The following is a 144,179-nucleotide window of genomic DNA, read 5'->3' as shown; positions in this document are numbered from 1 at the left end:
ACGAGCTTGATCGGCCAACATGATGCCCACAGGGTGTGTGTCTAATAAACCTCTCCCTGAAAAAGAGATCTGTTGCGTGGCGGTACAGGTGTCCGAAGAAGGTGTCAGAAAGTGCACAGACACAGAGGCGTCTCTGTGGGCTGAGTGAACTGGGGCAGTAACAAACCCATTACGAAAGGTATGGTTTGGCAGACGGCCGGAAAATGTTGCGCCGGTGTGGAGCGGGACGTTAAAAGTCTCCCCTGCCCATGGAAAATGCATGGACACAGAGGCGTCTCTGTGGGCTGGGAGAATTGGGGCAATAACTAACCCATTATGAATGGGATGGGATGGCAGAAGGCCGGAAAATGTTGCAAAAGATGGTGAACTATGCCCGAGCAGAGCGAACCCAGAGGAAACTCTGGTGGAGGCCCGCAGCGGTCCTGTCGATGTACTGCTGGTAACAAGCTTGACCGGCCAACGTGATGCCCATAGGGTGTTTGACTAATAAACCTCTCCCTGAAAAAGAGATCTGTTGCGTGGCGGTACAGGTGTCCGAAAAAGGTGTCAGAAAGTGCACGGACACAGAGGCGTCTCTTTGGGCTGGGAGATTTGGGGCAATAACTAACCCATTATGAATGGGAAGGGATGGCAGAAGACTGGAAAATGTTGCAAAAGATGGTGAACTATCCCCGAGCAGGGCGAACCCAGAGGAAACTCTGGTGGAGGCCCGCAGCGGTCCTGTCGATGTACCGCTAGTAACAAGCTTGACCGGCCAACGTGATGCCCATAGGGTGTTTGTCTAATTAACCTCTCCCTGAAAAAGAGATCTGTTAAGTGGCGGTACATGTGTCCGAAAAAGGTGTCAGAAAGTGCACGGACACAGAGGCGTCTCTGTGGGCTGGGAGATTTGGGGCAATAACTAACCCATTATGAATGGGATGGGTTGGCAGAAGGCCGGAAAATGTTATAAAAGATGGTGAACTATGCCCGAGCAGGGCGAACCCAGAGAGGAAACTCTGGTGGAGGCCCGCAGCGGTCCTGTCGTTGTACCGCTGGTAACGAGCTTGACCGGCCAACGTGATGCCCACAGGATGTGTGTCTAATAAACCTCTCCCTGAAAAAGAGATCTGTTGCGTGGCGGTACAGGTGTCCGATGAAGGTGTCAGAAAGTGCACTGACACAGAGGCGTCTCTGTGGGCTGAGTGAACTGGGGCAGTAACAAACCCATTACGAATGGGATGGTTTGGCAGAGGGCCGGAAAATGTTGCGCCGGCCTGGAGCGGGACGTTAAAAGTCTCCCCTGCCCATGGAAAATGCATGGACACAGAGGCGTCTCTGTGGGCTGGGAGATTTGGGGCAATAACTAACCCATTATGAATGGGATGGGATGGCAGAAGGCCGGAAAATGTTGCAAAAGATGGTGAACTATGCCCGAGCAGGGCGAACCCAGAGGAAACTCTGGTGGAGGCCCGCAGCGGTCCTGTCGATGTACCGCTGGTAACGAGCTTGATCGGCCAACATGATGCCCACAGGGTGTGTGTCTAATAAACCTCTCCCTGAAAAAGAGATCTGTTGCGTGTCGGTACAGGTGTCCGATGAAGGTGTCAGAAAGTGCACGGAAACAGAGGCGTCTCTGTGGGCTGAGTGAACTGGGGCAGTAACAAACCCATTACGAAAGGGATGGTTTGGCAGACGGCCGGAAAATGTTGCGCCGGCGTGGAGCGGGACGTTAAAAGTCTCCCCTGCCCATGGAAAATGCATGGACACAGAGGCGTCTCTGTGGGCTGGGAGATTTTGGGCAATAACTAACCCATTATGAATGGGATGGGATGGCAGAAGGCCGGAAAATGTTGCAAAAGATGGTGAACTATGCCTGAGCAGGGCGAACCCAGAGGAAAATCTGGTGGAGGCCCGCAGCGGTCCTGTCGATGTACCGCTGGTAACAAGCTTGACCGGCCAACGTGATGCCCATAGGGTGTTTGTCTAATTAACCTCTCCCTGAAAAAGAGATCTGTTAAGTGGCGGTACAGGTGTCCGAAGAAGGTGTCAGAAAGTGCACGGACACAGAGGCGTCTCTGTGGGCTGGGAGATTTGGGGCAATAACTAACCCATTATGAATGGGAAGGGATGGCAGAAGGCCGGAAAATGTTGCAAAAGATGGTGAACTATCCCCGAGCAGGGCGAACCCAGAGGAAACTCTGGTGGAGGCCCGCAGCGGTCCTGTCCTTGTACCGCTGGTAACGAGCTTGATCGGCCAACATGATGCCCACAGGGTGTGTGTCTAATAAACCTCTCCCTCAAAAAGAGATCTGTTGCGTGGCGGTACAGGTGTCCGAAGAAGGTGTCAGAAAGTGCACAGACACAGAGGCGTCTCTGTGGGCTGAGTGAACTGGGGCAGTAACAAACCCATTACTAAAGGGATGGTTTGGCAGACGGCCGGAAAATGTTGCGCCGGCGTGGAGCGGGACGTTAAAAGTCTCCCCTGCCCATGGAAAATGCATGGACACAGAGGCATCTCTGTGGGCTGGGAGAATTGGGGCAATAACTAACCCATTATGAATGGGATGGGATGGCAGAAGGCCGGAAAATGTTGCAAAAGATGGTGAACTATACCCGAGCAGGGCGAACCCAGAGGAAACTCTGGTGGAGGCCCGCAGCGGTCCTGTCCTTGTACCGCTGGTAACGAGCTTGATCGGCCAACATGATGCCCACAGGGTGTGTGTCTAATAAACCTCTCCCTGAAAAAAAGATCTGTTGCGTGGCGGTACAGGTGTCCGAAGAAGGTGTCAGAAAGTGCACAGACACAGAGGCGTCTCTGTGGGCTGATTGAACTGGGGCAGTAACAAACCCATTACGAAAGGTATGGTTTGGCAGACGGCCGGAAAATGTTGCGCCGGCGTGGAGCGGGACGTTAAAAGTCTCCCCTGCCCATGGAAAATGCATGGACACAGAGGCGTCTCTGTGGGCTGGGAGAATTGGGGCAATAACTAACCCATTATGAATGGGATGGGATGGCAGAAGGCCGGAAAATGTTGCAAAAGATGGTGAACTATGCCCGAGCAGGGCGAACCCAGTTGAAACTCTGGTGGAGGCCCGCAGCGGTCCTGTCAATGTACCGCTGGTAACAAGCTTGACCGGCCAACGTAATGCCCATAGGGTGTTTGACTAATAAACCTCTCCCTGAAAAAGAGATCTGTTGCGTGGCGGTACAGGTGTCCGAAAAAGGTGTCAGAAAGTGCACGGACACAGAGGCGTCTCTGTGGGCTGAGTGAACTGGGGCAGTAACAAACCCATTACGAATGGGATGGTTTGGCAGAGGGCCGGAAAATGTTGCGCCGGCCTGGAGCGGGACGTTAAAAGTCTCCCCTGCCCATGGAAAATGCATGGACACAGAGGCGTCTCTGTGGGCTGGGAGATTTGGGGCAATAACTAACCCATTATGAATGGGAAGGGATGGCAGAAGGCCGGAAAATGTTGCAAAAGATGGTGAACTATCCCCGAGCAGGGCGAACCCAGAGGAAACTCTGGTGGAGGCCCGCAGCGGTCCTGTCGATGTACCGCTGGTAACAAGCTTGACCGGCCAACGTGATGCCCATAGGGTGTTTGACTAATAAACCTCTCCCTGAAAAAAGAGATCTGTTGCGTGGCGGTACAGGTGTCCGAAAAAGGTGTCAGAAAGTGCACGGACACAGAGGCGTCTCTTTGGGCTGGGAGATTTGGGGCAATAACTAACCCATTATGAATGGGAAGGGATGGCAGAAGGCCGGAAAATGTTGCAAAAGATGGTGAACTATCGCTTACCGCTGGTAACGAGCTTGATCGGCCAACATGATGCCCACAGGGTGTGTGTCTAATAAACCTCTCCCTGAAAAAGAGATCTGTTGCGTGGCGGTACAGGTGTCCGATGAAGGTGTCAGAAAGTGCACGGAAACAGAGGCGTCTCTGTGGGCTGAGTGAACTGGGGCAGTAACAAACCCATTACGAAAGGGATGGTTTGGCAGTCGGCCGGAAAATGTTGCGCCGGCGTGGAGCGGGACGTTAAAAGTCTCCCCTGCCCATGGAAAATGCATGGACACAAAGGCGTCTCTGTGGGCTGGGAGAATTGGGGCAATAACTAACCCATTATGAATGGGATGGGATGGCAGAAGGCCGGAAAATGTTGCAAAAGATGGTGAACTATGCCCGAGCAGGGCGAACCCAGATGAAACTCTGGTGGAGGCCCGCAGCGGTCCTGTCGATGTACCGCTGGTAACAAGCGTGACCGGCCAACGTGATGCCCATAGGGTGTTTGTCTAATAAACCTCTCCCTGAAAAAGAGATCTGTTGCGTGGCGGTACAGGTGTCCGATGAAGGAGTCAGAAAGTGCACGGACACAGAGGCTTCTCTGTGGGCTGGGAGATTTGGGGCAATAACTAACCCATTATGAGTGGGATGGGATGGCAGTAGGCCGGAAAATGTTGCAAAAGATGGTGAACTATGCCCGAGCAGGGCGAACCCAGAGAGGAAACTCTGGTGGAGGCCCGCAACGGTCCTGTCGTTGTACCGCTGGTAACGAGCTTGACCGGCCAACGTGATACCCACAGGATGTGTGTCTAATAAACCTCTCCCTGAAAAAGAGATCTGTTGCGTGGCGGTACAGGTGTCCGGTGAAGGTGTCAGAAAGTGCACGGACACAGAGGCGTCTCTGTGGGCTGAGTGAACTGGGGCAGTAACAAACCCATTACGAATGGGATGGTTTGGCAGAGGGCCGGAAAATGTTGCGCCGGCCTGGAGCGGGACGTTAAAAGTCTCCCCTGCCCATGGAAAATGCATGGACACAGAGGCGTCTCTGTGGGCTGGGAGATTTGGGGCAATAACTAACCCATTATGAATGGGATGGGATGGCAGAAGGCCGGAAAATGTTGCAAAAGATGGTGAACTATGCCCGAGCAGGGCGAACCCAGAGGAAACTCTGGTGGAGGCCCGCAGCGGTCCTGTCGATGTACCGCTGGTAACAAGCGTGACCGGCCAACGTGATGCCCATAGGGTGTTTGTCTAATAAACCTCTCCCTGAAAAAGAGATCTGTTGCGTGGCGGTACAGGTGTCCGATGAAGGAGTCAGAAAGTGCACGGACACACAGGCTTCTCTGTGGGCTGGGAGATTTGGGGCAATAACTAACCCATTATGAGTGGGATGGGATGGCAGTAGGCCGGAAAATGTTGCAAAAGATGGTGAACTATGCCCGAGCAGGGCGAACCCAGAGGAAACTCTGGTGGAGGCCCGCAGCGGTCCTGTCGTTGTACCGCTGGTAACGAGCTTTATCTGCCAACGTGATGCCCACAGGGTGTGTGTCTAATAAACCTCTCCCTGAAAAAGAGATCTGTTAAGTGGCGGTACAGGTGTCCGAAGAAGGTGTCAGAAAGTGCACAGACACAGAGGCGTCTCTGTGGGCTGAGTGAACTGGGGCAGTAACAAACCCATTACGAAAGGTATGGTTTGGCAGACGGCCGGAAAATGTTGCGCCGGCGTGGAGCGGGACGTTAAAAGTCTCCCCTGCCCATGGAAAATGCATGGACACAGAGGCGTCTCTGTGGGCTGGGAGAATTGGGGCAATAACTAACCCATTATGAATGGGATGGGATGGCAGAAGGCCGGAAAATGTTGCAAAAGATGGTGAACTATGCCCGAGCAGGGCGAACCCAGAGGAAACTCTGGTGGAGGCCCGCAGCGGTCCTGTCGATGTACCGCTGGTAACAAGCTTGACCGGCCAACGTGATGCCCATAGGGTGTTTGACTAATAAACCTCTCCCTGAAAAAGAGATCTGTTGCGTGGCGGTACAGGTGTCCGAAAAAGGTGTCAGAAAGTGCACGGACACAGAGGCGTCTCTTTGGGCTGGGAGATTTGGGGCAATAACTAACCCATTATGAATGGGATGGGTTGGCAGAAGGCCGGAAAATGTTATAAAAGATGGTGAACTATGCCCGAGCAGGGCGAACCCAGAGAGGAAACTCTGGTGGAGGCCCGCAGCGGTCCTGTCGTTGTACCGCTGGTAACGAGCTTGACCGGCCAACGTGATGCCCACAGGATGTATGTCTAATAAACCTCTCCCTGAAAAAGAGATCTGTTGCGTGGCGGTACAGGTGTCCGATGAAGGTGTCAGAAAGTGCACGGACACAGAGGCGTCTCTGTGGGCTGAGTGAACTGGGGCAGTAACAAACCCATTACGAAAGGGATGGTTTGGCAGACGGCCGGAAAATGTTGCGCCGGCGTGGAGCGGGACGTTAAAAGTCTCCCCTGCCCATGGAAAATGCATGGACACAGAGGCGTCTCTGTGGGCTGGGAGATTTGGGGCAATAACTAACCCATTATGAATGGGATGGGAAGGCAGAAGGCCGGAAAATGTTGCAAAAGATGGTGAACTATACCCGAGCAGGGCGAACCCAGAGGAAACTCTGGTGGAGGCCCGCAGCGGTCCTGTCGATGTACCGCTGGTAACGAGCTTGATCGGCCAACATGATGCCCAAAGGGTGTGTGTCTAATAAACCTCTCCCTGAAAAAGAGATCTGTTGCGTGGCGGTACAGGTGTCCGATGAAGGTGTCAGAAAGTGCACGGAAACAGAGGCGTCTCTGTGGGCTGAGTGAACTGGGGCAGTAACAAACCCATTACGAAAGGGATGGTTTGGCAGACGGCCGGAAAATGTTGCGCCGGCGTGGAGCGGGACGTTAAAAGTCTCCCCTGCCCATGGAAAATGCATGGACACAAAGGCGTCTCTGTGGGCTGGGAGAATTGGGGCAATAACTAACCCATTATGAATGGGATGGGATGGCAGAAGGCCGGAAAATGTTGCAAAAGATGGTGAACTATGCCCGAGCAGGGCGAACCCAGAGGAAACTCTGGTGGAGGCCCGCAGCGGTCCTGTCGATGTACCGCTGGTAACAAGCGTGACCGGCCAACGTGATGCCCACAGGGTGTTTGTCTAATAAACCTCTCCCTGAAAAAGAGATCTGTTGCGTGGCGGTACAGGTGTCCGATGAAGGAGTCAGAAAGTGCACGGACACAGAGGCTTCTCTGTGGGCTGGGAGATTTGGGGCAATAACTAACCCATTATGAGTGGGATGGGATGGCAGTAGGCCGGAAAATGTTGCAAAAGATGGTGAACTATGCCCGAGCAGGGCGAACCCAGAGGAAACTCTGGTGGAGGCCCGCAGCGGTCCTGTCGTTGTACCGCTGGTAACGAGCTTTATCTGCCAACGTGATGCCCACAGGGTGTGTGTCTAATAAACCTCTCCCTGAAAAAGAGATCTGTTGCGTGGCGGTACAGGTGTCCGATGAAGGAGTCAGAAAGTGCACGGACACAGAGGCGTCTCTGTGGGCCGAGTGAACTGGGGCAATAACAAACCCATTACAAATGGGATGGTTTGGCAGACGGCCGGAAAATGTTGCGCCGGCGTGGAGCGGGACGTTAAAAGTCTCCCCTGCCCATGGAAAATGCATGGACACAGAGGCGTCTCTGTGGGCTGGGAGATTTTGGGCAATAACTAACCCATTATGAATGGGATGGGATGGCAGAAGGCCGGAAAATGTTGCAAAAGATGGTGAACTATGCCTGAGCAGGGCGAACCCAGAGGAAAATCTGGTGGAGGCCCGCAGCGGTCCTGTCGATGTACCGCTGGTAACAAGCTTGACCGGCCAACGTGATGCCCATAGGGTGTTTGTCTAATTAACCTCTCCCTGAAAAAGAGATCTGTTAAGTGGCGGTACAGGTGTCCGAAGAAGGTGTCAGAAAGTGCACGGACACAGAGGCGTCTCTGTGGGCTGGGAGATTTGGGGCAATAACTAACCCATTATGAATGGGATGGGTTGGCAGAAGGCCGGAAAATGTTATAAAAGATGGTGAACTATGCCCGAGAAGGGCGAACCCAGAGAGGAAACTCTGGTGGAGGCCCGCAGCGGTCCTGTCGTTGTACCGCTGGTAACGAGCTTGACCGGCCAACGTGATGCCCACAGGATGTGTGTCTAATAAACCTCTCCCTGAAAAAGAGATCTGTTGCGTGGCGGTACAGGTGTCCGATGAAGGTGTCAGAAAGTGCACGGACACAGAGGCGTCTCTGTGGGCTGAGTGAACTGGGGCAGTAACAAACCCATTACAAATTGGATGGTTTGGCAGAGGGCCGAAAAATGTTGCGCCGGCCTGGAGCGGGACGTTAAAAGTCTCCCCTGCCCATGGAAAATGCATGGACACAGAGGCGTTTCTGTGGGCTGGGAGATTTGGGTCAATAACTAACCCATTATGAATGGGAAGGGATGGCAGAAGGCCGGAAAATGTTGCAAAAGATGGTGAACTATCCCCGAGCAGGGCGAACCCAGAGGAAACTCTTGTGGAGGCCCGCAGCGGTCCTGTCAATGTACCGCTGGTAATGAGCTTGATCGGCCAACATGATGCCCACAGGGTGTGTGTCTAATAAACCTCTCCCTGAAAAAGAGATCTGTTGCGTGGCGGTACAGGTGTCCGAAGAAGGTGTCAGAAAGTGCACAGACACAGAGGCGTCTCTGTGGGCTGAGTGAACTGGGGCAGTAACAAACCCATTACGAAAGGTATGGTTTGGCAGACGGCCGGAAAATGTTGCGCCGGCGTGGAGCGGGACGTTAAAAGTCTCCCCTGCCCATGGAAAATGCATGGACACAGAGGCGTCTCTGTGGGCTGGGAGTATTGGGGAAATAACTAACCCATTATGAATGGGATGGGATGGCAGAAGGCCGGAAAATGTTGCAAAAGATGGTGAACTATGCCCGAGCAGGGCGAACCCAGAGGAAACTCTGGTGGAGGCCCGCAGCGGTCCTGTCGATGTACCGCTGGTAACAAGCTTGACCGGCCAACGTGATGCCCATAGGGTGTTTGACTAATAAACCTCTCCCTGAAAAAGAGATCTGTTGCGTGGCGGTACAGGTGTCCGAAAAAGGTGTCAGAAAGTGCACGGACACAGAGGCGTCTCTTTGGGCTGGGAGATTTGGGGCAATAACTAACCCATTATGAATGGGAAGGGATGGCAGAAGGCTGGAAAATGTTGCAAAAGATGGTGAACTATCCCCGAGCAGGGCGAACCCAGAGGAAACTCTGGTGGAGGCCCGCAGCGGTCCTGTCGTTGTACCGCTGGTAACAAGCTTGATCGGCCAACGTGATGCCCACAGGGTGTGTGTCTAATAAACCTCTCCCTGGAAAAGAGATCTGTTGCGTGGCGGTACAGGTTTCCGAAGGTGTCAGAAAGTGCACAGACACAGAGAGGCGTCTCTGTGGGCTGAGTGAACTGGGGCAGTAACAAACCCATTACGAAAGGGATGGTTTGGCAGACGGCCGGAAAATGTTGCGCCGGCGTGGAGCGGGACGTTAAAAGTCTCCCCTGCCCATGGAAAATGCATGGACACAGAGGCGTCTATGTGGGCTGGGAGATTTGGGGCAATAACTAACCCATTATGAATGGGAAGGGATGGCAGAAGGCCGGAAAATGTTGCAAAAGATGGTGAACTATCCCCGAGCAGGGCGAACCCAGAGGAAACTCTGGTGGAGGCCCGCAGCGGTCCTGTCGATGTACCGCTGGTAACAAGCTTAACCGGCCAACGTGATGCCCATAGGGTGTTTGTCTAATAAACCTCTCCCTGAAAAAGAGATCTGTTAAGTGGCGGTACAGGTGTCCGAAGAAGGTGTCAGAAAGTGCATGGACACAGAGGCGTCTCTGTGGGCTGGGAGATTTGGGGCAATAACTAACCCATCATGAATGGGATGGGATGGCAGAAGGCCGGAAAATGTTGCAAAAGATGGTGAACTATGCCCGAGCAGGGCGAACCCAGAGAGGAAACTCTGGTGGAGGCCCGCAGCGGTCCTGTCGTTGTACCGCTGGTAACGAGCTTGATCGGCCAACGTGATGCCCACAGGGTGTGTGTCTAATAAACCTCTCCCTGAAAAAGAGATCTGTTGCGTGGCGGTACAGGTGTCTGAAGAAGGTGTCAGAAAGTGCACAGACACAGAGAGGCGTCTCTGTGGGCTGAGTGAACTGGGGCAGTAACAAACCCATTACGAAAGGGATGGTTTGGCAGACGGCCGGAAAATGTTGCGCCGGCGTGGAGCGGGACGTTAAAAGTCTCCCCTGCCCATGGAAAATGCATGGATACAGAGGCGTCTCTGTGGGCTGGGAGATTTGGGGCAATAACTAACCCATTATGAATGGGATGGGAAGTAAGAAGGCCGGAAAATGTTGCAAAAGATGGGTGATCTATGCCCGAGCAGGGCGAACCCAGAGGAAACTCTGGTGGGGGCCCGCAGCGGTCCTGTCGTTGTACCGCTGGTAACGAGCTTGAACGGCCAACGTGATGCCCACAGGGTGTGTGTCTAATAAACCTCTCCCTGAAAAAGAGATCTGTTGCGTGGCGGTACAGGTGTCCGATGAAGGGGTCAGAAAGTGCACGGACACAGAGGCGTCTCTGTGGAATGAGAGTACTGGGGCAGTAACAAACCCATTACCAATGGGATGGTTTGGCAGACGGCCGGAAAATGATGCGCCGGCCTGGAGTGGGACAATAAAAGTCTCCCCTGCCCATGGAAAATTAATGGACAAGGAGGCGTCTCTGTGGGCTGGGAGATTTGGGGCGATAGCTAACCCATTATGAATGGTTTGGGATGGCAGAAGGCCGGAAAATGTTGCAAAAGATGGTGAACTATGCCCGAGCAGGGCGAACCCAGAGGAAACTCTGGTGGAGGCCCGCAGCGGTCCTGTCGTTGTACCGCTGGTAACGAGCTTTATCTGCCAACGTGATGCCCACAGGGTGTGTCTAATAAACCTCTCCCTGAAAAAGCGATCTGTTGCGTGGCGGTACAGGTGTCCGATAAGGATGTCAGAAAGTTGCCGGACACAGAGGCGTCTCTGTGGGCCGAGTGAACTGGGGCAATAACAAACCCATTACAAATGGGATGGTTTGGCAGACGGCCGGAAAATGTTGCGCCGGCGTGGAGCGGGACGTTAAAAGTCTCCCCTGCCCATGGAAAATGCATGGACACAGAGGCGTCTCTGTGGGCTGGGAGATTTGGGGCAATAACTAAACCATTATGAATGGGATGGGAAGGCAGAAGGCCGGAAAATGTTGCAAAAGATGGTGAAATATACCCGAGCAGGGCGAACCCAGAGGAAACTCTGGTGGAGGCCCGCAGCGGTCCTGTCGATGTACCGTTGGTAACGAGCTTGATCGGCCAACATGATGCCCACAGGGTGTGTGTCTAATAAACCTCTCCCTGAAAAAGAGATCTGTTGCGTGGCGGTACAGGTGTCCGATGAAGGTGTCAGAAAGTGCACGGAAACAGAGGCGTCTCTGTGGGCTGAGTGAACTGGGGCAGTAACAAACCCATTACGAAAGGGATGGTTTGGCAGACGGCCGGAAAATGTTGCGCCGGCGTGGAGCGGGACGTTAAAAGTCTCCCCTGCCCATGGAAAATGCATGGACACAAAGGCGTCTCTGTGGGCTGGGAGAATTGGGGCAATAACTAACCCATTATGAATGGGATGGGATGGCAGAAGGCCGGAAAATGTTGCAAAAGATGGTGAACTATGCCCGAGCAGGGAGAACCCAGAGGAAACTCTGGTGGAGGCCCGCAGCGGTCCTGTCGATGTACCGCTGGTAACAAGCGTGACCGGCCAACGTGATGCCCATAGGGTGTTTGTCTAATAAACCTCTCCCTGAAAAAGAGATCTGTTGCGTGGCGGTACAGGTGTCCGATGAAGGAGTCAGAAAGTGCACGGACACAGAGGCTTCTCTGTGGGCTGGGAGATTTGGGGCAATAACTAACCCATTATGAGTGGGATGGGATGGCAGTAGGCCGGAAAATGTTGCAAAAGATGGTGAACTATGCCCGAGCAGGGCGAACCCAGAGGAAACTCTGGTGGAGGCCCGCAGCGGTCCTGTCGTTGTACCGCTGGTAACGAGCTTTATCTGCCAACGTGATGCCCACAGGGTGTGTGTCTAATAAACCTCTCCCTGAAAAAGAGATCTGTTGCGTGGCGGTACAGGTGTCCGATGAAGGAGTCAGAAAGTGCACAGACACAGAGAGGCGTCTCTGTGGGCCGAGTGAACTGGGGCAATAACAAACCCATTACAAATGGGATGGTTTGGCAGACGGCCGGAAAATGTTGCGCCGGCGTGGAGCGGGACGTTAAAAGTCTCCCCTGCCCATGGAAAATGCATGGACACAGAGGCGTCTCTGTGGGCTGGGAGATTTTGGGCAATAACTAACCCATTATGAATGGGATGGGATGGCAGAAGGCCGGAAAATGTTGCAAAAGATGGTGAACTATGCCTGAGCAGGGCGAACCCAGAGGAAAATCTGGTGGAGGCCCGCAGCGGTCCTGTCGATGTACCGCTGGTAACAAGCTTGACCGGCCAACGTGATGCCCATAGGGTGTTTGTCTAATTAACCTCTCCCTGAAAAAGAGATCTGTTAAGTGGCGGTACAGGTGTCCGAAGAAGGTGTCAGAAAGTGCACGGACACAGAGGCGTCTCTGTGGGCTGGGAGATTTGGGGCAATAACTAACCCATTATGAATGGGATGGGTTGGCAGAAGGCCGGAAAATGTTATAAAAGATGGTGAACTATGCCCGAGCAGGGCGAACCCAGAGAGGAAACTCTGGTGGAGGCCCGCAGCGGTCCTGTCGTTGTACCGCTGGTAACGAGCTTGATCGGCCAACGTGATGCCCACAGGGTGTGTGTCTAATAAACCTCTCCCTGAAAAAGAGATCTGTTGCGTGGCGGTACAGGTGTCCGAAGAAGGTGTCAGAAAGTGCACAGACACAGAGAGGCGTCTCTGTGGGCTGAGTGAACTGGGGCAGTAACAAACCCATTACGAAAGGGATGGTTTGGCAGACGGCCGGAAAATGTTGCGCCGGCGTGGAGCGGGACGTTAAAAGTCTCCCCTGCCCATGGAAAATGCATGGATACAGAGGCGTCTCTGTGGGCTGGGAGATTTGGGGCAATAACTAACCCATTATGAATGGGATGGGAAGTAAGAAGGCCGGAAAATGTTGCAAAAGATGGGTGATCTATGCCCGAGCAGGGCGAACCCAGAGGAAACTCTGGTGGGGGCCCGCAGCGGTCCTGTCGTTGTACCGCTGGTAACGAGCTTGAACGGCCAACGTGATGCCCACAGGGTGTGTGTCTAATAAACCTCTCCCTGAAAAAGAGATCTGTTGCGTGGCGGTACAGGTGTCCGATGAAGGGGTCAGAAAGTGCACGGACACAGAGGCGTCTCTGTGGAATGAGAGTACTGGGGCAGTAACAAACCCATTACCAATGGGATGGTTTGGCAGACGGCCGGAAAATGATGCGCCGGCCTGGAGTGGGACAATAAAAGTCTCCCCTGCCCATGGAAAATTAATGGACAAGGAGGCGTCTCTGTGGGCTGGGAGATTTGGGGCGATAGCTAACCCATTATGAATGGTTTGGGATGGCAGAAGGCCGGAAAATGTTGCAAAAGATGGTGAACTATGCCCGAGCAGGGCGAACCCAGAGGAAACTCTGGTGGAGGCCCGCAGCGGTCCTGTCGTTGTACCGCTGGTAACGAGCTTTATCTGCCAACGTGATGCCCACAGGGTGTGTCTAATAAACCTCTCCCTGAAAAAGCGATCTGTTGCGTGGCGGTACAGGTGTCCGATGAAGATGTCAGAAAGTTGCCGGACACAGAGGCGTCTCTGTGGGCCGAGTGAACTGGGGCAATAACAAACCCATTACAAATGGGATGGTTTGGCAGACGGCCGGAAAATGTTGCGCCGGCGTGGAGCGGGACGTTAAAAGTCTCCCCTGCCCATGGAAAATGCATGGACACAGAGGCGTCTCTGTGGGCTGGGAGATTTGGGGCAATAACTAACCCATTATGAATGGGAAGGGATGGCAGAAGGCCGGAAAATGTTGCCAAAAGATGGTGAAATATGCCCGAGCAGGGCGAACCCAGAGGAAACTCTGGTGGAGGCCCGCAGCGGTCCTGTCGTTGTACCGCTGGTAACGAGCTTGACCGGCCAACGTGATGCCCATAGGGTGTTTGTCTAATAAACCTCTCCCTGAAAAAGAGATCTGTTGCGTGGCGGTACAGGTGTCCGATGAAGGTATCAGAAAGTGCACGGACACAGAGGCGTCTCTGTGGGCTGAGTGAACTGGGGCAGTTACAAACCCATTACGAATGGGTTGGTTTGACAGATGGCCGGAAAATGTTGCGCCGGCGTGGAGCGGGATGTTAAAAGTGTCCCCTGCCCATGCAAAATGCATGGACACAGAGGCGTCTCTGTGGGCTGGGAGATTTGGGGCAATAACTAACCCATTATGAATGGGATGGGAAGGCAGAAGGCCGGAAAATGTTGCAAAAGATGGGTGAACTATGCCCGAGCAGGGCGAACCCAGAGGAAACTCTGGTGGAGGCCCGCAGCGGTCCTGTCGTTGTACCGCTGGTAACGAGCTTGAACGGCCAACGTGATGCCCACAGGGTGTGTCTAATAAACCTCTCCCTGAAAAAGAGATCTGTTGCGTGGCGGTACAGGTGTCCGATGAAGGGGTCAGAAAGTGCACGGACACAGAGGCGTCTCTGTGGAATGAGAGTACTGGGGCAGTAACAAACCCATTACCAATGGGATGGTTTGGCAGACGGCCGGAAAATGATGCGCCGGCCTGGAGTGGGACAATAAAAGTCTCCCCTGCCCATGGAAAATTAATGGACAAGGAGGCGTCTCTGTGGGCTGGGAGATTTGGGGCGATAGCTAACCCATTATGAATGGTTTGGGATGGCAGAAGGCCGGAAAATGTTGCAAAAGATGGTGAACTATGCCCGAGCAGGGCGAACCCAGAGGAAACTCTGGTGGAGGCCCGCAGCGGTCCTGTCGTTGTACCGCTGGTAACGAGCTTTATCTGCCAACGTGATGCCCACAGGGTGTGTCTAATAAACCTCTCCCTGAAAAAGCGATCTGTTGCGTGGCGGTACAGGTGTCCGATGAAGATGTCAGAAAGTTGCCGGACACAGAGGCGTCTCTGTGGGCCGAGTGAACTGGGGCAATAACAAACCCATTACAAATGGGATGGTTTGGCAGACGGCCGGAAAATGTTGCGCCGGCGTGGAGCGGGACGTTAAAAGTCTCCCCTGCCCATGGAAAATGCATGGACACAGAGGCGTCTCTGTGGGCTGGGAGATTTGGGGCAATAACTAACCCATTATGAATGGGAAGGGATGGCAGAAGGCCGGAAAATGTTGCCAAAAGATGGTGAAATATGCCCGAGCAGGGCGAACCCAGAGGAAACTCTGGTGGAGGCCCGCAGCGGTCCTGTCGTTGTACCGCTGGTAACGAGCTTGACCGGCCAACGTGATGCCCATAGGGTGTTTGTCTAATAAACCTCTCCCTGAAAAAGAGATCTGTTGCGTGGCGGTACAGGTGTCCGATGAAGGTATCAGAAAGTGCACGGACACAGAGGCGTCTCTGTGGGCTGAGTGAACTGGGGCAGTTACAAACCCATTACGAATGGGTTGGTTTGACAGATGGCCGGAAAATGTTGCGCCGGCGTGGAGCGGGATGTTAAAAGTGTCCCCTGCCCATGCAAAATGCATGGACACAGAGGCGTCTCTGTGGGCTGGGAGATTTGGGGCAATAACTAACCCATTATGAATGGGATGGGAAGGCAGAAGGCCGGAAAATGTTGCAAAAGATGGGTGAACTATGCCCGAGCAGGGCGAACCCAGAGGAAACTCTGGTGGAGGCCCGCAGCGGTCCTGTCGTTGTACCGCTGGTAACGAGCTTGAACGGCCAACGTGATGCCCACAGGGTGTGTCTAATAAACCTCTCCCTGAAAAAGAGATCTGTTGCGTGGCGGTACAGGTGTCCGATGAAGGTGTCAGAAAGTGCACGGACACAGGCGTCTCTGTGGAATGAGAGAACTGGGGCAGTAACAAACCCATTACGAATGGGATGGTTTGGCAGACGGCCGGAAAATGTTGCGTCGGCCTGGAGCGGGACGTTAAAAGTCTCCCATGCCCATGGAAAATGCATGGACACAGAGGCGTCTCTGTGGGCTGGGAGATTTGGGGCAATAACTAACCCATTATGAATGGGAAGGGATGGCAGAAGGCCGGAAAATGTTGCCAAAAGATGGTGAAATATGCCCGAGCAGAGCGAACCCAGAGGAAACTCTGGTGGAGGCCCGCAGCGGTCCTGTCGTTGTACCGCTGTTAACGAGCTTTATCTGCCAACGTGATGCCCACAGGGTTTGTGTCTAATAAACCTCTCCCTGAAAAAGAGATCTGTTGCGTGGCGGTACAGGTGTCCGATGAAGGTGTCAGAAAATGCACGGACACAGAGGCGTCTCTGTGGGCCGAGTGAACTGGGGCAGTAACAAACCCATTACGAATGGGATCGTTTGGCAGACGGCCGGAAAATGTTGCGCCGGCGTGGAGCGGGACGTTAAAAGTCTCCCCTGCCCATGGAAAATGCATTGACACAGAGGCGTCTCTGTGGGCTGGGAGGTTTTGGGCAATAACTAACCCATTATGAATGGGATGGGATGGCAGAAGGCCGGAAAATGTTGCAAAAGATGGTGAACTATGCCCAAGCAGGGCGAACTCAGTGGAAACTCTTGTGGAGAACCGCAGCGGTCCTGTCGATGTACCGCTGGTAACAAGCTTGACCGGCCAACGTGATGCCCATAGGGTGTTTGTCTAATAAACCTCTCCCTGAAAAAGAGATCTGTTGCGTGGCGGTACAGGTGTCCGATGAAGGTATCAGAAAGTGCACGGACACAGAGGCGTCTCTGTGGGCTGAGTGAACTGGGGCAGTTACAAACCCATTACGAATGGGTTGGTTTGGCAGACGGCCGGAAAATGTTGCGCCGGCGTGGAGCTTGACGTTAAGTCTCCCCTGCCCATGCAAAATGCATGGACACAGAGGCGTCTCTGTGGGCTGGGAGATTTGGGGCAATAACTAACCCATTATGAATGGGATGGGAAGGCAGAAGGCCGGAAAATGTTGCAAAAGATGGGTGAACTATGCCCGAGCAGGGCGAACCCAGAGGAAACTCTGGTGGAGAACCGAAGCGGTCCTGTCGATGTACCGCTGGTAACAAGCTTGACCGGCCAACGTGATGCCCACAGGGTGTGTCTAATAAACCTCTCCCTGAAAAAGAGATCTGTTGCGTGGCGGTACAGGTGTCCGATGAAGGTGTCAGAAAGTGCACGGACACAGAGGCGTCTCTGTGGAATGAGAGAACTGGGGCAGTAACAAACCCATTACGAATGGGATGGTTTGGCAGACGGCCGGAAAATGTTGCGTCGGCCTGGAGCGGGACGTTAAAAGTCTCCCCTGCCCATGGAAAATGCTTGGACACAGAGGCGTCTCTGTGGGCTGGGAGATTTGGGACAATAACTAACCCATTATGAATGGGAAGGGATGGCAGAAGGCCGGAAAATGTTGCCAAAAGATGGTGAAATATGCCCAAGCAGGGCGAACTCAGTGGAAACTCTTGTGGAGGCCCGCTGCGGTCCTGTTGTTTTACCGCTGGTAACGAGCTTGAACGGCCAACGTGATGCCCACAGGGTGTGTGTCTAATAAACCTCTCCCTGAAAAAGAGATCTGTTGCGTGGCGGTACAGGTGTCCGATGAAGGTGTCAGAAAGTGCACGGACACAGAGGCGTCTCTGTGGAATGAGAGAACTGGTGCAGTAACAAACCCATTACGAATGGGATGGTTTGGCAGACGGCCGGAAGATGTTGCGTCGGCCTGGAGCGGGACATTAAAAGTCTCCCCTGCCCATGGAAAATGCATGGACACAGAGGCGTCTCTGTGGGTTGGGAGATTTGGGGCAATAACTAACCCATTATGAATGGGATGGGATGGCAGAAGGCCGGAAAATGTTGCAAAAGATGGTGAACTATCCCCGAGCAGGGCGAACCCAGAGGAAACTCTGGTGGAGGCCCGCAGCGGTCCTGTCGTTGTACCGATGGTAACGAGCTTGATCGCCCAACGTGATGCCCACAGGGTGTGTGTCTAATAAACCTCTCCCTGAAAAAGAGATCTGTTGCGTGGCGGTACAGGTGTCCGATGAAGGTGACAAAAAGTGCACGGACACAGAGGCGTCTCTGTGGGCTGAGTGAACCGGGGCAGTAACAAACCCATTACGAATGGGATGGTTTGGCAGACGGCCTGAAATTGTTGTGCCGGCGTGGAGCGGGACGTTAAAAGTCTCCCCTGCCCATGGAAAATGCATGGACACAGAGGCGTCTCTGTGGGCTGGGAGATTTGGGGCAATAACTAACCCATTATGAATGGGATGGGATGGCAGAAGGCCGGAAAATGTTGCAAAAGATGGTGAACTATCCCCGAGCAGGGTGAACCCAGAGGAAACTCTGGTGGAGGCCCGCAGCGGTCCTGTCATTGTACCGCTGGTAACGAGCTTGATCGGCCAACGTGATGCCCACAGGGTGTGTGTCTAATAAACATCTCCCTGAAAAAGAGATCTGTTGCGTGGCGGTACAGGTGTCCGAAGAAGGTGTCAGAAAGTGCACGGACACAGAGGCGTCATTGTGGGCCGAGTGAACTGGGGCAGTAACAAACCCATTACGAATGGGATGGTTTGGCAGACGGCCGGAAAATGTTGCGCCGGCGTGGAGCGGGACGTTAAAAGTCTCCCCTGCCCATGGAAAATGCATGGACACAGAGGCGTCTTTGTGGGCTGGGAGATTTGGGGCAATAACTAACCATTATGAATGGGATGGGATGGCAGAAGGCCGGAAAATGTTGCAAAAGATGGTGAACTATGCCCGAGCAGGGCGAACCCAGAGGAAACTCTGGTGGAGAACCGCAGCAGTCCTGTCGATGTGCCGCTGGTAACAAGCTTGACCGGCCAACGTGATGCCCATAGGGTGTTTGTCTAATAAACCTCTCCCTGAAAAAGAGATCTGTTGCGTGGCGGTACAGGTGTCCGAAGAAGGTGTCAGAAAGTGCACGGACACAGAGGCGTCTCTGTGGGCTGGGAGATTTTGGGCAATAACTAACTCATTATGAATGGGATGGGATGGCAGAAGGCCGGAAAATGTTGCAAAAGATGGTGAACTATGCCTGAGCAGGGCGAACCCAGAGGAAACTCTGGTGGAGGCCCGCAGCGGTCCTGTCGTTGTACCGCTGGTAACGAGCTTGACCGGCCAACGTGATGCCCACAGGATGTGTGTCTAATAAACCTCTCCCTGAAAAAGAGATCTGTTGCGTGGCGGTACAGGTGTCCGATGAAGGTGTCAGAAAGTGCACGGACACAGAGACGTTTCTGTGGGCTGAGTGAACTGGGGAAGTAACAAACCCATTACGAAGGGGATGGTTTGGCAGACGGCCGGAAAATGTTGCGCCGGCGTGGAGCGGGACGTTAAAAGTCTCCCCTGCCCATGGAAAATGCATGGACACAGTGGCGTCTCTGTGGGCTGGGAAATTTGGGGCAATAACTAACCCATTATTAATGGGATGAGATGGCAGAAGGCCTAAAAATGTTGCGCTGTGGTGTGGCTGGGCGTTAAGTCTCCCCACCTGCGTAATATGCCCAGATACAGAGGCCAATGCAGCGTCAAAGAGAACAGTCTCTGATTTAACCGCTCCCTGAACAAGACATCTGTTGCGTTATTGTACAGGAGTCCAATAAAAGTGCCTGCAAGTGCCCAGACAAAAAAGAGAGATGGTAAACTATGCCTGGGCAGGAAAAAGCCATAGGAAAACATGGTGAAGGCCCGCAGCGGTCCTGCCGTGTCCCGCTGGTCACGAAATTGCTGGGCCAAAACAGCGCCCAAGAGAATTGTCTCCCTGAACATGACATATGTTGCGTGGCTGTACAGTAGTGTGATAAAGGTTCCAGCAAGTGCCCAAATACAGAGTATCTCTGGGATGATAGAATTTGGGTAAATAACCCATTACAAATGGAATGGAAAGGCAAAATGATGGAAAATGTGGGAGGGCAATGACGGCCTCCCCCAGGGCCGTTAGTCCCGGGACGACGGTCTACCCCCCAACAGGCTGACGCTACGTCAAAAAAAGCCAGAGGAAAACCTTGTGGGACTTCTGCCTGAAACTGACTGCCCTTTGACACCTCAAGAACTGGCTGGACTCCATGCTGCTGTGGATCTAGCAGGACCTTCTACATGCATGGGAGTAGACCATTATTTGGCTGCAGTGAACTACATGCACAGTATAAACTATGTGTAGGGTCTAGCCAAGCGCTTCTGGGCTGTTATTTGTTTAAAACTGCCTGCACTAAATGACATTTTATGATTTAGTACTATATTAAGTTTGTATTTTTTTTAATTGCTTACACTTTAAGAAAACAACCTGTTAAAAGTGGAGCACATTCATTTACAGTAAATGTATATTTCAAAATAAACTATTCAATCAGCAAGCAGACTCTTTATTGACATTGACATAACAATTTGGTTCATTGATTGTGCTGCAAACTTGTCACGGTGTGGTCACGGAGCGGCGTGGTGTCTGTCGGCGTGTGAGGTGGAGGACCCAAAATGCAGGGAGGCAGGAGAACCACTAGAGAGAACTCCGACGCTGAGTTAAAGCTACGAGACGCTCAAGGAAGTGCTGGTGAACTATATATCGACCACCCACTTAAAAAAAAAAATACCGATTAATGTCAAGACAGTAGCGATATTCCGCTCACCTGCTGCTGCAGCGAAGAGCTGTTGCTCTGATCGGTCAGTTTTCTAGAAGGCAAAACAAGATAAAGTACACTATGGAGTCAAATATGTACATACATAACATCGATTCGGTGCACGTTCCCTGCAGTACCTGTCAATGGCGCATATGTCAGCGACATGAATTCGTTTGTTAGCCAGCTAACTTAATACAAGAAATAACAATTTTAACCAACACAGGGGAGCAGCGCACTGCACCATTCTTGGCATATAATGAAGTAGTTTAGTGTTTCATTGTTGTCATATAGCCACAGTATTCCAAAGCATGAGATGCAATTAAGTCCGTTGCGCCAGAAATGACGATAACGACTAGACTGCTTTAACATGAAATCAAATGCCAGCTAGCTAGAAAGCGAAATATGTGATGGTAATAATAAAAACAGGTTGGATGACCAGCGTTTAAACAACAATATTTGAAAGAATGATGAAGTAACATAATACTTACCTTGTAATACCAAAAAACAAAAGAGACTGAAGTCTTCTTAATTGTATGTGGTTGGCGACGATGTGTCCTACTTGTATCCTTCCGCGAGTCCCGCCACCGTCGTTTGCTAAACCAATGACTTTGCGCTTCAGTCCGCTCAAATCCTTCTCACTTGATTGGTCAAAACAACCATCCATTGCACCAGAGCCCGCCCCCTTCTCTACGAGTACAAATCACGGCGCTCTACAAGTACAAATTAATTTGCCCCATTCGTCGTGGTACATTTGGTGCAAAACTCACGTCACTGGAAAGCAGCAGAAAAACCACTTGTGCCACCTAGTGGCGACTTCTTTGACTACAAGTTGTCATTTCTACAAGTACAAATCACAACTTTTACAGATACAAATTTACACTTTCAGTACAGGTACAATTTTTTTTTTGTACAGGTACAAATCATGACTTTTACAGGTACAAATTTGTTTTTACAGATACACATTTTATTTTACAGGTACAAATTTTTATTACAGATACCAATTTTTTTTTACAGGTACAAATTTTTATTACAGATACAAAAAAAAATTTTACAGGTACAAATCACGACTTTTACAGATACAAATTTAGACTTTTTTTACAAGTTACAATGCTGATACAATTGCAGCCGATCTTTTTTTCTTTTTGTGTGTGTGTGTGTGGGGGGGGACAAACAAATCTAACTGACGAATGAATGCTGCATTTAATTATGTTCTCGCAGAATTACTCACCGTTTCTTTGTTGAATTTGAACAGCGAAAGGAGTTCCGTGCATTTTTATCTGGTTAAGATGTTTGTGCTCCCCCCCCCTTCTCTCTAAGACGAGACAGAAGACGAGATTTTTGTCTGGTGCCTCGATTAGTCAAAACAAAATGTGCAAAGATGCCACATCGTACAATCAGCTCGAAGTATTGTACAGCAAGCCCGGCCTCCCTCAAGTGAAATCACAATTTCAATCTGGCTCATTTCTGCTGAAGCACCAGCCCCTCCCAACCCAAGAAAACGACTGGGTCCTCACCATGGAACTTATATATGGCCGGACTGCCAATGCCGCTTTCTCGCCATTGAAAGAAGCAAAGCCACCGGCGGCCATCTTACGTTGCCAATCAATAAGGTCGCCTATTTTTGACATTGATTTCTCTGCTGCGTTTTCACATTATTTTCTGCCTCTATGGTAAAAAATGCCACCATGTATAATATACAGTTGTACCAATTGTAGAAGAAGAGCTAGATTACTTCAGTTGTGAAGTGCAGCTTCGTCCAGCTGTGCCAACGTGCTGAAGTCAAATCTGTTGTACCCCAACATGACTTCAAAATTTTAAAGGGGAAGTCAACCTTAAACAGTTCTTGACAATAATACGTTATATGTGACCTCACTAATCTAAACATGACATTCTGATTAATATCACATTTGTGGAATAAGAGTTATGAAGAAAAATTCAGCCATTTTTATCCATCTCAGGCGGCATCAATGTTGCTCAGATTTGAGGTAATAACCAATCACAGCTCAGCTTCAGAAAACAGGTGAGCTGTGATTGGTCGTTGCCTGAGCCCTGAGAAACATTGATCTCATCTACAGTCGACAGCAAGTGGCAAAATGGCCGCCCGAGATGGATAAAAACGTCTGGATTTTGCTGCTTAACTCATACTTCACTAACGCAATATTAACCAGAATACCACATTTTTAGACCAGTGGGGCTTCTTAGAACATATTGTCCCAAAAATTTTTCGTGTTGACTTCCCCTTTAATTCATGCTTTTAGCACTACTCGTTTAGATTACTGCAATGCTATAAAAAAAAAGAATTCCGCTCTGCTTGTGACAACTAAAACGGATCTCATTAATGTCTAATGTCCCATTCATTAACATAAAAAAAAAGAATTCCGCTCTGCTTGTGACAACTAAAACGGATCTCATTAATGTCTAATGTCCCATTCATTGATATATTTAAAAAGCTCAAAACTAAAACCTGCAGCCACCAACATTGCAACATTACGGTTTGAACAATAGAAAGAGGCAGTTCTTTCAACTGGGGCTGAGATCCTTTCAGGGTGATAATTGCTGTGTGTTGTTTTTGATAAACCAAAGGCTATAAAGCCACGTTGGACATCCAGGATCACACAAGGGCTTTAAGTGCTGTTGCACTTCACATATTACTGCCCCCATGCAATCTCGCCGCAATAATCTCATGCAGGTTTTTCTCCCTCAGGAGGTCTATTCACGCTATGCCCAGAGAAGATGACACAAGTGTAAGAGGAGAGAAACGCTAAAATATTCTATAGCCACGTTGTGACAGGTTTCAAAGACCTCACACAAGAGCCTCTTCGTTTGAAAGTTTGCCACCAAGTCCTACTGGGAAAGGAGGCACTGTATAGGCACTATACACATTCATAAAAATAAAAAAAAAAGTCTGTTCAAGTACCAGCCATTGAGGAATGGAGAATGGAGCTGGAGATAAATATGACAACCAGCTCAATAGACCAGGATAAATAAATGTCTGTGGGTGAAGAGAATGAATTAGGACAATACTTGTTCCCATTAAGTTTTTTTTCCTTTTTTTTTTAACCTTCATATTAGGTCTGAAGGCAGCTGCAGTTTTAAAACTCAACCTAACCTGAACATGCGTGCAGTGGTCTTGTCTTTTCGTGACAGCATTTGCCACCCACGCCAGCCAGCGGTGATGCATCCGCACACAAGACTAGATAAATTAGCACTCATCTTAAAATCTAATGAAAACCTGATGCTCTTCAAACCCCGCAGGGGGAATTTGCATAGTAATTATAACATGGCAAAACCAGTGGGGGAAGATGGCACAACAAACTCCTGTCAAGTGAATTATTGAACATACTATATATATATATATATATATATATATATATATATATATACTCAGACCTTTAGATTTGGCTTCAAAATGTGACTGTTAAGACTACACACAAATATTTAGAAGGAAGTGACATCACTCAAGACTAGAACACTACACACTATATAGAAGACAAATGAAAATCAGAAGCACCTTTACATAAGTTTTTGTTTTATTTTGGGCCAAGCTTATAATCAAATTATATTTTGACTGAATGGATGGGTATTTTCATTCTCAAGGAACAAACTCAATAAATGCTTTATTTATACCATAAAATAGGTTTTTAATCTGAGTACAACAAATGTTGAGAAATTAATTTCACCCCCTTTCCTTAATTTAATTTTGATTTAACAGAATTTAAAATTACAAAACTATGTTCTGTTTTCATTAGGGAGTACCGATAGTAGGTATCAGTATCGGGCCGACGTTTGGCCTTATTTCAAGGTAATGATAGTCACGACCCAACGGTCGATACCAGTATCGGCCCCTCTCTTGTTAGCCGTTTTACAATCAGGAACTAGAAATTAGAAGAATAGAAAATAGCCATTAATTTCATGCAATTTTAATGAAAAATCAAATATTGGAATATATAAATTTTCTTCAAAATGCTCTGTTATTGTTTTTGGGGGACATTTTTAATCACATTAACAACTCCCAGGATTATTATAACTCGTGAGAAATTAATTTCCCTCCAGTTCACTATCATGTTTTTTTTTTTAAACAAACTTGTAAAACTTTTCCTTTTTTTTTCTCTCTGTAACACTTTTCCTAAAAGCTCCGTTATGTAACAATTCGCCCCAAAATAGCTTTACAATAGCCTTTTTATTTGACCAGTTATGACTGAAACATCTTCTAACTTCCGTATTTTCAGGACTATAAGGCACAATTAAAAGTCTTAAATTTTGAGTGCCTAATAGCGAGGTGCGCCTTTTGTGTGCACCGAGTTCTAAAATCTGTAAATGTGCAATTTCGGTGAGTGCATGATAGCGTGTGTTTTAGCATGAAAGCATGTTACTATATCTTTTGAGCTAGCGTATGGTTAATCGTGCCTGCGCCCAATAGTGCGGTGCGCCTTAGGTGTGTGTTAAATACAGACACAGCACCTGCAACTGAGACTGTGCTTTTTAATATGGTTGCGAAAATACGGTAGTAGATTAACACCTTAGCTGTTCACAGTGGGTAGACTACTCCTGTTCGGGTTTGAATTCCCTGCCCTCTGTCTACGAATGTGAAGTCAAGTGTGCATTTTGTACGTGAAGACAGGAGTGTGCAGTTTCATTTTTCGGCCACAGGTGGAAGTAGCGATTTGAAATGACATTTTCTGCATTCAGCAGCTCAAATTTATTTCACAGCATTAACATTATTTTGATATATGACTTATGCATGTTCTGTTTTGAGGAGAACTACCTTAATACATGCATTTAAAAATCATGTGGAATACTAAAATTGTTACTTACAAAATAAGGTAAAAAGTACATCAATCAATGTTAATATCATAAATAAATGTGTTATTTTTAGATTGACTTTGTCAAGAGGTATTAATTTAACTTGCCCACAAATTAAGCCCTTTACACTTAGGGATTAAGTTCCTTTAATGTTCACAACCACTCAGGGGAGTGCTGGGAAATTTTCAGTTGGCAGGCACAATATTAGGAAGTGCAGGCAATTCATTGAAGGAAACAGTCTTTTGAAGAGTCCAATGTGAGTACCAAGAGGTGCTTAGTCGTTAAGGATATAATTGTGCAAACATATACACACACAGATCTCTCTGAGGAAGTAAAGTTTGCCAATGTTGAATCTGACCATGTCATGTGACTTTGTGTTCATCTGCTTGCTTCTTCGTGAACATGGCAAAAAAATAAATATATATATGGCAGAAACAACCTCTTACTGTCACAACAATGTTGGGGAGCTCTGTTGCTCCAGCTCAATTCATTTTGCCTGGGGAGTGTTTCAGGCCCAGAAAGGGGCTGGCGGTTATGTTTACTGTTAAACCCAAATTTGGATTTAAAATTTAATTCACAGTGCATATTGAAACAAACAGTCTTTAATGAGAAAAAGTCCAAGGGTGACGTAAGAGTTGAAAAACTTCCAGGGAGGTAAAGGTAGATGGAAGAGCCTGGTGAAAACAGAGCTGAAAATTATTTCTAGTTAACATATATTTTTCCTGCAGCAAGAGCAACTCTGTTCAGGATTCTAACCCGAAACCAATTGGCATAATTGGTCTTAAAACACGTGTTGACTCCAGTAAGTGAAGCCTCATTTCCTCACACCAGTGATATTATTTTATGCGTGTCAGTGAAAATTGCTCTTTGTTTAATTATGTGTGGTCCATTAAGGTTATATGAGGGAAACATCATGAATTAAAATAGATCTTGAATATTTTAAGGCACAATGTAATGCTGATGCGCCATTCTGAATCACAATTCAGCACATTTGGAATTCACTGGCAAGCTAGTGCACAATTTGATGTGTGCCCTACATTTCATGATGATGACTGTCTGTGCTGCAAAAAATAAAAAATAAATCAGGATCGTAAACCACAAGGCCTACTTCTAGATAATTACATTCCTCTATGAAATGACGTTCAACTGAAAAACCCAAGTTGTTTTTCCATTTGCATGCTTATTTAAGAGTTGCAGGACATACGCTGTTACAACTATGAGAAGGAAGCTAAGATATTTTATGCTTTCATGATGTAGTGTCTTCTCTTTCTTAGTAGGTCTTTTCACACTGCACTTGCTTTTCTTGGTTTTCACCGTGGAGCAGCGAATAAAGATGAGAGTGTCCCCGGTGGAAGATTGCCCGTATTTGGAAGTACTTGCGAAGTTGGTTTATTGCTATTAGTACCGGTACTCTGAAATCACTCTGCCAGCCCATCTCCTATTGGATACACGTTCCAATGTCACCACACACACTCTCAAATTGAACATGTTTTAATTTGAGGGTGTGTCACATCATGTAATAGAATCCTTGATCAATTTTTCAGTTTTGCATCTAAATTTTGTGGCATCTTGGATCCTCTACAAGATTGTCTGGAATTCATTTTTATATAGTATGCAAGTATTGTATATGAAGTTAACAACAACAGACACACACACAGGTAAAAACATAACCTACGGATGATGCTTCGTGCTTGTTTGTGAGCTTGGAGTAGATGAAAAGTAAATGCGACTATCTTATTATGCATCCTAAAGAACCACAGAGTGGAGGAGAGATGGGTGCTGTTTATTCTAGGATACCAGCAGCCCAGGGCATGACACACAAATACCTGTTTCCCTTTCGGCATGTCACTGAGTTGGAGGGGTTAAAATGCTAGTTTATAAAATGCACTGAGGCAAAAATTGTGCTGCACTGCAAAGTGACGTGTCCACCTTGGCTCTGACTCTTTTCAAATGGCTACACTCATGATGATGAACATGAAAAAATAGAATTAATTTTAAGGCTATTATAAATATAATTTTATATTTTATATATATATATATATATATATATATATATATATATATATATATATATCAGTGACGTGCGGTCAGGATAGGCAAGGTAGGCACTGCCTACCCCAGGCTGAAATGAAAGTTGAAACCGTTTGGCTTTTTCTATTTATTTTAATTATTTATTTCATCTCAGAAAGTCTACACAGCCTATAGGCTTAAAAGTGACAACATTTGGTGATATTCTTACCTCAATTAAAAAGGACTCATTACTTCGTCTGGCCTGCAGGCAAAAATGCTGTAAAAAATTATCCTCCTGAAGGCACACTGCTACTGTGCTTTTCCCAGCCCTGTCCGCATAGCGATGCGTGTTCGCGCATGCGTAGTCAGTTTCCCAGTAGAAAGAAAATAGGCAGATCGCTACGCAGCCTTTTTACATCGCTGTATTATACCATATTCAATATATTGTCAGAAATGTTTATCAAATATCTCTCAAAGAAAAAAAGAGGGGGGGGGGAAGACATTTTATCAATGATATAACACAATATTCAGTATGTGAGTGACTGGAAATTTGCCGACTGTTCTTCTTCGCCAAAAGTGTCCAGACACCACTTCTTCACAATTAAATATTAAATAATACATTATAATTAAATAATTATATATTTAAATTAAATAATATTAAATGGTTTTAATATTAATTGAATAAATAGCAATATTAATTAATATACACATTATTAATATTACATTAAATAATAATAAGAAGAAGAAGAAGAAGAAGAAAATCAACTCTAAATTAAAAATAATTAAACCCCCAATGTACTCCTAGCAGAGTGTGAAGATCTGCTGGATTTCCACTGACTAACACCATGACAGCCTTGTAGTAAGGCTGATGTCACTGAAAAAGTCATTACTTTTTTTTTTTTAGTAAACAAATCAAATTCCTCCCCACTAAGACTGAAATTAGTCAAGTATGTATTAACCAATAAAGTGACAACAGAACATTACAACCTTTACAACTTTGAAATATGCTAGAATCAAACACATGTTATCAACTGATGAATTAAAAATGCCTTGGTCTTGGTAAGCAGACTGGCATAGCTGGTAGCAAAGGGGAGAAGAGGGTTCATATAATACTAGAGTACTGTGGAAACAACAAACGCTGTACCGTAAATGTACTTGATTATATCAATCGATTACAGTTCCAGCTTCCAAGGTAGTACAGTGTGGTTTGTTAGTCTCCTAATGCATGCATGCACTCTTTGTGATATGCTTGTTGTTGCCATGGTAACGGTTGTTTTCACAATGAGTATGTGTAGGATGGCAGCAGTAATCCCATGCTTTGCTTCAGTAGCGCGACAGCTCAGGTTTTAACAAATTTGCTAAATGTACCTCATAGCCCCCCCCCCCCCTTCCAACCCACCTCCCCCCTGAAATCAGTGACGAATGCTGAGGTGTATGACTAATAAGGCGCTGACTTGTCTGTTGGGGGATATATGAGCCCCAAAAAAGAAGATTAGCCTATATTTTAATTTTAACCTTAATTAAAATCCTGTAGGCTATTTGTTTTCAAATATTTTAATTATTCTTCAATAAATTCCACACTGTTCAACAATGTGATAGCATGAAAAACAAAATATTTGATATAAGGTTAAGTTCATTGATTTTCTTGGGGAGTAACGGAATACATGTAACGCCGTTACGTAACAAGAAAAAATAAGTTTTTCTAACTGTATTCCATTACAGTAGAGGGGAAAAAAACATGTAATCAGATTACAGGTACATTTATTATATAAAAATGGGGATTATTTCGAGGGATTACAATTCCTACGATGAGAACGAGTGAGAAAGAGAGAGAGACTTGTTGACATGCGGCCTCTTTAAGAGGGTTCAGGGACAAAAGGAGGAAGTAAGTGACGACAGGTATGTACGGTTTGGAACATACTTGGCTTGCTTAAGGACTGATTTATCTATAACAAAGAAAAAGTTTCAGCTGAGAGTTGATCCTGCAACATGCTACGCTGAGCTTCTTGCTAGCTGCCGCTACAACATAATGTGAGTTACATTTTCCGAACAAATATCCCTTCCACCAATTCACCATACAAAATATGGCTAAATCTCGTGACTGGGATAAAAGTTCATTCTACAGTTACATTACATTACATTTGAAAAATAACCCTCCCAACCCCGGATATAAACATCATCAACTTGTGGTCAATAAAACATCATGAATTGGCCTCGGCTCCAACATGACTTTTATATATTTTAGACTGAAAAACATAAACATGGAATTTTACACTGAAATGTTCAGTATATGCTCAGTCCACTAAGCTCATCCTGCTGCACCTGTCCCATATACGCTAAGTCATGTTGACTTTGGCCTGAGGACCAAACCAGGAGGGAGTTACTTACCTGCACAAGACGAGTGATTCATTGAATAATTCAACTCAGTCAGGGTAGTTCAAACATTAATGGCTGAGTGGGAGTTCCCCTCGGCACCTCCCAGGGGACATGCAGTATTTGAGCACCCACTCTAATTACTAACTCTTGTCCAATGGAAGCCTTTAATTAAAGTGTGTGGAGAGTGCTTGCGTCTTCCTGAAGCTTTGCTTGACAACCTTTGGAGTGACTAAGGGTGACGAGCAAAGTGGCCCTCCTATGGCCACTCTCATAACTCTGCAGCAATCACATGAAGCCATATTAGCCCTGACTGTAATAAGACATATTAACTGAAACAGTTATGAGATTTCAACCCATTTACTGTATATTACACATCACAGTCATTAAATTCCAATATATGTTCTGCTGTAGTTGAGAAAGCGACAATGAATGACCTTAATAATAAGTGTACCTTCCATTAAAGTTCAGGGGTGACCACTGATCTTATCATGAGCATAAATAGCATAAATGAACACAATTTTTCCTCTTTAGGGATATATGAACAAATGTTACTGAGCGTAGCATGAATGAAATGTGTTTCTTACAGAATGATCCTGAATATTCAAACTAAATTATACCTGCTTACACTGGCCAGCCAAATCAATGTTAACACCTGTATAATCAAATGAGATGTAATATGAGAGCTGTGAGTAAATAAATAAATAAAAATCACCTTTAAAGAGTGTTAATTGAACAATCTGTATATACAGTGTATTATTCTAGTTATAGTTTACAGTACTGTCTAAATCAGACTAACTTGTTTCTTCTTTTTACAACAAATTTATCACATCCATTTTTTTTTTAAGTGGTCAACCTTAAACATTTCTTGACAATGATGTCATATGTGACCTCACTAGTCTAAACATGACATTCTGATTATTATTACATTTATGGAATATGGGTTATGCAGCGAAAAACAGCCATTTTTATTCATCTCAGGGGGCGGCCATTTTGCCACTTGCTGTCGACTAAATATGACATCACAGTTGTTCAGGGCTCAGGCAATGACCAATCACAGCTCACCTTTTTTCTGAAGCTGCGCTGTGATTGGTTGTGATATTGAAAAAAACTGCTGGATTTTGCTGCTTAACTTCCACTAACGCTATATTAACCAAAATACCGTATTTAGACTAGCGGAGCTGAATAGAACATATTATTATCAAGAAAATGTTGGGGGGTTGACTTTAAATATGCCACCAGCCCTCATTAGGATCGAGAAAGAGCACAGAACTAAAATGCAAAAGAAGTTAATTTAACTATCATATATTTATATTATATATAATAATAATAATAATAATAATTATTATTATTATTAATTATTACCTTGTGACGAAAGTGTTACCTGTCTCCCCTGACCACACGTCCCTGGCCAAAATTAAATCCCAGCCTATTTTTGCCGAGTGGTGGTTTATGCAACCGTGTGAAAAAAAACCCTGATTGATCACGACACTGACAGAAGTGCGATGAAGAGCCCTCATAGCAGCTTTCCCCCCTGCTGAAAAGCATTAGCGACACAATCACCACCGCCACTTCACAGGTCGGCCTACCAAGCCATCATATACAGTACAAGACGCCCACCTGACTACCACCACCCCTCAACCCCTATGCACTTGTCACCTTCCTGACGTATATATATATATATGTTGCCATGGTAAAGTTCACAAGCTTTTGACCCAAATATATTGTTGTTTAAGCCTCCCCTGTACATGATTGTTTTCAATGTGTCCTTGAGGAGACACTCATATCGTTGCTGTCCTGTGAAAAACACTTATGTCCATTTTTGTCACTTTTTAGATTTATTGGATGAAACTGTATATTTCACTGGACAGCGACGATATAATATATCTTTTGACTGGTGACTATAGTCCATGATTCTGGAGTTATATGCTCAAAAGGTCTACCAATGCTAATGTTTTAAATCCAGCTTTCATTGATTGGTTTGGTTGGATTCAACTGCTACAACACTTTTACATGTTTTGTTGTTACAACAGCAAAATACTATTTTGTTGTATTTTCTTGAAACCATATTGATCATTAGAAAGGAATAATATTTTGCACTGATTACACCTATAAATAACATAAAAAGCATTTATTTTTTCCACATCTGGTTTTGCATGATATTGCAACATTGAGTATCCAAATTGTGAAAAGAGGATTTGGCAGATTAACGCCATTGTTGATTTGGTTCAAACATAGTACAATGGCTTATTTTAGTACATAAACATTACAAAAAAGACATGAATAAAAATGGGGGATTGGGATCTATGAATTCTGGATTGAGGATGCTGTTGGAAATTGTGCCAAATTTTTTGTTTGCTGCATTTTGCACGCACCATGACAATAAAACCGCAGACAATATCCAAAACCTAACATTAACAGTAATATTTAATGTATGCATTTTTGCATTAATTCAATTTTGTCTTTCATGGAAGGATTTTATTAAAATTAACTGCTCCATGCAGGAGACAAGTTTGTCAAAATGTATAATGTTTATCCACTGCTCGTCATAACTATGGCAATTAGCCACAACATCAAAAATAAGTTTTCTTGCAGCAAATGTTTTCATGAAAGTGGCTGCAGTCTATCTTGCCAGTCAATGGAAAGCCTCTTGTCTTCCTGAAGAGAACTTACTATCTACCCACAAGCACCGTGACCACAACTCACCACCTACCAACTATTTGTAATGCAGACACTGTGTGGGGGTTTGTCTGCAGCAAGTTTAATTCATGTGGCAGCTCACTATTATGTATTGTATTTCCACTTATAGTCGATTTTTTTTTCCTTTCTTTTTGCCTTTCTGTTCAATCTCCCACTCACTCATTTATCAATGTGCATGCACCTTGGGCATTGCTCCTGTTCTGGTGAAATTTTTTATTTGCAGTAGGGATACTGTCGAGTGGTAAATCCGTTTGCTTGCGAATTGACATACAGTAATTCTGTGTGCTCTTTTTAAATCATAATAATAACTGAAATCATCCAATTGGCTATGATTAAAAGTTTATTTACCCATAAAAGTTTGGCCTGAAATGTACACAAATGTTGGCAAATACAGGATTTGGTGGTCAGATAAGGAAACTAAAATCTCTGGCGACACTGAAAAAAAACAACCCACAACAACTTCAGGTGAAATGCAAGCTTCTCTTTAAATAAGCATTTTGCATCGGATGGTACAAATCTTAAAAATTGTGCCATTGCCTGTAAATTTATGAGCACAACTGTAACTTCTGGCAGAGCCACATGCAGCTGACATTTGTGTTTTTTTAGCTTGGTAGGTTGCTGGCATTTTAAAAGATAAATATTAAATAATGGAAGGAATGTAATCACATTGCCTTGTCTTGCTTCATCAATATTTATTCTTTTATGAATATTTCACTTTCATTAGCCATAGTTCTGTGTTTATTTTGTTGATTCTTTCTGCCACAAAATCTGGCACTGACTCACAATTTTCCCTCCCATTTAAAAAGCATGGCTTTTGTTTGTTGCTTAATTTAGTTAGGGGGCAATTAGTGTTCAAACTTGAAAGGTCACATTAATTTGTGTTCAAAAGCTTGTTGTGATAGTTTGATCTAATCACATTCATTCAAAATGAGATAAGAGTTGTATTTATGTGTACTTCAAACAATAGTTTCCAAAAAGCCAATGAAAAAGCAAAATACAAACTCATCAGTCACGTCCTATGTAATATAAAGTAGGGGTGTGCCCAAAAATCGATTCTCATAAGAATCACGATTCTCATTCAGTACAATTCAGAATCGATTTTAAATGTCCTCAAATTGATTTTATTTAAATTATTTTATACTGTCTTCCCTTTGTTTATGTGTGCCTTTATTGGGAGCGCTGTTCATGTTGTACCCGATTTGGGCACTTAGGGCAGTGTGGTTTCACGTGGTCTGATACACTGTTAAGTTGTAGCCACATTAGAGAGTAGAAGGAAAAAGTCACGATCAAGTTATTCTAATAAAAGTTGTTTTTTTTGCAGCTTGAAGCTGTTTTTTTGAGTGATAAAAGTGCTGCGAGTAGAGCACTAATTAACATTAGCGAGTCAGACTGGAGTAGATCATTACGATTACTTGAACATCTATAAATTGAAGCAAAAATCATTGTCAATCAAATCATTTTGAATAAAAAAAATCGCTCCCAATCGAAAATCGATCCAGAATCAAATCGCACACTCAAAAATCGGAATCGAATCGAATCGAATCGTGAGATATTCAAAGATTCCCACCCCTACTATATAGTGTTGTTTCCAATAGGGTGAATACAATGACTGTGTGCCAATCATACTTTATTCCCAATGCCATAACACATGTACACATGTACTCCATAAGGCAATTGAGAACAGAGTAAAAAAAAAAAAGCAAATCCAAATACACAAAGTACGGTATACACAATTCACATTCACAATGTGACATCATCAAGTACATCATAAAAAGTCAATGACCAGCAACTGCGGTTTGGATTGTTGTGGTCCACATTAGAAACATTAGGAAAACAGAATGAGTATATGTTTTTTTCCACACAATTGGGCTGGGACAGAGAAAAAACATAATGTGATCTGCGTTTTCACCCAAAAATATGTTTGCAGAGAGCAGATTGTCTACCAGCACCCGTCATTGCAGCTGGGCAGCCTGAAGGATAAACATTGTTTGTGTCCAGTGGGCACTGTGCCAGAGACAACTGGGTCATAATACCAACACAACAGTTCTGGTGATTTCAAAATGGTTATATGCTATGATGCTGAATATACTGTCGACCCTCCCAGGGAGTCAGGATTGATCAAACCTTATGAGGTGATGCACAGTAAGTCAGTGTTGCATGTTTGATTCTGAGAAATACAGTAGAGGATGATGTATTTTGTTTTCACCCAGCTTCTTTAAAAACATTGCATTGTGAAAAAAAATATGAATAACTGGGTTCAATGTTCCTGGCATTATGCGACATCCATTATACCAAAACTGTTATTTCTTGTCTTTGTTTTTTGTTTTTTACCATTATAATATAACCAGGGTTCTAAATGAACTTTTATAAACACCAGCCAATGTGGCTGATGACTTTCTAAAGTCAATCAAAAATTTCCACCAGCCATTTTTTTCTAGCTCTGCTAATCAAATTCCTTCATGCTATTTGTTTGTTTTTCAAATTGGCTGCATTCTAGACCGTAGCATAAAATACCAGCCTTTGCACACCCAATGGGTGTAATAAACATCATTACGTAGCATTACGGCCACTGCGAGAGGTACACATGCTGACCAAGAACAAAACATCACATTGCCCACACTTGATCCAATATAAAAACCCCAAACATATTTATTTATAAATATACTGAGAATTTTTTAAATAATGTACAATATTGTAGTGTATTGGTTCCACCACCAGAGGCACTATAGAGAGGAGTATCTAGATGGGGGCATAGAGAGAATACAAAGAAGTAGAATGGTGACGAAGAAGGATTACAGATACGTTGTTAAATGCTATTTTATGACTGTGGGCTCATTGCAAATTCAGCAAAGTAAAAGGAAGTAAAAGCATACTTCTCGGAACACAACGAATATAGTGCCATAGTGCACAATACGAGTGTACATGTTTGTCCCATACTGGACGCTGATAACATGCACTGAATGGAATCAACCAAGGATGCACAGTCTGGACATTAACTGACTTATAGCGAGCTGCTCTTCAAAATGATCATCAGTCATGGTGGAAAATGGTACTGTTACACTTGTTGTTTTTATCAATGGATGAAAATGCCACTTTTTTGGTGTAGCCAGAGCACTTCAACAACGACATTGGGAAAAACTAGGGATAGGGTTTCAAAGTAGGGTTTTAAACTAGGGTTGGAATTTCAATAGTGGGGTTTTAAACTAGGGTTATGCTGTCAAACTATGGTTAGGGTTTCAAATTAGGATTTTAACCTAGAGTTAGGATTTCAAAGTGGGGGTTTAAACTAGGATTGGGGTTTCAATGTAGGGTTTCAAATTTGGGTTATGCTTTCAAACTATGGTTAGGGTTTCAAATTAGGATTTTAACCTAGAGTTAGGGTTTCAAAGTGGGGTTTTAAACTAGTTTTTTTCTTCTTCTGGAGAGGTCAGTATTGTTCATTTGGTAATTTTATCAATTTGACATGTCATCATCATTGCTCTCTCCTTTTTATTTTTATTTTTTTTAAATTTTGTATGCGGGTGAGTATGTGTGTGTGCGTGCGTGCGTGCGTGCGTGCGTGCGTGTGAGTGTGTATTCATTAGTTCACCTAAAACCTATTAAAAAATCCCATACCGTGCACCTAAACCGAACACTTCAGAATCCAGCCAGAGTCGTGAGGCCGTCAGGAGACCCGAGGAAGGACCAAAGAAAAGAAAGGAAAGTGAAATCCAGCACCGACCAGACACCACCCACCACCCACCAGGCCACCAAGGTCCTTCACCAAGCCCAGAAACATTAACTAAATTCCAACAAATCAGGGAGACCTCAAGAGACCAAAGGAGAGACTGAGGAAAGGAAGGACAGACGAAGCGGAGTGAGATCCACAGACACCAACCTCCACCGATTCAACGACCTGAGGAAGAAGCAGATTGTGTCTGAGTTTCGATAGATGCTGGTGTGGTGGATCTGGCATGCATGAAAATCTCCACCAAAGAGGGGAGCCGTCGACCCCTGCCAGGACAGAGCAAGCGCAACACCTCAGGGCCCCCCAGGCTGCGGCAGCGCCAAAGGACGACCCCCGGGCCCCGAAGGGGCCACCGGCCGGAGAGCAAACCCAGGAGCAGGAGCGCCCCCAACCCAACGCAGCAGGACGGGGCACTGCAGGCCCGCCAGGCACCCCACCGGTCCACAGCCCCCGCTCCCCCCACGACTCCCCCGTCCCCCATTTTAAAACTAATTTTAATATAGGCTTTCAAACTATGGTTAGGTTTTTAAATTAGTTTTTTAACCTAAAGTTAATGTTTCAAAACATGGTTGCAAACTAGGGTTAATGTTTCAGGGTAGTGTTTCATACCGGGGTGATGGTGAGCATCCACCTGAGGAGTGCATCCACAGCCACCCCACCCTCGCCATGTCCGTTCCTGATCGGAGATGAAAGGTCATGTTGAAGGGGTAACCTGCTGTGAACAATGGTCATAATGTTAGGAAATGTTACGTCCACACCTAGTCATCAAATTATTTTTGGGGGTATCAAAAAGGTCGGGTCGCCCGTGGCATCCGCTGTGCTTTGCACGTCACTGCGCTGTTTCTTTCTTCCCACTAGATTCCTGGAGGTTCTCTGCAGGGAGTTGGTGACTTGCTCAACCTCGGGCATGTATGAGTGATTTTGGTTTCCTGCTGCCTCAAGAGAATTTTGCCTGAGAGGATTGAAAGGCTGATTTAAATCCGATACTAAGTTATTGCTGCATTTATTTAAATAAGTAATTCAAAGATTTTGCATCAGGAAAAGGAAAAATAGCCATTAAAATATTAAATTGTAACTGCATGCTGTTTGAAGTAATGACTACATTGTACATGCTTTTAGTACAAGCCATATGGGTGCATACAGTTGGCTCTATTTGTGCCCTAGTTGGTCTGTTTTTTGCCTCCATCTACAGTATATTTTGAAAGCATATCATAATCTCTTATAGTATGTGCAAATCATAGCCTATTGTAGTAAGTGGCACACCATTTGGCATGGGAGGCTGGTGGGCGGTTTCCTGCCGACGTCTCAGCTCAATGTGCTTGAGATTAACTGACCAATAAAGGTTTCCTGATGGAGCACTGACACTTCACGTCAGCACAGTGCTCTGCTTCTGGAAGCTTCGCAATCAGAGATAGAAAATCCATTCCCAGCAGGCATTGTGAGATGGATGGCGAATGAAAAGATGCTTGCTCTCTTTAAAAATTCAATTTTCTTCATATCTACAGGAATATAATAAGGGATTGCTCCTGCTCTCTTGTCCATGCGGATCTGTGCCAGCAAAACTCAGGAGTCAAGCTGAGTTTTAACTTGAGAGTATTTTACCGTATTTGTACAGTTTGATTTTCCTGGTCATTTGCTCTATGCTCAGTGACAGTATTTGCGAACACACACACACGCACTGATCATCCAGGAAAGCATATTGTGCTTAAGTATGCACTATGGAGTCATTACAAGGTTATCACTTCAGGGAACACACATGCTGAGATCTGACAATCATACAGAAAATTCTGTGCGTTTTCATCTGAGATCACATTTTGCACGCACGCGCCTGGCGCCGTGGGAGGCTAAAGACGAGATGTCAGCAATAATCTCACTCGGCATGAGGGAATCATTTTTGGCTCACTCTTCCCTGGGACTGAACTCACCTATTAACTCTTTCTGTTCCCCTGATGCTGCACTGACGCTTGACAGACAAACTTCCTGGGGAAAGAACATTCTCTCTCTCTCTCTCTCTCTCTCTCTCTCTCTCTCTCTCTCTCTCTCTCTCTCTCTCTCTCTCTCTCTCTCTCTCTCTCTCTCTCTCTCTCTCTCTCTCTCTCTCTCTCTCTCTCTCTCTCTCTCTCTCTCTCTCTCTCTCTCTCTCTCTCTCTCTCTCTCTCTCTCTCAATAGATAAATAGATAAATGCACATACATACATGTTGTCAATGTAACCCTATGTACTGTCATTCAAATTCAGTTGTTTAATGCAGTTAGTCAATATTCATGATTCAAATATAAATCATTCAAATTCAGTTCAAGGTGGCACATGTTTCAACCTGTACATATTCACCCATTGTACAAGTCCGTTGTTATTGGAAAACTTGAAATTTAGCATTAAACTACAAATCCATGCCGTGTCTCTAACAAGAAAAAATGGTGAGAGGGGAAATCAAATTTTTCTACTATGGGGAAACAGCAAAGGATGAGCAACAAAAACGCTGCATGTTAAAATGTCATCCACGCTATGTCTTTGCACCCCCACAACATAGCACTCTGACACCACTGCCATCAGCTCATAGCACACACACACTCACATACATACATTCAGTATTATCACATTCATCATTCACACATATATTCATCACTTCACCAAATAAGGAGTGGCAATTACACTCTGTAGACTCTGTTTCTTCTTTCTTAGAACCTTTTCACTTACAGTAAACACATCTATGCTTATGTTCTACATCCGCATATTATGAAATCACATGCTTAGTCGCATCTCAGGTAAGAAGATGTAAAGCGCGCCACATGAATATGAGTGTCAAGGCTTAAAGGATTACACAACCAGGCTGCCTTAGTTGCCGCATCAACAACCTGTCATCACGCCGGATCCCGTTCACCAGGTTACTATGGTTACATTAGTTTATCTGCAATCAATGGATTCCATTTTTGAATGATGAATCATCTCCATAAAAACCTGCAAACACATTTTTACTGAGTGGGGTTCATCATAAAGTTATGTAATTCATGAAACCGGTACTGAACAACACTCCCCGTTGACTGTTAAAAAAAATTGCAAGAAGTATTTAACCTGCAATAGAAAGTATTTATAAACGAATAAATGAAGGATCTAGTAAAATATACTAATACTCGCATAAACAGATGGAACCACGAGAAAAGATGGAACTAGCAAATATTAATTGGATAGTCCCATATTATAGGGTCTCAATAGATAGTAGCAAAGCTTTTCTAATAATAATAATAATAACATAAAAATAGCTTGTGTAGTGAATGTCACTACGTATATCATTGCATAAGTGTTCCTAATGTAATTACTGTGTATGTATTTCTGTCAGCCAACTCCCATGGAGTGTGTTGTCATGTGAATGTAAGTATGTACAGTACTGAATGCAGAGTTGACATATGGTGTTCTGCTCTGGCATAATCACTCCATGTTCGAGAAGTAACTGCTAATGGCTAATTGGAAGATTTATTTTACATAACACCCTACAAACAAATGATATGAGGTTTTCAAAAAGTATAAACCAGGGCACTTAAATTTGTTTTGTTTTTTTAAAGCAATCTTCACTGGATAATGTTGGCAATCATTTTCAATTTGTTTTATCCTGTCTGTGCACCTTTCATCTCATAATAAGACTTTTAATGATCTATTCCAGGGATAGGCAACTTAAATAAAAAAATATATATATATATGAAAAACAAAAAAAACAAAAAAAAAAACGTGCTGGTCCATGAATAGCAAAAATCCCCATATAATTGACGGCCATGGAAATGCATTGAAAAAATTGAGGGGGAAAAAAAATAAACAATAAATAAAAATATTCATCAAAAAAACTCCAATATGTGCTTTTCATGAAAAAGTGGGCTGAAAAAAATAAGACAAAAAAAAGACAAGTGCAGAAAAAATAAATAAATACTGTATATACAGTTCAACTAGCCCAGAAATGAACCGGCCGCCAAGCCCATGTTTCTTTCTCTTGACACTGACAATCTCCTGTATTGGGTTATATGGAAGACTTTTTTCTTGTTGTTAATGAATCACTTTGAACCATCCACCATTATGTCTAAACTCCCCAAGCAAATGGAGTAACTATCTCATGTGGATAGGATGTTAAATGTGTCCACAGCTGTAGAACAAAACCAAGCTTGAGGAAAACTTCAGCAAATGCTCCACCTTGGAGTCTGGACGATAATTTGCTGTCTCCCTTTTGCTTGGCAACAACTGATGGATGAAAGCATGCAGTCATGAAGTCCCTTTGACACATGCTTCTCCTGCCTGGAGCTGTGTATGAATAAGGAGCCGCCGTTACCATATGGGTGACCTGGTTTTGGCTGTGGGCCTCACAGATGGATCTCGTGTGAAGGAATCATCACCGATATCTTCTTTCAAACTAGTATTTTCCACAAGAACACATCCTGTGACGGACATCAGGCTAGGTTTACAGTAATGGTGTATTTTCATTTTTAATGCTTCATTTTACTTATTTTGCAAGCAATTCTGACCTCAGATTTTTATTTATTTTTTTGGTGTATTTTAGGTGCAGCAGGAGAATGCCATCTCACTTCCTCCTGCGCACTAGGACAATAACAACGTTGGTGCATGTCCAATCCATTAGTGTGATGTCAGTCTGACAGATGGACCTGAAGAGCGCTGCATGACTTTTGCTGTAGCTCAGCATATTTTTCAGGACATTGTTCAAAATGTGTCCCTCGTCCCGCATAGAATGACAGAATGTCACAGTTTTATATGGTTGATTTTGTAAAATGAGAAGATGATTGTCAAAAACAACTCTTAAAAAAAACTTCCAACCAAATACTTTAAAATTTTACTGATGTAAGAAATTGGCATTCCTGCAATTCACAACAAAGAAATTAGTTTACAAAATTCTTGTCCCTCGTATTGTCCCCCCAATTTAAACGGGAAGTTAATCCCAAAAAATGTCTTAAATTTTCCTAATTAATTAATTTCCCTAATATGCTCTATGCGGCCCCACTAGTCTCCTTAGTGTCTAAACATGATATTTTAATTAATACTGCGTATGTGGAATATGAGTAAAGGGTGGGGAGGGGATACATTTTGCCACTTGTGTCGATAAAAAAATACATCACAGTTGGTCAGGGATTAGGTAATTACCAATCATGACTCATCTGATTTCTTTAGTTGAGCTGTGATGTCAGTTTCAGACAAAATGGCTGCCCCCTGAGATGGATAAAAATGGGAGGATTTTGCTGTTTAATTCAGGTTCTCAAAGCGCCATATTACTGTAACCACTAATCAGAATGTCATATTTAGACTAGCTGGGCACATACAGCATATTATTGTCGAGAACATTTTCGGTTGACTTCCCCTTTGAAGATAGAAATAACATCTCAGCAACCAATTTTCTTGCTTTGTTGTGCGCTAACTAACATTAATGCCATCAATGTCAATAATAGACCTAAAAAAATTATTTGAACTATTTTTATTAGTTTAACATTTTTTCCCACTTTTATTAACAAGAGGATGAAAACTTCAAAATATATATTACATATATTACATTAAAATATAGTACATTTAAAACAGATATAACCTTTGTGATTAATCATGAGTTAACCAGTGAAGTCATGCCATAATTATGATTAAAACATTACTTTTTTTATATATTTTTTTCTTGAAAAAGAAAACATTTTTAAAAAATAGGGGCGTACATTTTTTCCTTATTAAATCGCATGACTTCACCAGTTAACTCACAATTAATCACAAGTTTTATATTTGTTCTAAATGTAAAATATATTTTTTTCTAGGCTTTCATACTCTTGTTAACAAAAGTGGGGACAAATGTTAAACTAATAGAAATAGTTCAAACAAATTTTTGACATCTAGAGCCGTTAATGGCAGTGAATGTGTTAACAGTGTTTTTTTCCTTTTGTGAGATGGGAAAATCTCTCTCAGAATGTACTTCACTCCACAAGACACCACCACATAAATAGAGCCTCTTTACACGTGCATACCAAAAAAGAAAGTTGCTGCAAAATCTCTGCACACAGTGTTGCCAATTTAGAGCTTTTGTAGCTATATTTAGTGACTTTGGCTTATTTTTCAGAAACATTTTCTCTCCTCCCGTTCCGCCTGCCTCCTTGCCCCCACCACTCCTCCTTGCCACTGTCAGCATCTTGAAGCTCGTAAGATTTGGCTTAAGGTCATCATGAATGGAATCTTTATATTCATTCAGAGAACAGGAATTGTAACCGCAGAAAAAAAAGTGTCATGCAAGTCCATTGTTTGTTAAACTGTTTTTCTATAGGGGTTTCGAGGGTCACTTACTTTATTTTCATTAATGTTGTGTGAATGAAGCTTTCAATGCATTTGACAAAATGTATCTTATTATGTTATTTTAGGCGAGACAGAATTTGCACAGCTAGTCCTGGCAAATATTGATAAACAATGGTTGACGTAAATAAACTTGCATGAAGACATCTGAACGTTGGACAGCCCTTTCACTTGGCTGGTTGCCTGCGCTGGAAGCAGCCCAAGCCCAGCACAGACAAACTCACCTGATAAACAGTAGGAACACTCCTGTTAATTAGTTTCCCATTTAATTATTCACACAATGGCTTTCAACAATGTCAAATGCAATTTTTTTGGGGTGTTTCAAATGCATTCTGATGGATTTTATAAAACAAAAAAACCCCATATCTAACACAAAAGATTTAAAGGATATGACAAGATCTATTTCTGTTTAGTTCCAATATTAGAAAAAACAACAACAGAAAATGAAAGTTGAACTGATAGAGATTAGCACCCATAAACCTAACTCTAAATGTGTTCGGGTCGAACGTGAGTGGTTGAGGGATGGTGGACCCAAATGCAGGGAAACAGGAATCAAGTGCAATGCATGAAACTAAATTAATAATTAACCATAAGGAAAAAGTGAGCAAATAACCATGACTTGATGGGATGTGACTGGACTGGTCGCCATGCCTGGCCGGGATGTGACTGGACTGGTCGCCATGACTGGACAGGACGTTAGTAGACTGGTCGTCATGACTGGAACGGAGTGTGACGTGACAGGACCTGAGTTGCCTTGCCTTGACTTGCTGTGGAGTGACTTGACTTGGCTGGGGCTTTGGCTTCTTGGCTGTGACGAGGACAACTTGGTTAGCTGTGACGAGGACGACTTGGTTAGCTGTGACGAGGACGTCTTGGCTGTGGTGATGACTTGGCTGTAGCGATGGCTTTGGCTGTGGCGAAGGCTACTTGGTGGTGACAATGGCTCCTTGGCGGGGAAAATAGCTACTTTGCTGTGACAAAGACTTGACGCACAAACTTCCACACATAACATAGGCAATGTACCCACACCGACTGGACGTTTTAAACACAACAGACTAAAAAGCCTATACCAACACTAATGAGACACACCTGGGGAAGGGAAGACGCACACAGCTGGACGTGGTTAGACTTAACTAGACAAGGGAAGCAACCAGGAACACAAGACAAAAAACACCAACCACAGACAAAAACAACAAGAACACCCATAACAAACAAAAACCCAACCACCACAAAACCGAAACATGACAAAATGTTAGATGATTAAAATTTAAAAAATAATAATAAACGCATTGATTTAGGATAGTACAAGGACTGCTGCAGTATAAGACTTTCATAAAAAAGAAAGAAGTGTTTGATCCATATTTGACCTTGTGGAGTTTTGTGAGTTTTTGGGAGTGCAAGTCACTGCAGTCCTAAAACCACAGAAGCTACCAATGGAGTTTGTTGTTGTTTTCATGGAGTTTAATTGTGGACCTCTGTCTAGTACAGTACTGTATACTGTGAGTGCATCAAATGTGGTAAATTGGTCCCAAAATGACTGCTTCAAACTAAAAATGGCGGGATTCTGTATATTACACAAGCATGATGTTGATATCTCGATCCTGTTGGCAACTGGTAAACAATGGTGTTGGATGGCGTACTTATTTACTTATTTATTGCATTAATTAATTAATGAATTTATATTTTCCCCACTTTTCAGCGCAATAGATATCGTTCTGGAGGGCTGCATTCAGGAGCCCCCCCCCCCTAAAAAAAATGCTTCAACTATTTGGGGATATGTACGCTTCTGCCATTTTAGGAATTTTTAAATATGGGAAAGACTAAAAAAAACCAGCAATTAAAGATTGAATGTAACCCCCCCACCCCCACCCCAAAAAAAATACATTTGCATTGCAAAGGGGGTACCACTTAGTACTTGGACCCTAAAAATAACACAAGGATATCATATCATCAAAAATATTTATTTTTCTACTTACACTGGGAGCATTTTCACAGATTTATGGCAAATGGATGGGTTGAAGATATACTGATAATGCCTTCAAAACTTTTCTGAGCATCTCACCCATAGCAGTGAAGTTTATACCTTGTTGGTTTAATACCCTCTTGAGATTTACCCAATTTTGAGCACACAGTCTGCAAGACTCACTTTACACGAGAATGCTATAATAAATATATATATAGCCTATGGTGGAACCTCTAAAGTTGAACACTTTAAATTTTGAAAGTTTGGAGTACAACATTATTTTGTGGAATACTATGAATATATATATATATATATATATATATATATATATAGTGGCTAGCAAGAAGCTCAGTGTTATATGCTGCAGAACTCTCAGCTCAAACTTCTCTTTGTTAAAGATTAATCAGTCCTTCAAGTCAAGTACGAGTACGTTCTAAACAGTGAATACCGGTCGCCACGTCCTTCTTTCGTCTGTGAACTTTTTAAGATGGCCGTTCATGTCCTTGACACGTAACAAAAAATAAATGAGAAGCACATAGCTAATCAAAATGCAGAACTAAAAATGAGGCAAGTAGAGCTACTCTGGTGGTAATATGTCGTGGGAATGAGCAATAACAGTAATACAAGACTGAGACTTGAATTTGAGGTTCTGAAATGTCATCAAACTGCCATGCGTTGGTGAAATATAGCTGAGTACAGGGAATTATCGTTTTTCTTAAATTATTAAATTCAATGTTATTTGCTTACATTAAAAAAAACATGACATTTATCAGTGCTATTATGGGTTACATGACAGTGATAATCTCACACTTTTTTTTTTTTTATTAAAAAACTGAACAATAAGTTTTAAAAATAGAACAGTTTTTTTCTGCAGATGACTCTGCCATGGCTGTACAGTAAGTAAATCATTTACAACACATTTATGTTGCGATATTCATCTTGCAAAAATGATTGTCACGGTTGTTTGTTGCCTTTGGCTGTGACCTTTTCAAGAGTTACCAAAGTATCAGCATGCAGCATCCCCTCTGCAGGGTTGATATCACATCATGCTGTGCCCTTTGTGATTTCACATCCTGTTGAAGAGCTTGTTTGGGAGGGTGCCGCCGCCATGCTGCACTTTTTCCGCCAGAGGAAACATCAGTCATGGATGGTTACCAACAGCGAAGCGTATATTATTACAGTCATTACATCACTTTTTGTGTTTCTGTACATTTCCGTAATGAGGAATAATAAGTTGATGTGTATTGCTCTACTGACGTTTTTGTCACTGATGGATTACAAAATCATATTTCCCTCCTCATTGCCTCAATATGCACACAAAAAAAGTGAAATAAAGCTTCCGATCGTCCGTTGCTATAGCAACTCCAGCATGAACACTGTGATACTACAAGTCCGCGGCTGCTGTTGTGATATCAGGCACATGCAGAGAAAACAGCAGGTTGCTCTGACTACAAGTACAAGGCTTGCTGGAGAAACAGTGGCCGAGAGTAGCAGCAGGACGACAGGGCGTCTCCAATAATTAGTTGAGAACTACTGTGACCTAAATGGTACTCTACACGCTGAAACAAGAGAATAAAACCCACGTTAGCGTCACGTCGGACTGGAAGGAAGTCGACTTTGTGATCAGAATGTCTCACTAACGAGAACACCATCTTGAATTACCAGCTGTCACTTTTGTTCTAGAACTGAGAAACGACAGCTGTGTCTACTTTGTGCAACAACAAAAAAGTAAGAAAGAAAAATGAAATCTTCCTTTGCTTCATTAGCACAGCGATATAATCATGACAAGGCATAAAATGACTCACTGTTAGTGCTAAGCTATCTGACACCCACTTCCCGGCTCCAAATGAATGACTTGGCATTGTTTCACAACTCTTACACTTTATGGTCCTGCCTCTTAAAATATGTCATCACGAGAATCCAGGATGTTTAATGTGATATAAATTACAGATCCAAGTCAATTTTCCTTTCTTACAGTATAATTTCGGGAAAGATAGCTTACGCTCAAATGTGTCTCAACGGATCCTTCAGTGAGCTATAACCTCACATGAAGAAGGAGAGAAATGACATTGGGGACTCAATCATCCAGACTTTGAATATTTCAACACTGTTTTCCTATTTCATTTCAACACATGTCATAAAGCACGATGAAAATTAGGCTGCTTGTAAAGTTCATCAAGTGGCACAGATCTTACGGTATGTAAACTTATGAGCACGACTGTACATACTCATTCATGGTACTCATTTAACAGTCAACAACTTTTGCACTTTTGGAGAAGTATAACTATTTGTTTCACATAATGCTTAATACTTTAAGATCATTTTAATCTGACAGTTGACCAAATAATCGTGTTTTATACACAACAGCCTATTGGCACAATAAAAATAAAACTGTAGACAAACTTGTCAAATGGCATTATTGTTAACATGTTTTTGAAGTTCACCATGCTATATCGATATTTGTGAATGTTATAAAACAAATGCTTGTTATATTTCTGGTACTGAACTAGAGTGCAGAAGACATTTATTAGTGTTTTCAGATTTAGCATCCCATTGGAATTTGGCACTTGTGTTTGCAGTGTAAATCCAGTAATAAGTGAACATGATTAGGGATCTGCTCATACTTGTTTATAAAAAAAAATCAGAAACCATTTGATGCAGTTAGAAAGCAGCAGGCTGAAGAAGCTAAAAAAGAGGTACCTCTCACTCGCATATTTGCTTCCTTTTACATTTCCATTTGCATGGGAACCTTTAAATTGATGGGTTTCCTTCACAGAATGGATAAGCCAGTTGGACAAAGAATCATCCACAAATGTGATGTCACAAAATCAATCCTAAAAGTAATGTTATTGATTATTTGTTTTGTTTTCTTTTTCCAGTGGCATTCCTGCCAAGTAGAAATCATCATCATCTTCCACCGGTCTTCTCACAGTCATATGAAAAGGACATCCAGGCTTCTCTTATACAAGCTGCTGTAAGTGTTTACTCGCCTACATGAGCTCAAATCTGTTGAAGACGGATTTTATTAAGCCCCTCAAACATCTTGGTGTCCACTTAAGAAACATTACAGTGTCACCTCCACTTTGGAATTACTGGACTTTTCAATGTTGTCGCTTGAACTCCACTTACTTTATGACAAATGAGTATTGGCGACATACTAAAAAGAAAAATAAATGAATTTTGAGCTTTACGTTGCATTTTTATAAGGCTAAAGTTGTGTCTTTTGGAGGGGAGAAAAAGTAGTATACTGTAACAAATTGAGAAAAAAATGGCAAAAAAGTTGCCAGCTAATTCTTGTAAAATCTCATTTAATTACTGTGAAAATCTATTACAGTATATTACTGTAATTTTTTTTTACAAGTATTTACTGTATATAAATGACTGTTACGTACGGTATTTACTTCTTTTTTTTTAAGGAAAACAGCAATTCACTGTAATCTACTTCACAACTCTTTCTTGTATTCTAATTTGCAGGAATTTACTCGACTGCAAATGAATAATACAGTTTCTCGTTGTAAAATCCATCCATTTTCTTAACAACTTATTCTTCAACAGGGTCGCAGGAGCCTATCCCAGCTGGATTTGGGCAGTAGGCAGGGCCAGCCAATCACAGGGCACTCAGAGAGGAACAACCATCACCTAGGGACAATTCAGAGCGCTCAATTAACCTGCCATGCATGTCTTTGGAATGTGGAAAGAAACCAAGCACCCAGAGAAAATCCACGCAGGCACAGGGAAAACATGCAAACTCCACCCCGGAAGGCCGAAGCCCGGACTTTGAGGCGGACGTGATAACCAGTCATCCACCGTGCCGCCCTCGTTATAAAATCAAACCTCGTTCTGCAGCCGGGTTTATAAATGAATGTTAGCTTTATCGGAGAAATGCGACGTGAAGATGCATAGACTGTCCTCGCGCTAAAATATTACTCACCAATTCGCTGAATTCTGGTCCTATTTGCTTCTTTTCCTATAGATAGTATTCACATGACGTCATTTGCCCCACATTGTATGCCATTCACGGGTTCATGAAATGTCGAATGTTAACGGACAAATAAGTGTCCGGAATTGCAAAGATAAATCGAAAGGATTTCTAAACAACAAAGTCTACGAAAGTGTGTTCTGACCATTGTGATTAAGGTAAGTATCATTGTAAGATGGTAAAAATGCTTTTACCATAATGTGATCGTGTTATATGGGAGCCGTTAGCCGTGGCTAGCTCTGGCTAAAAATATCTGGTGGTCAAGATGATGATGATTATTGTTAAAGTGTACGAAAATAAGTGATGAATAATGTTGTTTTTGTTGTAACATGCTAGCGCAAGTAGCTAGTGCAGTCGGGAAACTAGCTAACTTGGTTTAAAAATAACCCAAGATTCTTCTCGAATTCACAAATGATCAATGAACATAGCAACCAACAAAAAACGAAAGTAGAGAAGACGCAAGAATGCCATCCCACCTCAGAGCATACGTTCCCATCTAGACCGGGCAGTAACATCGGCAAATGTTTGTAATCTAATCGATTCCACTTATCAAACGTTTCAACGTGTACCGCTTCCATGGAGTGTTGAGCTAAATCTTCCGCATATGTCTTGCTTATACATGTAACGATTGAGGAAACTGGGGGTGACATTCATCAATAACAAAAAAACATTCAATGTACACGCAATACAAACACAGCTAAGTCAGTTGGAAAGTTGAACCATCATGAGGAGCGGACTCGCAATCCCGTGACGTCAGTGAATACTAGATATAGAAATACCCGCCAAAACCCGACAATCTTTATAGTATTTACCAATAATCCATATATATACATGCCGAAAAGTTGCTGTAAAATTTAAAGTATTTGACTGCTAATTATACAGCAAATGATCGTACTTTGTTTTTACCCATAATGCACTTTGTTTTATCCATAATAGATTGCTGTATACAGACGCTCCCCTACTTACGAACATTCGTGTTACGAACAACGGTACATACGAACATGTCTGCGCGCATGCGCGCATGTCAAAAAATGTTCGGAAAGAGATGCTGTAAGTTAGATTTTTTATTGCGCACCCTTTTCCGAGTACTGTAGTGCTTCTTTCCGCCGCTAATACCGACGTTTGGCGCTGTGAGAGCTCACCCAGCATTGGAGGCTCAGCAACGTGTCGAGGAGGGGGAAGAAGAAGAAACGCCTGTCGCTCATAGATAAAGCCATCGCACTCTTCGAGCAGCAAGACCCAAATATTGAACGTTGCACAAAGGTTGCAAATCAATTGAATGATGCCATACAGTGCTACCGCTTCATTTATGATGAAAAAAAAAGAAAACTGTGCAATCGTAGTTAGATCGCTTCTTTCGGCCAGTTTCTAGTAAATCCTCCAAGGAAGATACTCATCAACCCTCATCTTCTTCTCCGCAACCCTCAACTTCTTCCTACATTGAAGTTACGGAGGAGGAAGTAACTTTTGAAGCCCATTCCAGCGACGACGAAGAACCTCTCATGATATAAAATCCTCCTCTTCCTCCTCCTCCTACTCCATCAAATCCTTAAGCATCGAGTACATCTTCCAAAAGTAAGTTAAACTTCATTTTATTTATCTTATTACGTACATGTACATACTGTGTGTGTCTCTCGCTCTCTCTCTCTAACATACGTAGTACAGTACTGTACGTATTCTCTTTAAACATAAATTATAATACAAAATATAGCACTGAAGCAACTTACGAACAAATTCACCTTACGAACGATCGCTCGGAACGTAACTCGTTCGTAAGTTGGGGAGCGTCTGTACAGTTAAATAATGTAAAATTAAAAAAACAAGATCATGCTGTATTGTTTTACTGTAGATTTTACAAAATTGTGCTACAGTGAATATTTTTGAGAGGAGAAATAAAGTTATAGTCAAGTAGAATATACTGAAATTAAATGTTGAATTTCTAACATCAAACAAAGACAATTGTTTATCAATTCATTTCACGGTACACTGATAATAATCTCATGATGACATCATTATGGTACAGTTTGCGTGGTTGTGCTTCTAAACAAGTCCAAATGTACAGTAAGTGTTGTTGAGGTGACGTCGTCGCCCTGCGTGTGCTCGCTGTGAGCACACACAAACACGCGCACACCCTCCTTCCCTCCCTCCTCTTCGCTCCTCCACCCTGCTCGACGCACAGCGGCACAACAGATGGTGCACTATACACTACTATAGCACATATTTTGCTTTATAAGTCATATTTAGAACACAGAAACCTTTTTTGCGAGGAAAAACTCGACTTTTAACTCAAGACCGTTTCGAGACGGAATTTGGTGTCAAGGTAAGTTGGTTCCAAATTAGGCTATAGCCTATTATGCATTATGTATAATTTTAAAAACGCAGTGGAAATGCCTGTTTTTGTCTATCTAGCCTTTTCTTTATTTTTTATTTGTTTTAACACCGATGCAAATTTGTTGAGAACGCACGCGATGCGCTCTGAGCAGAATGCAACCAAGCCACCTTAATACATAACGTCTTTGATTTCACGATAAAGAGTTTTGATTAAACACCTTACCTCAAGAGTATTTCATAGTTTTCAGTGTGCACTTGGCTTGGCTCCACTTGCGCTGGTTCCGTCCACTGCGGCTGATGCTGCAATTGCAATTGCTGTCATTATCGCTTGAATAAGTTTGTCAAGTTTAACATATGAGGATCCAGTGCCAGACGGTGCTATATTAGTATCCATATAGTGTCCTACATTTCACTTAACAAATTACTGTACAGTAATTACAATGCTTTCCAGACAGACACTTTATAGAGCTTATCTAATAGAATATTTATCAAAGGGGAACTTGATTAGGACTTTGATATGTTGTATTTATTTTAGACACTCGGGCACATTTCATTTATTTATTTATTTATTTATTTTTACATTTAATGTACTTCTTGGAAGTCATGCATTGTGGTTTGAATAGACGTGAGTTTGTGAAGATTGCAGGAAAGTGGCAATATGCAGGAGATGACACGTTTACTATCGCTGCCTGTGCCACACTGACACTAATCTGCCTGACCGTTCTCTGCAAAAATGGAATTAGCTTGGGGACATTGCATATTCTTACACTTACTCCCTTACACTGTAACCATGGCCACCATCTGCATTGCTATAAAGTAAAACAAATACAATAAAAAATAAAAAAAATAAATAAAAAAAATTCCCTGTTTTGTGCTACTATTGGACAAGCAGTAGACTATTCATACACATGTTGTACAGTATGCGCAATGGGAACATTTCCACTTGGAGTTGAAGTCATTCATCCATTATCATACAGCCCTACGGTGAGGGAGTCATATCGGGGCACCAATGAGCCATGTGTAATGATTTGTTTAACCCTATAAGAGGTGGACACTTGCAGTGGGTCCAAGGTGGGCCGTGGCACTAGCAGCAGCTGACGACCAAATAGTCAGCAATTTGTATGAAATTAGATCCCGGGGGGAGAGCTGCTTCATGTGCTCTTAATTCGGCACGTTGTCGGAATGGTGGGGTATCATGGAAATGGGAGTGTTGCTTGGCAAATGAGGATCAAGCTTAAAAAATACCGGTGAAAGAGGAAAGCTAAAGAGGATGTTATCAGTCAAAGTGGAATGACTCTCCTTCCAAAATAGATCATCACTCTCTGCTTTTCCTTACAACAGGCAGTTCCTTCAGTATTAAACATACAGGTGCCCCCAGTTTACCTTAGTTTCAAATGCAGTATATTCAGTGTCATTCCTGAATGCATTTTTAATATTTGTATACAGTACTGATTAAAAATATAATGGGACCTTAGTGAGTCGTCAGCCGTTAGGAGTCCTGTGCAAGACCCGTGCTGCAAACTATTGGCACTCTGTGATTACTGGGGGAACTAAGCTGAATGTTCACATCAAAACACTGCAGTAATACACGGAAGCAAAAAGACGCCATGTGTGATTACACTATTAACTTAGTAATGAAAAATAATCAAGTCTTATCCTTCATGTTGAGGTTGTGTTTTATTAATTTTATGTCCTTACTCCGCTGAAGCGAATATTCCAAAAAGAATGCGACGAAATGCACAACAAAAAGAAGAAGATATTCAAACAGAGTGATAGTGACACAACAGATGGAACAGTTTGTATCACAATTCTGTGTGGTCAAGAGTTGTTTGAAACTGTGGAAACGGCAGTCATTCAGAATGTCACATCCATTGCAGGCCAATTACAGTGGATACAAAAATTATTTTACTCACAAATATTTGGGAGAGTTTGTTTTGGTCTAATGAAACAAAGGTTGACCGTAATCCCAAAAGTTATGTTTGGTGCAAACGCAACACCGCTCATCATTAAAAGAACAGCAGTGAAGCATGATCTTGGCAGCATCTTGCTTGCTGTTTTTCTCTAGCTGGAAGTGAGATCTTAGACAAAGTGAAAGGAATTATGAACATTTCAAATTAGCAATCAGGCTTCTGCTGACATAGGCAAAAATAAATAATTAAGTGCCCCTTTGTGACACAACACCCCCCCCACCCCCACCCCCCATGACACCTTCACTGCCTGTTGTTTTCTTTACACAGAAATACAATTTGAGACTGATTCATCAAGTGGGTCTCAATTGTTTGAAGTATCATTTATTGCAAGTGTCGAGCAATCCGGCAAAGGGGATCGTCTGCCCGCAAGTCTTCTCCAAAGTGCAAGTGTTACTCACGGCATCATGGAGCTTCAAAGGGCCATCCTGCCTATCATCCACAAATAGAATGTTTGAAGGGGAATTCTAAATGGAAATGGATTAATATTTCACCTTGGCATTGATTCATGCCGAGACTGTACGCATGTTCCTCTATAAGTTCACTGTTAATGAAAATGGATGCGGAGTTACAGTTGACTTGATCTGGTCCCACTGTGGTGTGTAGTGATGGACATCCTATGATGAGCATTGTTGCTATTACAGTGTGACTCTGGCTGGCCTCTGGGTATTTTTCATTCTGTCATCCATTTTGAAAAAAAAAAGTTTCATTATTTAGATGTTAGCAATAATCTAATGACCACTTTTAAGGATGGTGGTTACTACAGTGGACATCTATTAAGACTTATATAATTGAATCTTTTTGCCACTGTTGGGCATTAGCCACTCCAGTGGACACTGGTGTAGTCTTGACATACACTGCCATCCAGTGGTCAACGTTTGTAAGTGCAAAAAAAAAAAGGACCAACAACATGATGGCCGACAGAAGTTCAGATGTGACGTGCAAGGAAAGAATAAGTGTATATTCCTTTTATTCAAGGGTTAAAATATCCCAAATAGTTGATCTGCAAGGGTCGCGGCGGGCGCTGGAGCCTATCCCAGCTGTCTTCGGGCAATAGGCGGGGTGTGGATTTTAGTTCTCACATGAGAGTAAGGACCCTGGTCCTTATGTTTTGTAAGTGGTCAGGTGCAGAACATGCTAGCAAAATCTACTGGATAGTCGACCATATACCATTTGACTCAAGTGGGGATGATGACAGCTGCAGTGATGATGAACGGTTGCCAGAAAAAAGAAAATTACTATCTGTACTTCATAAAAAGTTCATTTTTCTTTGGGTAAATGTTTTTGCAATACATGTAGGACTAGTTGTTTTGAAATATATTTAAAACATGTGAACGCAATGTTAAAAATCAAACAGACATTTTCTATAGTGTTTACATTATTTTTTGTTCATTATTCTTTTCTTACAAACATATTTCATCAGTTGCTCAAATGCACGTTATCCACCCTCTTGGACATGTCACCAACTCCTTGAAAAATGTATGTTTAAAAAAAATTAAGATGATTTTTTTTTTCATTCCTAAAGAGTAATAAAAACAGTTGGGGAAAAAATCCAGATGACCTGTTTTTAAATGTTGATATTCTGTCTTCCAAATTGACGCATAACCGGCCAAACCGGTGCTGTTCTCATTTTCCATTTTAGTTAGGAATGATCCAGTCTATGAAATACAATTGTCCCTTGCTATATAGTAGTTCGCTATTTATTATTTCTTCTTCGTCTTCTTCTTTAAAAAAAAATAAAAAATCAAACTTACATAGCATATATTGTCGGATATATCAACATAGCTTTATCGTCGGATTTTGCAGTGCTCATTTTTCCACTTGAGCTGTTATGTGCAGAGCAATAAAAACAAGGTGGGAGGAAAGAGTGCATAAAAGCATAGAAATTCAAAGTTTGGGATAATTTCTCATTAAAAGAAGATAAAGTGCAATGTGCATGTTGCAAAGCACAACTAGTTTTAAATTGCGCAACTGCATTAGCTAATATAATAAAGCCTACCATCGCTAGTTAGAACAAACTTTAGTCCTTCACCCACAGAAGGATCGACACGGCCACCAATACACTTTCATTCGCTTTATTGAACAAATGTAACACAATAAATCACATATCAAGGTTATAATAGTTGACTAAGATGAACAAAATGACTAAATCTAAAATGGGGGGGAGCCTTTTTGCTTACAAAATGAAATAAAAATGAAAATGCTTTAGAAACAAAACAAAACTATACAACTATTACTAATGTGAATATGTCCTTCATTTTCATCTTTGTCAAGCAATATCATACATGAGCTTTCAATTTTTTGTGTATTTATGCTATTGATGTACGTTTACACATAAGAAAGAAGGTTTAATAGTTATTTTAGAAATATAGTTAATTTTATTATTTATCATTATTTTACTTTGTTAGACAAGACTTAATAATCATATTTTTTTATCTTGCACTCGACAAATACTCCATGAATTATAATAATAATAATAATAATAATAATAATAATAATAATAATAATAATAATTATTATTATTATTATTATTAATAATAGTAGGTACAGTACAGCTTGAACTGGTTGCCAGCCAATCGCAATAATAATAATAATAATAATAATAATGATAATAATAATAATAATAATAATAATTATTATTATTATTATTATTATTATTATTATTATTATTATTATTATTACTGCGATTGGCTGGCAACCAGTTCAAGCTGTACTGTACCTACTGCCTGAAGCCAGCTGGGATAGGCTCCAGCGCCCCCCGCGACCCTTGTGAGGACTAAGCGGTAAAGAAAATGGATGGATGGATTATTATTATTATTATTATTATAAAAGTGAGGAAAACTTAAAGCATCTAATCTAACAATCTTGCTCTAAAAACTAATTGAAGTGAACTGAATTTAACACTCACTAAATATGCAACAACCGGGTGGACTGGCTGGTCAACGGGGCAGATGCCCGGTGGGCTGGCGTCTTTTAGGGTCAATACGGTGCTATTTATCGATTATTATTTTCCTCCATTTTACCCCAAGAGACTGGCCCACAATTAAGAGGGAGCAGCCCATTAATCCATTTACAATATGCACCAGGCTGCCGTTCTAAGTCAAAATTTACACAAAGTCCAGGCCCTGCGTCACATGCATTCAAGTCACAGATAGGCAAAGATACTACAGTACAGTAAAATGTGAGGAAGGCAACCCTAAGTGGACAAAAATAATAGCGTCAATCACATGTTTATAGTACTGGTATTATGCATAAAGCTTTAAAATGACTTTTCGTTTCCAACAGAAAATTTCTTTGGTTGTGTGATAGTCACGGGATTTAATGCTCCTGTTAGTGTTTGTGCCTTGTGACATGCTGTACTGGTCATTGAAGGACAGCTGAAATCTACTTCTATTAAAGTTGCATGACAAGCGGCCGTGCACGACTCCAATCGATGGCGTCCCATCATGCTCCAGTGTGCTTGATGTTGACCTATGAATCAGAACTTAATGAAGCGCCAGCGACATCCTGAAAATATTGAAGTGGGGGGGATAATTACATAATGGAGAAATATTTTGTAGATGGGAAGTTGCTAATTTCCGAGGGTGAAACACTTTGTTGTTGTAAAGAGCAGTCAACAAGGACAATGTGGTGACACCTGTAAAACTTGTATCAGTTTGGTCACTTAAACTGCCTTTCCTTTTTTTTTTCAGTCGCAAGTCAATATTGAAAATAATCATGTTAGCACGCGCTTGTTCTGAAATAATGTATCTGTTTTTGTTTATGACCGAGAGAGGCCAACAGGGGGAAATCCTTTTCTTTCTTTCTTTTTCTTTCTTTCTTTTTGAATATCTCTATCGCTTTGTAGCAGTGTGTAACACCCCCCACCCCTTCTTACCCCCACCACCACCATCATTGTGTGCTATTGTAGCAGTAAGTATAGTCTATAACTTAAGTGCCGTTCATTAGATAAATGAAAGCTGGGAGCTACTATCCTTTATGATATTTTTTTATTGGTCATGCTTTGGAGATCAGTGGAAAACAAAGAGTGATCAGGGAATACGTTTTATACATTATTGAGGAAGGATCCACGTGGTTTCTTTCATTTCGCTTTCAAGACATAAACAACAACAGTGAAAAAAATTGTGCCCTACATTTGTGCAGTATAAAACATGAACCCACCCCCCGATGTCAATTGCATAGAACGGAAACAGTACAGTACTGCTATGCAACACTCAAATGATTTTGTAACCAAGGCAACCAACAGTCACAGAGAACGGTCAGATTAGCTCCTGAGGTGTGAAGGGGAACCAATTCCGATTTTAAATGAAGCTAAATAGACAATCTGGTTTGCATGACAATTATTAAAAAACATCAATACCTTGTAGTGGCATAGTTTTTATGACAATGTGAACCAGATCCGGAGATGCAAGGATATAATTGGTAGTTTTATTAAATCAAATCACATAGACATGCCTTCCGGTTCAAACGCATAGTGACGTTCCATTTTAGATGAGCAAAGTGCAAGTATCAGAACTTGTTGGCGGATGCTCCATTAGTGACAATATTTCACACCACAGTCATGCAGCTCACCACCTCCTACCACAGTGACCTCCTGTCACATGTTCCTCGTAGCTGGCGTGACGCCGCTACGCCCGGCTTGTTCTCTGCTGAGCATGTTTGGTGCTGTCGTTATTGAGCAGCGCCAAACACCACATTACAACAAAACAGATTAACTGCATTACTGCCGAGACGAGGCAGAAAAACAGAGGGAAGTATTTTTAGGTACAGACTGCTACTATTGACTGGAGAAAGGCCTCTGAGATTACATTTCCTCATTCACGTGGGTGGAAAAGAAGATGGAGTCTAGCTTTGTGCTAGATAGAAGATTTTTGTAGTGTGCCGAGTCTACTCTTCGAGCCCCATTAGTTTATATGAGAAAGGCCAAGCATGCATCAGCAGACCAACCCCATGGGCTTTTAGTGTTCTTGTGCTGGAGCCACTTGTTTGCTTTAGATGAGTCAGTCAGTTAAAATTGGCTTCATTGTGCCCGCAGAGTTATATTTCATTTGAGCCAATGTCACAGAACAGAACAAGTTGTAGTGTAAACGGAAACTGAATTTGAATGTACTAAACTTGAACTCAAGAGGAAACATAACTGCTATGAAATAGATTAATTGCCTTTTTAGCAAGTCATAGTGTTATTGAGAATGTCATCATTTTGGTATTCACTGGAATTTACTCGGAGCGAAAGTTTGAGCTGGGAGTCCAGCGGCATGCTACGCACTGTAGCTTCGTGCTTGCTAGCCCGCTAGCCTACAACCATAATGTGAGTTACACCTTCCAAACAAATCTTCCTCCCACCAATTCACTATTTAAATATCATACACAACATATACACGGCTAAACTTGTGATCTATCTATCTATCTATCTATCTATCTTTACTATCTATCTATCTATCTATCTATCTATCTATCTATCTATCTATCTATCTATCTATCTATCTATCTATCTATCTATCTATCTATCTATCTATCTATCTATCTATCTATCTATCTATCTATCTATCTATCTATCTATCTATCTATCTATCTATCTATCTATCTATCCAAACCCACCCACCTTCTTAAGTAATTAAAAAGAGAGAGAGAGAGAAAAAAGCAAGTTTTTAACCTTGATTTAAAAGCCTTTCTACTCAGGACTGACTTCACTTCTGTTGGCAGCTTTTTCCATTTGTATGCCGCATAACAGCTAAATACAGCTTCACCATGTTTATTTTAAATTCTGGGCTCTACTAATTAACCCAAGTCAGCAGATTTCAGAGCCATGCTCGGTAGAGTGGTCGTAGTGCAACCCAGAGGTTGTGTGTTTGATCGCATGCCATTGTGACCACGTCGAAGTATCCTTGAGCAAGCTATATATGAAGTACCTTTACCATTTACATTCAATCAGTATTTCTTTAAGGACAAAAACTATCCAATGATTTATAGACCAGTAGCAGAATTTTAAAATGTAGTATTGTACAGCTGACTGGGAGCCAGTGTAAAGCCTTTAGGACTGGAATAATATGTTCTGATCTCTTGGTTCTGGCCAGAACCCGAACTTAAGCATTTTGAATGAGCTGCTGCTGCTTGATGTTCTTTTGAGAGAGTCCAGTAAGAAGCAAAAACAATTGTTTATTCAAGTATACCTTGAGTGTACCTTTTTTATATATTTATATACAAAAACTGAGGCCGTAGGCCTATACTTTGTTGGCTTTAAACTTCAGACAAGTATGCTTAAGTATACAGTACTTGTAGGACACTTCAAGCATGAGCCTGTAAATTAAACTGTGGACTAGAAGTATACAAATAAGCTAGAAGTATATTGAATGAGCATAGTTATAGTATACTTAAATTTTTTTAATTTGTTCCAATTTAGGCCCTGTCCACATGAAAGCCAGCCTCACAAGTTCAAGCCGTTCATCCACATACCCGTACGTGTCCGTCTAGACACGATATGCAGGATACTCCTCCAGTGATGACGTAATGGTTGCAGCTTGATGACGTATGCGCCAATTCTTGCGTGACTCCGCGCGAACCGTCAGTCCGTCAATAACAATGGTGGATAGCCGTGTCGTAGTGGTTTTGCGCATCCTCCTTAGCTTGCTTATGCTCTTGCAGCAAAATATTTTGCTTCTTTATTCCCACGTTCAACAAGCGGTGTTGTACTTGAATCACCCGCCATTGTCACTTCTCCTGTATTAGTCTCTTTCGTGTTGTTTTGATACATGCAAAGCCATATTTATTCTGTAGATTTCAATCAAGTTTTTTTTTTTAAAGTGTCAGTTTTCTTCGCTGATTCTTCTTCTACGCTTTCCGTTAACTCCCTGTGGCTGCGCTACAGCGCCACTCCAGACTTGGCATATACATTACGGCCGTTAAACGTCCTCAGCGTCTTCTTTTGGACACACGCAAGTCTTGAAATGTTTCTGTGTGTACGAGATTTGTTTGAGGAATTTTGCTTCCGTCTTAGTATGAACACGAATTCAATTTGTGTACTTTCTAGTACACTACAAGTACATATGTATACTTTATATACTTATGTATACTTTATATATCTATGCAGTAGTTATACTTGAGTATACTTCATAAAGCATATTTTAGTGATACTACTTTTTTGCTAAAGGACAGTTACAATAATCAGTCTATTGGAGATTAAATTGTGGAGAAATTTCTCCTGGCCTGCTTGGATCATGTAGTCTTTCAGTCTGTATATGTTTTACAGCTGGTAAAAGGCTGTTTTAGTGATTGATTTGATTACTGAAAGTCAAGTCTGAGTCTATCCTTGACGAATATTCCACTAGCTGCCACTGGATAGGTTGATAAAAGATTTACTGGGCTGTTTAATTTCACACTTGATGGGTAGATAGGCACTAAGGAGACATGCCTTTTTGTCTATAAAAAAAGGAAAATCCACATGTCTCCTTTAAAGTGTGAATCGTTTGAGTGTTTGAGCTAATGGACCTAAATAATAGTATTTGTGATATGCATCAAACTATCATTATCACCCGTCTCCCAAAGCGCGTGATATGAAAAGGTGATGGTCGGCGGCTGAACTTGAAAGTCAGTTGCTATCGTATTGTTTTTATGTGAAGAAGGACGAGTCACATATGAAAACTAAAGTAGGCTACTATCTCTTACTGTCTGGTGCAGTTTCTCTATATGAAGCACACAGATAATATTAATAGTTTACTATGAAAGAATCTACGGAAGCGTATTGCATTCACTTGAAAAAAAAAAAAAGTCCTGTTTTTTTAAATATTTTTTTTCCCCTCTGTTTTTCTGAATAATTTTTTTTCTATTTTTTTAAATAATTTTTTTCCCTCTGTTTTTCTGAATATTTTTTTTTCTGTTTTTCGGAGTAATTTTCCGTATAGAAAAACAGGCTGAAAAAAAATTATTCCGAAAAACAGGGGGAAAAAATATATTAAAAAAAAAAACAGGAAAAAAAAATATTTAAAAAAACAAGGAAAAAAAATTATTCCGAAAAACAGAGCTGGTGTTCTGTTTTTCGGAGTAATTTTTTTTTGACCTCTGAACTCCAATTGACTTGTTGCCGACTCGCTAATGGCGGACACTTTCCCGCATACCTCCAACGTACCTCCTGGCTCAGTTAAGGTAAGGCATGTACCTTAATTGGTAACACACTCACTATTATTAATGTCTTAGTGTAAGGTAGGTATATCATTGTATGTTATGGAGCATGCAAGTACACGTACATATCATACGATCGGTATGATTTTAGTAAGCTAACAGTTTGCTTAAGCAATGCCCAGCGGGATTCAGGAGGGATTCCCGCTGGGCATTGATCATCCTTCACTTGACAAAAGTAGAACGAGCCATTCGTCATAACGTCGTTTATATGCAAGTACAGTATGCACTACTACGCTCCCGTACCTTAGGTAGAACGAGCCGTATGTAGGCTACGTCGTAACGTTATATGCTAAATATGCGCAAACACTATGCTTAATCAGATAACGTCGTTAGGGTGACTATATTCCCATTTCCACAAAAAGAGGACACTCGCCCCGGCCTTGAAATTGTGGTAGCAGTCGAAGCTACACAGTGTACTTCACCTCCTATAAGTCACGTAATGCCAACCGGACATTTTCATGAATTCATGAAAGGACTTAAAAAATGGTCTGTCGTCCCAAAAAGGACACATTTGGTCACCCTAGATAACGTTCATTATTATTATGGCTCAAATGAGAGTCGTAACATATTGTTTAGCACGGGACACCTGTTTTAAGCATGTAACGATGAGGAAGGACGTTGCAAAGCCCAGATCTTGATGAACTGTTTTCTAATTGATCATTAATAATAACAAAAGTAAGACTACTACTAAAACAATTGATCATTAATAATGACAAAAGTAAGACTACTACTAAAACCCTACTCTGACTACTACTCTATGTTGGCTTTAGTCTAATGCAGTGGTGTCCAAACTCGGTCCTCGGGGGCCGGTAGTCCCGCAGGTTTTGGATATTTCTCTCCTCCAACACAGCTGAAGCTCATCAGCAAGCTCTGCATAAGCATGATAACGACCTTGTTGGAACAGGTGCGTTGGAGCAGGGAAACCTCAAAAACCTGCAGGACTACCGGCCCTCGAGGACCGAGTTTGGACACCACTGGTCTAATGTACTATTAGTATAATATTATTGTTAATGAATAAACTTTGACACACAAAAGGACAGACAACACAAACCAGTTTGATTGGTAATTTGAGTGAGCACAATATTTACTCTGAGGTTGACTTTGAAATGATTATTCATATAGATTTGGCCTTTTCCTGTATTTTTGTAGTGCTAGCTGCAATGGCTGCATCAGCAACCCCTGGCCTTCCACAAGATGATGGTCTGTGGGCATTTTTACGCAACAGAGGTGTTCCTGAGGAGCGCATTCAGAAAATGCAGCAGGATCATGTAAGTCACAGGAAATTTGTTCCTGCAAAGCTACATGTAGTATTTTGTCTCAAGTATATTTTAATATTTAACCAAATTTCAATTATTTTTTTATACACCTATACATATAGCTGACCACAGGTGACTCCAGAGGTTCGAATATTTATATTTGTCAATTGTCCCTTCCAACAATGCAGCTTGATGTAGACATCACTGCTATAGAAATATACAAATGAATATACAAACAATTTTCTTTTTTTTTTTTTTCAGGATTGGTTTTAAATATCACGTTTTAAAATTATTTTACGACATATTTTCAGAACAAATATACAGTATGTGAAGTGTTCAGTACTGTCAAAGTAAGACTAAGGGTCATCATTGCATTTTTCCATTATAGGAATGTGCAACAAATGAATCACGCTTGATAACTTAGAGATGCACTGTAGACGTCATGGTCATGCAAATTACTTACATGGTGTAAGAACAGTTAGAACAACACGTTTACTATCATGCTAAAGTAACTACAGATGCAACAATTAGTTGATGGGTTATCACTTATCAATTTAAACAGTTATTATGAGAGGGTTTTTTTTTTACCTAAAATGGTCCAAATCTTGTTATTTCAACCGTTAATGATCAATGATTTCTAATAGTCTTCCATGAACGCAGACTGATTGGCTTTGCGCTTAATCAAAGTACTCTCACACATCTGTCAGCACGTCAGCCATGCCCCACCATTCGAACGCACGCACGCACTCACACATATGATGAAGACAACCCAAAGGGGACAACAATATTACAGCACATTTTTTGTTTTCATGAACAAAAGCAATTGTTAGGTCTAGTTAACTGGCCTGTCATTTCTGTTAGGTATCATTTTCTACTATGGTTTGATAATGCAAAAATCTTTTTTTTTTAAATCAATTAATCGAGACGATAATCAGAAGAGAAATAAATTCTCAAAAACAAACCATAGCTGCAGCCCCAAAATTAACACATTTTACCTTAGGAAAAGACTTGCATCCACAGCTTTGAGTAGATTCAGGAGCTAATGGGTACTGCACTGTTACAGGATTATAAGATATGCATTTGCAAAACAAAATGAACTTCTGTAAACTGGTGTAGACTTTACACTTAATTGGGAACAGCACTTTTCACATGTAGTGTCATCAGGTTCTCTCAGTTATGGTCTGCGTATTCTCTATTACTTGTATAAAAATTGTTCTAAACGTATATGTCAGATGTTATATCATCAGATTCAGCACACTTCATTATTGCCAGCTTCATAAGTTTTTGTATTGTTTCATACTGTCTATTGTGTTATCATCTGCACTGATGATTGGTTGTCTTGCCTATAAGTAAATAGTCTTGGACATAAAGTTTCAGATTTTCATGTCTAATGTATATATTTGTGGTTTTTATTGTAGATTGACAGCTCAATAATTGGAGAAATGCTGATGGCGTGTCCAGAGATGTATACGCTGCCTTCTGGACAGAATTCCTAGACTGTGCAGCTGAAGGTGCAGATGTGAGGGTGCCATCATATCATCATATTGGCCAAGGGACTGGAGGACCATGGGTATTTCCCATTTCGGCTGGCACAAGCTCTGTTATATTTCCCACTGTTAAATAATACAAGTTGAAACACTACCTCATATTAGATGTTAATATTGACAGCAAAAGTGGATCTGTTCAATTAAAAAGTAGTTTTCATTGATTTTTTATTTTTTTCGTGTCTTTATTGTTGAGTCATGTAGTTCAGAAATCATACTTTCTGAGACATGTTTATGTATGTACTACAGTGTGAATATTGGTCATGTTTCTTTTGGTGCTTTTATTGCAAAAGGTTACATGTATCAAATGTATGCAAACTCAGGTCAAGATGCTTGCACTAATAACAGTTATTCATACAGTATGCTTCATTTGCTGAAAGTTTAATGGCAACTCCTTTTTAACAAATGTATACAGCGATATTGCATTCAAATACATATGAATGTCTGATCTATTTATGATAGATGACATGAAAATCCAATACAATTACCAAAATTGTATTACATGTGCTACAAATTACACCTGACATCTCTTCAAGAGTTACAAAAATTAGGAAGGTACAGTATACTTTCTTAGTGGTATAATGCACAATAACAAAATATCAAAAGAGGAACAAATATTTCACTTTGGTATTAATAGATATTCTGTTTGTAAGAGCTACATTTGACATTAAGCATACACACGTGGATAGGATACTGTATTATATAGTGTTATATTGATCATTTTTTATTTTCGTTTTCCTTGACTGCTCTTTTTATAATGAAACCAAGGTCTTCCATTTTTTTCATTAACTGTCAAAACCGATTTCCTCAATAATGAATAGACAGAAGATATAGAAAAGCACAAAGTGGAGATGTTCATTAGTATAAAATTCACCATTGTTTACAGCTGTAACTAAATACCCTTTACAGGTAAAATTCGGAAGCTTACATCATTTCAATTGATCCAATAAAGCAGATAGCGTTCATACAATCTGAGCTCACACGTAAGAACATATAAAGCTCAATGGCTTCCTCTGGACAGGTGGGTGGATGAAGATTATTTTCTGCCATGACAAGGCAGCAAATGTCAAACACTGTGTCATCGCAGGGGTACGGTCCCCTCTGAAGGCATTCCTCTCTGCAGGCTTCAATCTTTTGTTGGGATACCTTTTTCAGGTACTCTCTAGCACCAAAAAGTTGGGGTAAGGTGTACATCATCACTGGGCGCCCACCTGGAGACACAGCATTCCTGCTTGGGCGAATTCTGTGAGTGTTCCAGAGGTGAACAACTTCCTGTAGTTCTTTCTAAATAAGCATAAATAAAGAAAGTGATATACATAGGTTCACACATTTTTTGCAGTACAGTAGACAACATGATCCAAACTAGACAGTAATTTAGTCCAAATCTGCTCTCAACATCTGCAATAGGCTTAACTAACTGCATCATGTAACTAAGAACAAACGCTAACGGGAACATTTTGCTTAATTTTCACACTTTTTAAGTACTGGTAATTTGAATATAGGCTGCAGTATACTGCTGATAATACAGGCCTCTTCCTTTAATGTGTGGAATCCTATAACCTAAAGACAGTGAACATTTTTCCACTATCTAAGCACATTACATGAATACCACACACAAACTGACCCACAGTGTGGCATTTTACTACGATTGAAGTAAAACATCTTAAGCAGGTGCACTATGAGGGGAAAAATAGTAGTTATTTCTGTTCTTACCTCTATTATTTCAAGACATGTGAACTGAATGATACTTTTATCCAGGAAGTCACCAGAAAAGGAATCCGAGTCTTTTAGGTCTTGGAACAGGTTCATCCAAAACTGTGCGTGTTGCCTCCTTAAAAAACTCCACCAGTTCTCAATTCTTTGGTTGTGATTGCTTGATCCATACAGATAGCATCTGTGCGAAAAGTTGTCCTGATGGCCGTCCCTCAAGAACATCTGCATTTGTTCAATATAACAGTTCTCAGTGCCAAGGTCCGAACGAATTCGGGCACAAGTTCCATTCCTTGATGATACCTCATTAATAAAGTATCCAGCGATTATCTTCGGATTACTGTTTGTAGAATAAGCATGTAGCCATATCACCATTCGTGAAAACCCATCTATTGCACCATTGATGCAGATTCCGTACGGTTTGAGTTTGTCATAAGAGTCTACATGCCACAAAAAGTTTGGGCCTGGATTCTGGTAGATACGGCGCCGAAGGCGATTCCTGCGCCTCAGTTGCACACCATGCGGATCCAGTATTTTCATCAGTATCCTGATCGTTTCTTGAGTCACCACATAGCCAGCCTGAATGCATTTCAAATGCATCATTTTGTAGCCATGGAGCATGCCATATCTATCCAACTGATCCTGGACAAACATTGCTATATCTAGCAGATCTGAATGGGCTTTCCTCTTGAACAAATGCAAAGTCCTCAGGTGCCTGCGTAAAGTCGACAAACTAATAATAATACCGTCTATACCGTCTGACTGTATTGTTGTTTGTTCTCTAATCTCTGAGGGAAAACCCCTTAAAAAAAAATTAGTCCGAAAAACAGAAAAAAAAATATTCAGAAAAACAGAGGAAAAAAAAATATTTTAAAAAACAGAAAAAAAAATATTCAGAAAAACAGAAAAAAAATTATTCCGAAAAACAGAGGAAAACAAATATTTAAAAAAACAGAAAAAAAAATATTCAGAAAAACAGAGGAAAAAAAATTATTTAAAAAAACAGGACTTTTTTTTTTTTTTCAAGTGAATGCAATACGCTTCCGTAAGAATCAGTTAGCTCATATAGACCAAAAAAACATAGCATTTGTCTAAAAATACTTTATCTGCCTTTCTGCCACAAAATATAGAATGGCTTTGGTGTTGTTTAGGTTTCTTTGTGTTTCACAGAAACAGTCAAAAATGATTATTTTGCTAGTTGATTCTACATGGACGATCCATGTATTTCTCAGGGTTCCTTAAGGCCATATGCAGAACTGCTTCTACTGGATCTGTTTTCACAGTAGGACATTTGCTTTCATTCTAGTTAGATAAGTGGACAGCAGCAGGCAAAGTTGACATCATCAACTCATTTTCTGAAAGAATATGTAGCCTCCTGTGGAAAAGAGGCCGTATCTGCTAATTCTAAGTGTTACCATGGCGATGTAGTTGGTACTAAACATAAGCATTTAAGTCACACTGTTTTGTGACTTGGATGGGTGGAACGCTATCAGCAAGGTTGCCAACAACTGTTTGCTTGCATATAAACAGACCCACAAACACAGCTTCCCCAATCTGCTTCAATTTGTAAATAAATTTGGTACAAGCTGGTTTATCTTAATGTGAATCCAAAATCTTGCTGCTATTACAGCAGCAAGCAGCCATCCTAATTTTTGTCCAATGTGTCGAGAGAGTTTATTGCATTGGGGCGAGATTTCTCCAGTGGCGACTGGTATAGCTTTCTACTGGGGGTGCAGGATACCCGAAAAGGTCACTTTGCATCAGAATTTAACATCAGACCATGCTTAAAGGATCTTTTTTTGGCCAGAGGTGGCAGTAAAAAAGTGACAAAACTGCACTTGTCACTTTTTTACTGCCACCTCTGGCCAAAAGCGTAACTGCAACATCCCAGCTGTGGAACGAACTTAGCAGCTCATCCGTGCAGTGTCGTACGCTAGCTAACATTACAGGCTAATGTTAGCACAACGCCACATATCACATGCATGATGTCACCCTCCACCACCACATCCCTCCCCTCCCCAAAGAAACTGTGGAGTGTGCGGACCCCGCACACTCTACTATAAAGGGAAGATAAAAGCTGATAGGTGCAGCAATGCACCTATAATTATACTCAATGCTAAGTGACAATTAGTATGCTAATTGGTAGCTGTGAAAACTTTCCCCATGTAAGCTTGCGGAGATTTGCTGTTGACCTCAGGGCTGCACTCGCTGTCAGTAACCGGAGCGCGAGAGTTTACAATGTGAGGATTATACATGCGCCAAGCAACAACTTTAAAGCATACAAAGGAGTACAGGTACAATAACTTCTGAATCACTCCTGATTCTGGTAGTGAAACCAGCTTCTTTACATCAGAGAATATTCAAGCCAGTGGCAGTCGCTGAAGGGAAGCACTTCAAACTGTAATGAACTTGAAAAAACATGCCTGGCATTAAATTGAATTTTATAATGTGTATTACCACCTACACACCATGAAACAAGGTTTCCTGGTGATTGTAATTATATTAAAGGAGACTATTTTACAGTCAAATGGTGCAACACAATTATTCAATCCATGTCAAAGTGCATGAAAGTCAGCATGTCAGACAGTAAGTCTAATTTGCTGGAGGTAACTGCTTGACCTTGTTTACAGTATATATACTGAAGAGGCATTCATTTTTTTTCTTCTGTTGTTGTTGATGTTATTAGTTTACAGCTTATCCGCTTCCTTAATGCACTCTATTAAATTTACAGCTCATAATTGGCAAAGTCAGCAATTGAGGGAGCCTTTCAATTAATGTGCTCTTGACATTTAAAACGTGTCAGTTTTATTTACAGCAGCATTTAGATTGTCATCTTTCATGTAATGTTGATTTTATGAGGGCAATTAACATTTCTGTTCACACAAGCAGCACAGAGGGACTGAAGTTTAATAGCATAGTTCCAAACTTACAGTACACCTCCTAATGTAGACAACAAAAGACATGTTTGTTGATCCTGCAGTTTTAATAGTATTGCCATCCATCCATCCATCCATCCATCCATCCATCCATCCATCGATATCCGAACTGCCTGTCCTCACAAGGGTTGCGGGCATGCTGGAGCCTGTCACAGCTGTCACTAACCATTTAATGTATTTTAAAACATAATGAATGGGTTTGTTTTTTGTTTTTACAGACAACATAGTGGCCCAATGATTTGCGTGGTCTGCCTAACAGTTCAAGGATCCAGGTTGAATCTCGGGTTGAACCTTTCTGTGTGGAGTTTGCATGCTCTCTCTGTTCTTGCTTGTTTTTTTTTTAAATGTGTATTGTGACTTCCTGCCAAACGCAAAACATGCCTGATAGATTATTTAAACAATAGAAATTTACGTAAGTGTGAGTAAATTGTTTTTTAGTCTATATAGAATGCAGTGATCAACATTCATTCAAAATTCAACAGTCATTTTTGTACATTGTTATAAGCATTAGAAAATTGATGTATGAAGCTTTGGGGTTAAGGAATAAAATTCTGTACTGTAAACATATTCCAGAATGTAAATTAAGGAAATGAAACCTTGCCTCTGGCAAATCAATGCAAGCACCATAATCAGTGTCAGCTTCCTAAATCAGTTTAATAATTGATAGAACAAAACCGCTGAATTTCTTATTCAGGATGCATTCGTGCAATTAAGGCAAACTTAAACAAAATATGTTTTAGCCTGTAATTCACAGAGATAAATTGTTAAGATTATACAGCCATTTTCGGTGTAAAACTCACATACTTGTTTACATCTGGTGGGCAGGCTACACGATTGAATCAACAATTTTCCAGGTGTGAAGCTTGTTTAAAGCAGAAATAAGCATGTTGCTGTTCCCTGGTTTTATTGCAGGCAAGCTCTGAGGTGCTGTTCACTGGCTTTGCAATAACATAAATACGATTTCAAGCGTTCTGCTTCTAATGAGGCTGTGCTTTTGCTTCCCTGCTCTGAAGGAGAACGAGAATATTCAGGTGGGTAGCGGGTAAGGAGAATAGTGCCAGGGGGCTGGTTGATGTATGGAACTGCAACTTGCTTAGTCTTTTTTTGGCCCGTTCTTATTTTAGATACACTTTAGAAAACTGTTTCTAAGGACAGGTTGTGACTTGCCTATTAGCTGCTAAGTAATCAAGGTGAGGCTTTCATTTCTCTCAATGAGACTAAAATATGTGTGACAACAGCAGGTAGCAAATTGATTAAGATCCTAAAATGAGCATTCCATGTCTGATTGATGCCTGGCAAACAAATGAGAATTGTGAATCTGAGAGATAAGCTATGCAGCACAATAGCGGGAGATTAGAGGACGGGTGAAAGAAGAAGCTTGATAATTATTTCTCAACTTGCCAGAGCTGCCATGTCTGTGCTCCCTGTACACCGTAAAAGCAAGCGCTTCGAGATACAAAGATTCTCAATACAAGTCAAACATGAACCGTGGGCCTTGTGAAACACACTGTAGACATGGAGACTGTTATTAATAATTCAATCAATTGTGTATGCATGGCCACTCTTAAACAACACTATCTTTATTTGGATCCAAGCAGCCTGCTTATTTGTTTCACTTTCCATCTCCTCTTTGACTTCCTGTGTGATGTCGGGCCGGCACCTTTCCCCTCATTATGCACTCTTCATCACTGCTGTCCTTTGCTGCTTCTGGTTAGTGCAGCTCTAATTAGTGCAGTGAAACACTTAACAGACACAAAATTTACATCAACATCAATAAAAAAAAAAAAAAAGGCAGAACGATCATGCAGGATGTTGCTTAATATCCAGTGAGGTTCTGAGCATGGAGGTAGCCTGTTTCACACAAACAGCCTGCAAAAAGCTATGGAAGCATATGGTGGGATGTTAGTTTGTTTTGTTTATTGGCATTTCAGAAACTCTTAAACACAGGAAGTGACACCTGTGTCTCTGATACTACCACAAAAGACTCAGAAAAAAAGCAAGGAAAATGTTTTTACAGGCATTATGTAAGGAGGTTGTGTATGAACGGAATCAGTGACATGTGACAACAGCCTCACACCCAATCAGAGGTGCCAAATACATGTCCAGACAGTAAAAAATAAAAATAAAAAATTAAAATGAAAACTGCCACTGTTTGGCTTTAGCCACAGTTACACTCTAAAAACAGTTGGGTCAAAAGTAACCCAATTATTGATCAAAAATGGACTGATCCACATTATGGGTCAATTTGAGCCAACTTTCTGGGTTGTTTTATACAAAATGGCCCTATTTTTTGACCCAAGTAAAGGATCTGACCAATATCTATGAATTGTTTTACACTAAAAGACTCATATCTTGACTCAAAGTTGGGTCAAATTGACCCAAGTAGAGGATCGGTCCATTTTTGACCCATAGTTGGGTTATTTTTGACCCAACAGTTTTTAGAGTGTAAATGATCTCCCGATTAGCTCCACTGCCATGTCAAGGACTACGCCTTTCACTGATCAGCAATTTTAAAGGGAATCTGATGAGCCGCTTCATTTGACTGTGAAGCAAGTTGAATGTGTTCACGCCCACAACGGTGTTAAATGTGCGTTCCAAGCTGCCTGCGTCTGCAAAAATACCAAATCACAATACCACATCACTAAACAGTGGCGTGGAATCAATTGACTGTTAATGTCCCATTCAAAAATGAGTGGTGTACTCTGCTTCTAAGACAACCTGGAACTGGACAAATAGTGTAAAAAATAAAATAAAATAGAAGGTTAGATTCATTTGTGGTTCTGTTTACTGATCCATAATATTTTTTGAACCAAAAAGTCAACCTTTGCTGCAACGCACCACACTTGTTTTTTGAAAAAAACAAAAATGGAGGCAAAACGTCAGAGTTGTTTAGGTGAAATTTACTATGACCTTTTGCGGTTAAAATGTTTTATTTGTCTTGTTTCCGTACACACTGATAGAAAGGAAGGCTTTTCATCTTACTCATGGCAGAAGGTTTGTATAAAATGTAGTTGGTAAATGCTGACGCTCAGCATTGTTTAACTTCACTTCAGTAAATCAGCAATGGCTCCTAGTAGTCAGCAGTTCAGTGAGCTGCTGAGTCAGAAAGTCATTGTGGAGGCAGGGGGCGGGAGAAAAAGATGTATTTGAAAAGTAAACATTAAATGAATGTTTTCCAAAACTTGCTGATGTTGAAGCATTACACTGAGCGAGTTTTTTATTTATTTTTTATTTTTACAACTGCTCACATTTCAGTAATGATATTGACAATTTCCTGAGGATGTAATTCCATATTATAGCATTGCAGCAGGAGAATCAATCCCGGGCACCTAATCAGCATGTTTTGACTCACATCTTTCTCATACGTTTCCCTAATCTGGACGGAGCTGTCTTTGCTAAACAGAAGCAGCATCTTTATCACAATTCATTTGAACTCTCGTAAATTTTAAATGCTCCACTGTGATTCACTGTTGAAAATACGTGGCCAACTGAGTAAGAAAGCACTTCCGGACATTGATTGGTCAATCCATCAAATTGATAACAGAGAGAGTGAGGCGTGAGAATGCTTCAAGCTTGCGTGTAGTGGTTAATGCAAATGTGCCATGCCTTTTCATAAGAAACTATTTCACAATTCCTTTTGCAGTATTTTACCACATGGTGTGCTACACACAGTGAGTAAAAAGTATCGATACTCACTTAATGGATCGATACTGCGGATGTATTGCCAAACGATATTTCGTCCCAGCCCTAATATATAACAACCACCCCCTAATTCATAATTTTCCATTTGAGTCCAAGATGGCCTTTCTTTCAGATGGAAAGCTATAAATGGGGGGTCCTAACAATGCAACCCCTATTGTGAAAAAAGAGTCAATTTTACTCGCATGATCATCATCACCATTCTATTTATGATTGACTTCTTTTTTTTTTTTTAAATAGTTCATGCTAGACAAAGACACATGTAAGAGACATTGCCATGCCACTGAAATATGAGTCTGGTGACAAGAGTTGTGAAGACCAAAGCACCAGCAGTACAAAGTGATATGTCAAAAGGACAGTCAGCTAAATACCTATACTTGATTATTCACATGACAAAATATAGGTTTACAACAGCCATCAATGCTCATCAGGATGAAGTCTTTCAAAGACTACACCATGATTCTATAGTATGTTAGAGAAATGGTTGGAAGACAAGGCACCAAAGTGGCACCCAAAATGTCACAATTGCTACATAAATTAAAAGAGCAACAAATACTCCAATGTGAATGCAAAATCATCAGATTTGGCTGATCCAGGATCCAGCTCCTCAAGTCAAGTTCACCGGACAAAATACTGAACATTTTCAAGCCAGGTGTGTAGTTTGTAATAAGCAGTGGCTGTGAGGAAAGGCGCCAACCTCCATAGTATCCACTATCCACCAAAAATGGCTTTCCAGTAGCTAGTTGACCAGGTTGTCCACCCAGGTTTTGATCCTTGAAGGTCCTAGATATCATTTCTGGTCCAAAACCTTTTACAACATTCCGTGACTGTTTCCCCCAAAAAATAGGGGTTTTGCGCCCAGGGTATACGGAGAAAAAATAGCTGATCATTTGAAATAGAGTACATTGTAAACCCGAAGTGTTCATCTGGCTGGGATTATAAGTATTGACATTGTCTGCTGCTGCAAATTGTGTTTGTTTACATACGCAAATATCATATTTAAGCTTTATTGAATAATGAGTAGTCCAGGGTGCATGCCACCTCTCACCCAGTCAATTATATAAACCCCAGTGAACCCGCAAACCTGAACAGGATATGTTATAGTAATGTGAATATCATTTTCAGTACGAGTTATTTAAGCTGCTATTGCTCCCCCCTTTTTATTACACAAGTATTTCTATGTGACAGCAGGCACCACTTTGTGCCAAGTCATTACCAACTGAAATTTCTGTGACACAATATGAGACAAAATTATAAGTGTAGGAAATTATTCCCATGATAAAGATGGAAAATCTATCTCTTTATTCACCTCTTTCTCTTTCTGTCTCTTGTCTGTTTGTTCCTACAGGTCAGGAGTGGCTATGCCATTTGGCTGTTTAACATTTGGGGAAAAGAAGGATTATCACAGTCCTTCAGACGTGACAGACAAGTATGACATGGGTCAAATTGTTAAATCGTGAGTACTGTCAATATCAACAAACTTTTTTTTCTGTATATCTTACAACTCAATGTATAAAGATAAAGGGGAACCTTTGCGTTCTGATTGGCTTTCTTTGGATTTCCTTCCTACATGGCAAATCATTCAAATGTAAATAATTTGTTTCAGGTTCATGCATTTGCCATATTACAGTTTTGAAACCCCAGACTGAGCTCCTGTAAGGAGAGCACATACATGGTTTGAGGAAAAAAACAAAAAAACAAAACACCTCAGCAAACGCATACATTAAATAAAGTCACGTTGCCTATCCATATAACCACATTCCTTGAAATGCTTCTTTTTTTTCTTTTTTCTTTTTTCCAGGGAGGAGTTCTGTGAGATCTTCAGGGCCAAGGACAGAAATACGATGAGAATGTACACATGCAAAAAGTTCCTGAAGAAGGATGGAAGGAAGGTGCGCAAAGCTGCAAAAAATGAAATCCTCATTTTAAAGATGTGAGTTATTTTATTTAAACTAAGCATTGTTTTGTAAACATGCAATCTCTGTCTTTGAATGTCATATTAGCATTATCTGGGCATACTGTCATACTAGCAAAGAAGTTAACTACCACTCAAAAGATTGGACGCACTGTAACAAATTACATATTATATGTGTAGTATTCTCTCTGGAGTCTTACAATTGAGTTATGTATAGTTCAAACTGTTGATCTGTGTTTTTGCTTCATGTTGTTTTGTTTCTTTCAGTCCTTGTTGGTTGGTTGTGTTGTGCTCCTGTTGCTGTCTGGTCTTGTTCCCATTTGTGGTATTGTTTTTGGGACTTCTTCTAATGCAGTAGCTTAGTTCTTGTTCCATGTGTCTTGTTTGCCTTTTTGTTTTGTTTTGGGAAAACAAATGCTTATTGTTTTGGAGTACATCTTAGTAGCGTGAAAATCCTGAACTACTAATAAAATGTCAAACATCTTCAAACATTTTTTTGTTGAACAAATAACAAATGTTTTATAGTGCAACTGTTGGGAGTTGAAACAACTCTATTTTAGAGATGTAAAAAGACAGCACAAGTGAATGCAAGAAATGTTTGCAGGTGTTCTTGTGCGCTGCAGTGTATCAATTTCACATATCGACCTTACATTAGCTACAGTGCAACTTTTTTAGATTATTTGCCAGGAACTCTTGCTAGTTAACTATGCCTGGCTTAAGACAATTAACGATGTTGCCCGATGTATTAAAAAGTTTTCCTAAAAATTCTATGTTGTTGATGTCGTTGATTATGCAGTATTCATTTCATGAATGTTCCTATCTCAATAACATTATGATAATGATATATATCTTTCAGCTCCAGTGCCAACTTCCACTCTGTAGTTTCTCTCACTTGCTCAGGTTTTTTTTTTTTACAGCTTCATCGTCAGTAGGCACTTCATTATTGTCAACTGTAAAAAATACTGTAATTGCTGGGAAACGCAATTAACGAGTAGAAGAGACTCTCATTCAAGTCTTAATGTAATATTGTTCATCACTAGGGGAAACCACACATCGGCTCCTGACAAGCTTCTCTTTTTAATGCTGCGGATTTTTACTAATGCTCACATGCTCACTGCTAATCACTGTCACTTAATTTGAATTTTCAATTCCACAAGTTTCTCTCAAAGGGTTTTACTTGTGATATTATTATGTATGGTTGGCTGCCTTCACTAATTTGCCAATTGGATTATATAATGGATTTGTTTCTTTTTGTTGTTGTTGTAAAATATTACTGTAGTGTGTTTGATCAGAGTTTCTCATCCTGACTGTTGGTCTCCTCAGGGTGAAGCATCCCAATATTCTCCAGCTGGTGGACGTCTTTGAGACTAAAAAGGAATACTTGCTCTTTCTTGAACTGTAAGCTTGAAGGAAGGACAAATGCCTCTTTGTATCATTGCAGTCATTCTGGCCTGCTGTGTTGATCATATATATTACCTTACACATAAGTAGCAACTTCATGACAGTACCACATACTTTACAACTGTTTATGGTGATCCACCAGCTTTTCAAGTTTAATATTTACAGTATACTGTATACATTAAGACAGTGGTCGATACAGTACACCACAGATGGACAACGTGTAACAGTATAAGTGACTTAATCTCCTCCCTCAGTGCAACAGGCAGAGAAGTCTTTGACTGGATCTTGGATCAAGGTTATTACTCTGAGCGGGATACCAGCAATGTGGTGCGCCAGGTCTTAGAAGCTGTTGCCTACCTCCACTCTCTGCACATTGTTCACAGAAATCTCAAGGTAACACGCGACTCTTTCCAAGAGCTTCTCCTCTACATTAAACGCATTCACATCAAAGCATCAGAAAAAATCCAACACATTTCATTTCTTGAAACTCCAATTGATTATTTTTTTTACTATTAGAGAAAAGAATGTACACGTGCACTGTTATGCTTAATACTGATTGTCCCTGAGAAGAAATATTATTAATTAACTTATTCACTGCCATTGACGGCTATAGACGTCAACAATTCATTTTAATAATTTGTATCAGTTTTACACTTTTTCCACGAGTATGAAAACCTAAAAAAACATTTTTTATTGTACATTTAGAACAGATATAAAATTTGTGATTAACCGTGACTTATTTATTGAAGTCATGTGATTAATTCCAATTTTAAAAAATGAATCGCCTGACGCGATTAAAAAAAAAAGGGGCGTCAGGCGATTAAACTTGTAATTAATCGCATGACTTCACTAGTTAACTCACGATTAATCACAAATTTTATATCTTTTCACACTCTTGTTAACAAAAGTGAAAAAAAACCTAATAGAAATAGTTAAAATGAATTTTTGACGTCTATAGCCGTCAATGGCAGTGAATGAGTTAGAATACGTATTGCGTATCTCTGTCGTTATACTTAATATAAGAATTTACTTACCATTGACCCCCAACTAGAAGACAAAGTCACATCTATTCCAGTTGATTAGTAAATCATTACACTTCAGATTTTTTAGGGAGCGGCTATGAGCTTTTGAATTATTCTTGACAACTACTTTTAACATGTGTATTACATTCACTCTTTCTAATGGGCATAGTTGGAGAATTTGGTTTACTACAACCGCCTGAAGCACTCAAAAATAGTCATCAGTGACTTCCATCTTGCCAAGCTGCAGAATGGATTAATCAAAGACCCCTGTGGGACACCAGAGTATTTGGGTGAGCGCACAAAGAGGCCAATAGGACAGTACAGAGAATTTTTTATTTTTTATTTTTTAACTTAACTTTCTTTGTTCCCCTGCAGCTCCAGAGGTGGTTGGCAGACAGCGATATGGTCAACCTGTGGACTGCTGGGCAACAGGTGTCATAATGTACATTCTGTGAGTCATTATGCTAATTACTTGTGAGAGACTGTGTCTATGGTACAATAAAAGTTATAATGATTAAGCTCTAACTCTAAGCTAGGCTAAATCGGAATATTTATTTTAGTTTATCATTGTATTGAATTGCAGAGTGACACTTAAATTCAGTTAGGTCAAGCGTACTTATTTTCCAAATCTTGACTGATTTCTTGTTTGTTTGCTTTTTTGAATAAGAGAGAAAACACACGATGAGGAAAAAATGGCATCTGTGTGTTTATTTCTCCTAGATTGTCGGGCAACCCTCCTTTCTATGATGAGAGTGATGAAGACGATTATGAAAATCATGACAAGAACCTCTTCCGAAAGATCCTTGCAGGCGATTATGAGTTTGACTCGCCATACTGGGATGAGATCTCAGATTCAGGTATTTTTATGCTGAAGAGACAAAACATAATGACACCACTCCATGTCAGCATTATTTTGAAGTAAATGCAAATCATTCCAACAGTATTCCTGTCATCCATCAGGTGAATAAACCCTTTGTTGAAGTTTCCATTCATTTCCCTCTGACAGCTAAGTGTCTGGTTGCACGCCTTATGGAGGTGGATCAAGACCAGAGACTGACAGCCCAGGATGCTATAAACCATGAATGGTAGGTGGCGTAAACCACATGAATTATTTTGTAAACACAAGCGCACCAATTGAATAATAACAGACTTGTGTTCTTTGTCCTCATTTTTATAAAACAGGATCTCTGGTGGTGCGGCGTCTGATAAAAACATCAAGAAAAACGTATGTGCGCAAATCGAGAAGAACTTTGCTCGAGCAAAATGGAAGGTAAGTCCCATGTGTCTTCTGTCAGATGGCTTCTTTTTTTTCAAACTTTAAGAGCTCATTGGTTAGAATATTGGAAAAAAAATGGAAGGAATGGAATGGAATCTAGTTTATTGTCACTCCACGTCACAAGGATAGAGCAATGACATTCACTTAACAGTTATGCTACATTTACACCAATACTGAAAAGGCGATCCGGAACGCTCCCTTCGCTAGCGTAGTTTTTTGGAACGATTGCCGCTCATTCTTGCATTCGCGCACACCAGAGAGGAAGAGGCGCGTCCCTTGGTAAACAACGACTGTAGAGCACTTTAGCAAGTCAGCAAAACTGACTTATTTCCTGGGACTATACAGCCTGGGCACTATTTTCTTTTGAGGTACGTGATAGCACTCCCGCTTTTTTAGTGGCAATCTGGCGGCTAGCAGTTGCGCTAAATAACTTTGGCATGGATGATAAACACTGCTGCTACCTCGGTACAGTTCAACAGCAGGTAAATACACGTGTTGTTGCGCTCTGGGTGACAACAGACAGGACGCTGTGTGTGACGTAGGCCATACTCAAAGCCGATTGGCTACCGCGAGGCGAAATGCGGAAAAAGTTGACATTTTTCAACTTTGGCAAATATGCGGATTTTCATCACGAATGTGCGGATTTTCGCTCTTCAAACTCGTCCTCAGCAAACAACCAGAATTAAAATAAAATAAGAATAATGTAAGTGAGTAAACACTAGCCACAATTATGCTGAAGGTGTTTTCACACTAATTTCACCACTTTCTGAAATACTAGTTAGGTTGGGCTGATAAGCAGTGTGGCATGGAACAATAGAGGTATGATGAAGGACACTTATGACGAGTAGACCAAAAAAAAAGCCTGATATTGAAGAACATTATGGATTATGACACAATTCAAGGCCATTTGTGCTTCTTCGAAGAATGGATAAGTGGCATTTCCATCTTATGGTTCTGGTCGGGCGAGTTCAAATCTGTTCTGCGGCCAGTGGCGGTTTTTGAAATGGCCAGCTGACCAGGTCAGCAATCTCAGAGGGATGGCACCAGCATGAGTTAAAGAAATAAAACGTTCTCTATTTTTAACATGAACAGCTAAGCGTCCATATCCTCATTTGGAGGCGTCTTGTTCAATAATGATATTTTTAGCTTGCTTTCCAAATACTCCTCCCACAGAAAGCTGTGCGGGTCACCACCATCATGAAGAGACTGAGAGCGACTGAGCCAAGTAACACCAAGGCCTCCGGTCCAGCAGCCAGCGCCACGGCAGACCCCGACGCTCCCGAGGTTGCCGCAGACCCATCCGCACCTTCACCCGCTGCCGCCACGCCACACGATGTGGTCACAGAGATGGACACGCCAGCTCTAGAAGTCGTAGATGGGGCAGAGCCGCCGCCAGAGCAGGAAGCGGAGCCCACATCCGGTTGCAATGGAGATTCTGTGGCTCGGCTTCATGTAGGCACTGAAGAGGGGCATGAGCAGGGCTAAGCACCCCCCCCCCCCCCACCCCCCGACCACCTTGCTTGTTCTGCTGTGACTTCTGCAGACCCACCAACTCCTGCACACCGTACATTAGCCGCTAGCATGGTGACACACTGACTCTGCTTCTCTATTACTTGCAGCGTTATTATCATCTGGAGGCCGTGTGCTACCTTTCCTGAGTGAACCGCATAGCGTTAGCATTCAATTTAAATGAATTGCATCTTCTTTTACTAGCCCACAGCGTGCAACAGAGTCTATGAAATATTTACTTGAGTTTTAAGGGAAAGAACAGATTTGCTGTCAAGCGGTGGCTTAACAAAGACTTCTTTCTCATATGTGTCTCAGTGAAAAAGAGGAAGGATTTAAGAATTTGATTTCCTTTTTTAATAGCTGACTTGGGAAATGTCTTTCTGCCAATATTTGTTCTTTAAATCGGAGAAAAGCTTAGACTTGAAAATCACTCCCTGGCCCTAAAAAAGGAGGTTGTCCTGTCATATCCATTAACAGTTGCTGCACGTTTGGGTCATTCCATGCCAAATCCTCCAATCGGTTGATTTTAATAAAATTTGCTGCACTTGTTGATAGTGGTGGCATAACACGAAACCTCAAATTTGAGGTTAATCAAAGCATTCGTTTGGAAGGTACGGCCTGTCAAATTTTTACATCTTCAACAAAAAGAGGCGTGGCCACCTTCCTTATATCTCAGGAACGATTGACTGGGTTAATCATCACAAATCAGTTACTGTATTGTTGGAAAGGGAATTCAACAAGGATTCCAAATCTGCAATCATTTAGAAGATTTTAGTAAACCTTTGACCTTTTGTTTTGGTTGCCCATGACCGTAACAAAATGTTTCATGAAATGTTATCTCTTACATGTTCTCTAAAATATATACAAGTTTCAGAGGTCATTTATTTTTTAGTCTCTGAAACCTTTTGATATGTTTTAGAGAACATGTGAGAAATTACACATGACCAATTTTGTTGAAGTCACGTGATCAATTTTAAGGTCAACTAAAACAAAAAGTCAAAAGGATACTAAAATTTACACCAATCTTTGACTGGAGATTTTAAATCCTTGATTCCCTTTTACAACAATAATATGTTTTGTGAAGATTGACTCAGTTCTTGAGATATAAGGGTTCAAACGAAGGTGCCCACACCTAACCTGGTAATTGCCAGATTGATATTGTGATTCAGTCAAGGCAGTTCTCCACAATATTAATCTAGGACTGCACCACGGTGATTTGATCGGAAAAGGAGGGACGTGTACAATATTTTGGCATCTTGTGCACGTTTGTTTTGACCAAAAATGTCATCTTCGTTCTCATCATGGGGTGGCACGAACATCTAAAAATGCATGAAGCGCCTCTCGCTGTTCAACATTTAACAAGTAAACGGTGAGTAATTCTGCAAGAACAGAATTAATTGCAGCGTCCATTCATCCATGTTAAGTTTGTTAAGTTTCCTCCGGCATCGGCACTTCCTGCTTTCGTCACAGCTGCACATCATGACCCAAACACAATGTCACTCTGTGATTGGTCCGATCTGAACTCCTGCGAAAATCAACGTGCTCGGAGGATGACACAAGATGTATTATGCGGAGTTTGTGAACTCACGAATAACGCGAGAATTTATTTCAGCCCACGCCCACTTTTTTTGAAAGTATTATAATTTGGTGGGTTGTAGCTCCCAAACCTCCGATTGACCTCAAATTTGAGATTTAGTGTTGTGTCATCACTATCAACAAGCACAACACGTTTCATTAAAATTTAAATCTGCTTGGTGAAAAGTTTCAGATTTTTTTAAATTTATCTTTTGGGGTGATTTGGCATGGAATGATCCATTACACAACGCTAACATGGCCAAGTATTTGGCCCCGGTGTGACCTCACACGTAAGCACAGAAGAGCAAACGTCTTTGGTCCTTTGTTTACTCCTTGCTCAGGAAAGAACCTCATAGAGACATTTTGTACATAGAGAACTTTGTAGAAGTAGCTAAAACAGCATGCATTCTCACTTTTTGCTGTTCATTTTGCATTTACGGTGACATATAAAGTCTACACACCCCTGCTTAAATGCTAGGTTTTTGTCATGTGAAAAAAAATGGGGGGGGGGGAATGGGAGTCAGATCACAACCTCTTAGTTGTGCACACTTGTGCAACCACCTTATTTCAGTTCACTTCCCCTCTTGATTATTGTTCTTTTCAATTAAGTTGTACACATAAGTTACATTAGTGGTGGAAAAAGTTTTGAAATGTTTCCTCTTGGTCTCATCTTTTTTACATCACAAAACTTAGTAGATGAACAGAGATGTGTAGAGCTTTTATATCCACTGTACAAAGCCACTTGGTGGATAAAGATGCCCTGGCTCCAACTTGACACTTGATACGAAAAGTGTTTAAATTGTTTTAAGAGTGTCCTTTACTCTGTGCTGTTATTTTGTGTCCTACTTCAATGTTCATGTTTGTCTTGTGAAACGTCTTCATCTTAAGGCAGTGCTATGCATTTAAATTCATTTGTAGCTTCTTTTTTTTTGTTGTTCAAAGCACCACAATAGACTTAATGACACCACAATTGATCACATTTCAAAGAGTTATTGTTTTGCTACATCGCAGTCTGAGCCTTTATACTCCTATGCTATAATTACTGTATACATTAACCGACCACATACGTCTTTCATGGAAAGATATGCATCGTTACAAATACCATGGCAAACTACTTGACATTCACTTTTATCAACGTTCATTTTTTTTTAAAAACCTGATCAGTCATGTACAGTATTTAGCTGACTTATAACATCTAGTGGATAAACAGTCATAATCTATATTTACCCAATCTAGTCAGTGGCCCCCTTGAGCATTAATTATGAGCCACAGAAGAAATTCTAAAGAATATTGAGCAATACTTGACAGGCTGCAGATACTGTGATTCTTGCTGTCCTTTGGATTGTCCATGTTACTGTTGTTGTGTGTGTGTCTGTGTGCGTGCGTGTGTGTGTGTATGTGTGTGTGTGTGTAACAAAACAGCATAATATAAGCAAAAGGTGGAAGGTCTCATTGGAAGAATTTGCACTGCATTGTTCAAGTGAAACAAAGTAGATTAATAATGTATGCTTTCAACAACAAATGAACACTTTGTAATTCCCGCAGTAAAATACAGTGAAAGCATAAACAATTACTGTAAAATCCTTTGACTAACACACACCCGTGTAACGCACCAGCAAAATCATCCATAAAGCCACAGCATATAATTTTTTGCGCCATCTATTGGTGAACTAATGATTAATTGAACAAACAACCCACTATTGATTTCAATAATTTGCAAAAAATATATATTTTCTTACACCAACGTATATATATATATATATATATATATATATATATATATATATATATATATATATATATATATATATATATGTTAGGGGTGTTAGAAAAATTGATTCTCGAATCAATTCAATATGTGGCCGAATTGATTTTTAAACAAATTTTTTAATGGGAATATTCAACAAAACGTCTTAATTAGGGTTAGGATTCACACATTAAGAATGAAAGAATGTCATATTAATGGAACATTAAGCCTTAATATTTTATTTCAGTGCTGTTCAGACATGAAACAGACTACAACCTGTTTGTTAAATGCAGTGGCTCAGTTAGAAGCCTGAATTTTCAGATAAATAAATACATTTTCATGCAAATCTTACAGTGTACATGCTCAAGTTTACTGATTTGTATTTGCTAAATTTGAGTATTTTTTTTTTTTTTTGCAATAATCAATTTATAGATTCGTATCAGGATTTAGTATTGTATCGAATCGTGACCTGTGAATCGTTATACGATCGCCAGGTACTAGACAATTCACACTCCTAAAATATATTTCTATATATATATAGCTCTGACGGTGCTTGCATCTAGCGTCGACTACCACTTACCTTCCATAGCTGGGGCCTGCAGGTGGTCGTCGTCGAGTCCCGTGATTCGGGCTCCCATTGCTTGTCACCTTCTGCTTTTACTAGTTTTTTTTGGTGTTTTTTTTTACTAGCTTCTCCTGCCAGCCTCTCTTGTTAGCCACTACAGCCTATGGCTCCGACTAACTCCCGCTAGCCGCTCTTGTTAGCTGCTCTGGCTAAATCCAGCTTCACACCGACTGCCAAGACGCTTACCGAGATATTCGTTTGCTCACGCAAAATAAGAATTAGTGGTAGGCTTGCGGATTGTGGTCTCTCTGAGCAACCATAGTGTGCGGTGCTTCTAAATGCATGCGCTTTAGCTGCATTTCATGCTATAGCGACATCTGGTGGTTACTTATTACACACTGTATCTTTAAAAAGGACCCCCACCCCCTCCTCTGTATTTGTGTATACTGAAATACGGTCCGCAATTTGCTGGTATCCTTTATTATCACAGTGAATAATATTAATAAAGATTCAAGACCTACCAATAAAGTGTAAATGCTTTTAATTAATTAAGTAAAAACCTATGCTTTTTTTCCCCATACCAATAATGTTAAAGGTCTTTCAAGGTATTTATTTTTAATCATGTTTTAGAAAATATTGTCCTTGCACTGTACCCACTTGTGGTGTAATTTTAGTAAGCTATTATTTTTCATTTCTTTACTTTTCTTTTAAATCTCAAACTTTTGAATATTGTATTATATTGAGTTATGTTGTGTATGAAATGGATAATAAATCAGTGATTCCATTTCATACGCATTTTTGTAGAATCCCTATATTGCCTAGGTTCTGGTAAACATCTAAACAATGTGAACATTTTTTTGTTTCTTTTTAAGCCCCCTGTTTTGCCCCCACTTCGTTTGGGGATAAAAAGGAGGGAAAAAATGCTGAAAATGTGTATTATTCACGGGATTTTACAGTAAATCTAGACTTAATATGCTACTTACTGACGACCAGGAAGAGCAATGTATGCCCACATATTTGTAAGTTTTCCCATTGCCAGACTTTTTTTTTAGGTGGAATCTAACCCGTGTGTACGTGCGTGCGTGCGTGCGTGTGTGTGAGGAAATGTATTTTCGATAAAAAAAAAGAAGTAGATTCTAAATTAATCATATCAGTGATTTGCTGCTGCAGTTTAACATATTCACTATTTGTGCTTAAGATGATTCCATTATTTATTTTTGGTGTTTTTAATATACGTTAAATTTCAGAGATGTTCGTATGTTTAGATGATGTGACGTAGGCCATCCTGTTGTTCACGATGACAGAGCCAGTAAATACTGTTTGAACACTGTTACACTGTTTGAAGTCTTGCTTTCTCCTCATGACACTCCTCACTGTAGTATTCCATGTCTGGTCATTTGCCACACATTCACAGGTGTATTTTTTTGTGGTTGTGACGTTTGCAAGGACCAGTTGTCACCTGTCGGTCCGATTTTGCATTTGTGGGTTCTGTAATGTTCCTCTTGATTCAATTGATGACGTTGGTGGTAATAAAATATAATTCATTTGATCTGTGTGATGCCTCTCGTGTTCTTTCTGTGTAAGTCTCTTTCAGTGCTGATGTCATTTCCGATTAAAAGGTATTGCGATTTCAGAAAAAGACTGATAACAGATAACCAAGACAACCCATTCGGTTTTCTACAAGAATAATTCAAAGAAAGTTTAGTTGTACATGGTGACAAGCATTCCATATGTCTGCATTGATTTAATTTGCCATACACGATCTTTTAGCAGCTGTACATATGCACCTACTATGATCAGTCGTTGGCATGGTGCCAACTTGTTCGAGACAGCACAACCAGCCAAAGCCCAATTCTGCCTCTCTTACTTCATGTCTGCTCGTTCTTTGAGACAAATGGTTTGTCTTACATATGCTGATGGCTCCCTCTAGTGTCAGTTCTGTTTTCCACAGCAGCCGCTCTCTAAACTGCGTTTTTTGTTTTTTTTTAAATTTCAAACAATCTTGGTTCCTTATCATAATGTGGATTTACATTGCAGGTCCCACTGACTAATTTTGTTTTAATGACTGTATCCACCAAATGTTGTTATTCTGTTTGTTTTTATTTGCATGCAAATGTCTTATTCAGCTGTGTTTACATTCACAGAACACATGAAACAACCCGCATGCGTAGATGCCAAAATTGCACTTAATAACAACACAAACATCAACAAAAAATGTATATAAATAATGAGAATATTATTTCAAAACTCGTTTAATTGGCTTGCTTTGAGTTGCTCTCTATTGATTGACTGTAAATGAGGTAAATCTGCACATCTCAGTGAACTATGTCGTATACCGTGTCAAATGTTTACACTGGTTATTTTATGGGTATTTATGAATGAACCCAAATGTTTTTGGCATTAAATAAAACAAAGAAATTGACTTTGCTGTTTCAATACTTTTGGAAGGGACTGTATGTACACTTATACTGTACACACAGTACGTATTGTACATACTTTGAATAGATCATGTCTCTGCTTCAACAATGAATTAAGTGTCTTGCACACAATCATTGTGACTGACAGTGACCCACATCTCTATGACCGAAGCACTGGGCCTAAGATTGGACTTGGCGATAAATCGCCGACAAATTCCACATCTGTGGCTTGGCATAATGTCGCAGGACAATGTCTCTCGGGACATCGAGATGCACAATTCCCGAATGTGTCTGTGCTGCTTGATTTTCGTATTGTAATTGAAGTCCAAGTTACTGGATTGAATGCATCTTGTGGTTGTGTTTCTGATGGACGATAACACAGATAAGATCCATTGTGATGCAGGATGACTCTGAAACCTGCAGTCTTGTCTTCAGACTCTTTGTATGATGTTCTCATCACTGCAGTGCAATTCCTTAGTGTGCTGGCTTTATGCTAAGAAATAGTGTAATATTTATTTGTATATTAGTGGTTCAGATAATGGATGGATGGATTATACAACAAACATGCCTACAAAATGAAATTTTAGTCTATTCTTGAATTTCACATTTATTATTGTCATGATTTTTGCCATTGTTGAATTTATGATTGTCAGTCAAAGCAATGTCTTCGTATCCCCCCCCCCACACACCTAACAACAATAATGTAAAGACAAGGAAGCAGATCTGCACTTGAGTTGCTTATCTGCAAATGTGGTGAGTATTTTACACAAAGGTGCATACTTAACACTTGAACAGATACAATTTTATTCCAGAGAGTTGAGGGCAGAACATAGAAAACATCTATTATCAAGTTCATCACAATGAGTTGGGGAAGCATTCCATTCTTAGAAAATATAGAGCTTTAATTTATTAGTTAGCAACAATAATGGAACGGGATGGTACAAGTAATTTACACATTGAGGTCATTACAATAACATCGCCTCATTTCATTTAGTTTCTTTTTTTCTTTCTAAAATCTGCCTCACCTAAAACAACCTTCTTTCTTCGCATTTTTGCTGGATTACTTTTCTTGAGCCAAACTTTAAGTTACAAAAATGTTAAAGGCCTAATTTGTCTAAATTAAATACTGCATCTTTTATTTTCCCCCCAATTTTTTTTTAACACTTTAAGGACTGTCACATAACTATTTATAGGAACTCAGTCATTTACAGATCGTGGATTCATCCACATATGGAAGTAAAGTCTTGAATGAAAGTCTTAAAATCTTGAATCACCAGTAACTTTTTTTTTTATTGCAGTATGTTTGGAGTTGCAGCACATTTACTGTTTTATCAACTGTACTGCAGTAGCAATGATTCTCACATCCTCTTATTCATTCCTATAGGGTGGAGAACATACAAAATAAAACAGACCACGTACATCTTATCAGCAATGCAGTACAAATACATTTTCATGCACACAAAGAAAGCCAGCTTCCCAATATTTGGTTAGTGTCACAACATTGTTACAATGCTCACTTGTGTGTACAGTAAATGGAAATTTCCTTTCCAAACATGGATGTCTGAAGACAGAAGAGAAAAAGGTGTATGAACCTATTGCCAACCTAACCTTTTTTCTTTTCTTTTTTTTTTACAGTATTCACAGATGCCCACAATTGTGCTTGTTGTTGCACTTGGCCCCACCTGTCGGCCCTTAAAATGAAAAGAATGCCCTTTGTACAAAGTCTTGACTCTATATTGCACCGCAGTCTCAGTATACTGTATATGAAGTTTGTATTTGGTAAAGCCCCATCATTACGTTATTTATTTTAATCTACTGTGTCGATCATGTAGGAGTGACTCGCAGCAGATTAAAAAAACAACAAAATTTTTTTGTGTATCTTCTGATTAAAACAGTGTGAATATTCATATCCGTGGTCCCATAAGCGTCAGTCCACATGCATCCATGTCGGGGGGGTTGTGCACCAGGCGTTCCTGCAGATGTCCTGATACGGCGTCAAAACAGTCAAGAAACAAGAGCGAACCCGTCACCGCTTATCAGCAATACATTTTCCCTGTCACGTACAGAGCTTCATTAGCTGGGCTCCACACAGCTTACGCACTCAATAGCACAAACTGTCTACATTGTTGTACGACAGATGAGTTTGGTAATGACAGTAACAGCAAGAATAAAATTAACAACAACAATATTTGCCCCAAAGTTACCTATACACAAAGAGCCCGTTTTCTTTTAAGTACAAATAAATCCACAGAATGAAAGGCCTACTATATACAACCTACAATAAATACTGACGTAGCATATGTGTTACAGTTTCAAACAATGGATGTTGTTTTTTTCTTTCTGGTTTGTGTGAGTGTCTCCCAGTTTTCAGGAAAGGGGGGTTCGAGGGGTGGCCTCCTCATGTCTCTACATCCTCCTGCTCTTCCTCCTCCGCTGCCTTCCCGTGATGCCGGCGATTGCGAGGCTTCTTCTGCTCCTTGAACTCTTTCAGGTCTTTGACCTTAAGGGCACCTTGCATGGGGTCTCCGAACTGCCAGTAGTCCTGGCAATACTGATTGATGAGGCTCATCTCTGGTTGGCTGAGAATGGTCAGCAGGTCTTTGTATTGGCCTGCGCTGGGAGTCCACTGGGTGCTGGAGTGGAGAGAAGATGGCAGCAGGCCTCCTCCGCTTTCTACCAGGGCGTTATTGACGGCACGGCTCGACAGGACCACCAACTGCAGCTTGACCAGGGTGTGCTTGAAGTTCTTTTCTGTGGCGGTGCACTGGTACATGCCGGAGTCGGAGGGTTGCAGAGATCGCAGGAGCAGACCTTGCTCTGTTTTTAAGATCCGGCCGTCACAACGCATCTACACGGAGAAACAAAATACTGTGAAAATCACAATTTTCTTTTTTTTTGCACCCCCCCAAAAAAGGGGTCCCAAATTGAGATGGGTTATGATACAGGGGGCTTGGGGACAAACTTTTTTTTTTTCATTATTTCGATTTTTACTTGTGCCCAGGGGTTGCAAAACAAAAAATAGAATTACCGATTTATAGCTAATTTCATACACAACGTAACATAACGTAACTTCACATTCTGTAATTAATAGTACATTTAGAAGCAGTTACAGAGTTGAAAAGATTTCAAAGCAATGCAAAGAAAAAAAAATCTTACTAAAATTACTAAAAGTGTGTATAGTGCAAAAACAAGGTAATAACCACCGATACCACTAGTACTTAATATAAAATATACACATAATAATTTAAAAGAAAGACCTATACAGTATGCCCCAATATATAATTTTTCCTTAAAATCGCATGCGATTAAAGGGAAATTTCGATTCTTCTAATTTCTAATTTCTATTTCCATAGGGCTACTGCTACTGATACCATGAAATAAGGCCGATTGTCGATACCCTGGTATGGGTACTCGTATCTCTCGGAAAATATAATTTTTAACCTAGATTTAAACACATTTACACTTTCTTGGTTTGTTTGAATTTTTATTTATTCATATTATTCACTCTGATAATAAAGGATACCAGCAAATTGAGGAACCGTATTATACACAAGGAGAGAGAAAAAACTGCACATGAGATCTGCTGTAACTTCAAGCAACAGTTCATATAAACAGTCCTGTTAAACCTGTGTAATATTTCTGATTGCAAATCCTTATGTACATTATGTGGTCAACAGGGACGAATAAAACGGTGCGAGAGCCAATTACGACCCTGTTGCCGTACCAAAACAGAGACGCTGCTATTGGTTCTGTTGAGTGTTGGTATATATACAAATATTCTTCTTTCTTTTTCTATTTCATCTTCTAGTTTAGTGGTTCTTTAACCTGGGTTCGGTGAGTCAGTCTCATGGGTTCGGTGGAGGTCAAGACACACACACACGTACACACGACACGACTCATGATTCGTGATGATGTGATCCGCTTGGCCATCACGCTGCATTGCTTGGCCTATCTGTGCTGCAGGGAATTTGGTGCGCTCAGTAGTCAACTTGTGTTATTGCTGTTGTGATGGTACGTCGCGTGATTTCTTTATTATTGTAATTCATTCATACTAACCATGTCAAGCAAAAAAAGATCATCTGGTGTTCCGTAGGGTTCAATTCTGGGGCCTCTGCCGTTTTCATTTGTACCCGCTGCCCTTAATTTCATCTTAAGAAAACAACGGTAGTTGTTTTAAAGTGCTCTATAGAATTGAGTTGTGTGACGAGAGTTATTTGCAATGCCTAGTTGAGCAACTCTAGTGCGGCACACTTAGCTATCAAGCAAAACTAAAAGAACACTTCCTTAAGCTACATGGAGATATGGAATACAAGAACACACATTCTGAATTCAAGGCGAAGAAAGCCAGATTTGATGAAAAGGCAACTCTCCCTGTTCATCAATCACCATTAACCACAAACCAGAGATGCACAACTTGGGCATTCCACCATTTTTTTTTAACTGCCACTTTGTCCATTATAATAATCATAGGAACGTTACATAATCCACAGTCCTGTTGCATACAATATGTTGCCTACTAAAACAGATACATTTTCATGATTTCCCGTGGGAATCAAAGCTGAGCATTTTGAAGGTTGAAAAACCACAGAGAAAAGTGGCTATTTGGAGTCCAAGGGTCCACAGTATTATGACCTTTCAAGTATTTTGCATACCTAAAAAGAGATGGAGTGCCTGAGAGAAAAAATATAGACGAGGAGTGAACTGAAAAGAAAATCACCAATCAGGCAGCATTAGACCTATATTGTATTATGAGATTCTTCAAATGGAATTATTTATCACTAAGTTGAGAGCTTTCCAATAGACAAATGGAAAAATGCCATGCGCTCGCTACACATCGGCATGTTTGAGAAACACATTTTCTTGCATCTCACCTCCTTCCTGCGGTCGCTGTTATCTCGCTGCAGATGCCATTTGATGATGGCATGCGGGGAGCGGGCCTGACACTCCAGGAAGGTACTGCTTCCCTCCACCCCATACTGTACCATCTCTAGAGTATTCTTGTTAGCTGCAGGGCAAAAGGAGAGAAGGGTTACCATGGCAACAAAACACTCATTACCATGAGCTCCCTTCACCCAAAATCTTAGGAGTGGCAAATCAAAGCATTTGGCTTCCACAGATTAGCATAAACCTGACACAATGCAACCATTAGGGCCCATTACAATGAGTACCATGAACAGTTTTAAGTGCCATAGACATACAGTTGCTGCCACACTCTTGAGCTGGTTAGTAAACAAATAGCGTCACCAAAGACTGAAACATGAACTTGGGGATGGTGTGAAGAACAAGCACCTCACCGTTGGAGTTGAAGCCGCGACACTGGCGAATCGGGTTCCCGTACTTGACGTCCTGTCTCCGGCTACGTCTAAAGGGGTCCGACCAGTGTTGCGCAATTAAGAGAGAGAAAAAAAAACGGCATAAAGCAACTGGAAGCCATTCAGAGCATTCAATAAACAACAGACATGCCAAATTCCAAAAGGCATAAAACCACAAACCAGTGTCATCATGTCACATACCACCACAAATGTACTTTTTACCTCATGAGCTGAAAATGGCCAATTTATTGCAATAGTTATTTTCTCAGACAGCTGTTCTCTGTCTTTTTAAAACAAATACTGTACCAATTCAGAAAATACTACCATCAAGTACCATCATAATGACAAACATTAAAATACAGTATCGTAATAGGCTTAAAAGGAGGCAGGTCAGAATCCTAAAAAGTACAATTCCTTTTGTGACCATGCTCGTAACTCGAACCAATCACATCCGCAATCCCTTTCCCCCATGGAAATAACATTAATCAGTTCCAGCCTCCCATAAAAAACAACAACAAAACGTACAGTGATGATAATTAAATAATGTTAAAAATAATTAAAACAGAAACACTTTCTCCAATGCACATTGTGCTGCTCATTCTGGTGTGTGCATCTTGGCTACCAGAGGGCAGTATAAGACAGATATACAGATATACTGTACTGGAGTCTCAACTCCTCTCTCGGCTTCTTAGTGCATGAGTAATAGTCATTCTTTGCAGAGGATAAAGAATACATGCCGGTGAGTATTGTTTTAGTAAAATTTGTACTAGCAATAATGATCCCCGGAGGAAAAAAAGGTTGGGAAGCAATGGCTTAAAGGGAAAGTCAACCTTAAACATTTCTTGACAATAATATGTTATATGCGGTCTCACTAGTCTAAACATGACATTCTGATTAATATTACACTTAAAATGAGTTACGCAACAAAATCCAGCCATTTTTTATCCATCTCAGGGGCAGCCATTTTGCCACTTGCTGTCGACAGCTCAGGGCTCAGGTAACAACCAATCGCACGCTCACCTAGAAAACAGGTGAGCTGTGATTGCTTGTTACCTGAGCCTTGAGCAACTGTGATGTCATCTTCAGTTGACAGCAAGTGGCAAAATGGCCGCTTTCTGATACTGATAAAAACTGCTGGATTTAGCTGCTTATCTCATATTCTACTAACACAATATTAACCAAAATACCGTATTTAGACTAGTGGGGCTGTATAGAACGTATTAGTGTCAATAAATATTTGCTGGGGTTGACTTCTCCTTTAAAGAGCAACAATACCATTATTAAAACGAGCCATTCTGACAGTCTAACATACAAATCACTAAGTGCACCATAATGACACGTTACGTTGGCGTGCTAAGAGCAGTGCTCGTGCTCACCTCTTCTGGGAAGCGGAGTAACGGGAGCACGACTTGCCGTCCCAGGCGCAGTAGGGGTCTCTGGCCAAGCAGCAGTCAGCACACGCTTCCCCGTAAACATCACAGCGGTGGAGCGCTAGCTGGGTCAGCCCGACCGCAGATGACACATACAGCTGTTGCTGTTGGGAGAACGAGAGAGGTGGAAAGAAAATGTTCTTACAAGATTCTTGTGATTCTCCCACACACAGTTTGATAAAATATACTCAGTGTGTTACAATAGCAGGTGATGAACTAATTCAAGCAAGACCAATACCTTTTAACTCATTCACTGCCATTGACGGCTATAGACGTAAAAAATTCATTTGAACTATTTCTATTAGTTTCACATTTCCCCCCCACTTTTTTCCACTTTTGTTTTGAGTATGAAAACCTAGAAAAAAAATGCATTGTTCGTTTAGAACAGATATAAAATTTGAGTTAACTATTGAACTCATGCAATTAATTACAATTAAAAAAATTAATCGTCTGACGCCTCTAATTTTTTATTAATATTTTCTTTTTTTGTTTGATTACTTAATTATTTAAACTCAAGATTAATCACAAATGTTATATATTTTATATTTTATTTATTTTTTTCTAGGTTTTCATACTCTTAACAAAAGTGGAAAAAAATGTGAAACTAATAGAAATAGTTCAAATGAATTTTTGATGTCTATAGCCATCAATGGCAGTGAATGAGTTAATGTAAACTTTAGACACATCTAAATGATCTCTTTACTAAGAAAAAGTCAGACAGATACCTCTTTGGAATATCAATAATTTCACACATTTAAAATAATTTCATATTAAATTTGAGCGCCTTCCAACGCTGAAAATTGTGTTTTTCCCCAGATGTCTTGTACAAAAACAAACACAAAGCTGAAACACAGTTAATATATCTTTTCATCATTTAAATTAATTAAATTAAAAAAATAAATTACTCTACACCTAAACACATCCGTTGCACGGACAACATGCTTACCCTTTTAGAGGAAACCTTCATTGTTGTAATTGGTGTTGGTACCTTAAAAAGAAAAAAGAAAATGTATCAATTAAGTTGTTTAAGTTGACAGGAACTATGAGGGCAAGCCAAGGAATAATTATTGAACATTTATGTGAAAATGTGAAACAGTAAGAGGAAAAACAAAAACAAATGCTGACCTTGAAGACCTCAACCTCCTCCAGTACCAACTCCTCAGTTTGCAGGTCGTCTTTGGGAAGAACAATAACTTTCTGAACTGTTCCCTTGTCTGTGGCGCAAACAAACACAAACACGCATGTCAACAGCAGTTTGATTGGATCATTTGGAATGTGGTGCAAATCAACTGAAGTGTGCTACTCTATTATGAAATTTTAAGTGTTTAATTTGCTATACTAATTATAATCCCCCAAAGAGAAATAATCAATAATCAATATTACTGGCAGAAATAGATGGCCCCTAACTTAAATTCTGCGGAGAGCTCCATGGCAGTGTGGTCCAGCTTTGCCCCAAATCGCATGGTTCACTGCTTCTATTAAAACAGGGGTGTCCAATGTCTGCCCCATACTCAAGAAATACAGCAACTTTTAACAGTAACATTAAGCCTGTGCTTGCAATGCTTATCTACATTGAAGTGATGTTTGACACTGGTTGGCGCACTGAAAATGTCATCACAGTTGCTCAGGGCTTAGGTCATGGCTCAGCTTCAGAAAACAGGTGAGCCATGATTGGCCGTTACCTGAGCACCGATCAACTGTGATATCATTTTCTGTTGAAGGCCAGCGGCCAATGGCCGCTCCCATGATGGATAAAAACGGGTGGATTTTCATGCTTTATTCATATTTGAAAAAATAATCATTTTAATCAGAATGCTGGTTTTAGACTAGTAGGGCTGCATTATTGTAAAGAAAAGAAAATAAGTGTTTTTGAGAAGAATAGTGATGAAGAAGGGCTTGTCTAAAACAGTTGTAGAAATAATGGCAATATTGTGGGAAACACTCTGGTTGTACTATAATGGTGGTAATAAGAATAATTTTTATAATTGCTGTTATTATTGTTATCATTATCATTATAAAATATGTAAAAGTCAAGTATACATGGTATCTTATTTATTATGAATAACAAGTGTATTAATCCTCATTAAGTCTAATATTATACTATATAGCTTAATAGTATACTATGTTGTATGTAAAATTTTGTTAAAAAAATATTTTGACATTTTGCTGTTGAAATGGGAGATAAAAGGGTAGGAACATAAAAATTGATACTTCTTCCTACTCCTTTTCGAACATGCATGTCTAACTTTCTATCTCTTGTTGCTTCATAGGATGTTAAGTTTTGTTTCTTGTTTGCTTAATTTTTTTTCTTCTTCTCATTCTTTGCTGTTTAGTTTTTGGCTTCACAATTTTTATTTTCATTCTTTTTTTTATATATTATTTTTCTAATGCATGTTCAAAATAAAAATTCACATCAAATCAAATCCTTTTTTGGGGGTTGACTTACCCTATAAAATAAAAAAAATATGAATGCTTTGAAAAGCTTTACCTTTCTTGCACTGACAGATTGATTGGTTTTAGCACATTTAATGTGAAGAGTGACAAAATGGCCACCACATTCTTGAATTTCTCTGTGTGACCTTTGATATAAAAACTTTAGCCACAATTGCTCTAAAACAAACTTTTGGTGTCCTCCTTCTACTTCATAAGACATAGAGCCTCCTTGATTTCCGTTGGCATTCCTGTGAGCAGGATACATAATTTATTGTTATGACTTGTGTGCAGGGAGTCTTCAATGGTGGGCTGAATGGTTGTGTTTGACAGCAGCTGAAAGCCAACACATTCCTGCAGCAGGCCCGCCATCACATATAAAGCCATTCGTTTCCTCTCCATAATGCACAGATGAACAAAGACGCCAGTTGGGAAGTGGCGGACTGCTTAATGTGGGGGCTGCTTACTATGCAGTGTCTGTTGTCATTAAGGATGTCCTCACCTCCCTGATGTTAATCTGACATTGCCCTCTAGGTAAAACTCCACAGTTGTTTTTGTGAACACAATGAGTTCCAAACAACTTTAATAGGTCAAACCAGCAGGTTTCTCAACAGCAGAAAAAGCAAAAATGCATTTATTTTTATGGTAAATGATTAAAGGGAAAAATTACCCCTCCATTTACACAAATTTTTTATTTCAATTTTGTTCTTACTAAAGCCACTTAAGTGTTTTATGAACATAAAAGTGATGCTACCTCATATTTGTGTAAAGGTAAAAACAAAAACAGGTCCCAACTCACCAGTTCCCAAGAAAAGCACTTCATAGTTGCCATCCGCAGCAGTCACCTGGTCCACTGCAACGGTGGTGAACTCATAATCCACGTTAGTCCGAACCACTAGGGGGCGCTTGTGTACTGGGTAGATTGAATTGTACATGGCAGGGTGATTCCTCATGAAGTTTATCACTTCATCCGGATAGTCTTTGGTAGACTTCATGTTGGGGGTGAATGTACCTCCAGGGCACTACAGAAAGACCAGAATCAACAACATTCAGCATGTTCAGGTGAAGAAAAACACACATAAAGACCTGTCTTAAAGAAATACTGAGTTTAGTTGTGCTGATGCTGTGTTTTGGTAACACTTTCTATTTGTGGTTTAGGGTAAAGAAAAATCAATGTTATGCCAGCTTGCTGTGGGATTCATGTGTGGGGTCCATGCAGGGTTAGACCTTCTATAGGTGAGCCTTACTGTGCCTGGGCGGGGGTAGGGGATCTTCCCAGTGTAGGCCACCCACTGATAATTGGGACCTTCTTTGTGGGCAAAGGGTCCATTGAAGACCATGCGAATGTCAGCCATGGAGTAGACACAAACGGCCGAGCCTTTGAAGACAGAACTATGACAAGGAAGGGAAAGAAAATATTTTCAGCAAAGCTGAACAGCATGAATTATGATTCGATTCATTTGTACTGTGTACATAGGAAACGAACCCAGAGACAGAAAAGACTCCGTATATAACAGGATTTTTGGTGTCCTGTGTTGGCTGTATGTAAACATCACCTGAAAAACAAAAGAAAGGGGTCACATTACTTCATTGTAAAGAGAAAAAATGAGTGCAACAGCATACTCATTTAAAATATTTACACAGGTTTCTGTTAACCTTTGTAGAGAGCCACCCTCCCAGAAAAGGACGTCATCCGCAAAAGATGCTGAACTTTCATCTTTGTGGAAGAAACATGCTACCGATTGTTACCTTTAGACAAAAGTGGGATTGTGCCTTCACACTTTGAAAATCTCCAAAATCCCACAAGAAGCCAAAATAGCTATAAAAGGTCAGGTGGGTCGCGTGACACTTGAACAGGAGTTTAAATAAATAATGCAGGCTTATGTAGAAAGCAATCCATCCCTCCATTTTCTTTAGCATTAGTCCTCAGAGTTGCAGGTAAACTGGAGCAAGTCCCAGCTGATTTTGGACAAAAGGCGCCTTATGTACACCCTGGACTGGTCAATTGCAGGGCACAAAACCCCCCAAAAGAACAACAACTGATATTCACACTAGATAACGGTAGAGTGTTGAATGAACCTAACATACATCTTTTTGGGATGTGGGAGGATGTTGCGTGTCAAAATGCCATTAACAAAATATTTTTAAAAGGAAGAAAGAATGTAAAGGAATCTCAAACCTACTTTTCATACAGAGCTTTGATATTTCCCAAATACCTAATTTAGATGAACGCCATTTAAAGGATGTAAATAAGCTTTTTTATTTTTATTTTATTTTATTTTTTAAGGAAAGCTACAGTATGACTCTCCTTGCTTTTTGGAATGGCATCAAATAGAAACAGGTTACATGACAAAACCGAGTCTGCACTGAGCAATCTTTGTTGTGCTGGAAAATGGCACCCCAATATAGGCACAGGTGGCAAGCATGTGATTGAAATGTACTAAAAACATGACTTTTAGAGATCCAAAATCATGCCAGAAAAGGAAAAAAAGCACTTGTCCTGCACAAGACTACTAGCGTATAGTTCATGAAAACTAACAAATAATTAAAAATAAAGTTGAAAAAAAAAACATATTTTGTGGACATGAAATAAAAACGAGTGCTTAAAAAAACAATAACTGAAACTATGTTTTAAGTTTATAAAACTAACACTAACTAATTATGCATTGCAAAAATGTTCTTCGTTTTCATCTTTGACACGCTTTCAAGGTTTATTTGAAATGTATTTACTGTATTTAGGTATTTCTGTACAGGTAGTACAAAAGAAGGTCGATCAGTCATATGAGAATGGTTTGTTTTACTTACACATTACTTAATGATTTTTTTAATTATCTTATACTACACTACTACATACTCCATATTAAAATAAATAAACTAAAACTAACAAAAAGCTAATTAAAATGAAAATTTGTCGAAAATATAAATTCTACAAAAAACAACAACTAACAAAGCCACTCTAAAAACACACATAAAAACTTACTGAATAATAATAATAATAATAATAATAAAGTCAAAATGCAATAAAAACTAACTATAATGAAAGATCCCAAACTATTATAATCCTGGTCACACATACTGTAGAGCGGCATGGGGAATTTAAGTGTGAGAGCGCTAAGCAAACAGAATGATGTATGGAGGGTGTTTGAACACTGCCCTCAAATCTGAACTGCAAATGTCCTGTTTCCATCCTCATTGGGGTGTCTGTACAGTGTTGCATTCCTCTCGGGACGTGAATGAAATGTGAGATAATTCCTGGGGAAAAAGCCCTTATAGCCCTACACTCAAGTTAACTCAACTTTCTTTATAAAGCACTTTAAAAAAAAAAAAAAAAAAAACTGTGACAAAGTCAAACACTGTAAATAGTTCAAACCTGGTTAGCATGAAAAATGGTTTACAAATAGCAAAGTTAGTGTCGCTATTGTAATAGACTGCCTTTCACAGACGTAGCAACCAATCACGTTGTTCTGTGAAGCTGAGCCGTGATTGGTCATTGCCTGAGTCCTGAGCAACTGTGATGTCGTTTTCAGTCGACAGCGAGTAGCAAAATGGCAAGCCTCTTAGGTGGATAAGAACGGGTGGATTTTGCTGCTTAACTCATATTCCACAAACACAATATTAATCAGCATACCGTGTTTAGACTTGGGGCTGCATAAAACATATTATTGTAAAGAAAATTCTTGGGCTGACATCCCCGTTAAAAGTTCAAGTCCAGAGAGTACATTTCAAACTGCTGCCCTTGATCTAATGAAGTTTGACAGATACGGCACAGGAGTCTATTACATGGATGATTACCACAATCATTCAAAGGGCAAAAATCAATTGCTGTGCCCAAACCTTTATCCAGATCCTTATATAATGATTTGTAAGGGGAAAGAAGCAGTTTCAAACAGTATGTCACCAAAATCAGAGCGCCATTTGTAAAAAGACAGATGAGTCATTATTTTGTGCGCTAACAGACGTGGCACACATTTCTCAAGTCAGAGTCACCTTTACAGTTGTTCAAAGGGCTTGAAATAATTGTCACCTATAAAAAAGCAAGCTATGCTTTTCGGGACTGCAGCTGGGTCAAGATGAAAGCAAGAAGTGGGTCATCATGATAAAGTGACCTAAACTCTAATCAAACACCTTGAGCATGGCACTTTTCATTCTTGACATTAGTTCAAGAGCATTAGTGATCTCGTGCATCAGTCCTCTGTCACTGCGTGCTTCGAGTGAGACACACACAGCCCCCTTCCCCAGAGAGCCTATTCTCACAGTCACACACATTCCTCTTTGGTGATCTGATCTGCAGACCATCATTCCCCTTCTCCACACAAACTTAAAAAAAAAAAAAAAAAAAAAGCAAGAGCGACTTGCGCAAGACATCTTGAAAGGAGATGATATGGCGGAGGGAGATTGGGACGGTTCTGTGTCTTATTACAGTACCCTTGATGGGTCATAAAATGGATAGGAAGAAGAAAGCAACAATGTGGGCCAAAGATCCAGCACATGTGCGTTAGTGTGTATGAATGTAGGACACTTTTGGCAGGTGCTGGTGTAAAAACAGAACCTATAGGTTTCCTTTTAGCATATCAGATGTGATCGTACTTGACAGATACTTGGAAATAAATATGCTTTGAATAAATCTGGTCATTTTGTCTTTTATTCTGAGCAATTTGATACTTGCTGTCAAAATGATTAACTGCATGAAATGCTAGATTTAAAGTATAGTTAGTTACAAAAGTTCCTCGCAGATTTCACTTTTAGAAAGTGTATTTGTATTACATTTGAGGTGATATGTTAAAATTCTGGTCCTGACTTGAAATTTGATGTAAAATGACTTGAAATGGAGAGGGAGGGAAATACGTCTTCATTTAGGAAAGTATTAAAGTGTTGATAGCAATGTTAACTCATTCACTCCCTGCCATTTTCACTGAAGCAATCTCCTTCACTCCTGGCTGTTTTACTGGATTTTGACTAATTTTGAAAGGCCCATAGAATATTGTGTTCTATTGCTATAAACATGGAAATAACCAAAATAAAGATTAGAGTCTCTTATGTCATCATGAAAAAAGTATATTTCTATCTATTTTCGTTTTACAGCAATTAGCATTAGAATACAGCTAAGTTTCATCATTATTCACAAATCTATTTAGAATTGTTTGTAAATAAGCTTTTTTTCAACATGGCCCTGGTTGATCTATTTTGCTCTACTGCCACCTGCTGACCGTTTGTGTAATAACTAACATTCCTTCAACCGATCAAAGCCTACTGTCATGCGCTAGCATAAAAAACAAAAACAAAAAAAACATTTAAAATAGAACGTATTTACACTTTTCTGGGAGTAAATGAGTTAATTGATGATGCAAACAGTGCATTTTTGTACTCACGGAGTTCATCAAAGTGTGTCTCCATTCCATCTGCCCCTGGCACCGAGCAGATGAGCCGGGCCTTCAGGAAGGTGCTCCACTTGTTGACGAGACAGCAATGACCGCCATCATCATTCTGTGGAGAGAAAAAAAAAGGTGAGAAAAACGTTTTGCCATGGTTTGGCCACAAGCACATCCTATCCGCCTACTCATCTTCCTACTCGACTATAAACAAACCACAGGTGGAGTCTCCCACACAAAACTCAACATGTTGGTTTGCATTATGAGGAAGCTTAACGGAGGATGGGGGTTGGGAGGATAAACACAGTCTCCTCGTATTTATACTTTTCCATCTGTGGTGGAGTAAAACGCAAACTAAGACTGTTGTGGATTTAGACAGCAATCATCCTTAAAAACAATACACACATTTTTAACACAAATATCCTAGTGAATATAAAGTTGCTCAATACATACTTCCTCGATAATCCAAGATGTTTGACGTATGGAGTAATATTGTTGTAGTCCAAGATTTTTTGTTAAATAAGTTTACTGATTGCATATGATTTTAAATGACACCTTTGATCATCTACAACAGTGGTGTCCAAACTATGCCCCGGGGTCCATTATGGCATATACCAAAAAGTTATTGACATTTGACATGGACTAATGCCAGTGGGGGAAAAAAATCAAAAAAGGAGGATGTGAGCAGCATGAAAAGTGTGGTTGGGGAAGAAGGGATGCAACACTCACATCCTATGGGTGGGCGGTGTGTGTGGTTGATGTGGACAACCACTACTATATATAAATGCGTTTAATTTATTGTAGAAGAGCTTTTCTAGATATGCAAATTTGCAATTTAACTACTTACAAGTCAAATAGTAACAGCATTTCCCTTCATAGCAGTGTGGTGACTAATGGCTAATTCAGTAGAGTGCAGGGGTGGCCCTATTCTAATGCGATACATGGCCCAGCCACCCCAATATCTTGAAAAATCATAAACTTATTTGACTTAAGTTATCACATTTTACAATGTATTTTTTTTTAAATAACTAGCATGTACAAACTATCCAATTGCTTGATTAACTACTTTTGGCATGTTAAATTAAATTAAAGTGACCGGTAAAAAAACAAATAAATAAATAAAAAAAATAAAATAAAATAAAATAAAAAATAAAAGCGGCTTTTGCAGCTTTCGAGGTTTCTGTATGTAGCGCTTGGATGAAAAAATTTGGACATCCCTAATATATAGCGTGAGTGAGATAAAATGTCCTCAGTCAATTTTAAGGGATTACTCTTTTTGACATTTTCATCATATAATTGTATGAATAATTATCAGTTAGAAGTTATTATTAGTTAGTTATTAACAGTTTAGAAGGCCAGAGGGTTGCAGAAAGAATGTCCATATGCGTGATGAAGTAGGAATGATAAAACCACATCTCCCAATAATGGGACAAAAGGCACCATAAAAAGGAAGGGTGTTTGTGGGTTGTAGAGTCCATTTAGTCCGTTCACTTAGTATTTTGATAAGCATGCAGACTTTATTGGAAAAAATACATTAATGAATCATAACTCTGTTACTTTTAACAGTTTTTTGTTTGTTTTTTGACACTGAAAGTGCTGTAGGATGATCAGACCGAAAATATCGTAAGGTCAAAAGGTGAGAGGGCAAAGGCCAGCCTAACAGACAGAGGGATGCATTGTAGACAGGAAGGTTAAAGACACATGTGGATTCCAGCACATCAGTGTTGGCCAAATACGAGTTGAGCACATAAACACTTCAACACGGTGGGCGACTCTTGGGACTGTTTTCATTTAGATGCTGGTTTTCTTCATTATGTTTACACCCCCAAACAAACACACTGCATAGTGTACACACCAGACAGATGCGTCCAATGCGGGATTGGGTGGCAGGACTGTGGCCCATCTCAGACGATGTCTCCCGGAAGAAGAAATACAGCTTGTCGTCATTTCTTTCTGCGCTGTCAGGGATGAGGTGCACATGGACGAAAGTAGGATCTGTGGGTAGAAGAGGCTGACATATTTTATACACTGAATGCATTTCCTGCTTATCACTTGTTGGGGGAAGAGTTGTCGATTTAATGGTAATGTCTCGAAGAAGTAAGACATTTACCATTCAACCATCTGGAGTTGTACTGATCGGTTCGCATGGCTGTCTTTGACCCCAAAGTCCGGAAAATGGCTGAGTCCGTTCCCATGAAGTCGACATAGACTCCAGCATACAGTTCACCATCTGAAAAATAAATAATTCAGTTTAGTAAAATTTCATCACATCTGGCACAAAATGTACAGTATAAATATTTTACAGTAATATATTTTCTGAATGTATATTTACACAAAGATTGTGGACAACAACAAATGACAAGTCAAGCATTAAATTATAATATTTTTTAGACTATAAATCACACTTCTTTTCATAGTCTAGCTGGCTGCGCGGCTCGGACTTGCACCCAAAATCCCAATTCCCCTAAATCGTGCTCTAGTAGCAAACAAGTACTTTTGGTGCATTACTGCCACCTTCTTTAGCATGCGGCATTCGCCACAACATGGATTTACTATTTATACTATTTATTTATTTTGTAACATAAATTTCCCCCAAATATGTAATTATATTCTAGTGACTTAGTGTATGTTTCTTTCTTCTAATGCATTTTCTGACTGGTGTGACTGACCATAAAATACGGAATGTTCACTTTAAGTAGTATGCCTTAGATGAGGTCACTACTAGAGGTAAGAAACTCAAAGTAAAGTAACGCAAAAGCGTATTGTTTTTCTTTCAATTACGGTGGGTAAGTAGGACATACTGTTGCAAATTAATTTCACAACATAAAATATTTAATGTGTTGGAGCAGTTACAGAAGTATATTTAATATTCCACTGTTTCTTTCTTTCCATTTTGATTGCATTATAGGCAGTTTTAGTGTGTGTGCGTACGTACATGTGTGTATCCTATTACCGGCTTACAAGGTACTTTTTGGAAATCCCATAACAATTAATTAAGAACATATATGACAGTTAAACCATTACTTGTAGAAACAGTTAATTCAAAACCTCTTCAACAAGCCTTTAACCATTATTAAGACATAAAATATAAGCACATGCATGTGTGCGGACAGATGGTTGTACTGTATACGGCAGCCTTATTATGCCACGGGAATGCAAGGTGATTGTCCTCCAGCTGCTGTGTGGGCCCCAATGGAGAGCAGGTGCGACAGCAGGAGGTGGTGCAGAGGAAACAAAGATCTCTGCCCCGCTTTACATTCAATGTCCCAGTTCTCTGCGACACAATGTATTTTTCCATCCATCATTAAAACGTTGACGGATGATCTAATGTGTAATGTGGCGAACAGCTAACTAGCCAATGGTAGATTCAATTCCTTGGCTCTCAGCTTGAAAACATTACCTCTTGTATGATGCCAATTAAGCCATGGTTTCTACCCGTCAGCCCTTCTTTCGGATGTCAATGTTGCAAATGTGATATTATGTAATCGATGTAACCTGTAATAATGTGTCCGAAAGGAAAAAAAGAAAAAAATGAACAGAACAAAACTAGTGAAAATGAGCTCTAAATCCATCTTAGATGAAATGCAGGTTAGTTGGCAGTCACAAAAGAAAACTGTGACAGCCATTTACCCCTCACATGTCAAGTATGAGGTCTGGATATGACCTTGGACCACCTTTGTGGATGGAACAACAACAGACTATATATCATGTTAGCATCAATACTTTTAGGAGCGGTAGGGCATTGGCCAATGTAAAACCCAAAATATTTTAGTGCAGATCCAGGTAGGTAAAGGTACTTTCCATTTTGATTGCATTATAAGGTACAGATCCCGGATATCCCACCGATCCGCCACGCACTTTTGTGTAATATTGAGCTTTGATCATTGATCATTTCTCATTGATTAATACAGGGATATCTACAATATTCATGCATGCGCAGGAGGTGGGTATCACTGAAGGTGGACACTGATATGAATAATGATTGTACAGTCTTGGCTTAGGATATGAAGAAAAAAAATCCTGGATAAAACCGACAAAAAAGACACCGAAAAAAATGTATGATAGTGAAGAGAAAAAAAATGTTTTGAATTTTTTTTGCAAATCCACGGGTGCCGAACCGCGAGTATGAGAGGTCAACTGTATTTTATATAATAATAATAATACTTCTACTATTACTACTACTAATAATAATAATAATAAGGGATGGGTGAGTACCGATACCAGGTACCAACCTTATTTTAAGGTATTGGTACCAGTATCGGCCGCCCTCTTGTGTTTTATGATCAGGAACTAGAAATTAGAGGAATAGAAAATTGTCATTCATTTCAATTATTTTTTTGTTTTTTTTTTATAGGAAAAATACTATATTGGAATATATAGGTCTTTCTTCAAAATTAGCTGTCATTTTTTTTTTGGGGGGGGGTTAAGTAGTATTGGTATCGGTTTTGGTGACTACTCAAGATGTGAGTGTCATATCGTTATCGGACTGAAAAAAAAGTGGTATCGAACATCCCTAATAATAATAATAATAATAATAATATACTAATGCAACAGACCAAAAAAATTAAACACTAGTATATAATAGTATATAATAATAATGAATAATAATGATAACGATAATAGTATCATAGCCACTCACTGATTAAAGCTGAAACACTGTTGAGCTTGGGGTCGTAGGAGCACTTTCCTTTCCCAGACTCCACTTTGCCAGGCTCCAAATGGAAAATGTCTTCCTGCAATTGAAAAATCAGAAGGAGATGGCAATAAATTCAGAAATTCAGCACTTTTGATCTTGTCACAGTGATTCCCTTGTGTAGGGAAAATGAGGCGCCCTCTAACTCCGGTGGGACCTGGTGGGGGATGGTGTATTAGAATAATGAGTGTGCATTCACACACAAAAAAATGCAATGCGGGGCGAAGGAGGAATTTCAAATCTATTTTAAAGCTACTGTAATGCAGAAGAATGTGCTATGTGCTTTTCTCAGCACAATGGAGACTATGCCAAATATTCCTCAGATACAGCAGGTCTATGCTTGACACCTGTAATCCAGCACAGTAAAAACAAGACCAAGATAGCGGTTGCTTGATGGATGCCCACTACATCCCAGCATGCCAGCACTACAAAGCCATTATTAGACATTTATGAGTGGGAATAATTGAATCAGAGGCATGCAATGGCATGTCATATGGCTTCGCCTCGAAGACCAGCAAATCACATCCAATCCTCATTTCAATTCACTGTAGGGACGGAGATGTCTGTCATGGTCCATCAGTACCAAAGTGGAGGAACGACTGCGGCACCATGCTAAACTCACTAATCCCGCACACCCCTCTACATATTCCAACTCAAATTTGATTAAAATCACCACTCGTGCAAACAAGAGCATGCTGGAAGCTCTCTCTTAATCTTGCCACAATGTTGACATAAAAAAAAAAAAAGGTTCTACAAGGACAGGACACATGCTCTAATTATTTTTACCATCCTGCTGTACAGTATATGCTACAAGCTCCTACAAATAATATAACAAGAAAACCTTTTCACTCAAGCCACTGGTCAATTATTTAAAGTGCTTGGAGAAGATGTTCAAATATGCAGCTCTTTTATTTCCTTAGCTGCACAGCCAGTTATGGCTACAGATGACTGGTGTTTGCTCTTGGCTAATACAGCCTGCTGTGAGAGAGCGTAAGATGCTGACGAAACCTGCTGCCTCTGTGGAAGAGACTGCACAATATTCCTGTTGAAGGGTGAGGGGCATGTGGGAGAAGGAATCGATGGCTACATAGTATGGATAGGAATGAAATCATGAGGTTAGCATAAGAAATATATGTTAAAATTAGAATACAAATGAAACAAAGTGTACAAAATGGTCAAAACGCATGCTAGGGGTTGAAAAGTTGAACACGTGATGGCCAGGAACAAAGAAATGCCACATGCAGTTTGTGATTATGATCCAAAGTAGTATGCAGGCCTGCGGTGCAAACAGGGCCGACATCACACCTTTAGTCCAAGTGTCTCATGCACAGTGTTGGGTTCAGCTGCACGGTTTGCCCTTCCTCTGGCCTGGGCCATCTGTAGATACATGGATGTCTAAAACAGGAGATAGCAACACAGTCTGGGTGTTATGCCACTAAAATGGAAACGGATGGGGAACTTCGAAAAAGTTTTCAGGCTTTCAGTTTAATAAATGGCAACTACCGGTATAGATTTGCATTACAAAAGGATACGTTTGAAGATTTGTTTGCAATTGTTTCTTAATTACAAGGCACAGCCCGTATAGAAATTTGGAAAAACAAACAAACAAATAATAAATAAAGAATGAGAACAAATATTGAAAACAAAGTTTTCTTATGTGCATCTTGGCAATGTTGTTATAATATTTGAATTCCTCATTTGGCTGAAAGAGATTTGCTCACGGTAATGCTAAAATATGTGTACAACTTGACAAAGAAAATAACCTTCTCTTTAACGGACAAAACTAGGAACTTTTCAGTGACACACACCATTATGGAAGCTCCCACTTCCAATTACTTTACACAAGTTCTCCCATAGTGGAGTTTGCCAGAAGTTTTGCATGGTGTGGTGAAAAGATTGATAGATTGCTGACCGAAAAGATGGAAAACCTTTGCTAAAAGGTAGAATACAAACCAGATGCGATAAGGAACTCATAAAAGCAACACTTTCTGCTGCACGTTCTCTGCACAGGTTCTAATCGAATGTCAGGGGATAGAGTCCAGTAGCCAATTACATCCAGTATGTCCTTTTTATTGAATTCCCATGGTCATCATTGGGAAACAAGTACAATACTTAAACAAGAGTGAGGTTTTAATGCAAAGGAACAGGGAGGTTATGATTCTTGGCTTGGTTTAGGAAATTCAAGTGGTACCATTAAAAGCTGAGGCTAAACAGAGTGGCTTTAACAGCTCATTTGGGACAGCAGCTGGGTGTGAGTAAATCTGTCGTGCCCGCTTACTGGTACCAAAATCAGGCTTAATAGTGTTGGAAAATCATTAGCTATAATATAAGTACCCTAGCTCGATGTGGGTAGAGAGTATATAAATATATAAAGGAAAAACAAACTGCCCACGATGAGTGCAGAATGTTTTTTTTAGTTTTTTTTAACTTGGACGAGTAAATTCTTACCTGAGATTTACGCCCCCGGTTGACAAAGGTACAAACAGGATTGTAAGCCCCTGTCCCACAGACATACAGCTGTGTCCTATTCCATGGCTCAATTAGACGGATGAAGTTGGCACACTCTTCCTGAAGAGATTAAGAACAGACCACAACTGTCTTGTATATATCAAAGAGGAAGTCAACCCCCCAAAAATTCTTAACAACAATAAATTGTATGCACCCCCACTAATCTAAGCACTGATTAATATTGGGTTTGTGGAATATGAATTAAGCAGCAAAATCTAACATTGTCATCCTTGTCAGAAGGCAGCAATTTTGCCACTTGCTGTTGACAGAAAACAACATCATCGTTGCTCAAGGGGTCAGGTAACAACCAATCACGGCGCAGCTTGCAAATGTTACATGACCAAACTCAGAAAACAGGTGAGACGATTTATTGTCTCTAGTGTCTCCATAGCCCAAGTTGTGCGTCATTTTAATGTTCTTCATCATATTATCAAAGTGAAAGGGCACCTCTGTCCTTTTGCACTATTTTTGTAATTTAAAGGGATACTTGACTCATTGAGCCATTTTCAGCAGTAACAAGTTAGTATTTTGTCCAGAATGAATTTGATAACTACATTATTTTTTGCATACACTTAATAACTTGCTGTCAACTGAAGATGACATCACCTGTGCTGAGGAAATAGGTAACGACCAATCATGGCTTACCTGTTTTGTGGCTTTGGTCAGCAAACTGAGCTATGACTGTCCGTTTCCTCACCACAGGTGATGTCATTTTCAGTTGACAGCAAGTGGAAACATTATTTTTAAAGGTATTAATTCTACATGAAAAATAATTAAGTTATCAAATTCATTCTGGACAAAATATTAACTTTTTACTGCTGAAAATGGCTCAATGAGTCAAGTATCCCTTTAATGTTCATTGCATGCTGTGTGGACCCATTTTGGACTGTTTTGTGTTTTTGGCTGTGACATTTACTGGAGGCGCGTGTTGTTTCACACGTCAAACCACATGTGCAACAAGAGGGAATACAACTCTGCACCTCCTGTATACAAAGTACCAATGTGAAGTGAAGTGAACAATGGTGTATTTTGATTGGCTATTTGTGATTGTATTACTGGTATTGGTTTTTTTTGCACAGCACTTTGTTACAGCTGCAGCTGTTGAGATTGAGAAAGTATCAGTTGAGAACTACCGCCAAAGGTGTAAAATTATATTTGGGGGAATTGCAAACTTTCAACTAAATGCATATATAAAAAAGGCTGTGGATATAATGTAAATCTAATGACTTGTGCTGGGACTACAGGTTTGCTGTCTAGAGCGATACTTACATTGGCGTCTTTCCCACTTACGAGGCATTCCATCTTTCTTCGTTCAGACACTGGCCAGTGGATCTATGAGCAGGAACACAGTTAATATTTGCAAGCAGTTACACACCACTTGTATTTATGGGCATTTCAGTCTAAATTTGCAATGGACGTCCATCAAGGCTAATATTAGTCCTACAGGAATTGTCCTAACCCAATATAAACCTTTTAATGACTCACTTAACAACAGGAAAAGTGAATGCCAAAAAAAGTGCATTTGAGCTAACCCAAACAGCTTCTGCTGGTGTACTGGAGCAGAATATTTTGCTCTGAGGGCAGCGGTAAGAGTTGAAGTAACACCACTTCATTTCAGTGTAACGGCGACTATAAGGGTGGGAATGTGAGAGTGAAAAGCAGTTCTTACAATATGAGGATCCTTGTTGATGTCATGGAGATCCAGAGACAGGATGTGATCCTTGCTACCAATGTACATGCGGTCATAATCCTCGTCCATCCGCAAGATCCGGTAGTCAGATGTGTTGAGGAGGTAGGCAAAATGATGAGCAGTACCAGTAGATCTCAGCTCTGTATAGAGGAACAAAAGCATTATACTCTGACTTTGTGCAACTCAACGTTTTTTGTGACTCTCCTATTTATTCGTTTGGAGTTATCTGATGGTTTTCCATGAGCAATGATGTAACTTAACCCCACACAGGAAGAAGTGCTACTGAGAGACTGTCACAAGGTGTTGATGGCTTAATACCACCTGTGTAGATCAGAAGATCTGGAAAGTCTTTCATCAAAGGTTTTCAATGGCTCGTTATACTCATTTTTGTGTGTATTTGGAAGGTAATAACGTGCAATGGAGAGTTGAAGCTGACCCACAAATATGCCATCTTTAGAGGTAGCATCAGAGGCATGACACAACCATTATGCGAGGAGGAGAGGATCAAGTTTAACACCAGAGATTCACTGCTCATGAAAGGGACGTGGATAAATCATAGCTCAACAGTTACACATCATATTGTGTTCATTTACTGGGAAGCCCATGTAAACGTAATGTGCATACAGTTTTGATGGTGGGTTTAGGCGTCTTCATTTCTATTGAACAATCTTTTGTGAAGGTCAGCTTGGAGTGTGCATTTGGTAACACAACGCAATAAAACACGTCCTCTCATGTCAAGAGTAACCCAATTTTCCAACAACTAGTTGCTGGAGTGTTTGTTTGATACGGTCTTCTGGGTTCAGCAACCTCCTACAAGCAAAGCAGGGAGGCCATGCCACACCATAGGCAAACACACCCTCTACAATCAATAGGGGAGAGGCCTTAGTGGTTAGGGTTTGCATAGTGTTGGACAAAAATACACGTTCCTCGTCAACTGGGGGACAGTCCTACTTCTGTTTCAATTCCATTCTACAGACAAGAGCAAACTGAAAGACAGGACGACATTTTGAGGATACACAGAATCCATTTTTTTTTTTTATTTAAACGCCAAAATGTGCTGGAAGGAAACCAGAGGATTATCCATCAGTTATTTTCTTGAATCATGTGATGCATCAGAGATGCTACAAGCGTAGTGGTAGGTAACGTACACTGTAAAAAAATTAAGTTTATTAAAAGCTATGATCTTCTCAACTAGGACTTTCACAAGTTTTGAAAGACTTACTGTGTATTTTATATTACAAGCTTGAAATTGAGAAACATTCATTTCAACTCTCAAGCTGACCACCATTAGGTCTGAAAATAAAGACTATTGCAAGAAAGCGACCCACCATGTACGCTGATACCACTCAACTTTTTAGCCAGAAGTACATTTAAAATAACTGCACTTTAGCAAACATTTTAAAATTGCTATATTTGGGAGGTTTAACTTGATAAGAGTGCCCACCAAGGAAATGTTTACGTCAGCCAAGAGATGGACAGCTGTCAAAGCTGTGTGCAGCGGAACTACAACATGTGGCCTGACCCTGTGATTATTTGTGTTGGAGACTTAAGTTGAATGACGACTCCCCACACACCCGGTTGAGCCACCATGTTTGTTTGTCTCTGTGTGTATAACACGAACAAAATGGCTAGACACATATTGCGCATGCACACTCATCCCTGGGCCAGTCAAAGTCCTTCCTGAAGCAGGTTTTCAGCAACTCTTCATTATATTTTTTGTAGCTAGATGTGATCTTCGGTTAGCTGAGGTGGAAATGTGAAGAGTACATAGCAAAAACTCCCTGTACACCATACAGGACAAACGTGTAACCCAAGCTCATGATCATTTGATTGATACAATATATGTTGTGTTCTAAATTTACTGCACATTATGTCAAGATTGTCCTCTATTTCTTAAATCCAGTCCATAGCAACAGGAATTAAACACCTACTGTATGAGGTGATGGCGCAGTTGAGAAAAGCTGAGCGTGTGAGGGAAACTTTGCTCTTTCATTACATTGAATAACTTGGAGCTTAAGTTAAGTCTCTGGCAATGTTCGGACCTGACATTAATGTGCCTCCCAGGTGATCCGATTACAAGTGGACACGTTAGCTCACGCCTGGCATTGGAGTATGACTAAACTTGTGCCTCTAGTGACCACTTGCGATTAGATGTCACTCTACTGCTCTATAAACATAAACACTGACATCATTTATTTTTACACAGTAAAGTCAGGACTGTAATTTTAACCAGCAGAAAGCAGTACTGGACTTGTCATGCCTTGTTTGACAAGAATTTAAAAGTGGCTTTGGATACTTTCATAAAGGGTCCATTAATACAAAACATTTTAAAATAAAATATTAATAAAGCCAGTGTTGTTTTGTTACACTTTCTGTACATGACAGTATTATTTTGGAACCTAATGGGTAGACATTGGAAAACTGGTCTAAAAGAGGACATTTTTGAAAATGCTTACATGCTAAAAACGGATGACGTGTATATTAAAAGTGATCAGTCTAGTAAAGGGCCCAGAACTGTTACCTCAGATGTACTCCTCAAGATCATTTTGTTTTGATAACACTTCCCTTCAGCAACATGTACACACAGGTTACTAGACCAGTACCGTATCAGGGGAGTGTCACGTCCCATATACAGTAAATTTGAGATGCACATATATGTCGATGATGAAGGGTGTTCAAAACATGCTTTTGGATAAGAGCTGGTTAGAACAGGTAGATGGTTTGCACGTACGATTCTTTGTGAAAAATGTGAGTGTGAATAAATATGGTTTTGAAGATGTTGTCATCTTGACTTCATTCTGTGTGTACGTTTTGGTTAACTTTGTTGGGTCTACAGTACACTCACAAAGGGCGGCTTTGACTCAACCACACCACTAGCAATAGTGCCATTAATAGTGAAAGTAAACCAGGGAGGGAATAAGATCCTTGCACTCAGTAACATCTTGACTTCAAGTCATGCACCTGTACACTGGTGCTTGTGTGGTGTGCAGGTGGGCAGATAGCAGATAGGAACATGAGCTCTGTCCTCAGGTTAAAAAAAATAAATAATCAAAATTGCTCTGTCTGCTGAACACAGACAAGAGTTCTTTCACACACCATCTCTAGACGCAAAGGCAACAGTTTAGAAAGATGAGTCTTGAATATGTAGTGGGTTTAACTCAACTGCTGCAAATAAGGAATGGGTCATTATGTAAAAGTAAAAAGAATATATATCTTTAAAAAGAAGTGCAACAGATTGGTTGATTAGGGAAGTAGTGGATTCTCTCTAAAATTCTGTATTGTAATTATCTATAAATGTACAGCCTGTATGGCACACCTGTGTAACAACAATCATGCTATCCAATCAGCATCTTGATATCCCACATCTATATCTCATGTAGATGGATTATTTTGGAAAAGGAGAAGTGCTTGCTTATGCAGATTTAAACAGATATGTGAACAATAAAGTGATATAGTCCTTCTGTGTATGTGTAAGGTGGTCTTTTTTTTAAGTTCAGCTAAAGAAAATGGGAGCAAAACACACAAGTGTATGGAGGGTGGGGCAGGCATGCAGCCAAGCATCTCACATTCTCTACAAGACAGTGATATGGGTAGTCTAGAACAGAGTGATCAGGTTTCAAATACGGAAATAAAATCACACACCACTGCCAATGACAGAGCAATGTATTTTCTTCGTGAAGGCTGATAGGGAACAACTAGAGTTTCATGATGAGGGATATCAAAAGTAAGCGGTCTGTTGCTTTGATACGGACTATGGAGGGAACAATGATGAGTGATGCCAAGTGTGGAGCAATCACCTGCTCAAGTCTTAAGCTGATGTCCTAGAACATCACACGCATGTTGGTCTACCTAAGCTGTGTCCTGAGGCCATTTCCAACAGTTAAAGGAGTGTTAGATAGGATTGTAGAAGGGCAGGAGCAATAATTAGGGTGATTAAGAGGGGTGGGAACAGTGTCATGTTCTCACACATCAAAGGGAGTTGAAGTCAGGATTTTCCACAAAATATTGTCAGTGTTAAAGAGTGGGGAAAAAACAGGATAACAAATCTATCGTCTCAAAAAGCCCTTGTAGCATGTAGCATGTTGCTACTTCCTAACTGGTACAAGCCGAGCTGTGTATAGCTCTAACATTTTAATTTTTGCCCAAAGAAGATCTGCCTTGGCTCTTGAAAATACTGGAGAAGCTTAACTGGGGCTACACAGATTTATGACAGGGTTAGGGCCCCGGTGTAGCACCGTCCCTGACATGTCCATGATTGTAGACAGTCAAAATTGGTTCCTGTCCAGCAGCTTATATCTTAAAGAGTTGTGGTTTCCCCCGTTATCTATTCAGCTCAAGCTTCTCACAGTGATACCCAGTATTAGCAAGATAAGGAAATACCTAATACAGTATAATGGCTATCAGTGAACACACCATCAGGAAGATTAGTTAACACGCTTTTGTATTCGGTGTGTAGCCACTGGATGTGGCTGCTTTTTGTCACAAAATTTTAAATCTAATCAGTGAAGCCACAGTATGTTCCCACACCATACTAAACACATCCTTCTGCACTGTTTGTGCTTGTGCCAGACATAGGTTGTTTAGCTTTGTGTCAGTTGGACACTTCAAAGGCAATAAAGGAGATGACACCATCGTTAAAGTATGTGATTTCTGTGTTTGAGGTTACGTTTGCTAGTAAATGAAAAGGAACAGCATCTGACCACAACGCCTGTTTTCTGCAGCTTTGTGACACTCAGGACTGGATAATAATTAAAGCCACTGTGTCACATCAGATAGGCGACATTCATTAAATAACACACAACAAATAGCAAAACATCCTGAGATGAGCCACCACACTGGTCATGACAGGAAGAGGATTTGTTAATGATGTGTTTTCAGCAGTTTGCTGATATTTTCATCACCCTCCTTGTACAGTTGAAATGTTTATGGTTTGGCCACACTCAGGTCCTGAGTTAACATGTATTATGTCTAAAATAATAAAACATATATATGTGTGTATTTTTAGCACCTATCAATAGCATAAGTTGTTAAAGAAACACAACAAAGTCAAGCTACTTTACTATGGCCTGTTTGTATTATGTTACTGTGAGCTCTTTCACATGGTGTAACCTCATGTCTCTTAGTTACATATGAAACTTCATAATGGGTAAGCTATACGAGCGCTAACATATCACTAACCCTCTTCAATAACTACTACTCCTGACCCATATGGTCCTGAATTGCACTGTTAAGCTGTGTGTCCATTTGAGGGATGACACTTCTTGTTTACCACCAAAGGCACCTCGTTACCACCATACCCCTTGCTGTCCTGACGCTCTCGTGCCGACCCAGGGTGCTCACCCGCTCTATAATTAGGATTCACCATAAGCCCCATCCCTCGCCAATCCCCTGTCACTCCTTTGCTAATGGTACCAATTTGTATTCGCTGTCAGCTCTGATGAGCTCTCATGCGAAAAGATGGCCTTATCAGAGGGCTTCTGGCTACCATCACCGAAACTTCACCATTGCCTGCCAAGCCCTGAATGCTGACAGACAGGCAAAAATAGGTGAAGGAGTATGGGTTCCAGGAGGACCCGGTGATATGTGGCTCACTTTTCAAGTACGTTCTAAAAGCACCGAAACAAAATCCGTGTACAGTAATCTAATTAATTAACATTTAGCAAATAGAGCACTACACTCCTAAAGTTGTAATTTAGTTGTGGTTCCTAGTATTTATAAAACCCTGTACATATCGTTACCACAGGACATCCTTCCATTGTTGATATCTTTATTTTGATGTCGGGTATTGCGTTAGCTCAGTTTCTACATTAATGAAGTGTCCAAGACAGTAACACACCTTAGCTATTCTATTATGTCATCATTGTGTCTCAGTCACCAGGCATGACCAATTAAGCCCTCATCAATAATGAAATCAGAATCACAAATTTTTTATCAATTAATATCCCTGGTTATGACTTTTTTTTTGCCTTCTGTGACTTACTGTTCCAAGTGTCAGCTATTGAATGGAGAGTTTTGACAGTTTCTCGCTTTACTTCTGATTTATTTAGACAAAAATCTACGGCCTTTCTTATTTGTTGTTGTTTTAGCTGTACAGTGTATGTACAGTGTACACACAGTATGCCTAATGGCAGGGCACCTGGGCCGGATGGTTATCTGGGCATATTTTTTCAAGCACTTTTGGTCAATGCTTGCTCTATTATTTTTAATAGTAGTAACATAAATTAAAAATCTATGGCATTCCAAAGGGGTTTACAAAATGTATATATCATGAATCAGTGAATAATGAATACTTTTTCAGTTTGTTTGTTTTTGTCTTATATTTACTTAGGTTGTCTGTGAGATATAAGAAATGCTTTGATGATCTGAAACATTCATACTAAATATGATAAAGAATCATGCATCAGGAAGGGCTAAATATTTTTTAATTTTATTGTGCACACACATGCACATGCCCAAGCAACACTCGCTAAAGCCTGCTGATTCTTCAGATGAGATCATCTGGTTTGACTGACAACGATAACATCTTTATTAATTAATTGTTAGATTCAGATTCAGAATCTTGGGGTCTCCCCTGTGACTATTTGAGAGTTATGTGGATGTGGAATGTAGAGAACTTGCAGGGAAGACAATCACCCCAAGAGACTTTTCCTTTAATAGCACACATCTGCACAAGCAGGCTTGTGTTTTAACTGATGGTTTTATTAACCGTCTCCAGCTCCGTATATAATGGCCTTGTCCCATTTCACATGGCAATTCTTCCAGCCATCATCATCTTCCACTCAATTTGTGTTATGAATTGCATGAGAATCTGCCAACAACTGATTGCTTGACTATGTCTAATAATGTTATTATTATAATGTCTATTTTCTTGATTGATCCAAATAATAGAATTCCCAGCACGAGCTGGTTCTCATGAATGCTGGTCAGCGGGGTTACTGTAGCCTGAGCCAGGAGACATGAGCAGATCACAGGTCACTGGGAAGCAGTGGCAGTGCTTTATGTTCTGGTTTAATCTGGGATTAGCTCCGGGTCAGGGTTATCTCTCCTCAGCCTGAGTGGAATCAGGAAACAGGGATTGCCTGGGGTAAAGTGGCATTACAGAATAGCCTACTCAGAATCACAGTGAATAGACAGTGCTGAAGGACACTGATTGACAAAATGTGACTGTCTCAATGAACACGAGTTTGAATCCTCTCAGGCCTTAATAATAATAATTCCAAACCAATGGGTTTCAGATCGGCAGAGATTCACATGCTTTTAGACCATGAATTACGGCATCCAATAAACCATAAATCACCGGTACTGTCCATCCACATTCATATGTTCTGATTTTCTGACTACAGTTTGCATGGTAAATTCATTTTAATACTGATACTATTGTAAACATACAGTACATCTGACACTGCATCAAAGAATTGTGTGTACCAGAAAGAGACAAAGTAATGAATGATAGCAGAGGGACTGTGAGAAGACATGAAGAACTTTAGCGCTGCCCGAATGAGCAATATGGCTTATCTTGGAAGGTCCCAGACTCTTGTCAAAAAATAATCCTCACATTCTGGACACACTCAAGAGAGAGACACACTCCACATCCCAGCCCGGCGTCTCGGAAATAGACACAGATGACTTTAGGACAGTTTTGCTGTAATGAAGATGGAAACCCCTCTCTCCCAGTGTGGAATGTTACAACCATCAATAGGTCTTGAAATCAGTCACTGGGGGAATCTTGTAACTTGAAAAATAATCAAAAACAAAACTATAAAAAATACTAAAAAGCTATTAAAAATGTCCATTTGGGGGGGTTAATTATAATGGCAAATAAAAGCTATAAAAGCCAGCAGTGGCCGGTGGAGTTTTTTGTTGTCGTCGTCATTGTCGTCATTTTTATAAAAGTCTGTTGTTTTAAAGTAAAATCAATTACGCAAAGGAAAGTGTTGGAGCATGCAAGTATCATTAACAGATTTTTAACCATGATTATTACATGATATTCAAATTATGAAAGTGCATAGATAGAGCCCGAGCCACACTTTTGTCGTATGTCATGGTGGCCAGGTCTATATATATACAGTGTATATCATTCAGAAAATGGATTTCCTTGGTGCGGCACCCTAGCGGTCTCCATTGACCAGTCACCAATTAAAAAAAATAAAAAATAAAAAAAAAACAATACTATGAAATGATCTCTGTTAACTGTAAAAATACACAAAATCCATTGAAGAATAAAAAGTTCTATATTAGGTTTAGATATTTTTTTCTTGTGTCATCTGTTTTCTACACTGCAGTTAAACAATTAGTTACAAGAAGAACCCAATGGTTATTTATTTTATATAACTACCAATTTTAGCTAAATGAGGGTGCTCCAAATATGAGACAATTACTGCCTCAGGTGCATCCTGACAAGTCAGTGGAAGATTTAAAACACAGGATACAGCAACCTTTGGATGTGGCACCCACTGCCACGCTGCATAGTTATGCATGCCTTATTTGTTGAAGCAGTGTGGGGTCACAATGTGGGAGTTCTATTGTTCCAGCCCCTTCATGAAAATGACAGGAAAGCAGGACAGATTGTGACAGCAGCCATTGTGGCTCTGGTCCAGGTTTCTTCCTACCACTATGCTCATGCTGCTCCCCCACCCTGTGAGGTGCCACCTCAAGACAGATCCTCCTGTTCTTAGCGGGAGCACAAGTAGTACAATAATAATAAGTTGGTAGTATTAAAAGGAATGTAGAGTGAATCATCTTTTATTATTGGTCAAGTGATAGTTGGTCGAGAGAGGTGCTGATGAGAACAGGATCCTTTCTTTGAAGGGGTTGGGTTTTTATATGTTCCTTTAGGGTAGTCAAGACCACACCAACCGAGACCAAGACATTATTGCGACTATAGAGTATTGAGACCGAAGCAAGACAAGCACTTTTGGAATTCTAGACCGAGTTGAGACCAAGACCAAGACTTTTGAAGGTTGAGACCGAGACAAAACTAAGACTGTATATATATATATATATATATATATATATCAAAGAAAAATCACAACCCAAAGAAATACCAGTATCTTTTTTTTTCTTTTCGAGTACCAGTATATGTATGTATACTGTACATTATACAATATGTAGCCTATAATATGACTAACCCATATTTATTCAGTGTTATTGACTGTGTACTAGTTAGCAGGTGGTTATAATTTTGGGTACAAAACTGCACAAAACTGAGAGTGTGAATGTTCGGAGAGGCAGAGTGCACACCCATTAATTTCCAAATGCAACAGTGTTGCAGCAAGACCAATACTTGTGTTTTGTTTCTAAACTTGGTTCAATCGTAAATAACTCACTAGGCCACACAGCTAGCTCACGTCAACGTTATCCAGCCAACAACCATCACTAGAAAAAGCCAGACAAAGCGCCACTAAAGTGCAAACTTCCAAAAAAGAAAAAAAGTTCATAACTTACCACTTAATTTAGGCTACTTGAGAATTATCTACGGTACACAAATGGTGAACAACAATTATATCCCCCTTCAAGTCACAACCCTCACATCTTACTACTACTGGCCCACTTCCATCTCCTACTGCCCAGCGCACTTGACAGTGACTACGTTTACATGCAGGCAATAACCCTTTTAAAACCCAAATTTTGGCAATATTCGGGTTTTGTAAGGCCATGTAAACACACACCGGATATGCTCTTATTCAAGTTTTTAGTTCTACTAAATGTGTAGTTTCTCTTACAGCTCATTAGAATGTATAAGTCACAGGTGTTAAAATATATATTCTTCTAATTGTCATACAGAGGAGCGGTCTTCTGCTCTCTCTAAACAACTGGGTTGTAACCAGAATGAAAAGGTTAGTTAGTCCTGCTACATTGGTATCTCATTCTAAACCAAAACAAAGTAAGCAAAAAAAAAATTGGGAAAGCTCTTTGCTAACTCAATGTTCAAACAATGGTAGACAGTTGAGTTTGCATGTGCCTCGGATATCCAGACTTTCCCAGACAGGAAGTGGGATTAGAAGACAAATCCCAAATTTCAAAGTATATGTCAGCACAGTCACTACGTTTTGCCTCATCACTTTCTGTGTCTATTCAACGAGCATTCATCTGAAATAAATGTGATTAGTCTTCTACAAACAGCTTTGTGTTTCTGGCTGCTACTGCCTCTCTGGAACACTCAACTAAGGGAAGTCCAAACTGGGCCGCATCACCCAGAAAGTCACAGCATTAACCTCTTGTGTACACACGCCACTGTTCAACAACACTGCAGGCTGCCTATGCTGAGGTCACAACAACAACAAAAAACAGCAAAGCATAAGCCATTAATTCCATGTACTGTGATGGTATAAGCTTGCTGTTCCTAAATCACGGTTGTTTTTAAAGGCATTCTAAGACTCTCAGCTCTTATCCTGTTTCTGAGGCAGAACCAGATAATTGGTTCTTGAAATAAGTAAATAATCAATCTAATGGGAGGGGTTATCCCCACCTGACCAGAGGCATTTAATAGGTCTATTAAGTTGGATTTGCACTCTAGATCCAAGTGGCACTTTTGATCAAGTGTGTTTTTTTAATTACATGTATGTTTCCAAGAGTAACATAGCCATAGTGTTTACAGTCACATAAAAAGTCTGGGCACCCCTAAACATTTTCAAAATTGTCCTTAATAAATCACTCGTTGTTCGGTGAAACTTATGTACCCGCCTAATTTTGTTTAAGTAATTATTGCACACTTTTTGTAAATCCAATAAACTTCATTTCACTTCTCAAGTATCAGTGTATTTACACTGTGACCGTCTGCTATATGATATATTTGTCTGAAAGTGCTGATCCAAACAACCAATGATTTATAAAAGAAAATGTTGAAAATGATTAGGGGTGCCCAAACTTTTTCATATGACTGTGCATTCAGGGAACTGAAACTCCAAAATCATCAACACCAGGCAGTGACAGCATGGAATTAAGCAATAGTACAAATATTAAACTTCACCTGCTGATTAGTTGGCTTGGGCTGACTCGTCTCCTCGCTGGTTTAGTGTAAATAAGGGTAAATTTGACACTGCTGCACTTGCTTGACACACCTCTACAGTACCATATTACCATGTTTAGATGATATTTGATTGTCCAAGCTTTTTCTGTCATTTAGATTTATTTACAGATACTTTGTTTGTTTGTTTTTTGACGCACATGTAGGCTTATACGTCATCAATCTGCATGTTTTGAACGCCAAGCTTGCCTCTATGTCTTGATCCGACCCTTCTCAGGCCTGTATCAGATTTTACACATTGGGAAAAGACCTTCTGATCAGAGGATAGTCGATTCCATTCAGGATTTTTACATAGTTTACCATTGTGCATAACTGAATCATGCCACTTTAGAGCAAAACAAAAACCAACAAAAACAATTGAATTGTAGTGTAAATCCAGCCCTACTAATGGGGTTATTCTAAAAGCAGACATTAATTAAACACTATGTCTTGATATATGCCAATACTTCCTAACCACATTGCCTTAAGATGGTAACCGCTTTCTAAAACATAAAAATACCAACATGATTTAAGAGTGAGTCTAATTTGTTTAGCAGTATTTTTCAAACAATAATTGTGTTTTGCAGGCAACCCTCTGTACCTATGTAAGGTCGTTGAAGGGAGTCAATGGATATAGTTGTTGAGGGTGGGAAGAGGATGGTGGTGATGTCGGGTCAGTGAGTTTGCCAAGCCGATTTACTCATCCCAGTTTGTCACTGTTAATCTCTGTGCAACTAACAGACTGATAGAATCAGCCCGATAACTGCAGGAGATGGATAGAGTAAGAATAAGACCGAGTGAGTGAGAAAGAGATGTGCTGTGGAATGAGTTTGTGTGTGTGCTCTTCAAGGCAATGGCATGCATACTTAGACTCATCCCTGTACAGATAATATGCATAGGATGCCATTGCACACATATAGACACGGACACATACGCACACATAAATTGCTTACAAACAACTTTATATTGTTTAACATTGTCATGTAATGGATACAAATGTAACAAAACAAAGTAATTCTATACGCATGAAATGTTTCTTAGAGCTTTAGGGAGAGATTGGGCTGCTTACCGAAAGCAATACTCTTAGCCCTTATCATAGTAGCCATTGGTGTTCAATATAGGTTTTATTATTGTAAATTGTATTTAAGTACTTTTTATATGAAAGCAGTCTGTTTAGCATTTTATTTATCAGGTAGAAGAGAAGAAAAAGAAGGCAATATACAGTATGTGCTACAGATCATTTAGTGCTTGCTTTGGCAATGATGACAACTCAATGCCAAACCAACCGGTATTCTTTTTCTTCAAAAGCCAATCAAGGTCTTGACGATTGATGAGTCTTAAATACTGGGGACTGCTTTAATAAGCCATGGCTTCACCTGTCAGCCTTTTTTTCCTTTCGGATTTTGTGATCTAAAAAATTCTATGTTGAAGGATGTTGTAATAATATGTCTGAAAGGAAAAATAAATGGGGGGGGAAGGTTTTTCGTAGCCCCACTATAAGCGCATATTGTCTTTCCTAATTCAGGCAATATGCTTTCTAAATCAAGAACGGCTTCTCCAATTTCCTACCAAACTGCATTTCTCCATAATAGTGGGATCCATTTTGAACATGAAATTGCTGTCATCCAAATACACACATGCAATCTTAAAACTAAGTGAGCAACATGATGGATTTTACTTTTGACAGGGCTTCATTTAGAAGACCAGCTTGTACATGTTATATCTGTTTAAAATCTGACAGTATTTTGTAGACACCCTGTATTTCATTCAACAAGTTAAATGGAAACATAGCTGTCAAAATACATAGAGAAAATATAATAACAACTCAGTTATCAGGATGTGTGTAAAAAGTTTTTAAAGTCAAACTCAACTTCAACGGTTAGTTTGGAGAAACTACAGTATAGATAGACCAATATGTTTTTTCAGGGCCGATACAGATAACAATTATTAGTAGTCAAGGATATTTGAAGCCGATATTCACTTTTACTAAACAGGAAAAATATTGGTGTCAAATTTTTGAAAATATAAACTCCAAACCTGACTTTGTCAAAATGTCTTTAAGTCTGTTTATTGATAAACTTTTCATTTTTGCAAGATGTTGATTTTTTATTTATTTATCTCAGACGATAGATATATTTTTATCTAAAAAAAAAAAAAAAAAAAAAAAAAAGAGCTCCCAGGGTCACCAACATATCTTCAAAACTTAAATGAAAAATTCAAAATACCTGAAATGTTAAATTTTCACTTATTTTAGTTGTAATTTCCAACAAAAATGTCAGAGTTTCCGGGGTCAGCAGCATCGCTTATGAAGTTAACAGAAAATTTAAATAAATAGTTCCCTCAAGTCAACACAGGTTTAATTTCATTTATTATCGGCTGTCAGATTTTTTAAAACGGCTGACGCTGATATTTGTCAAAATGCTGACTATTGGCACAGATAATGGCCCAGCCGATAATCGGTCTATCCCGAGACTGCAGCATCATACACCGTCTTGATGAGACACAAAATCAAAATGGTCATTTCATCATTCTGACAACATTTTACTGCTGCAGTGAGGTTATTTTTAGCTTTGCTGACAGCATTACTTGGTTGCATGCTTAAATCAGTTCCCAACGTGTTTGTTTTTTAGAGCTGTTTTGCTTTATAGATGGACACTGCGTGTCTCAGACCAACCTTCCGCTGCCAAGTCAAAAGCTTAAGAGACAAAACAAGTCTTTTTCATCACTTGTTACTGCTTTGCCCTGCTGCTCTGCTTCCCACAGAAGTAATGGAAGTAACCTTGAATCTCAAATGGCAACTGTCAATCACCAGCAAGCTTTACACATTCACTTAAGGGCTTCACTTTCAAGTTTGATCAATATCAGAAAAAATGGAGTAAGAAGGTAACACATGAGTAGATATTAATGGAACATACTAAGCCCTAGAGAGGACACAGCCTTGAAAACAAGTATGTAGAAGAATGTGAGAAGACGTGTGTCAGTACACCATTCTGTTTCCTTCAAACCACCAAATGTTTGTTAAATGGCTACTGTAAAACAGGGAGGGCACTATTTTAATGCCCAACTGTAGAGCAAAGCACAATCGAACTGCACGCAAGGGTGTTTTCTTTCTTTTGGTATTTTTGCAGATGTGCACAGTTGAGAAACATGCGATTGTGCTGTTGTTGGTGTGAACACTACAACAACAATTTAAAAAAGGCAACAAACTCTAAGCTGTCTACCAATTAAATACTGCACACCCCTACCAGAGGTAATTCTGTAAAATAATTTTGGGAAGCAAAAGCAATGCCATCTGTATCCCCCACCCATCTAGCGTTTCCCATCACCATTGTTCTCCTCATTAAACAAGAGGAAAACACTTGTCTAATCTCAGTTGTGCCTGAGGTGACAACCACTCAGGGTAACCGACGTAGACAGTTTGACAGCTGAGGAAATGTACTGAAGTATGACAAAATCAAAATTTTAATGACCAGTCAGCCTCTCCACACTTGACTTTCAATTCAAAACGGCAAGACACACGTGTCAGACTTGATATTTGATTGACAGGTTAAATATCCCACACTGTGACCTCTGCATGAGCGATTCCAACAGGGGATAACAAGCTACAGACCTGAGAAAGGTTTTTTCAACAGATTTCTGATAACAACTAGAGACCACACAGCTTTTGTTAATCAAAAATTACAAAAAGGCAATAAATTATTTTAACGAGTATTCCTTTTGCATATGTAGTTAGAAGATACAATTAGGCTTGGTTTGAGTTGCAATGGCAAAACAGTGAGAATACAACATCCTTCATGGGGAGTGTATTCAAAGAAAAAGAAAAAACACCTGATAACTATGTGCTCTTATTAAATGGCATTTCTTTTACAACCAAGGATGTGGGTGAGATAAACAGGTCATTGATACTAAATCTCTGAAATACAATATTTTAGCTTAGTCTAATGTTTTAATTTTAAGAAAACTGTGTTGTTGGCATTTTTCAAAAATAAATTAATCAGATTTGAATGCTAGCATACGCCTTGTGCGTGCATGGTTGCTGCTGACTATTCACTTCCCCTTCAATCCTGGAGGCAATAGACGGCTGTAAACAAAAGCTACCTCCCAATTGCATGATGTTTCTCTAAAACATTTTAATTGACAGCAAGTCAAAACAGAGTTTGTGGTAAACAACTAGATTATCTTGACAAAGTGAATTAATCAACACGGATGCCAGAAATTGATGACCACAAAAGAGAACGTTTACGGTCCTACAATGCACACTTCCTCAATGCAAAAAGCCCAATCAGTTTAAACAACAACCAAATAATTATCCACACACGCATTTTTAGGGTCTGTGTAATATTTTGTCTGTTCATTACTGAAATTAAAAACAGACAAGTCACTCTGCTTCTTTTGTCAGAACTTTGCAACAATATACAGTTACCTGCTATATATCACTCTAAGTATCAGTTGCAGATTAAATGATGTAACAATTTAAAAGGGACACTTCCTCCATTGCATTAAAAATGTCATTGGGAAAATAATTACTTTTCAGCTTCAATGTTATACTAATATTGTATCAACTTAATACTGATACTAAAGATCTCTGTGAACAAAAAAAAATTAATAGTAAAATATTAGCCAATGGAAGCACCCAGCAGAGTAAACAAACAGTATTATGTAAGATAAAATAAGATGATGAAGATTAAATGACAGGAATACTATTTAAAGTGTAAAAATCTGATGCATTCACAGCAGGGATCAGGTTATAAATTAAGAGGAACACTGTTTGAAAGGGGTAAAATCAAATGTATTCAAAACAGGGTTCAAGTTATAAATACTAGAACTACGGGAGCCCTGATTGTCTCTCTTTATAGGGGGATCGGGGGCCCTTCTTGGTGGCTTTTCAGGGGCTCGGGTACACTTTGTGGGAGCTTGGCTCCCATTGGCTCCCACATAACTCGAATCCTGATCCGCAGTCATGACAGCTCTATTCATAGATGGTTCAGACTTGCCCTCTGATGAAAGTGAATTTCCTCAACACCTCAAGAGGCCATTGCCAAGCTGCCAGTTCATGTTGCTAAGAGAGATCAGGGATGTGTTAAAATAAAAGCAATGAGGAGACAGAGGTTAGTTTAGCCCCAGGAGTGAAAGGCTTGTTGCTGCATCGATACTAATCCTGCTGGCCTGGCTGTTATTTTAAAGCATGTCAGAACTCGATCCTCCTCCGGCTACATCTTAACTACGTATATGAAAAAATTATAACTTTACCTTGATGGAATAGCTGTGATTTTATGCATCTCATATTAATGGACCCCATGTGGACTGTGACACTATGCTGATTTAATTTTCTTTGATTTCCTACATTCACATTCACAAGAATCAGACCATTTAACCATAAAAATACATTCAAATTATTTTTTTTTAAAGAAGAAAAAAAAAGGTGAGGTTGCTGGCACAAAGTGGCCGAATATAATGGTTTGATATTTCCATATACACTAGCACACAGCAATGAGTCTGAACATACCTTAGAGCAAGGGCGTCCAAACTTTTTTGCTTGAGGGCTGCATAGAGAAAAATGGAAGGATGCAAGAGCCACTTCGAATTTGCCGCAATTGGTCCCCGGATCATTTTTTGGACACCAATGCCTTAGAGATTGTCGACAAACATGAGTAAGCTTTTCGGTGGGCCTGTAGCCTCAGCAGACCTACTGAAGAGTTAAACCTTTTAGCCATTCTATCCCCATAACGTGTCATTAGGCGTGTCACATCTCACCTTACCATTATTTATCTCTCAGAGCTCATTAATTCCAATCAATTATCTTTTCTCAATGCCTCTTCCACATTTAGAAAAACATCAAGATCGCCGTATTCACTCAAGCTCATTTCCCTGCCTTCCTCGAGTTGGTTCTACCAGCTATTTTTTCATTCTTGATGGATTGTCTGCATTGAAAAGCCATTGTTCACCATTTGGTCCAGGCATGTGACCATACCCGGCTGCAGAAAGAATTTACAGGGGGGTATTACATTTTTTGGAGGGTGTGTGTGGGGGGGGGGGATACAATTCTTCAACCTAGATAAAAATGTTCTTCAGGCTGAACAATGGCTTTGTGACAACTGCATAAGTGCTCAGAAATATTTTCTGTCTAAAATTGTCTCAATTTGAATAGCATAGTTTCAGATCACGTAAAGATTGACTTATAACCTATAGCTGCAAAATATTTTACTGTAACAAGATTTCCCTGCAATAAAACTGGTAAATTCTTTTATATTAGCCTACTTTAAAAGAAAGTAAAAAAAACTAGAATGGAGGATTTAAGCCTAGTAGATAATTAGGTATTGTAAACAGACTATATCAGGGGTGGCCAAGTTCGGTCCTGGAGAGCCACTATCCAGCCTGTTTTCTACGTCTCCCTCCTTTAGCGCACCTGAATCTAATGATCAGCTCATCAGCGAGCTTTGCAGAAGCCTGATAACGATCCTGATCACGAATCAGGTGTGTTACTGGAGAGAGACATGAAAAACAGGCTGGATAGTGGCTCTCGAGGACCGAACTTGGCCACCCCTGGACTATATGGACCATTATAATAAAGTTTAAAAAAAAAGATTTCACACCGATTATTCTTCTTAATGTATGCCAGCTTTTATAGATTGATAGAAAGGTAAAGCTACACTGTTTAGATATTTGAAATTAATAATGGTTAATGCATTCATGGACTCTTTTCTGTCTGAGTTTGAAATGTCCGACAGTATCGACGCTCCCGTTAGTGACTAACGCTAAGTTGCTAAGGCCGGAGACTTGCGCGGTATCATACAATGACAAACTAATTAACAGACGAATTAACTTTTTTAGCGTCTTTAATTGGCAATTAAATATCATTTTGATGTGGCGTTGTGTTGATGTTGGAAATCGAAAGTCACCTGAGAACTAGTCAAGCTTACCGCCTTGAGCCAGAAAACGTCACGCGCTTCGCGATGTCAACTGACACCCTGGATCAAGGTTTGACGTTTGGTGTCTCCCATTACAATACGTCGCTTTGTATAACTTTTTTAATCCGCAAAAAGGCAGTGGCATCTGCAGCTTGCTACATAAATATGACATGGGCGATCATTCGGCCCGCGGCCGAGCGCACGCTGCCTAACCTGGAAGTAGATTTGTGTGTCAAAGGACGTGCATCTGACCGCCCCCACCCCCCATCCCGATTGTCATTGGCTAGCTTTAGCTGTCACTCAAAGCCAAACTTGAAAGGAAGTATATGGTTGGTTGGCAACCCATGCTTTATTGAAGCAGAAGAAACGCAAGTTTACGTGACTGATAGAAAGAACAGATTGGCGAGGCCTCTCAAAACAGCTTCCAACCCAACACAGTTGGGTGCTAGAATATTTATGTGGTCACACACTGTGATGGGATTGGGAGGTAACTTCTTAGTTTAATTGTGGGCGTTAAAATAACACTTGTCACAGTTGTGCTATGTCTAACAGACCATCAAAAAGAGGAGTCAGGAGTGACACAATCAGGCATTGAACCTAAAGTAGGATTAGGACAGTTATTGTAGCTGTGAAAGGGCCATAGATAAAAATAATAATAATAAAATGAGTATATGACAGTCTAAGTAACAGCAGATGGGCTTGGTGCATAGTTAAGGTTAAAGAAATGTGTCTGTCAGATTCAATGTATCCCCAACAAAAGTCCCATCCAATGGATCTCACCAACTCCTTAGTGACCCCTCTTGGTAGGATATAAAAAAATAAGTAATGTGTGTCAAAAAGGATGAAGAGTGAGAGAGTGAAACTGGATCCAAACTGTAGCACAGGGGAGAGACTTTGGATTGTCTCCTAGAATGGGGGGAACACAAGTCAAAGAGAAATCCTGGTCCGTAACCTGCATGCCTCGTTTCTCTGTGAATATTTCTCTGTCTCTGCCTCCCTCGGTCAGAGCAGTTCATCTTGGACTTCAGGCAGTTTGTCTTTCAGAGAGGAAATGCAAAGCAGGCTACTTGGAAACTCTGGGAAACACCACAGGACTTTCCTGGGGGGGATATTAAATATACCCGCTGAAAGTCACATGGCAAACCGGCAATAAAGTATTCATTACCTTTCCATTGAATGGCTAAGTAGAAAAACAAGCAATTGGGAAGTCAAACATGGATTTAGTAGTAGCCTCTCACTCAAAGATTTACAAAACAATGAGGGTTCTATAGCTGTAGAGCTTATGCATCTTGCTCAAACAAGCAGGGAAACAAGACAATCGGAAGGAGGTGTGACTAAACAAATTGAGCAACATAAGGGTATTGCCAAATATTTTTATCAACACTCCCTCTAATACTCATAATCCTCTGTCACTTGCAACGCATCACCCATTTTCTGTTCAGCACAATGCCAGAATAGGTTATTGTATTTAAACTGCTACTTCTGACATTTTCCCCTCAATGTAAAGAGCTCATTTTTCACCTCTATTCTAACCTGCTGTCCTCTCTTCACAGCTTCACAATGTGCTCTTTGATCATGACTGGGGAATCTATAAGATTCACGGAGTAGGTCCAGCGGGAGACTTTGCACCACATTCATTGAAAAAAAAACCTCTGATGCCAGTTTGATGGCCACCCCCAGGTCTCCCAGAGCGTGAATGAACTTCTCTGAATAACACCCAAACCTACACAAACGACCCTGCAGCTTTAGGTCCTTCATTTGGTAATAGTGTGTGGGTGAGGCCAAAAAAACAACAAGGGGAATTGCACGCCAGAGTTCCCGTTTCACTTCGTCACCAATCACAAGGAGGCACCGCCAGGGGACGGAGTGAAAGAGGATGGGTCACTGACAAAAACAGCCTTCCAGGGGGTCACCACTGGCTGAGGACAAGTCTCAATGGATGCTAACTAAAGTCACACATTATAATTAACACCTACTCCAAAAACAAGCAGAAGGAAGGAATCGGGAAATCTCCAAATCAGCATTTCAAAGCCACAATCACATCAAAGTGCATGCATTGTATTGCACCCAAGGATCTTATGGTGGTGCAACACATTGTTTGCCAATATTTATTTTTATATACTTGCAATTGACTAATATTTGTTTTGTGAATTATTACTTTTGTATTTTAGTTTTACGTGCTGAAGCGTTCTTGTACTGCGCATGTCATGAGCGCAAAAAGAGAGAGAGGCGTAACCGAGCGAGCCTCGTTTAAGAAGAGACTTCAATCAAAAGAGACGAGCTTGAAATCCTGTCCTCCCGTGTCTGGTTAATTTAGCAGGGAAGACACGAGAAAACATCAGAAACGTGAAACTATTCTCAAATTTATATATATATATATATACATTGGATATAATGTTTTACAATATTTGTTGTGGACTGATAATCTTATATGACTTCTTTATTTAAGTTTTTTTTTTAAATCCAGAAAACAGATTTGTATTTCTGCTGCTTGCTGAGATCCCTTTGAGATGCAGTCTGATGGGCTGAACAAAGAAGCATTTTCTGTACATTCATAAAAATGACAAGTCTCCCAAGCTTAAGAGAAATCATCTGCAGATCTGGCAGGGCAAGCTTTTTTTCATTTTAGGAAAGAACCCTGTTCAGTTTTATGTGTGTTTAACATATGGAATCATTTAATGCACCCATGTTTCTTTTTGGTTTTTATTTTTTGATTACATTCTGAAGATAATGTCCATGTTTTAAATATAAGTGCCTAAAAGAAGATACAGTACTACCCTGCAGGGAGAAAATTATTCATCTAATGTTGTGTTTTAAGACCATAGTGAGGAGTGGTTAGTGTAAGGCAACAGATGCAACAACATGTCCATGAAACACAAGACTGACAGACGACACTCTGTCCTCAGTCTATTGGAGAGCCGGTCTCAGTTTCATGGAGGCTGGCCACAGATAGAGCCTGTAACCTGAATCAAAATGCTGTACAGGTGTACACTCAAAAGACACCGCAAAGCACAGCTAAATGCTAAAAACCTTAACTGCTTTATTATACCGAGAATTCCAAGAGGGTTTCGCTTGCACTGATGGTATTCTGTCACTTTCACTTTAGTCTGAAATGGGGATGTAATAGAACCTTATTACCTGCTATCTTTTTATCGCCTGTCCTGCACACGTGTAATATACCCAGTTGCCAGGTGTTAGATAATCACTGATACTAGTTTTTTTCTTCTTAATCATACATAGGACCACCCAAGCAGCAATAGATTCCCTTTTAAACTTAACGTAATTAGCTATAGCAATCAAATATGATTCAATTCATGAACTGAAGAATTATTGCAATCATGGAGGGAAAATAAAAACATTGGTTGTTGCGTTGCATAATGTGGGAGGCAGAAGCAAGAGCTAAATGCTGTCGAATGCTGTTGCATGGAGGCTGCGTGTCCTTATTTTTCATGGATGGATTCAAGCTGAACATGTGATGAAAGACTTTTGGTGGGTATCAACATGTGGCTGATGAGGTGAAGGGAGGCGATAGGAATAGGGTCCTTTACAACGTTGCCAAATGTGATAAAGATGCAGTTCATTTTGAAACCCATTATATCAAATTTCAAATCTCATTATACACTTCTATAAAAGTAATGGATTGATAATTATTGAACACATAAGGTAAAATCAAGGGTTAACATTGACAAATTGACACATTTGGTCCATCAGTCATTTCCTAAGCAGGGGTCAAGTGTTGGGTTAAAGGTGCTCACAGACATGCAGCTAGTCAATCTCTCAATTCCTCACCTGCCACCTCACCATCACTCCACCTAGTCTGGATTTCAATATAGCACAAACTCTACCACAAGGGAGCTTCTGTTGGTTTTCTCACTCGAAAACACAGACACACACCCACACACAAGTAAGAAGTGACTAATAATCAAAAATTAACAACAGACCTCCATTCACAGACTTAAATAGGGGCCTACACTCACTGCTTTTGGTTTTGTACTAAGCTTCTTGCCAGCTAACCTTTACATCTTGAGCACAGCAAAGTGAAAGCTGCACTGTACCAAGATGTGTTTATACTTAAACTCCTACGTCACTACTTTTCTATCTGAATTCACTATTTAATTATGGTGCAAATGTTTTGTGTCTATGGGTAGATAACAGTAGAACATAATTTTTTACTTTGCTACAACTTGACTTCCTGTACATGCACAAAAAAGGTGAGCTCTGATCAATGACACAACACTTATTTAGAAAACCCTGCTACACAAAGGCCCATTACAGGAGTAGTGGTTTTGTGGCCTTCTACATGTGATCTGACAGCTGTAAAATCAGCGCTAGTGTAAAAGTGGTGCATGTTTACAGTATTGGGGGAAATTAGGATTTCAGAGAAGAAACAAATGGTAAGAAGTTATTAGGACCTTGAATTTGGTTGTAAAACACTAATAACCTAGATAAACACAAACACAGTAACACCATCATATCGACTTTTAGAAGAAGAGTGAGTTATGATCAGCTTAGCTGTGATCAAAGATAGTACGTCAATTGTGGAGTGCATAGAAAGTAGAAACTGGAATGCATTGTGTGAACAATGGTGATAACCCTTTAAACATTTACTAGTTTAAGTGACGAAACAGTAGTAAACAGACACTCCCAAAGATGAACTGACAGTGAACTGTTGACAACAACCTATGCACTTAATATAAACTTACTTTCAGCTCTCATCTTCCTCGCTGGGTATTAACTACCAAAATACAGTCAAAATCAACCCCCACTTTTCGGCATTCTCAAATTCACTGACTTGCAGATCTTTTCTTGAAATGTATCTGCTTGCAGTGGTTCAAATCTCCGGCTGCAACAAACAGTATCTGGGTGTGCAGTCTCATGTTTATCTCATGCAATACAGTTAATGCTGTATGTGTAGTTTTGTCGCCAAGTGGAAGGATGCAACTAGCCAGCATGAACAAAACACTGAACTCCCTCATTGGGGGTGGTGGGTTCTGACACTGCAACGCAACACATCTATGTTCACACCCAAAGAATTTGCCAGGGAATGAAAATAGGAACAAGCTGTCGGCCATTTACTGTAGTGTATGTAGACGAGTTGTATTTGGAAAAACAACTTTGCAAAAGCAAAGGATAAGCTTGTGTATTGTGGCAAAGATGACCCATATTCTGTTGTCCCAATGGATTTGGCCTTGATTTTATCCTAAAGGGAGAGGAGGTATTGGAAAACCATTATGCTTACTAGTTAGTATTCAGTATAGAGTATTTCGTTTTCTTCATATGAGGCGGCATGGCTAAATGGTAGAGTGGTCGTCTCCCAACCACAGGTTGTGGGTTTGATCTTCATCCCTTGTGACCATGCCGAAGTGTCCTTGAGCATGACAATGAACCCTAATTTGCTCCCAACTGTAATTTTTTTGCGATGGTCCGGTCTAAGTCGGTTGCAGAAATGTGAGGTGGCCCTAATTTACCAAAAGTATTGTGAGGCCACTTACACTTCAACTATCTCAAGTTATCTCAAAGAGATTTTGCCCAGATGTCTGCAAGTGTCACCCTGAGTGAAGGAAAGTGTTGCAGCCAAGATGAAAGGACTGAAATAGAGCCATAATCATGGACTTAGCTTTGTATATACCCGATGCACGAGGTCAAATCTGTTGAGAGGTAATGCAGGCCAAAAGCAACAATGTATTTGTAAAACATGGCCAAGCTTGACTGACCAGGGTACTAATCCATCCAGAAAAGGTTCTGTTTTTAGTCTCTTTCGAGCGAGTGTAGGGCTAGAGGGAAAAACTGACATTTTAAAGGCTTTAAGTTACAAAGGTACTTGCATGACTTGAGTCTTAGAGAGGCCCACTGCTCTCACACAATCCTTTCACGTTAATGCTTTATTGCAGCAGACTAATGTACAGTGGAACCTTGAGTTACAACTGACATGGTTTTTAAACCAATCCCGCTACGCACAAAATTTTGGGGGAAAAACAATACCTTGAGTCTATTTTTAATTTTCACCTCCAAACCCCCATGTTTGTTCAACCATTAACACTGCATTATGAAAGAGAGTTAGCCATCTTCAACACTTTAGATCAGTTAGTAATTTGTTAAATTTGCAACCACATGTGTTGGCTGGCTGACCAATAGTACAAAATAGATTTGTGAAAAAATAGGAAATTTAGCAAATTTTACATACTAGGTTTCGGCCTAACGTCAGTGATATACTCCTTTAAGTTACAAAAATGTAGAGTCATCCAAACAATTAATATTTTTAATTAATAGATTGCCTTACAGACTAACAAAACCAAATTGATTTGAGTATTCACTCAATCTGGCAGATTTCTAAAAGTTCCACACTGACTTTCTTCATAAAATACAGTATGTCTCTCTGGACTTGCTGACGACAGCAGTCTTGTCTAAACTAATCTGAAAATGTCAACTGACTACCTGGGGGTAGATTTGTTTCACTCCTGCACCTCTTTCAATGAAAACAGGTTTCTCATCTGACATTGATTACACCTTTCCGGCCTAAACTGGCAGACTTCTTGCTAACTCTGCCCTTTCTCCTCAGTTTACTAGCGCAAAAGACATGATAAGCTTGGACAAAGTTCTGCATCTAAAGCGTCGACCTCAGAGAAGATACATTTTCAAAAATAGATTCTCAGAACAGTTTCACAACATCGCCATCTACATGTACTGATTGCCCGTCATAAAAACTGAGTGCACAACCGGAAGCCATATCAAAGTTATTTAATACCATTTACTGCTTTAAAAGAAACCCATAAAAGAAGAAATTATAGAAATTACCTCCCCAGCCTTTACAGCGGAGTTAGTTAACCATAAGCAATGCTTTAAAGCAGAAATTTTATATAATAATAATTATTATTATTTGTTGTTGTTGTTGTTTTAATAATATTATAACATTATTATTATTATTTTACAATTTTCTTAAGTTGCAACATCATCCCAAACAGCTAAAGCCAAAAGTGAACATCATAATGCATCAGAGAAAGTGCAGCCAGCTTGCCAAGGTGAGGACTACACGGGCCTCTCAAAAAGCAATTAAAGGAGATAGTCACGATATTGAATGTAGGGGGTGCATTCCTCTGAGAGAAGCAGCTTCAGTAGACGGTGAAATTCATATCGACTGGAGAGCCAAACAGGTAGGCAAGGCAGTGCAGCCTCTCTTTTTTTTGTCCCCAACCAAAATCAAAGACTAGTGCCTGCCTCAGACTGCAAATTATCTCAGTTGAGTTCATCCATTAAGGATGTGCCAATTCTAAAGCATCCATTAAACTACTTCAATTATGAACTGGTTTCTATGAATCACAGAGAGAAAAAGTATACACACAAATATACAAACTGTGTGTAAAAAGCTGACTACAATTATATTTAAAATATTTAAATTAAAAAAGCTGGACTTTGGATGTGCTCACCGATGTGTTAAATCCTTCTTGATTAAAGAAGGAAAACGACTTCAACAATGAACCGTGCCGGTCCACTTAATTAAGTCAACTTGTTGGAGGGAGCGCTGGGAAATGGAAAGCAAAGCAAACAGGGGCACCGCTGCTCGCTTCCTCAGCTTTTCTCTTGATGCTAATCAAAGGCTTGATCTCCGAGCTGGACGGGCCTCAGGGACGTTGCTCTGCTTGACTGATCCTGGCAATTTGCTCTTGATAATATGGTCTCGAACTCGGACCCCTACAGAATACAGCTCAACTAATCTGTACAGCCACTAACACACAAACGCAGACCATAAAATACACATGGCCAGGGAATGATCACATAATGGCCAACAAGTTATTACACGGACCATATTATTCCCTAAAAATGTATAGGGAAGTGGAACAAATGTGATCAAATGTGGTCTGAAATTAGTGTAAAATGTGTCTTAAACAGACAACAGCCTAAAACTTATTTCTCCAATACACTCAGAGAGATACAGTGGAAGTCACTGGTGGTTATGACAACTAACGATTAAAGGTCTAAACAAGGCCAGCAAACATAAGAAGATATAATATACAACTTTTAGCCAATTTAAAACATTTAACATGTATGCTTACAATACCAGAAGTATCAAGAATATACTGTACCTGTGACCTTGTCTCACTAACATCAAGCCGTTTTAGGGCTGCAGGCTCATACAATCTCACCTCCTATATTGCCGGGCCAATAGCAAGTCCGGCTTTTGCTAGATTGACAACTGGATCTCTCTGAACGAGTGTTTGCACATTCCGGCTGGTTTTTGGCCATCTCCTTTTTCACTTGATTGTACTTGTTGAAGCAAAGCCCAGAGTGAGGAAAACAACACAATGAAAACATCTTTGTGACCCATGGACACATCACTATACAAACACATCCTCTGCCCCCTCCCTGTCCTTCCAACATTTTCACCAAGCAATCAAATAAGTGATTACCCCCCTTTTTATCAGAAGCCAACACTGTTATCTAACAATATGCCAGAAAACACAATGCAGCTCTGCTTACCTTTTGGCTTTCACGTGACACCACTTCAAAATGGGTAGTTTGCTCTGGAACATTGTCTTTGGCTGGGAAACTGGGAGTTGTTGTCAATTAACCCCATTGTTTTCATAAGACTGGCACATTATCAGAAATATTGAGATAACTGAAGATTTCCTTCATGGGTGGGTACTAGGCACTATAGAGCCCCAACTATTTATAGAATAACATTCAAAAGCAAATTCAATGTCTATATCATCCATCCATTATCTGAACCGCTTATCCTCACGTCTCTTTAAATTCATCCTTTCAGACCATTGTAACCCGAGAGTCTGATGATGCTTTAAGTTCCATTATCCTAACTACAATCACTCCAAACTCATGGTTTGGCAAAAGAGGCGCACAGGAGTCCAAAAATTGTTGTATTAAAAGGAAAATAGGAAGACTAACAATAGGTATGAATACATGTGGGAACCATCCATCCTATATTTCACATTCCTACATATCAAATATGGTCAGTGTTTTGTTGAGGGTGCTAGAAATGACGCATCGAGCCTATTGTCAGTAGCATTCAGCTTTGCAAACCTCTACAACAATAATGGTCTGCAGCAGATGGAAACACTGCAGAAAAAATAATAATTGCAATTAAACGTGATCAGGCCTTACCTTTGAAGGAGACAAAGACGCGAGGTGCAGCCAGTGGGTCATTGCTCATTGGGTTCCCCAGAGTGAAGCTGCACAGCGCCAGGAGGGTGTGGACTGTCCACAGACTGTGCAGCTGCATGGCCGATCAACTTCCAGTAGCACACAATCAGTGATTCAACCAAAAAATAAATAAAAAAATCTGCAGGAACAAAATTGAGCTCATCAGGAAAAAAACAGACAGAAATCTAACAGTATTTCCCTCTTTTTGTTTATTAATTGATGTGAAATGTCAACTCTGTGGCTCCCAGGGGGCTCATCGTTGCAGATTCCTGAACTTTAACTGGATGTCTCTCACAGAACATGAATGTTGATGGAACTGAGCCAAGCTTTTGGAGATTTGTTGCACATTTACATTTGGTATAAATTTATTGCATGTCTGTTGGTTTTCCATCTCCACAAAACAAATGCACATTCCAATCTAATAACATAATTGAAAAGTAATAGTTCAAATTATGGTTTCACCTCATGCCATGTTATAACACGTCCTCATGCTCTCAGCGGACAACAGAATGTATGTATGGCACAACAGAAAATCACATATTGCAAACGAACAATACAGTGGTTGTCAAAAACAATGATACATTTGGTTAATTAATGATGCCACCAGAGAACAACATATTTGGGACAAATATCTGTCATTTGTGATGTCTGATGAATGAAATGGTGATCCAAGTCGCTGAACTCAAACACGGTCAATCTGATGACTACACAATGATTTTCTGCCACACACAATTTACATTTGAATTCTTCAAAAGTCTGCAAAGACATAAAAAGGCTACCAAATTGCCTTGCCAGAGTGGATTCATGAGCGAAACCAGCTGTTTAAACCCCTGCTTTTTACTGACAAATTGTTAACAAGCCAGTTGTTTATTCTGAGACAGAAGCAAAGTCATTCACACCAACAGATGAAATCAAACAAGCCACTGAGAACAAATGACAATGAGGAGTGTAGAAGTCTTTTCGAGGTAATCCCTTCACTGTGTACTAAAAGGCAAACAATAACATGTCTACTCCCATTTAGTATTTTATATATTTGAATTTACCATAAGTAGAATTTTGAGCACATCTGAAAACAAAACCTTTCAGCCACGTAAGCAATAATTGATTATCTATGTATGCCAGATTAGGTACAAACAATTCAATCTACCATGGACTCACTCCTCATAAATCCCTACCAGGTTAAATGTATTTAATTCCTCTACGATCACATTCAAATGTGAAAGGGTGAGAAAGAAAACAATAAGGGTGGGATTAAGACTGAGACGTGTGTGTGTGTGACAGACTGGCAGTCTTGGCTACACATGGTCGACAGAACAGTAAACAGTCTGGTGAGGTATTGGAGCACAAGTTAAACTGAAAATCTACAGTACAGTATTTCATTAGTACATTGAGTTAGTGGTCTAGCAGTATTGAAATACGATTTCGCACAAACTGGAACTATATACAGGAGGTAGTCAAATAGTCATTGGCAGAGAATAATATTAAATTTGCATCTGTAGTCAAAACAGCATTATAACAAGGAAAACAACACCCACCTGGTTATCAGCGTCTAGATTAAAGGCCAAACTTCAAAGCCATTGTGGCCAGTCATTGAAAACAAATCCAATATCGATCACTTCCGCGTCAAAGTTGAGCTCAATAATATTTAAATCCCGGTGTTGATTCTGAACGGTCCTTGTTCAGAGACAACGGTGTACACTACCTGTGCGTCCTCACCGCGTGGCTAGATTAGCACGAGAATAAAATAAATCATTCAATGAGAAAATGTTCACTTCAGCCTTGACAGTGCACGGAAGGCGAGAAGCACAATCCACATCTCTTGGTGGGCTGGGAAGCAGCGTGAAACTAAGTCCCCGAGGTGGAAGAGGTCCAGACACGCAGCGTGGGCTCCTCACGAAAAGTTGGCCACTCCTGACTGGAGAGAGGCAGGGTGGGAGCAGGTGGATGCGGAGGCCGGCTTGCTGTGAACACACCCACGGGGCGGGCAACATCGAGGCGAGCCGCCCCTGCGCCTGCCGGGGGAGATTCTACTGTACTATCCTTCCGCACTGTTTTTTCGATCAAATTAAACATTTATTTATTTATTTATTTTACACTTGTCCATGTGCAAAGTGTTACATGAAAGGAATACATTACAACAATAAATACTGTATTGAAATTGCAAAGCAAAAGCTTCCTCTTATATGTTTTTGAAAGCTAGGCCTAAAATCAGTCTTTGTTGGTGTTGTACATTCACCAGACACACCTTATTGGTGCACCTGCAAGATCTAATCTGATTAATAGTAGGGTCATTCCAGAATTAGGACATGTTACGTCCCACCAATCAAATTGTAATCCACATACAAAACACTAAAATATGCACACACACACACCCCACCCCACCCCTTTTTGTATGTGCCCACGAAGGAAAACTTGTGGACACTCCTAATCTACACTCTTGATTATGAAGATTTACGCAACGTTGTCTTGTGGTATCTTGATTTACAAGTTAATTTTTTTCCATGCCTATGCTTGAAACTTAAATTACTCATTTATCAAAAAAAATGTTCCCCATTTGAAAGAAATTGAAATGATATGATCAGTTAAATTGCTCATCAAAATAAAACACTATTTTTGTTACGTTTTTCATAAAGAAAAATATACATACGAAATATAAAATGTGTTATGTTTTGTTTAAAATATAAAAGGGAATGTGTGTGTGTGTGAGAGAGAGAGAGAGAGAGAGTGTGAGGGAGGGAGGGAGGGAGAGAGAGAGAGAGAGAGAGATGCAGATACACCATAATATTAATCTGATTCCAACATTTGTGGACCCTTCTCAGGGTATTGTATTATTTCCCTGATGTTTTATTTTAATTTAATTTTTTAGTTTTGCCCTCCTTGGTTAAGATCAGGGGATGTCGTTAATATTTGTCAACTGTGGGTGTGTGACACCTTTTAACAAGAATTGACTGGACATGTGACGTGCGTGTTGAAGTGACAGGATCTTTAATTCCAGTTTATGTTGGCAGTTTATCACATTTTTAGTTCACTGTGCGCTCCTTGCTCCTTACGGGTGTACTAATTTTGTATTTGTGTGTTTGACTGTTTTTCACATTTAATGAACAGATGAAAGTGCTTCATTGACTGCTCTGTCCCTTTTTTCCCATTTGGGTGCCGGCATATCTTAAGCTCTCTCAAAACAATGGATGAGAATTGATAAGAATTTAGTGATTCTGATTCAATTATTGATACTGCTTTTTGATCTAATTCCTTATTGAATCTCTCATCAATTCTCATTTGATCATTGCACACACGTACAACGCAAAGACATGATCCAAGGAAATCTGATCTCTTTTTCTTTGCTAAAAGCAGGGTAGCGGGTCATACTCTGTACTGCAAAATATTTGGTATGCAAATGCAATGTATCACACTTGAATCTAGTGTACTTTTAAATGTTTTGAGAACATGTGTCACTGTGCACCATTTGCACCATATAAAGACAAACACAGCTTCTGTGAACTGTATTTTTAAAAAGGTTATCAAAGTGTGACATTATTATAAGTCAATTTTACAGATTTATAGCACGGACAATGTAATGAATGTTGCTTCAATTTATCATTAATTTGACGTCTTATCTGGGTAACTTATTGGTTGGAAAAGGGCAAGAAATTTCATTCATTTTGATGATAGACTGAAATTGATGATAAAACGTTTAATTTGCTCTTTTATTCACACAATGATTGGACACCTGGTGACAAAATGTGCATAGAGAATAAGTCCCGTTTTTAATCACAATCCATTCTTTGTCCTTTCTCATTCAGATTACATGCACCTTATTCAAGTTCAAGTCAGTTATTTAATATGCAGCTGATTCACCATCAAGCCCATTTGAGGTGGAAAAAGTTTGTCAGGTGTTCAGCTGTCCCCTCAATAGGGTCAAAGGAAGCTGTCCTGTTCATCATTTCTTCTATTTGTAGGCAGGATGTTGGCTCCAAAGTCCTCAATCTTCAAACTGACCCAGCATAAAGAAAGTGTTTCCAAGTGACTTGGTCAAAAAAGAATCAGTCCACTTCCTGCGACTTGACATCTTCCGCATTCAGGACAACTTTTCTATTTGAGCTAAATGGTGGAATTCTTCAGAGGAAAGGTCTATAGATTCCACAAAGACATGTCATTCCACATTTCAGATCCTTTCAAGCCCTTTGAAAGGATCCGAACTGTCAACTGTCATCCTTGGCAGCAAATACAGTGGAGACACATGCATGCACGTTCTGCTTGATGCAAATCAAAGGTGAGCTGTGTATATTACCCCGAAACACTCCATGCTTTTAAGTGGGCTTGCGCGATGATATTTGTGATAAAAATCTTGCCGGTGCATGTTTCAGCCCTACTGCTGACATCTTTCTAAGCGGCGTATGAGATTGTTTTAATGTTGCATACAGAAAGGCGCATTCCTGCTGAGATGGGAACTGTGATTTTTAAGGGCCTCTGCCTGCAGGGCATGAAGGGATGGCAGGTGTTAAATCAGCATTTTTGATTATTATGAGGTTCAAGAGATCACCTGACACAAAGTCCCAGATTTTGAAACTGAAAGGTTCAGTAAAGGCTGTTTGAGTATTTGTGCTCTGCTGAAACATGTCGGGTTTTAGGTTCTATTATAGTAGACTAGTCAGTCTAAATTTGGTAAGAAAATTACAGTAGTATTAATATTAGACACACCACTACAATTTGAGTGGTGCACTGCCGTTATACATCATTGCCAACTGCAATTACAGTAGTTAGCATATTTTTTTTCACGCCTGTGTTGCACATTTTCAAGGTGCATTGATTCTCACATCCAAACTTCTGACACACCAAACATGTGTAACCTGGAAATTTGTGCTCAACCACCAAAGAGGCGTGACACAGTGTAGTCTGAGAGTGGCCATAATTTCTGGATCATGACGTTTTCATGAGACGTGAATTCCATAAAGATCCATTTGGAAAATATGTCACACTTTGAATGTGAAATTAACATGCAAAGTGGATCTGAAAGTTCATCATCGCCAGTGACGAGTGCACGGCTCATCTAGCAGGCTAATGTTTTTGCATTCTTTATTTAATATGCTATATTAAAATAATTTAATCAAAACACTGTGCTCATTACAAAGTAAATGAGTGATCATAAGGTTGGCTAATACTGTACACTGTAAAGAATTGACAAGAAATAACTGGCAATTCTCTGTAATCTAGTTTACAACTGTTTCTAGGATTCTAATTCACAGGAATTTACCAGCCAATCGCAGGGCAGAGACAAACAACCATCCAGACTCACAATCACACCTAAGGACAACTCACAGCGCTCAATTAACCGGCCATGAATGTCTTTGGAATGTGGGAGGAGACCGGAGCACCTAAGGAGAAAACCCACGCAGGCACAGGGAAAACATGCAAACTCCACCCCGGAAGGCCGAAGCCCTGACTCGATCTCACGCCCTCAGCACTGGGAGTCGGACGCGCTAATCAGTCATCCACCATGCCGCCCTCATTGTAAAATCACGCCTCGTTCTGCAGCGAGTGCATAAATGAATGTTAGCGAGCTGTAATGTTGTCTGTTTATCAGAGAAATACGATGTGAAGACGATGCAGGCTACCTTCGCGCTAAAATATTACTTACCAATTTGCTGAATTCTTGTCCTTGCTCTGGTGACAATACAGGGTCCTCTATCAGCCAAAATTTGCTGTAATTAAACAGCAACTTACTCTACTTTGTTTTTACCCACAATGCACTTTGTTGTATCCATAATACATTGTGGTACAGTATACAGTTAAATACTGTAAAAACAAACCAAAGAAGATATTGCTGTATTTTTTTACTGTAGATTTTAACTGAAATTTGGTACAGTGTACCACATGTAATTAAATGATTAAAAATCTACAACTCTCAGAGTCATTTCAATGATTCCAGGCCCCCATCAGCATATGGAAACACTCCCCGCAGGTGAAAAAGAGCCATGATGATCCCTTTTCACCAATAACTATGACACAATGTAACGTTGAGCTGTTGGCATAATGTAGTAGGGACGCATTATGGCCGTTGGGCAGTCTGTGAGTGTGTTAGTGGCTTCCATTTCAAACTAAAATGACTCAAACCATTTCACCTTCACTCTGTAGCGCAATGTCCTCAAAGTTATTAGCATTTAAATGAGAAAAGAAGCGGCGTATCTCCATCACTGCAAAACACAACTCATTACTCAAATACAAGAAACTTTTCTCATTTTAGTAGAATAAGTAGTGCATTTTAATCATTTCATCCCTGTCTAATCCAAAGATTGAATGACAATGTCTGTTTTGAGGTGTTTAAAAGGTGAAATAACAAATAATGTATCAAGTCATTGTTGAAGCTGAGGTTAAAGATTTCTGGCTCAGTCATCACTCAGAACAGATGTGCCACTCCTTGTTGTTGGTTTGAGCATACTTGGACCACCTTCATTCACTTTTACAGTGTGCTCGCTGCCTTCGAGTAACAGTTTCTTATGTTGTTCTTGGCAACTGGTGGGGCTTCATTCACTTTTGCAGGCTTACTGCCACTCGGTACCCACCCGCAGACCACTAACCCGAGGGAACTGCAAGCCGCGGCAGCCAAAATGAAGGAAATGGCTTTGATTTCCTTCCACTTTTCACACATCCAATGAGTAAGGGAAATAAGACTTTATACTGTCTTGAACAAGCTGTATAAACAAACTCATGTACGCGTGTGGACGCATGCGATGTCATTTCAAATTATGAATGTACTGGGCACAATATTATGGGTATTTTGAGAAGCAGGTGACTTCATTTCGACCCTCCGCTGCTCTGAATCAGTGTTGACATTGTGTGAAAGGTAAATATTTTCAAGATGTATAAAAGTACAAGCCACGACATCAGCCCTGGAGGAATCCACTTTTAGAATCTCAATAGCTCTTTGTTCTCAAATGCTGACCCCCCACCCTCTTGATTATTATTATTGTTTATATAAAGTTCTATTCAATTATTTTCTGCATTTACTGCATTAGGGTCGCAGGTGAGCTGGAACCTATCCCAGCTGACTATAGGTACATCCTGCACTGATTACCAGCCAATCGCAAGGCACATAAAGACAAACAACCATTCACACTCGCATTTACACCTACGAACAATTCAAGTCTGCAATTAGCCTTCATGCATGCAGGCCCAGTCTGGGCCATCTGGAGGAGCGGGACAATTCTCGGTGGGCCTTTCGGGCCGCGAGTTCACGCAGCAGCCCACACGTTCGTTTTGAAATCAGCCCGTAAATAAAGAGCATCCGCATCTTCATAGTTTAACTATCTCATTGTCAATCAACTGTAACTCCAATGTTCCTTACATAGGCCATTAATATGTATGACTGCCTTTGTTGCTAAGGGTGTCATCAAGTTACAATAATGTAATACCAAACGGACGTGCTGACCAGTCAGCCACCGTGCCGCCTTCTGTACAAACATAAGAGGCAAAACACAATCACAATTGTTACTAGTAACAGCAACAAAGCGTGATGGGAAAGTCTCCTACTTTTACCGTTGCTCTCTTCTTCAAGTTAGCGTCAGTCAGCTCAGTAGTGCACCGGAAGTGGTGAGAAAACATTTCAAAATAAGAGGACTAAAAGGAAGTACAGTGTTAGCTGCCTGAATCTTCGTAGTTTAACTTCATTTGTTGGCTGTTAAGTGTAAAATGTCTTATCCCATTGAATGTACATTTGCTTATTGGTTCCTTTTTGTCTTCCCACCCCCATTTTATGTTCACATACTTGTTCAAACAAACACTGATCGTGCTCTTGTAAGAGCATTCAATTGTAAATTACATTTTTGACCAAATGCAATATGAATATCGTTGGAGGGAACGGTCATCTATTTTGCATTGATACACTAACTGTAAAATTGTGTAAGTTCATTAAAACGTGAACTAAAGTGGGTCGGTTGAGCCCTGAAATTCCAGGGCTGAAAATGAGGCCCTGCATGCATGTGTTTGGAAATTACTGTATGTGCACTGTGATTGCCACCTTATTGGGGAAAAGCAGAAAAATAAAGATCTACTCTCACACACACAATATTTTTATACCCCCCTCTCCTCACCCACCTAATTTTTTTACTTAGT

General features: G+C 40.5%; 2 protein-coding genes across 4 annotated transcripts; one reads left to right on the top strand and one right to left on the bottom strand.

Moving 5' to 3' along the window:
• Nucleotides 1-50,694: 50,694 nt before the first annotated feature.
• camkvb (CaM kinase-like vesicle-associated b) lies at nt 50,695-84,704 on the top strand. 2 transcript variants are annotated; one of them, XM_077572623.1, is made up of 11 exons: nt 50,695-50,847; nt 73,494-73,601; nt 73,947-74,078; nt 75,384-75,458; nt 75,716-75,854; nt 76,653-76,773; nt 76,859-76,934; nt 77,204-77,340; nt 77,490-77,568; nt 77,666-77,753; nt 78,933-84,704. In XM_077572623.1, the coding sequence occupies exons 2-11, from the start codon at nt 73,507-73,509 to the stop codon at nt 79,242-79,244; spliced, it is 1,254 nt and encodes a 417-aa protein (XP_077428749.1). In that variant the 5' UTR covers nt 50,695-50,847; nt 73,494-73,506; the 3' UTR covers nt 79,245-84,704. The 2 variants fall into 2 exon arrangements, with proteins under 2 accessions (XP_077428749.1, XP_077428750.1); XM_077572624.1 differs by lacking the exon at nt 50,695-50,847 and having other exon boundaries at nt 73,559-73,601; nt 73,947-74,037.
• Nucleotides 84,705-86,352: 1,648 nt separating this feature from the next.
• Nucleotides 86,353-138,027, bottom strand: sema3fb (sema domain, immunoglobulin domain (Ig), short basic domain, secreted, (semaphorin) 3Fb). 2 transcript variants are annotated; one of them, XM_077572621.1, is made up of 19 exons: nt 137,606-138,027; nt 136,032-136,209; nt 108,984-109,144; nt 108,584-108,646; nt 107,255-107,374; nt 106,112-106,201; nt 104,753-104,846; nt 102,224-102,343; nt 101,969-102,108; nt 100,114-100,228; nt 96,231-96,300; nt 95,992-96,136; nt 95,544-95,766; nt 93,440-93,528; nt 93,261-93,302; nt 92,262-92,418; nt 90,867-90,950; nt 90,444-90,577; nt 86,353-88,420 (listed from the first exon to the last, which is right to left on the bottom strand). In XM_077572621.1, the coding sequence occupies exons 2-19, from the start codon at nt 136,147-136,149 to the stop codon at nt 87,971-87,973; spliced, it is 2,415 nt and encodes an 804-aa protein (XP_077428747.1). In that variant the 5' UTR covers nt 136,150-136,209; nt 137,606-138,027; the 3' UTR covers nt 86,353-87,970. The 2 variants fall into 2 exon arrangements, with proteins under 2 accessions (XP_077428747.1, XP_077428748.1); XM_077572622.1 differs by lacking the exon at nt 106,112-106,201 and having other exon boundaries at nt 137,606-138,024.
• Between the last annotated feature and the right edge of the window lie 6,152 nt (nt 138,028-144,179).

This window comes from Vanacampus margaritifer, chromosome 8 (genome assembly GCF_051991255.1).
Source record: "Vanacampus margaritifer isolate UIUO_Vmar chromosome 8, RoL_Vmar_1.0, whole genome shotgun sequence".
In the NCBI taxonomy this organism is placed as follows: Eukaryota; Metazoa; Chordata; class Actinopteri; order Syngnathiformes; family Syngnathidae; genus Vanacampus; species Vanacampus margaritifer.
Note: the sequence above shows the minus strand (reverse complement) of the source record. Positions and strands in the feature narration are given on the sequence as shown.

Bases quoted from the DNA above. Each gene is read 5' to 3' on its own strand.
- camkvb (XM_077572623.1), top strand. From the start codon at position 73,507: ATGCCATTTGGCTGTTTAACATTTGGGGAAAAGAAGGATTATCACAGT. The intron at 77,569-77,665 runs GTAGGTGGCGTA...TTTATAAAACAG, and splicing joins GATGCTATAAACCATGAATG to GATCTCTGGTGGTGCGGCGT. The intron at 77,754-78,932 runs GTAAGTCCCATG...CTCCTCCCACAG, and splicing joins TTGCTCGAGCAAAATGGAAG to AAAGCTGTGCGGGTCACCAC.
- sema3fb (XM_077572621.1), bottom strand. From the start codon at position 136,149: ATGCAGCTGCACAGTCTGTGGACAGTCCACACCCTCCTGGCGCTGTGC. The intron at 96,301-100,113 runs GTGAGTACAAAA...TTTGTTTTTCAG, and splicing joins GACACACTTTGATGAACTCC to GTGATGTTTACATACAGCCA. The intron at 90,951-92,261 runs GGTGAGCACGAG...TTGCGCAACACT, and splicing joins TTACTCCGCTTCCCAGAAGA to GGTCGGACCCCTTTAGACGT.